The sequence below is a fragment of the Diprion similis genome, chromosome 12 (assembly GCF_021155765.1).
Source record: "Diprion similis isolate iyDipSimi1 chromosome 12, iyDipSimi1.1, whole genome shotgun sequence".
Taxonomy (NCBI): domain Eukaryota; kingdom Metazoa; phylum Arthropoda; class Insecta; order Hymenoptera; family Diprionidae; genus Diprion; species Diprion similis.
The window spans coordinates 6,966,636-7,082,804 of record NC_060116.1 but is presented as its reverse complement, the minus strand read 5'-3'; the positions used below and the strand labels follow the sequence as shown (position 1 = coordinate 7,082,804).

General features: G+C 39.1%; 4 protein-coding genes and 1 long non-coding RNA gene across 16 annotated transcripts; 1 reads left to right on the top strand and 4 right to left on the bottom strand.

The window, feature by feature from the left end:
- The first annotated feature begins 1,348 nt into the window (after positions 1-1,348).
- On the top strand, positions 1,349-3,141 carry LOC124412894 (3-ketodihydrosphingosine reductase). The gene is made up of 4 exons (XM_046893096.1): positions 1,349-1,700; positions 1,810-2,239; positions 2,372-2,613; positions 2,760-3,141. Exons 1-4 carry the CDS (start codon positions 1,557-1,559, stop codon positions 2,970-2,972), a joined length of 1,029 nt encoding a protein of 342 aa, XP_046749052.1. The 5' UTR covers positions 1,349-1,556; the 3' UTR covers positions 2,973-3,141.
- Positions 3,142-3,204: 63 nt separating this feature from the next.
- On the bottom strand, positions 3,205-9,117 carry LOC124412895. The gene is made up of 3 exons (XR_006929830.1): positions 9,052-9,117; positions 8,024-8,029; positions 3,205-3,310 (listed from the first exon to the last, which is right to left on the bottom strand). It is a non-coding gene; the product is annotated as an uncharacterized LOC124412895 (long non-coding RNA).
- Positions 9,118-10,128: 1,011 nt separating this feature from the next.
- LOC124412893 (hemicentin-2-like) lies at positions 10,129-22,926 on the bottom strand. 2 transcript variants are annotated; one of them, XM_046893094.1, is made up of 7 exons: positions 22,875-22,926; positions 22,652-22,783; positions 16,967-17,118; positions 13,116-13,267; positions 12,314-12,524; positions 10,946-11,242; positions 10,129-10,795 (listed from the first exon to the last, which is right to left on the bottom strand). In XM_046893094.1, the coding sequence occupies exons 2-7, from the start codon at positions 22,747-22,749 to the stop codon at positions 10,608-10,610; spliced, it is 1,098 nt and encodes a 365-aa protein (XP_046749050.1). In that variant the 5' UTR covers positions 22,750-22,783; positions 22,875-22,926; the 3' UTR covers positions 10,129-10,607. The 2 variants fall into 2 exon arrangements, with proteins under 2 accessions (XP_046749050.1, XP_046749051.1); XM_046893095.1 differs by lacking the exon at positions 16,967-17,118.
- A 13,400-nt stretch (positions 22,927-36,326) lies between these two features.
- On the bottom strand, positions 36,327-53,077 carry LOC124412810 (unconventional myosin-IXAa-like). Of its 5 annotated transcripts, XM_046892950.1 has the most exons (15): positions 52,676-53,075; positions 50,540-51,412; positions 49,368-50,287; positions 48,854-49,152; positions 48,309-48,568; positions 47,875-48,182; positions 47,448-47,785; positions 47,267-47,327; positions 46,742-46,789; positions 45,023-45,343; positions 42,829-43,809; positions 42,641-42,754; positions 40,248-42,439; positions 39,087-40,085; positions 36,327-38,999 (listed from the first exon to the last, which is right to left on the bottom strand). In XM_046892950.1, the coding sequence occupies exons 3-15, from the start codon at positions 50,276-50,278 to the stop codon at positions 38,905-38,907; spliced, it is 6,927 nt and encodes a 2,308-aa protein (XP_046748906.1). In that variant the 5' UTR covers positions 50,279-50,287; positions 50,540-51,412; positions 52,676-53,075; the 3' UTR covers positions 36,327-38,904. The 5 variants fall into 5 exon arrangements, with proteins under 5 accessions (XP_046748906.1, XP_046748905.1, XP_046748907.1 ...); XM_046892949.1 differs by having other exon boundaries at positions 36,327-40,085; positions 52,676-53,077; XM_046892951.1 differs by lacking the exon at positions 46,742-46,789.
- Positions 53,078-53,536: 459 nt separating this feature from the next.
- LOC124412998 (protein groucho) lies at positions 53,537-107,910 on the bottom strand. 7 transcript variants are annotated; one of them, XM_046893269.1, is made up of 14 exons: positions 107,815-107,910; positions 83,100-83,209; positions 82,866-82,929; positions 79,356-79,403; positions 74,303-74,365; positions 74,142-74,228; positions 73,416-73,448; positions 71,427-71,783; positions 56,981-57,034; positions 56,637-56,822; positions 55,877-56,098; positions 55,724-55,791; positions 54,733-55,612; positions 53,537-54,667 (listed from the first exon to the last, which is right to left on the bottom strand). In XM_046893269.1, exons 1-14 carry the CDS (start codon positions 107,848-107,850, stop codon positions 54,560-54,562), a joined length of 2,316 nt encoding a protein of 771 aa, XP_046749225.1. In that variant the 5' UTR covers positions 107,851-107,910; the 3' UTR covers positions 53,537-54,559. The 7 variants fall into 7 exon arrangements, with proteins under 7 accessions (XP_046749225.1, XP_046749227.1, XP_046749226.1 ...); XM_046893271.1 differs by having other exon boundaries at positions 74,142-74,216; XM_046893270.1 differs by having other exon boundaries at positions 79,356-79,400.
- Between the last annotated feature and the right edge of the window lie 8,259 nt (positions 107,911-116,169).

Sequence of the window (116,169 nt, the reverse complement as noted above, 5' to 3'; positions counted from 1 at the left end):
ATATATATTGGTAGAAATCGACGTATAAATAAATATAAATAAAAGGTACACCGACGCACAATTAGGGGCAATAGCCAAAATCTCAAAAGTCAAGTTAAATCTCTTAAAAATATATGTATCTCTAAAAAGAATCATTCACACATACACACTAAAACAAGAACAAAATAAACTTGACCTACAATACATAATTTACAAAGATCGACAAACAATTTTATAGAATGAAACTACTTTTTGTTTTAACTTATCTTTCTATTTTGGGTTTTTGCCTTCCGTCGTTGAGTCGCAGTCGGTCCGTGATATTTTATTAATATATATATATATATATATATATAAATATAAATTTATAACCCAGCAGGATCGTCGAAATGTGTGGATATTTGTAAATCAATTAATAAATACTAACAGCACTGGATATTGTTACGCACGTATTGCTTGGCCAAGCTTATATATATGGCCGTGCTCGATATCACGTCTGTGGACCGACTGCCTAGGTGACCCGTCTACCTAGGCCTCCTAGCCTATGTCTAGTACACACACTTACATTATTATGCTTTACTAACTGTACATTCTCTTTTTCATAGCCCAAATGACCAAATACTCTTTCTCTAATCATTCACTGAAAATGCATAAAGACTGCTAACCACGTCGTAATTGTATTATTTCGCAATGCTGACTTGAAGATACAGTTGAATTGCCTTTAATCCTGCCCAGAGCGGAAAAATCACTAGGACGAATCCAGGGCTAGCAGTATTCTCGTATTCTCATTGTCTTTAGACAACACTCAATATTTTTGTTGGCAGCTACAACTCTGTTCTCAGTAGTTTCGTCTTGCATGACACCATACGGCGGCTTCTCTCATCCGTCGACCATAAGTGACCCACATGCATCAGTCACAGCCTTGTATATTGAGCAGTTAATAAAAGTTCGAAAATGGGATTACGTTTTGTTTTTATTTTTACATTTACCCGCTACACTTTATCCCAAACGTTTTCTTCAGTTTTGTCAATAATTACGGGCCGCATTGTTGTGGCACAAACCGCAAGACAGGGAGGCAGAGAAGCGGGAAAAAGAATCAAGTTCGTTTATTTGATTGCCAGCCCAAGAGAAGGTAAGTCCCCGCAGCAGCAACTGTTGCCAACCTAATTGAGGACTTTCGTGGTAAGGCTGCGCCGCCACACAGTGTCCTCGGTGACGACATGTTGAACTACTCCGAAATTCTACTTTCATATCTTGTTACGCACACCGTTAAATATCTCTTATTCTCTTCATGTTCCATGATTGATCTTCGTTGCGGTATAAGTTCCATGTAGAAAATCGTCCGCCGTCGGAGTTGCTGGAGGCAAGAGTCGACGGTCGTGGTCTACTGAGATAGTGGTGTGGATAGCGTCGAGCTGTCAGAATTTGTCAGATTGTGAAGCTGGCGATGATCGATTCCTAAGCCGGATTTGCAATTTGTCGGTTATCCCATGAAATTGCGGTATTCCTCGGAGTATTTTAGCTCATGTATTGTTACTCTGGGTGAACATCACTGTTATCAACATTTCACCATAATCTGAATGGGGATATCCGTAAATCCGCATAAGATGGGACACTTTTGGTCAATTGGTTTGATAATTTTCGTGCTGACTGTGGTTCTCTTGACTGTCAAGCAGTTCTTTTGGCATGGCCGGCAAAAGCAAATCAGAAACAAACATGTCGTGGTAAGTCTTAGTTCACCTATTCCTAATTACATTGTTGTAGATCAGTGATAAGAAGTTTGAAATGGCTAATCAGCATTTTGTATAACCCACCTTATTTATTGCCTTTAAGGTTACCGGAGGCTCGAGCGGCATTGGAAAATGTGTTGCAATAGACGCAGCTCGTCGAGGAGCGCACGTCACGATAATAGCAAGAGACCTGAAAAAATTGGAGGCAGCAAAGCACGAAATATTGCAGGCTTGCAAACACAAAGATGTGCAGAAGGTGGAGTGCGTGTCCCTAGACATCGGAAGCAATTATGAGAATGTAGAGAAAACTTTCAACAACATCGAGCGAACCATTGGTCCAATCTACATGTTGATAAACTGTGCAGGCACAGCTATCTGCGGAAAAATCGAAGACACTACAATTGACAATCTAAAACACATGGTTAATCTCAATTTCATGGGAACATACTATTGTATTAAAGCTGTAATATCGCGTATGAAGAGTGCCAATGAAGGAATCATAGTGCTGACATCGTCACAAGCTGGTCTCTTGGGTAGATGCTTCAAATTTGACTAAAAAAATTGGCTTCCAATTGCAATTCACATTTCAATAGCCAACCAGCATAAGTTGTTGATTCTTTGAAACAAAATCATCACTTGTGATCTTTTTCTCTTTCATTCCACAGGTATCTTTGGTTTCTCAGCTTATGGGAGCACAAAGTTTGCCATTCGAGGCTTGGCAGAAAGCCTGGCAATGGAAGTGGCACCCCATAATATTTCGGTGACGCTATCCCTCCCTCCAGATACTGACACTCCCGGATTTTCAATTGAGGAACAAAATAAGCCCTTAGAAACTAAGTTAATATCCGCAGGATCGGGGCTTTTCACACCAGAAGTCGTTGCTGAACAACTGATGAAGGATTCTTTGGTCAGTTGTTTTTAGTTTTATCTCTTCAATCACAACTCATTCTTATCAAGAACAACGAATTTTTAAATTTTAGTTGAAGAAAACATGTTTAAAATGATCACCTTTATTGTAATCTCACATAGTTTAATCTCCGTCTTTTTATATAGAGTGGAAAATTTTTCTCAACGGTTGGCCTAGACGGTTTTATCTTGGTTACACTCTGCGCAGGGATGTCCCCATTCTCTTCAATCTGCGAATTATTGCTGCAATCATTACTGGCAGGAATACTGAGACTAGTTGGAGCCTGCTACCTTGTTTCATTCCAAAAAATTATCTTAGACTGTATGAAGAATCGTGACAAAAACAAAAAATCTGAATAAATGTATTATGTAGCCATTCAAAATGAACTCTTGGTTCTGTTTTTCTCTTGATTCTACTACGCATAATTAATACCGAAATATTTTTTAATGCCTTCTCGTTACAAATGAATCGGTATTTATTTTGAACAATAAAGCGAAACTGTATTAATTTTATATTATATACTCATACCTGATATATTTCACAAAACTATAGCTGTCGACTTTATCACCCGACATGCCTACTCGATTAGAAAGAGTGCACAAAATATAGGTTCATCAAACAGTATATATTTGTCTGTATTTTTTATATTGGTACAAATGTTTGTGTCTTCTTCGTCAAGGAATAAACAAATTATTTTCTCTGATATTTATGGTGTAATTTAACAACTCTTCAATACCTTCAGGCTTGCTATTATGACTGACGGAGGTGCAGTTGCTGCTGCACGGACTGGAGAATCTAGTCTGTAACATTTAGGTATTAGCGGCTGATAATTTTCGCCGATATCTGAAATGAGCAATTGTAAAGTAATGTTACTGTAAGTTAGCTAAGAGTTGGACGGGCACATGATTTTACACAATATACGACATACCTGCGATATTAACGGTTTGGTTTATTTTTATTTAATATCTCGTAAGTTAATAGTATAATGGTTTTCATTAAGCTTTATGGTTCTTATACACATAAAGAAGGGTGATCACACCCCTGCCACATGATTTTTAAACTTAAAATTTAAACCGTGTATGTGAAGATACTTCAGTCAACCGGGCACTCTAAGTCGTAAGTTACCACACGTATAATCGCGATAAAATTGAAAAAGTACATTGAGAATAATCAGAAATAAATTACGCGCTAAGTAAATTCGCAGTAAAATAACGCGGATGATTATTCAATGATCTTCTTCATTCAAAAATTCATATGCATTTTAAAATCGTACAAACATTTCTGCGATCGGATGGTGATGTAGAAAAAAAAAAGTTTCTATTTCTTTTTTTCACAAATAAACGTGGTAACCCGACTCGGAGAGCACAGTCACAGCTTTGCATTCTTGTCCAAATATAGGCTAGTCAATTTATGCGTACGGTGAAAGTAATGGAGTGTTATCTTTTTATTCCCTTTTTTCCAAGTATGAATTCGCTTTTGAATTTATGAATGTAACATTTACTTATTATCTCTCTCTTTCTCTCTATTTCACACCTTTCACCATCCCACGTTCATTCTCACAGTTTCACACTAACCATATTTTCGCTCTCGTTCTCGCTCTTATTTATTCTGTCGCAGGTTTTCTCATTCTGAGCATCATCTCGGGGATTTTATATTCTTATATCGTTAGGTATATAGCCTCAAATCCACGAAACGAGGCAATCATCTAGATTCGCTGTCCACTTACTCGTTCGCTCGACAAGGCTTACTTCTTATCATAGGTATAATATTCTTTTCGTCGAACGTTCGAATTAGCAGACTAGTCGCTTAACGAGTAATTAGACCTTTGGCTAAAAATAAGAAATGGTTACAGGGACATTATTGAAAAATAATCAGAAACGGAATATACCGCATTTTGCTAAGCTCAAATTAACCCTAGAGGGATTTCAACATTATCTTCGTCCTCATAATACATGTAGATGTATATAAGTCAAACACACAACGTTGTATACTGTCCTTTCTTGCCGGCGTTCCTTAAGGAAAACCAATCAATTCGACTTCTAATTAAACTAAAGCCAGAGCACGAAATTAATTTCAAATTCTATTATTATACGTATATAATTTAGGAAATGGTGATTATATAAAAGAACAAAGAAACACTTGATTCCTTCTCCCAGAACGCCGCATCGATCGCACAGCCACAGTATTACGTGTCAGTGATTGTTGAAATTTCGAATATTATAAATAAATAAACTTTGTACAGGCATTATGGAATGGTAGTTGAATAAAGATCTGTACCTCATATACAAACTAAAGAAAAATGAGCACTTAAAAACTACAATAGATATTGGTACAAAAATTAATGCTGCTATAATTAGATAATATCACAAAGAAGCGACGAGGACGCAGTCCGACATTTTCTTACTCCTCTGGCCGCGGTTCCATTTCTATTGAAGATTTATGATGGTGCATGCCTCTGGGTATTAGCCATGCTCTGGATACACTCGACGTACACCTATGTACGTACCACACGTATGCCAGGGCGATTGAACAACGGAAATTTGCATTACCCGCATTATACAGACGCCTTTTTGCGAGACGAGTCCCTGTCGCCTCTTTTCTTCGTTTAACGCGTCATTCGACCAACGATCCGACGTCAGTCCAACGAACAGTTCTCGTTGGCAATTATCAGACAATAATTATATTGTATTTATTATTATAATTATTATTATTTCCTCTTATTCTTTCTATCTTCAATCTTACCTATATACGAGTGTTACATCTTACATCTATCGCGTGTGGCCAGCCCATGCTATCCTCTGACATAATATCCTGCATCCCGTTACATTATACATGCTTTACGCATCGCTCTTCCATAATATTTTCGATTTATCGGTAACTACGTAAACTGAGTGCATTGCGGAAGACTATTAATCCTCGGAAAAGCTGTTTCATGGAAATCCGTAAGCGGTTCGGAATGCTGTTAACCTTATTTTATACAGCAAAAGCATAGATGCTATCACAAAATAACCGTTTCTATACCTATAGTATTTACGTAGCAAAAATAGTTCAACGATAGAATCAGTGGATAAACGTTGAAAATAACTTCGTATATATTCATCGATTCGTAAGGTTCTTCAAAGTGTTGAAATTTCAGAAGATCTTTCGTTCTATGTAGTATAATCATATCGTATAATTTAATACCCCGCCTTCTCTATTGCATACCGGTTAGCATAGGCGGCCAGACCAAACCAATGTATTTACGATCCAGAAATTACATACAGTTATGTTATTTTTAATGTAACACGTATTGTATATTATAATTAATGTATGTATTTATAATTATGTATTTACAGACAATCACATGAATCGTAGATATCCTATTATCATTCGTAGGTATTTATTCGTCCTTTCCTATTATACTTATTTCAATTTCACCCTAAAATTCACCTTTCCCTAAGTAAGAACCTTGTCTTACTCACGGTTTATTAAATATGCTACAATTTATTTGAGCTGAAACTTGTTCAATTCTCCTATGCTTACTCTCTCCGGAAACATTGAAAACGGCGCGGTATACATTCTGTTCGTGAAGCAAATAGCACACATTTTTATCACCAATTTGACGTTATAATAGCCTACCGTAAAACCATTGCTCCTGCAGTCGTATACGTTCTGAATAATATATATCTGCGAGGTTTTAATTTTTGCATCGCATCATAACACGCGCACTCAAGAAAATGCTCAAATTGAAGAAAATATTATTTCAACAGACCAAAGCAGTTAATTGATTCGTTGAAGAAAAACAAGCTCATAACAACAGATACAGTTTTGTTTCGAATCAAGTTTGCCTCACTGCAAGTAAATAAACCATTTTAAAATTCGAAACTATGGAATTTTAAAATTCCCTTTTTTTTTATGTCCACTGCGGTTGTACACAATTAGCCAAATTAATGACACGTGGAATATTAGCAAGTGAGGCAAAGAGATTCGCATGATCCATTGCTCCAATTGTACACTGTAGATATAAACTGTCAAGCAGTTCACCGCGAATCGAATGTACAATCAGCAATAAATTTTCATTCTGTGTAATTGTCAAATGGCGTGAGCACGCGTACGACGCGATGTGGAAACTTTTACAGAAACCAGCAATGAACGTCCGTCAAGTTAGTAATAAAAATACATTCGAAACACGTGGATTGGTGTGGCACGCTGCATTATACAACGTATATCGTGCATAATAAAGGGCCACAGTATTCCAGCACTTATTCTTATACTCCTATATATTCTACAGGCAACGTTTCAGGCTTTATTCTTAGTCCACGCTCGAATGTGGCTACCATCCGTTATCATCAAACATTCATTGCATTTCATACGAATAACCGTCGGGCTTCAGCTCCCGTCGTAGCTATATATATAGATATGAAAGTTTTTTTTTTCCAGCGGACCTACACGTAGCTTATCTTCGCGTACTGATCATCCTGAGGCAAATGACCGTGAAGTCTCTAATCCTAATTCACGATCACTTGTCACCGTTCATTATATCGCAGTCTAATAAATGTAATATTCAGAATGTACCACGCACCGCTATATCTGTACAAATTGTACGCACATTGAGTGCATGTATCTCTTTGTGCAACAATTTATCATCATCGAACAAGTTTCAATTCTGCCTGCAGTGGCACGGACGACGTTTTAATGTGAATTTGTGTGCAGTGTGTATAAGTATACTCAATACATAAGTATAACAAATGTATACCTCGAAACACCTCGACCTTAACAAGATCAATTCTCCTCTAATTATTCCATTTATGTACAGTATTGGTATATTCGGAATCAGTTTATCCGATCGCATTGCGTGAGTTGACGTTAAATCACACGGTATTGTTGGTCGTTTGACCGACCGGAAGCCTCTATGTATAGGTAGGTATATTTACAATTTTTCTAACCGACACAGTAACGCTTTGAAGAACATGAATCCAGTTTGGGGGAACGCGGGTCGCGAGAGTGTCGTGATGAACGTTGAAGTTTTTTACCGTACAAAATATGTTCTTTTCATCGAAAATTAGCTATCACCCGTATTATGTTATCATGTACTATCGCCAATTGATTGACGGGTAGGTTGAAAGAGAATTCGATCGTTGAGAAACCCGAGGATCCATGATTGCAGCGTCAACTCACGCAGTCCGTGTAAGTACAATTAGTTTCGTCATCGCCGATAGCGTATAGTTTCAGGGAAATTGCATGATGTCGGGAAACACCTAATTTTGCACGCGAGTTTCTTTCTTTCTTTATCTATCTGTATGAGTAATTGCAAATAATGAAAAAACGCGATATTTGACAAGCAAAGTGCATCGTATAGCCAACCGTGTTACACGCGTCTCTTACACCCTTCAACCTTCGAATTCATGTAATAACGTATCTCACGATAAACGAAGGCCTTATCAGAGAGAGAGAGAGGGCTGAAATCTCTGTTATTCCAATTTATAGAGAGCTTTTTCGGCACGCTACGGTAGTAGATTTAAATTTTCCCGCAAAGGGTGATTGAATCTCGTTACGTCCAAACGCCTGCTGGAAATCGATTTACGTACAGTGGGTATGAACTATGTATAGATCGTTAAGAATGAAAGCTCGGCTTTTCTCTGGCAACCTCAATTGCCAAATGAGAAGCTAATTCTGATGAAAAGACAGGCCATTTTGAGAGACAGAGAGATGGATAGACAGATATTAGAATATTGATATGAAAGGAAATGAAACAGGAGGTTCGAGGTCTGAAAGGCGCTGCTCGCACTTCAAGATGCGCTTTTATAGTTTACGAGAGTCTCTAACGAGCGGTTCTTTTAAGCGAAACCAAAAGCTCTGGAAGCCCTGCCGCCTTCTTGAAATTCTCCGCTAAACTGGCGGCGTCTTTTGTCCCAGTTGAGTGAGCCCAAATTGCGGTTAAATTAAGGGAAAACAAACGGAGTGGGCGTGAAAGAGAGAAGAGTGTATAACCGGTATAATTTAGCAGAATCCCGGCAGCGATTGGGAGCGATACTCAACACGGGAATCGTTTAAGCCAGCAATTGCACTTTTGATATTACGATCGAATCACATTCAATAAGCAGATTTAGCGTTACTTAATACTTTTCCCTAGACTTTAAATTAGTATAATGTCACAGTTGCTCAGGGGATTTAAATGTCTGGAATATTTCAAAATATCGGGAGTTGGTTCCAAAAAATATTTAAAGTGCGGTTAAGGGAGTGCTCCGGTCGATTTCGATGTCGACGTATATGTATAGCTCCTAATATCGAAGTCCATGCAATTCTAAACAAAAACACTCCAACACATTTTCCGTTGATGCACAAATAAAGAAATGGCATGAATTCACGAATTTACTATTGCGTTTTTTTATTTATTTACTAGTATGTTAGTGAAGCCGTTGTTCCGTTGTCTACGATTTTTAAAACTGCTTCAAGAACAGTTTGACATTAGCTGCGCTGATACACTTTAGGTTTGGACTGAATAGCTTTGAAATTATGTGCCAATTCGTTTATAACATGCAAAAGTTGAAATGATAAACTCATTCGATAAGAAAGAAACAAGTGTTTTACGAATAAACTTTGAAGATAAAGAACGCCTGCTTGACTTTCTTCTTGTATCTGAGTAAGAAATCAGAACATTGTTCGCGGCCCGTGCCGTCAGGCTTTCAACAAAATTTTCATACACATAATATATGATACATTTATTATACATATGTATATGGATTTATATAATCGAAAAACGAAAGGTTCTGATTGCAAGATCGATTTGTATACAGGTTGCACCTCGACTATCGCTCGGTTTCCCTTTTTCTCCTTCTCTTTTTCTCTGTCTCTGTCTCAGTCTCTGTATCTGGTTAACAAAGACTTTTCGAGCACGTCTCGGGAGTGAAGGGTGGATTTGGATAAGAGTTCTGCAAGCTAAAGTCCTTAGCGTAGTGACGAACCGTTTAAGAGGGTCTGCGTACGTGACGTCACTTCTTCGTATATTCTTTGCAGCGAACCCCTTTTGTTCGGGAGATTACACAAGGCGTTTTTATCAGCTTTACTCCGGGACCCCATCGAAAACGAATGTAAAACTTTGAAACTTAACTAATAACTCTATCGACTAACGGCCGGACCTCTGTCTTGAGACTCAAGTCGACATTTAGATATAAATTACTCATTCTAAGCGTATAATTCTGTTCTTCAATATTTTAATAATCTCAGTACTCGGATTAGGGTAACTGCGTCAATTATGTGTCTCCGATTTTCAATCTCTTCGGTGCTCAGTCATTTCACGGAATTAGTTAACGTAACATTTTGATATTACAGACGGATACTGCGGGGAACAGGTTAAACTGATATTCGATTTGGCACGTATTTAAGTATGCGAAATTGAAACTGATCACAGATCTGAATCATATACGTCTGGATCTTGGATCGGATTTCCCGGCAAAGAATATTTTTTCTTATTTTTTTTTTCTTTTATTTTCCTGTGAGCTTCGGATAATATGAGTGCATACTGATTTTACGTACACGATGTACATATTTCTTGTGGTTGCGAGGGAACTTTTGTGTTACATATCAATTTGCTGGATGAGTCGCAGAGCCACTCGTTGATTGTATACGAAAATTGATTTCTTCACCTAAGAGTGCTTATTTTTCAAATTTTCTAAATCACCCTTACATCTTCCCAACACTTTTCGACATTCAATATCATGTATTCGGTGGTCTGGACCGAAAACGAATTTTCATTACCTACTTGACTATGAAACAACAAACACGCATCGAATATATTCTCTCTCTCTCTCTCTCTCTCTCTCTCTCATTCTCTCCGTCTTTCTCTCTCTTTCGCTTGCTCTCTTATGCGACATACAAAAAACTCTGAAACGAGTCTGCGCAATCATCTAGCAATCTCTGAATTGCGGAGGATGGAATGTTGGTATGTAAGCAGCTGCTGTTTTAGGGAGGTGCTGGAACGTTGTCGCGTAGTAGCCTCTCTGCACGCTTATCGATTATCGCAGCGAACCACTGTAGGAATGTAGGGTTTGGACAAAGACGGCCAGAGAAACGAGGATGGCAAGAATAAAGGTGCGTTCCCCGTGGCTCGAGGATAGAGTTACCGCGCCTCCTAGCCACCAAAGTGCCCCCCTGCCTCCTGGGGCAGAACTAATGCCTCTTTGAATGGCGGCAGGATGCTCCCCTGAAAGAAGCCAAAAACAATCCGGTACACATACTGCTTGGGCTCGGAATTCGCCAGGGCTCTCTTCATTTCACAGATAAGTATGCTCAGCAGTGGTTGGCTGCTGTATTAGTTGGCAGAAAAATGGAAAAAAGAGAGACTCCGACTCACCGTTAAGAACGTGGAGTTGTACACTGGCACTATCCAAATTACTTGGGCTGCAAGTGTAATTGCCGGAATCCTCACGCCTCGCGGTATGTATGATGAGGCTGCTGACGGTGTCACTGTCGACTCGTTCCTTCCTCATTTCCAGCTTACCCTGCTGGTATATGAGCACGCGACCGCTCTCGTGGTACCAAAACACGTAGGAAGGTTCCTCCAACGACTGCTTTATCACGCACCGCAGGGTGACTGTGCTTCCGGTCTTGACGTAAATATCGCGGTCTCCCATGATCTCGATTTTTGGAACTGCGGGATTCGTTTTCATTTATTCACGTTATCATGAATGTAAATTAAACGGTGCCAATAAGCTTGGAGACCATTATTTGGGGATGCTAGAAATATTCGAATCCTTATACCAACAACGCTTGACTAACCGTACGTAGTAACATGACGCGTAGCGTGCGAAACTGCGGAACGGAAGGAGTTTATACTTCAAATCCCCGGCGAATCGATGAAGACCTGAACCAAAACTCGCAATAATTGTAAGGAGCCGAATCGACAAGCTGAGGTTTGATCTCGGTCTTGCTAGACCAGAACCAGGTTTTCTGCGATTCCCCAAATCCCAAATATGAATGTGGGGGCTTCAGTCGCATATTTATAGTCACCAACCACCCAACCCTCCCTCCTTCCTCCCGCATAATTTATCAGCTTATAGGAACACACCCGAAATGGTATGGCAGGACTGGAGTGATTATTATTACTTTTATTGTCATTCATTATTATTATTATTATTATTATTATTATTGTTATTATGATTGTACGAATGGGCTTAGGTTTGGAAATGAAAGCCGTTTCATCTTACGATTGAGTCTAGTCTAAGCCTCTGCGGAGAACTAACAAGATTTCGCTACTCCACGCCCGCGCCGCAAGTGGATTACCGTAGTCCTAGCCCCCTAAGATCATCTATAGGTCGAGATAAGAAAGTAAAAGAAGAAGGTACGGTGATTAGCATGTATCAAAGAAATTGGAGTGGCTCGTATTAGCGCAATCCTACCCTTTTGATCCGAGAATGGAGTAAAAAAGATATTGACCCATTTAGCCCCAAGGCTAACTGAACGTTACGGTAAATTTCCCAGAGATCAAATGACCTACGAGGGCGCGGTTGCGACGGTAATACAAATGTCCCACGTCCTAATGGTCCCACAGCCGAACTACCTATTCTCATCCCGGGGATACAAAGCCTCCTACGCTTCTCACCACCGTTTTCTTATTTTTCAAAGTTAAGACTCGAATCAGAGATAAACTGTATAAGATAGAGTAAGAGCTCACAAGTGACAAGCCCTCGCGCCCATGTTAAATCTTGATAGTCGTGCTTACCGACAACGTTTAGCTTGATAAAGTAGCTCATCTTCGGCTCAGTGGAGACTTGGCATTCGTATTCGCCAGCGTCCCGGGGCTGGACATACTTCACCTGGAGGGTCCACGTATCTTGGCCGTCCAAATAGAACGCCTGGAACCGTTCGTCAGCGATGAAGGTATATCTGTCCACCGTTAGGATGTGAGCATCTCGCTTCCTGATCCACGACACCTTGGGGAACATAAATTTCTCTCAGACTCCGGCGAGCTCCGAAGAGTTATAGCTCCAAGGTATGGGAAAGCGGGTGCAGGGTACAGTTGGGGACTTTAGATTTACTTCAAACTCAACTTTAACGCCAAGACCCGGTATTCACCTTTGTCGTGCCGTATGAAGTCCACACAGTGGGATATAAAGTGAGGCGAGGTGAGGCGAGGCGAAGCGAGAAACGGGCTTAGCTGTTACCGGTTAGGAACAAATCGAATCTAGACCATCGATTAAAACGTCACATCCGACCCAAGTCAATACAACGGACGTGTGATTAACGACTGTGTTACCACCAACGGAAGCTCATTGTTATTATCGCCCAACTGCGGATGTCGTACTTCGCAACGCCTCCAATCGGCAAACCATTGTTATCAGTTATTATATTTACCTTGACTTACACCAAAATTTATCCGATATCATATCCGGACCAATTCACATGCGGGTGAAAAATTTAATCCATTTCTCCTCGAGTGTCTCTTCAATGTTTTTCGTCATATTTAATTACGCGAATGTAAATTCCTTCAATAGCTTCAAACACGGCGAACCGTTTCAACTCACCGATTTGTTACCCAACTGCCGGACTTTGCAGGGTAGGTAGGCGTGGGTTCCAAGCTGCGCCGTGATGTTTTGGGGACTACTTGTGTCGAAGTAGGGACCGGTGTAGAGTCCGTTGAGCCTCTTCACCAGCGAGTGCGATCTCGTACTGACCCCTGGGGGTAAAGCACAGTCGGACATATTAGCATACGGGAACAGACCAAGAGGATCTCGGAGTTCCCAAGTTTATCATAAAAATATTGTAGTCCCCTGAGGTGTAGGCAGTCCAGTCTTTGGTATGACAACTAAGAATACGACCGACCGTGGGTAAAAGTTGTCGAATTCTTTTATAGTATCTTGTACTCAATATCCGGGAACGTGATAACGATTCTCGATTCTCAGCTGCTCTTGCGACATACTTATAGGCACATTTTCTGCGAGAGAGCAAGAGACACAATGGAAGAGACTTTTGTATTAGGGTTATCGATCGCGCGAGACGGGCTAAAATTAATCATTAGTTAGTATTTATTACAGCGAAGTCGTTTAGACTCCGATTTACTTTGCCCATCTAAAAGTTCGAATATAAGCTTATAATGACGGGTATAGATTTTTGGTAGTTAGCAAGGCTGTTGAAAAGTTCGGTTTCTCGAACACAATTTCTTATCCAGGTTGAGGCAGGATCGCGCCTCAGCCAGCCATTATGTTCTCCCTGTTCCATCGCTTCTATGTACACAGAATATGTACGTACGTATGTATGTATGTATGTATGTATGTATGGAAGCTTATAGTCGAGTCTCGGAACTCGACGTAGCCAAAGTTTCGTCCCTGTCCAGTAAAACTAGTTTATTACTACTTCCTTGGAAAGTTGTCGGATAAGAATGAGGACAAATTCTCTCCCGGTTTCACCTTATAACCAACCATACTATAGGAGTTATCTCAAGACGAACGAAGAAGATTGATGTCTTTTTTATTCTGCAATCTCTCCGCGGTCGTAAATTAGACTGGAAAATTGCGTTATGTTATCGTCACGTAGCGTCGATCTCGTTTGTAGGTAAGTTCAAGATATCGCACAAGGTGTAAATCAGCAAAAGCAGTACCTTGAGACAGTTCGGACAAGAGACGTGAGGGTGTGACTCGCGAATAGATAGTATCACGTCGTGTAAGGGGGAGGGATGGCTGATTCTTCAAGTACATACTTGGTACCCAGCAAATGTACTGACAATGATATCGCGATTAAACGACGAGTACTCGACGCATAACATTTAACAGAATTATACGTTGTACTAATAGTGAAATATAGATGAAAATCGTGCCTTCTAATTGGTCGAAATAATACCACCTTATGAAGCATACGGTATAATTAGCGGTGCGAGCTTTTTAACAAAGCAGTTGTTGTCACGCACGTGAGAAACCCAGCGGCGTTCTCGCCACGCGATATTTACTCCTGTCATCCTCTGAAATTTTAATCTAATCTACCCACGGAAGCGCCGAGAATCATCCCGCAGGTGTGTCCGATCGCATGCGATCCAACCATGCCGTGTAATCAGCGGGAATACGCAGAGTTAAAGAATCGACGCGCCTCGTAAGAAGCGTTAAGTTACGATCACGAGGAAGCACGAAAAGTATATAAGAGTTGTTGCAGGAGATATATTACGCCCCTTACAACGAAAGATTTGGTGCGGTCAACGACAGGGAGGCGCGAATCCGCGCAGGCGAGAGAAACCGTAAGTATATACATATATTGCGCGAAGCGCTTGCGCTCGTTCAGCGTTTCCGAAATCATTTGCCCAGAGAAATTACAATCCTCGTTTCCTTGCGCTTCAACCGCGTATACATACCGTGAGGTGGAGGATCGAACGTATACCAGGAACACGTAGTACACAGGAAATTGCGCGAAACAGAAAACCGCAAGATATGAAAAGAAATGAGTGAATTCATGAATCCGGCGATGTAAGTTCACGTTTCTCGTATTTCCCACGGGCCCTCTTCGCCCGTTCTTTACCAGTTGTAAAAAGCTCTGTATTAAAATCGCATACGCAAAGCGCGTGTGTCGAGATCGCGAATTAACTCCGACGACGTCGAGGGTATCGTATCGCGGGTATCCAAGAGAGCGTCGAAGGTTCCTCTGATCTCGGCACCGGCCCTGAGGGGTGGATTCAGGGTGGCTAGGGGTGCCGCCGGGCGAAGACGCCATTTTATCAAGATCTGCGATGACGTAGGGGAGTTATACCGCCATATCCGTGCGGCACGGATTCGCCGCTATGACCTCATTAGGCACGCCAACGTCGTCCCACTGCCGGAGTTTACTGCACGACTTGGTGCCCTGTCGCAACGGTGGTGAAATGTCTCAGTGGACTTTGCGGTCTTTGCGGTCAGTCGGCGTCTTTGAACCGTCGAATAAGAGACCGCGCGTTTCAGGGTTCCGCTGGGTATTTCCGCGCGGATAAGCGGTCCAATTTACGAGACCTTTGCCTCTGCCATATCGATTCTGAAAGTGCACCAGGCCTAATGACTGCGCGATGACATGCAGGGGATACCCCGCCAAACGGGGGTTGAAAAGCGAGCGAGATTACAGGCGAGTCGCCTCTCGCGAGGCGACGTCGGTGCACGTATACAGAAGGTATACATCTCGACGAGGTATACGTCCCTCGTATATCCGTGTCAGATTCTAGATATCAAGGATATGGTGTGAATAAAATAAGGGGTACGTTTTACGAGAACTGTATGCCCGACCTTTCATAACGGGGGGGAGGGAAGGGTGGGGAGAGTCGTACGCTGTTTAGATGGGTATTCACAAGTTATTTTATAGTTATTTAATATTTATACGATGCGCAGGCCGGGTGGATACGTACTAAGCCCGAGTGAATATGGTTTATACGGTTACATGCCAATATGATAAGGGTGCGAATGAGTAATACACTAACTGCACTACCATCAACCGCCTCCTGCCATCCACGATCAAAAGGTTATTGGTGAATCCCCTCCTGAAATCGTCGTCATGTATTCAATTTAAGAAAGACCCCGTTTTTTAGAACCCTCGACGAGGGTGTTTTCCGGAACTTGTTTCCTCCCCCGACGTAGCCGATAATTCAATTAATAACAACTCTCGGGATATCGAGACAAATTGAGGACCGTTGACGTCGTTCGCCCAATATCAAATCGCGGTTTCGCATTATTCAGTTTTCGTTTTTAACGCTGTAAGAGAAAACCCGGGACCGAAAATAAAAATTAACCATCCGTATCGGATTCTTTAAACAGTTTAGTATGATGCTACTATCAGAGTCAGAATATTAGTTCTAGAAAGCAAAATAAGTTCCACCGCAAAGTTATGTGCAAAGTTCGAAGCGATAAAAAGTCAGACTGTGCTTAATGAGGCCAGACGTTTTATTTCTGATAACAGTGTACAATCAGTCATCCTTAATAATCACCAACGGTCGCTTTCATGGCAAAGGGTCACACGAATATCAAATGTCTTCTTTCAAAAGCTTCTCGACTCACCGCGAGGCAGATAATTCAATCGGACGTTAAAAGAGCAAAAGCTGATGAGTCGTTGAAAACAGCCGTTCAGTTCAAAGGCAAAAAATTCAAGGCGAACATCGAACGATTTATTTCGATTGTCTTCGTTTTGAACCACCCATCGAAAATCGTATAATGGTTTCACAGAAATCAATTTTATAATCATACAAATTCTATCACGCTTTCATCTTGTCATTTTTCAGTATAACTCTGCGGTCAGTGGTCAGTTGTTGATCGACATATACATATGTAATATATATATATATATACATATGTATATACACACGCATATATATGTATACGAATACGTACGGGTAAGTAGGAAGTAGGTCTAGTGAAGGTACGAAGTAGTGTCTTACCCGTGATGCCTAGTAAAATCCAGCAGACGAGGCACAGAACATAGTAATTCACATACGAGCAGGCCCTCATGATGACGGAATCACTAACATCGCAAAACACTACATCTGCCCCGGCCCCAACTGGAGGCGCCTTTTGCGTACCACGGCCACCACTAGAATAGTTCACACATTTCGTAAGGAGGTTCTTTCTCCCACGTATATGTATACATATGCTATATATATACACACATATAAATATATATGTATAGTGTAAAGCGCGTCGTCGATCCCTCACATATCCGCGTCCGCACAAAAGCACTAATCTTCCACAACTGACCCGGTGGGCAAAGTCGGCCCAGCTACTATCTCTCTATAATAAAATACGCCGCGTGCGGTATAATTTGAGCAAGATCAAAAGGCCACGGCTGCGATAGGGTCGCGGCGGTTATGCCGACGCATGCATATACTTTTCAACCCCAGTCTTACTCGGGAGTTGCGATGAAATTTCGACGATGCTCGTCGTCGCGACGCCCGGGCGAAGCTCTGAAGCGCCGGGCTACGGTGGCACTACCCGCCCGGGCCGACGCCTGCGCTCTGTTTCGCGCATCGGCCTTCTACAACCCGTGGTCGAAAAATTCTCGGTAAACTAAAAAGCCCCGACGATATTGCCGGGAAATTTACCAGGGGTGAGACTAGCGCGGGGTGCAGCAGCTCCTGTGTTTACTCTATGCATCACTCGCCTTAACCTGAGACACCCCGCCAATCTGATTGTTCCTTCTGCCCCCGCCTTCGTCGAACTTGCACCTTACATCGGTGGCTCGATCTACTCCGTAAATTCATCTACGTTAATTTCTATTTGACACTTTCACCCCTGCGATTCTTTCTCGGACAAGCTTTGGTCGAGTCTTTACCACACGACCAAAATTCTTGGATAAGGGATGCAAAATTCTCAATTATGAAATGTCAATTACACGAGAGGCATTTCCAGCTAACTCTCAATGGATAAGTCAATAATTCTATGCGATGAGTCTTGCCAATCTGAACTGTAGGGACTGTTTAATTCTTAAGCTTGTGCAATATCACCTCGTGGCGTAGGTATTATACACCAGCATAGGTTGGTATTCTATTACACGGGGACTTCAAGTGCACGTGAGACATGTAAAACGATTGCGCAATCATATTCACTCACGCATTAAACTTATGCTGTGTAAATGCTGTGTGTATTGTAGGTACATATTTACACAGACACGCGCCTGGTGTATACTCTCGGAAAGTATCTTCGGCAAACGAGGGTGGCTGCAACTTCGAGCCGGTGAAAATGGGAGTTTTACTATCTTATACTGGGGGGGAAAGGGGCAGGAAGAATCTCGCCGCCTTTCGCCTGTGTACGATATATATGTGCGACCCTGAGTCGTCTGAAGGGGTGGTTTGTTTTTAACCTCATCCGAGGCGAGTCGATGCAAAAAAGTAATAGTGATTCCTGGTCCCTCAAACGCTCCTGCTTACTCAAACGCGAGGATTTCGGGCGTATTTCAACCCTCCTTCTAAGGCGGAGGGCAAGAACGGGGACTTTGTTGAGGGGTCAACGGGCGGCGAGTTGGGGGCAAGAGTGAACGGATCAAACCTAAGCCGAAATGGGGGAGAATCGGGGTTATTTTATTCCATTTATGAAACTAGATGGGCGAAGAGACGAGGCGAAACGCGAACGAAAATTTGGAGATATAGAAAATCTTCCAAGCTCGCTTCACCTTGTAAACAAAGAATGCCGCTACTGCTAAACTTTCTACACACGTTCCAGATAAAGTATGAAAAATTCGCTGTATGTATTCTTTTGCTGCAGGAATAACGAAAGTTCTCGAAGAAACGTTACTCCGACGAAGTTAAGAAAAGAACGGGAAAAATATTCTCCATCTTCCCTCTGACCAATTCCTACACGTGCAAGTAGAGAACTCGAATTTCCAACACGCTCTGCATCGTGTCAATCCGCAATTCCGGTCACGCAATGCGCTGTAAACAATTATTGTAGAAATTTTTCAATATATTTTTCACCAAAGTTAATTTAAGCTTGAACATTTATTGCAGCTTTGTCTACGCCAAGAGAGTCGCATTACTGCTCTACTCATATTGTCGACAATTATTCACAAATTCAACCGGTCTAGTCATGCAAGAATATTACATCGTGCGGTTCTACGTTGATTGCAGCTTTCATTTCGTTCCATGCAGTTATACAGACAGCAGGTATTGTTAAGCGAAAATTCATTTATGGGTAACAATCACATATGGCTGTACCATGTTTTACTGTCGCTCACTTCAAAATTATTATAGAAACCTTATTTTACAGCTTCGTAAACATAGAGAGTATCACCATTGTCTTGCAGCATCCCAATAGGGCAATTAGGAGAATAGCCTTCTCAATTTAATCACAAGGAGAGAAACGAGAAACGAGGAACAAGCACGGAGGGAGTAAAAGTGGAAGATGGAAAATGGAATCCTAACAAGTCGTGAAATTGGTAGCTCTAGAAGAACGACTTTGGATTATCCGGAAATTATTTTCAGTCGATATTATCCTTTAGGATGGGTTGGAATCTATAAATCTTCAACGGCAGATTCGAGTTTGGAGATTGGCTTTCGAAGCCGGCGAGCAAAGCGCACGTTTTCAGACTTATTTTTGCGCTACTCCCGGGGTATCTAAAATATCCCTACATAGTATATACAAGGCACACAACTAAGGTGAAGCTCTGACGTGAAAACAGACGGTAGCTGTGCGGCGCGACGTTGTCAAACCTTGTGAATTCCGTTTGAGAAAATCGTATAAAAATACGGCTGATTGAAAGTCGTCCGCGCGAGATTACGTCTCGTCTCCCTGTGAAATAAACCTTATATAAAATTTCCCGAACTGAAAGTACTCGTCATTATTAATAACTCAGCAAAGTAAATAACCTATTTACTTTCAACTGTCGCCAGAATGAAGACGGTTCAAAGTTTTATACTTACTCCGCACCTTAGTACATCTAGATATGAATTTTCAATCACAATTTATCGTCCTGTAATGCATGCGACCCTCCGGAGTCAAATAATAAAAAAGCTTGCACTGAATATATATTGGACAATTGAAATCGAAAAAAAACCTTGAATCTCGACCTAATTGACCCTGCATAACTAGTGATCCTGTCGATTGCAAAATAATTCATTCCAAAAGAAGGACTTGCGAGAAAATTGTTCAATTCAGAAGACAAGCAGTAATGACATTGAACCGAAGCAAACTGTGTATAAGTAACGAATTAAGATGTGCCAACGACACTTTCGCTACCTCGTATTCAAACCCAAGTCCCTGGCACGTGGGAAAAGCAATAGCGTTTTTTAACGATCAGGCTAGAGTGCCAAATACATTTGTCAGTTACAAATGAGTCGCTCAAATGGAGCCTCGCGGGTTTTTCTTCCCGGAAGGCATACCTAGTTGATCTTGAAACGGCGATAGGGAACGAAAAAAACATTGCGGCCACCGCGCGCGGTATCATGGCACATAAAAAATATTTACAGACAATTAAGGGAGCGAAAGCGCCAGGCAAAATGTCGGGACCCCCTTCTTTCCCGAGCCTTGTGTTAGAAGGGGCATTTTTCGAGGTGCACGTAGTTGGGAATGGATTACTTCCGATTGACCCTGAATTTCGTAGCGTCGACAAAGGCTGGCAATCTGAGATGCCAGCCGCGTTCGGCACGCCCGCGGTTCCGATAAGAAGAGAGTTTTGTGCTTGGTGGACCAAAATCGTCGAACTACCCCCGGATACGAACGACTCCGAGCCGTAACTTCCACGACCGATATGAAATTTTCAGGCAAAATCAAATACATACGTACACTAGGACGTGTATGTGTGGGGTGAAAGAAGTATATTGAAAGAGAGAAGGGGATGAGACCCTCGCCGACGCGATGCAGGCGATGGCAGCGCTCCCCAGAGGCGTTAATAAAAAATCAAACAAGACTGGTCGTTTTTCTGACCCAGTTGTGCTCCAGTCCGCGGAGCGGCAGACCGTACCGAGAGGCCATCCGGTATCTCCGGGGAGCCTTAACACCCTCAGGTGTGCGCACACCTTTATACCCCAGTGCGATGGTCGCTCTTGAGGTTCGGTTCGAGAAACCCCCGCCCGTTTGACGTTGTTTTTCAAATGGGTCGGGTTCAATGGGGAGCCAGGGAAGCCCCAAGGAGGCGAGATCCGGCCACGCTTTTGAAGCTCAATTTACAGGCGGAGTGCCTTTGTACCTTTTCGGCCCCAAGATACTGCTCGTTTGTCATTAAGATTCAGTCTTATCGCGGCCTATCGAATCGCACGCCGCGGGAATCTATATTATGCCTGTAGTCAGCGTATTTTTATTGTATTATCCCACCCCGCTGTTCCTGACAATTATACATATATATTAGGGTGGCGCAAAAAACTGACTATTTTTTTTTTTTTTTGAGTCTCATGTGACAAAATGTTAGTTTTTGATTTGGTCACTCCAAATTTTTATAAATGTCATAAATTGTGAAAAAATTAGATTAAAAAAATTATATTTTCAGTATTTTGTTTGATTTTTAATTCATGTCGTGGTGTATTGTTATCGATTCTTTTTTACTAAATAAAAGAAAAAAAAATTATGAAATTGTAATATGACTATTAAAAGGTCGCTCGAAAAAATCTAAAGAAATGCACCAAGAAATTGAAGAAAAATTATGAGCGACCTTTCAAAATTCTAATTTTGAACTGAAACTTTCGGAAACTTATTTTTTTTTTTTTTTTGTCTATAAAATTATACCGTACCGAGAAAAAAAATTAAAACAAAAAACAACTCGATTTTCGATGATTTCTGACGTTTTAAAAAATGTGGAACGACCTCTTAAAAATTTTTTTTCAACTGTCCTTTGGAGTCGGCTTTTAAAACATCAAAAACTAACATTTTGTCACACCAGACTCAAAAAAAAAAAAACAGTCGGTTTTTTGTACAACCCTAATATACATATATATATATGTATATATATATATTTTATTTGTATTTTTGCACAGCTCATATTACTTATACCTGTGCACCGCATAGTCGAGCTAGTTGTTGCGATATTTGCTTTATAAATTTATCGCTTCAACTGTACATCGTATTTTTCTTGTCTTGATCTCGGTACAAATATCGAACATTCGATAAAACCGCGCACTTTACACTGGTCGTAATTTTTTTATCACGACGATAAATATTCGCTCGCCTCATTATACTGTAAGTGAAAATTTTGTCCCAGCATGACGTGTCTAAATTTAACACAATGAACGCCTGAAAGCTGGGCTATTGTTGATGCTGAGCAAAGGGAGGAAGTTTATTCCTACAATGGTAAAATAACTATCGCTAAAAGCTGCTTGACAAATTACTGTGAAAAAAAATCATCGCACAAAACAATGGAATTTCATTTTTAAATTGATAAATTCAGAATGTTTAACTTCAGTTGAAACTATAACTCATCCGCAACCTTGAGAAAATTATCATACTCGTTTGAAAAAAAAGATATTGCAAAGAAATGGAATTATTGGTACCTACAGACAGTTCAAATTACGTAAACGCGAATTGTAACTGTCGCAACGAACCTGCAATAGCATGTCACAAGTATCTCAAACGATATCAATCGTTCTCAAACAGTAGCGATAGCCAACTAATATAACAATGCATTGAAATCGATGGTACATTACCAGCAAGTACATCCATTACACGTTGGTTGCTCGTATGTCGAGAGTCCAATAGAGTTGAGGGACGCATCCAGCTCGCAAATCTGTTCTTCACAACACATCAGTTTATATAACGAGCACAAAATACACTCCGAACTGTGAAAAAGGGAGGAACTGAAATGAAAACCGATAAAACCAAAAGCTTCAACAATTTCGCCCAACATTTTGCTAATTGAATGAAACTCACCAGACTATTCACTATAACTGCGGTATAACACGTGGTATATCTCATCTGATGATCTACTCACGACTAACGGAGCTTCTTGAAACTCGCCGGTACGTAATAACAACTTACTCGCGTATAACGACTAACCCCCCCCCTCCCTGCGTCGGTTCGAACGAACGTATCATCACGCACGGTATAATTATAAAATTGGACCTATAGGTATTCTATAGATATGCACATCGCATTTTTATTCTCGACGATTGGTTCATTTTTTCTCCGGATCAAAATGCACCCCTTGCAATGTCAAGTTAAGCAAAGTGTATGCCCACTGCAACGAATTTGGGTGAAATTGTTTGCTTTGATCCAACATTAAAATTCGTCGGTTATCGTCGACCGACAATTCCGTTATTACTATTACGAGGCAATCTCGGGAGAACTGTTTAAGGCTTACATATATAACTTTGAGCATTATATCGTTACCGCGTGACGGCGCGTCAGCCATTAAGGGGCGTAGTATGTCAGGCTGTATGCGAATAAGGAACGTAAATTCGTCCCAAAAAAGAGCGTCGTTATGGCCAGACATACGAGCTGAGGCGCAGTGGCTGTGCTACGGGGTCATAACACTTATTGAACGAGATTTTATGCCTCGCAATGACCGACAACCCTCTACCCCTTCCGCCAGTCTGTAGAGCCCTGGAGTAACGTTTTCCAAGTTGTACGTTGACGTTGATTACGCTCAGTATTATGATGTAAAAATGAGCAAATTTTAACGAGATTCGTATCGGCGTAACAACTTAACCACAAAAAAGTTTCAGTGCACACCTGTATACAAAAGTTTAAAAAGTCAATTACACTTTGGCAGAGTTATCCGGGTTAAATCACGCCTCGGTAAAGCCTCGCTAAAGCCTCGGGTAGCGCCTTGGGGACGCCTTTCGAAATAAGTATCACCGCGGCTCTCGATGTCCCTTCACTGTTAAGTGATACAAGCGGCTGGCTGGTCAGACGGTCTAGTTCTGGCCCCATTGACGCTAAATGAACGGCAGTCGATAGCCGCACGACTGAAGGCAGGTTAATCGGCTCTTTTCAGACGGTTTCGACCTAATGGAAGTTGACTTCCGGATTCTTAGCTTGACGAGGCCACCTCGAGAGAAGCGATTCCGACCCAAAGGAGCGGTCGCAGCGTACAGTAGAGCCAAGCCTTGAACAGCAGCTTACAAGAGGCTAATTGTAAAGACAGAAAGGAAGAAAGAAAAAATCCAACGAAAAAGCAGAGACCCCATTGTTCTCTAAGAAATGTAGGCCGCTGGAAGCGGCAGCGGCACATCACGAGGCGAGCTCTTAGCCCGCAGGTAAAACTCACATTGGCGATTGTTGATGCAAGTTACCCCAGCAATTTCAGGGTACATCAATATTGGCCGCAAATTTCAGAGCTCTCGAATTGCATAGATTTTCTTGGGTAGATCGGGCAGAGATTGTCACTTTCAGCTTCGGTATCTCGCTCTATATATAGCAGCTGCAGCAGTTCCGGAGTCTGCAAGGGTCGGAGCTGAAAATGTTGACTTGCCGATGAATAATATCGTCAGATTTCCATAGATTGCACAAAAGTCGGGTGACGGCTGGTCTCGAGGCTCCGATTTCTCGTGGGGGATCGGATAGGATCAACTGTACGCTCTACGCCACGGCTCACCCTTCATTTTTCAAATTACACACTCCGTACCCGAAGACGAGTAATTTCGGCCAACGTAGCGCCTGTAAAGGATCGCAGCCCCCATCACCTGAGGGCGGAACTCTTAAATTTAAAACACGCAAATGCGAGGGGACCATTAATCCTTTTGACCGGTAAATTTAATGTTCGTACCTACTCGGGGGATTACGGATGGTCAGATTAACTCAGCGAGTATATTCGTGTATTTTAACTTCCCACTGGTGTCGCAATCAGGCCAGCACTTACAAATGATTGGAATACCGTATTCGCGAGTATCGCGCCGACCTTTCGGTGTGGTTATTTTGGCATGTATGAAGCGTCCAGATCGAGGATCACGTTCAACCCCCCCCCCCCCCCCCGCACTGTTTGTCGGCAAAGTGCCGGCGTTGTGTAACCAAAATTTTCCCAATACCAACGAAATGCCGTTGCAGAGGTACCAGCTTATAACTTAATATTTACTGTTTGTCTTGAATACACGTAGAGCACTAAATTGCCTACCAGAATTTCCCTCTTCAGCTACCTGCTCTGAAACATGAATTACCGAATACCGTTGAAACTGGTGAAATGAATTCGGGCCCACTTACCTAGGAATTAGTCCACGTCCACCCCGTCATCTCAGTTCGTTAGCTGCTGCCCTGTAATTAAGTCAACTTTAATACCGGCGATTTCATCGGTCGCTCTGCAGAGGCATGACGACAAAGATCACCATTACCATATACGGGCGGTAATTGAAGCTCGCAGATGATCTGGATAAGGTAACTAACGGCACGGTGCAATAGTGTGCATAAAAGACCGAGGATAAAATTCAGCAGCGGTGTTAATTCGCTTTGGATTGAGAGTAAGGCGACGCAGTGTGCATGGTATGGCGACAAATCACGAGTCAAGCTAACCGTACCTGACGTTCGATCTCTAACGCTGCATGCGAATATAGAACAAGCTTTTGAAATATCTGAATTTAAAATTCGTACGCCGAACCTGCCGGGATTCCCAAGGCGTATACGCGTTCCGGCTCAACGTGCTGCTTGGAAAATTTAAGAATTCTATACCAAGGAAACGTGTATGCGGCCGGGAATATGTGTGATATATACGAATCTATATGTACTAACCTAACCCTCGGGAACTTGTAATTCTGACATAAGTTCGGCTTACCTACCTGCAGCGAGACCAGACGCTGAAAAGTTTAGCCCTGCAAAGTTTCACCAGCTCAGTTCGACCGATTGGTGAACAGTTGGCCCTAATGATACCGACTTTCGGAATGAATTTATTATTTATTGTTTTCATATTTGAACAGGCTGATATTACCGACCTCTTACCAAATTCGTAGGCCAGGCTCGAGGAGGGTCTTGCTTATTTACGCATTGCGTTATGCCGCATCGTACGTTCTGCGGGCCATTCTGGACGACTGATTTCCGGAGATCAATAAATTTGGAATAAAATGGATACAGATTTGCTTTTCCCTATTATTCTCTCGCGGTGAAACCTTTTAGCTTTCACCACTTCGCCCGGAAAATATAGGCCAACCAAATTCTTCCTGCGAAATTGACACGGAATACCTACATAAAGAATGAAGCGAACCAGCACGTGTGCTTTTTGTCCCTCATATCTTAAACATAATATATTTACGTAGTACCGTGGCACATGGGTGGGTGCATGTCGGTGGAAATATCTCGATGCGCTCGAATGCTTCCATTTACGGTACAAATCTCCGTAGGTCCGAATAATAATATACAACGCAGGATTTTTTATCTGAACAATAAAATTAGCGACCCACTGGTCTTGCTATTACGGGCTACGGCTATTCGTTCGATGCTTAATTTCACATCATGCGAAGGTGTAAAAGATCGCGAATGAACGGCCAGTCGTTCCTCAGTCGGTACCGGTTTGGCCCTTCTATTTTCCGCCCTCGTGTGTTTTATTATATGATCCGCTATCCTTTCAGAGAAAATATTACGACGTCGATGCATTGATTTTCCGTTTTATTGCGCGGAAAGTATAAGGTCAGCAATATCGGTCGCGTATCACGATATCTTACGAAGGGTTCACGGTTCATGGTTCATGGTCCACGACGTTCCACCGTCACGGATGTGGTCACCGGCGGACTTGGAGCAATTTTACACCCCTTTCCTTTCCTTCCCTTTACCGCCCTGACACTTCACTTTACCCACAAGCAGTAAAAGATGTCACCTCCCTACGCGTCGCCCGTGCCGTGGCGGATGGCGTCGGAAACAATTTTAGCTCGGGGACAACTAATCCGCTCGTGAACATATAACGCGGTCGTTAAACCCGCAAAGTTCAACGATAAATTCGTAACGAGATTTAAAAAGAAAAACTTTTCCTCCTCTAGTTCTGCATTAGGTATCCTGCGAGAATTCACGCGTTAATGCGTATCCGATTGACCAGTCAGCCGAAAGGATCAGAATGAAAAACAAAAAATTTAGTAAAACGTCCACTATTTTCTTTTCTTCATTTTATAAAAATCTCAAAAAGCGTATCGCCTTTGGCAACCTCAGTTATGATAATTAGTGGTCTTCGAGTGTTCAACGCCGGTGTCTCGTACGAAACGAAAGGTTCTTTCTGCTCTGTGTTTTTTCTTACAATTGAATTTTTTATACTCGTAGGATGTATATCGAAATAATTTTGTATTCAGAAACTAATGAATATTCAGTCGGAGATATTTTCAACCCCCAAGGTACCATTAACAAGGAAGACCATTTGTTTACCATTGGAAATATGGTAATTCCAGATTCACAGATAACAAAAAAAAAAAAAAAACACGGGATTCATCCAAATAATTATAACAGAGCAATTCACACGATTGCCTTCGTTAGGTTATTTATGACACGGATTAGCACTACAAAACAGGTCAGATGGAAATGTCAAAATAAAAATCCTGGAAAAGTATCTCAATTGCATTTATCCATGCTCCAATAAAGTCTTACATCTTTTCAGCTTTTTTCCCTCACTAAGCTTGCCGCAGTAAATCCAAGCGCATCCCCCTAGCCAATTAATTTCTTTCCGAAGTTGCCTGATTTCCTGACATTGGGTTGACCCGATATACCCGTACCTACAGGTTATTTAGCTTACGGAAATAGTACGGACCGGTTGAACTGTAGAAGGTTGAGAGAGTGTCCCGAGGACAGGTTGGCCACTGGCCTCGGGGGATGAGGTTGGGGTGACATGGGGGCGTCGCAGGGACGGCAAGCGACAGAGGCCAACCAGCCAGGCGAGCAGGAAGGTAGGCATGCAGGCAGGCAGGCAGGCAGGCAGGCAGACCTCCAAACTTCAAACTAATTACAGCCGCGGGCAAAGCCAGAGGCATAGAGTAAGGCGCGGGCGACAAGGCGAGACAAGGCGGGAGACAAGGCGCCAGTCAAGAGGACGGTCTCCGTTGTCGTCGTCGTCGTCGTCGTCCTGGTATGACCGCGAGGGTCGGTCGTTGTACCACTAGAGCCGGTACCTGGCGGTAGTACATAGTTGTAGCGTTAGTAAGGGAGGTAGTACCAGTGCTGCATGGTGGGTGCACTTCCCATCCCCCCACGATTCAGGGGCCAGCAAAGGGTGGGAACTCGGTATTGCCTCTAGTTATACCACCACCAATAGCCAAAGACGTCGTAGATGTTCGTGCACGTATATTCATTGCGGGTGAGTATATACTGTAGGTGCACCAACGTAGTTGGCGTGGATGCAAGGATGTACTTGCACTAAGTGCTAAAGTTATAGTACGATAACCTGCAAGTAGAAGAAAGTCAGACTGCAGCTGTCGCAGTAGCAGGAGTTGGCTGGCTGTAACGCGACGTAGTCTCATTGTCAGTTGTGTATTCTTCTCTGTTTCTCGTCTCATATGCCATGGGTATAAGCCGAAGCGCTCGATCCGAAGGTGACAGTTGACGTTTCAGGAAACGGATACGAGTTGAGAGTAACAATATCTTGACGTTTTAACGAGTCTAGTTGAAGCATGGGAAGAAAAGGGACGGCGGCGGGCGGTTAAATCAAGCCACAGAAAAGCTTTAAACGGAAGAACACAAGGAGATTTCCCCCAGGAATGAATTCGCGATTGGATCAAGCCTCGGGGCTGCCAATTCTATTTGAGAATGGAGCAGCCGTGATACATGGATGTATAGTATACCTATGCCGCAATGCATTTTTCCAAGGAAAATTCGTCTCAGCCGAGCTTTCACCAGCAGCTCGTATTACTCTTCGGTTTCAAAGATATCGGTGCCGCTTCTACCTATCGGCGAACAGGCGAACAAACTGAGAGACATAAAATCTAATTTGGACTACCCCTTAACATTCCGGGTTGAATATTGTCCTGGCTTTCGTATATAAAGCCTCACGATAGTTACGGCCATCTGGCGTCACTTTAGGTGATTTCGTATTTACCACGCCCGAGGATCCCGGCACGGGTGTATTATATCTTTAGGGAGAAACTGAGGAAATTAAAAACAATTCAACCAGTTTTTTTCTCTCGGATCTCGATATTGTTTCGGCATTGGTACTGCCCGAGTTTCTCCTCTGGGCTTATTGTTAGAACAGCCAAGGGCGATTCCTCGAGCGGAGGCTACTGGTCGCGAACACGTAATAACGCACTGGGGTGTCCGAGGGTGTCTCAGCGAGCCTTGGGTCATCGGTAACGAACCGACTTGAGGCTACCTTCAGGACTTCGGGGCAAGATCACGTCCTCGGTGTCGGCCCGACCGGAACGTGCACGTAGGTCGTACGACACACCCGTTGCTCCTGGTTACTAAACTGAGTTAAACTTTTCCCAGGATATGGCGTGGCTCTACGCTAAGGTGGGTCGTATATTCCGGACCGTTGCGTCACTGACGACCATCTGTGATCGCCTCCAGAGTACTTCCGTTCCCATTCCCATTCCCGTTTTCGTTTCCGTACCTCTGAGTCCCAGTGATCTCCTTCGGTCAGTCTACAGTCTCCGTATGTATAGGCGACTAAATTGAAATCAATCCTGGGTTCACGCTGGTAAGTACTTTGGAGTTCTCTTGACGCGGGTATCCGTAACGTACGTGGGTCGACGAGTCAGACCGCCGTACAGTGACAATGAGATGTCAGCTGGTGAGTATGAATCGGCACTTCCCTCCTCTAGAAGTCAAAGTTTGCACCCATGGTAACGTTGAGTTTTCGCTATTGTGTCGAAAAGTAACCGTTCCACCGTCTGCGGAAAATAGTTGGGTACGTTTACCATGTGTCTTAAGTCATATCGTCGAGAGATCACGCATGAGTGATCTTGCAAGTGAGAGGCTTTAAGCCCGAGCGGAGAATAGCGATGGCAGATTTACTTGATTATCTAATTAAAACCGTCTGCGTAAAGATGAAATCAGTGCTGCCACCGGCAATTAGAGCGCTCGAGAATTCAAGCTGGCCTCTTCGTCTCAAGCGTCTGGTTCCCTCTTAATTGAGTTTCCGCAAGATTTGCATTTTGCAAAACCGACTTTAAATCTTAGGTATAACGTCAAACTGACACACACTGCTGTACCTCAGTGAACCCACAGTGTAATTTTTGTTTTTCATGTAGGTTTTCCTTCCGTCGCGGTCCGACTTATTGACTTTGCGAAATCATTCTTCAAGAGAATATCTTTTCTTTTCCTTCCCCGAGCAGAATGAGAGAGGTAATAAAGAGGGGCAAGGCAAAATCAAATACCCATAAAGATGAAAGATTTAGCATGATATGTTTCATTCAGTCAAAGTTATGTATTCCTCATTTTACTCGGACATGCGACGGGATCTCTGTGTAGGTATAATAGATGGAAAGAAGATTGTTAACGATCGATAATTGACGTACGTATCACAATTTCGTTGAAGACACAGTTTGGCATACCAGAAATTTTCACAACAGTCAAAAAAGCGCCTGCAGCTCTTTACGTTGAAAACCATTATTTTACAGCTGATTGTTGAATAACTTATATCGTCCTCAAATGTATTTACTTTTACCTCATCGAGAAACCCCCTAGTTCTTTTTCCGCGGAGTAAACCTCCGTTCGTCCCTGCGTCCTTATCACTTATCTCTTATCCCAGGTAATATCCTTGATTTGGATCAATTCGAGGGTCCTGACGAGCTGAAAGCACTACCTCTGGCCATTGCGCGTTCTCTAGTGCGTTCCACTCGATTAGCTGTCACCTTGAATAACCTTGAAAGTACCAATCACCCGACTGGTAACGCCGATCGTCTTTTCTTCAATGCGATTGTTGTACGTGTTTAATCAATTGAACCAACGACGTGCTGCCCATTTTTGTTTCATTCTTCTTCTCGTCTTTCTCCCCTTCTCCATTAGCCAAACAAAGCCAGCTTTAGCTTGCCTTGGGGATTACGCATCTGAAATAAGACGAGACTAAAGTATATTACGAGACTGTCAAATGCGGCTAGACGGCTCGCACTGGCTCGACGTCGATTCTAATTAATTTTACTACCATGGTAAGTAATTAGACGACGGACGCGGAGTCTATAACCCAGTTTCTATACCTAACAAGTCCCACCCTCGAATGCAAGGGGGAAAAAAGAAGAACGAAACTACGATATACGGTGCATCATTTTGTTCTCGGTTGGTAACTACACTTCTCTACTCCAAAGTTCTCTCGGAGAAGGACTACCACATATTGGGTCCAATAGCATACAGAGCAAATCCCCTCCCCTGTCGCGACGCCAATCGGGGTGTAACAGTTTAGCGCAACTCGAACGCCAAATGAACTTGCTAATGACTCTGGGAAGTAAGGTGGACTCTTGAAAGTAGAAACGACGAGTACAAGTAACCTAATGACGTTTTGGAATTAATTTCTCGCAAAGCGCTAGGGTAGGCGGCTGCTCAAGAGTTTCTCCGTAACACTCGTTTTCGCGTGTGACACGAGGGATGCGCGCGTGTGTGTGTATCGTGCTCTCTGTGATGACGGTGTCCTTGTTGGACTTCCTCGCCTGTTTCCCTCTCCCTCGCACCCACCTCGGTAAATCCTCGGTTCAACTAGGGGTACGTGTCTGTTTGCCCTATCGACCGCCGCCGAATTCGAATTGCGCCTGCGCCCGCCGTCCCCCGCCCCCGACAGAGACAGAAGCCATCGATTCCCCGCATAAGGGCATCTAAGAGCCGAATATTTCGCGATTCTTTTACACTGTACCGAGTCATCGACTCGAGAGTACCAGCTTCGCGCCTACCGCCCGACAGGCCGCAGCCGCAAGCCTCGGTATTGCAGCAAAACGTAATTATTGCCGATGAATATACGGATCAATGGCTGACCACTGACGATGAGACTCTGAAGACACCCTAATGAAACAACCCTGAACCGCGCTATGTCTCGCCGTTTATTCCTTCCGCTTATACAAAGGTGTAGCAGATTGCTTGCTAAAATCTTATGTGGAAGATTGCCTGTACACGTTCCTCTTTATACCCATGGCATAAGCTTGGGTAAGACATGAGTCGTATGTCTGACCCTTGAACCCATATGGTACCCGGATATCGAATGCGTCATCAATCGGGCCGACCGCATATCGCTTCTACTACTGCTAATCCAGTGGCAACGCTCTCGCTAAATTCCTCAAAGGGAACTGTCGTCGAAAAGAGATATTATTATTATCAGTATCTTATTGTTGGAATGAAGCAAGTGTAAGCGACGACAGTTGTACGAGTACATCGTTAAGTTAGCCTCAATCAGTCTGTTAAAATGCGTCTTAAATTAAACACTGTCAAATTGTCAAATTTTAAGCTTTTTTCACCGACTTTATCAGTGTCGTTTCTCGATGTCTTTCTATTCAGACTCGACGAGGGCAAAATTAGCCCCACATTTGGCATCGCTGCTTTTAAATCGTGTCACGTGGAAGAATACATAATTTTCTCATTTTTTTTTAACACCTGAGCTTGCAGTCGTTATACAATTTCCGAAATTGATAAATGATTGGCACGAATAATCACGAAACGCTGAGTTTCATTGTGATATAAGTTCAGGTTATTTTCGATGAGAACGAGAATAAATTGTGAACCGTTTGTCTCGAGGTTGAAGTATAATCAATATGGTAATTTGTGAATCGATCTTTTGCCTAATTTATGACAAGAATTAGTGTCACCCTCCAAAAGAGGGGACTTCATTTTTTTAATTCACTCGAGACATGTAATAATAATAATAATAACAATAATAATAACGATAAAACAATTACTGGACGACCGAATCAACTTGATTGATTAAACCTTATATAACCTGGAATTATTACAACGGTAGAACGATCCAAGCATGATGAATTGAAAATCTAACTAAATTATGCGAGGTAATTTTTGTTCTTACGATCTGCAGATCTTATCAAAATTACTGATAATGTTTTCCTTGTTTCACAGGTTTCGGACTCTGATTTCTAACTGTATGAACAAGTATCATCGGAAAAACAGTGCCTGTAACTACAAACGTGTATAAAATTTTTGCAATAGAGATAGTTAGTTCGTCGGAATAATACATAATGTTGTACAAAAAGACATATGTTATACTGATTGTGCAACTTATATTACACATTAGAATATATGCAAAATTGCCAGCTGCTATGGTATGCATGAAATATTTGTTGAAGCTTTAAAAATGCAGAAAAATGAAAATATTTATGCATCGTATTTTTGAGAAATACGATCAATTTTATTACTTTTACGACTTGACAATCTGCATAAGTTTGAAACTTTCTCTTCAGTCTACAGGCGCATTGATTTTGTTGTAATATAGATTGAGATTAAATTTGTAAGTAAAACACATGCCGTTTAATGAGTGTGTGTGTGTGTGTGTGTGTGTGCGCGTGCATTCGCGCGCATATATAGGTAGGTACTTATTATTAATATTAGGCATACTGTACATATTTTTTTTATAGTTTTTTTTATGCCTTACAAATATAATATAAAATTACAGGCAATCACGGAGAATCTCATACACTCACATTATACGCAGACTCACGAAACAAATAATAATATTAAGAATAAGATGTAAATAATAATATATATGTACGGTGGCTGGCACCAAAATATTTGTTCGTTATCAAAGTCGAAAGTGCTGGGGATTTGCAAATCAGAATACGAATCAAACTCCCAACCTCATATACCCATAAATTGCGTAGCGACCTCTAGTATAATGATCATACGAAATATATGGCTGAACCAATCAGCACTAACGACTCGACAAAGGAAAGGAAAAAAAGAAAAGAGTCGTTAACAATACCATGCGAAAATACTTGTATGTTACACGAAAAGGTTGATTTTAGAGTCTTTGATCTGAGCACGCCATTGTCTTTTCTTCGTTTCGCAAAGCAACCGACGGCTGAGCATGTAGGTATATTCAATGTACAGAAACAAGGCATGTGGAGCATGAATAAAAAGTAAGTCACATCGCCGATGATAAAATTGATTAACATTGTGAGAAAATTCGACGTAAGCAAAGGTTTCACATATATATATATAGAGGGCGATTTCATTTCTACCCTGAGAGAAATCCTTTAAAATCAATAACGTAATACATGTATATATATATACGCACATATACATATACATACATATATATATATATATGCCTACGTATAACGTAAAGCCAACGCCAGCATAAAATTCGCACAACGCACTTTTTATTCACACACGAGTACTATAGAACATAATCATAAAAATAATAAATGCCGTTAAAACGTTGCTTAAAAATTGTTTCTTTTTTTGTTTTTCCGTTTTTCTTCTTAAACTAAAACTAAATTAAAGTGACAGTTCGATAGTACTTCCTCTCGTTGGATAAAAAGATATAACGTTATATATAATAACATAGATAAAGACTTATCATAATAATAATATTATATTAATAATAGATACAAACGTTAAAATAGATAAATGAGATTTCTTTTTCATTGAACTCAGTTTTAACCGATAAATTTTCTCAACATATTATATATACCCTAATGTTGTGGTAACACGCATTCTCACGTCATACATCGAAGAAAAATAACAAGTATATGATATATATACACATACATACACAAATATATACATATATACGCATGAATATATATATTTGTATATCTATATCTGTATATGTATTTATATATATACGTACATATATACACATATATCGTGCTTAGATTTATGCCAAGACACAAACGGGAAGAGCATAATATCGCGACGTTTTAGTGGTTACACTAGCTTCAATTGTCTCGATGGGGCATTTTTGGACACTGTCAATATCAAACATTACGAGTATAGGGATTCAAAGATGATAGATGTGTGCTCATTCTACTTGGACATGGTTTGACGGAGATGTAGGTGGCATATGGATGGCACCAACACAAAATCATTGTTAATTACACTACTGCGGTATAGTCGGTAACAAGTACAGGATGAAAGGTAAAATAAAAGAAAAGAAAACTACTTGAAAAACTAAATGAAAATTCATCGAAAACCTTAAATAAATTCATCCTATAGATACACAACAAATTTGTACAGAAAAAAAAAAATATATGATACATTGCTATATTTCATAATGTTATTGATATGATTTTGTGCCTCGTGACATAATGCAGTAAGCATGTAATTATATATATATATATATATATATTTTTTTTTTTATATGATATATATCTACCCAATACCATCAAGCGCCCAGTTTTGAACCCTTCAGCGCGAATCAAAACCACACCATATCTCAAGAATGGATATATTTCCAAACCACCGCACTGATGAGTAGGTATATAATATAAAATTGTCGAGGACTCTAGGGGCAATCTATCTCGGTCTTGGGATTACTGGGTGATACAAGGTTTCATACGCCTGCATTTATCAGGATATTCAAAGCTCGTGCATAGGTTCTCACCGATCATCTCGAATTAGATCAGATGGAATTAACGTTACGAGATTAGAGTTCAGCTCTGACACCTAAGCTCAATAATGCCTCTTCACATAACGTACAGGTTATCGCTGTTCCGAGAACAAGAAATTTCGGGTATGCATCGTATACGAAAGACTAGATAAATATTTCAAAACGCAAATGGTAATATATCAGTGACTCCACTGCTGCCGGTGTCTTTAGTAATTAATTATTTCACGAACACAACCCGAACCGACATTCGTTTACTTTTACGCGTACGTATTTTTCCTGTGTACGATGATATAACGATATGCATGAAATTGAATAACCATAGTGCAAGTCAGATATAGTGAACGAAAATAAACACATTAACAAATTTAGTAAATGCTACTAGCATTGAATAATATCGCGTATGATATGACATTATGTTGTTCATGTTTTCAACTCAATTTTACTTGCTGAATTTCATTCGACGTAAATGCTTGTGAAAATAAATAAATTTGCACCTAGAGCCACTCGATTATTCGAGACTTGATTTTTTTTCTTTCTATATAACTAAACTATTATATAGAAATCTTTGATCGGTATTTTGTATTGTACGAGGATAGTTCTTCAAGAAATGAGTCTGATTACTGATTACACAATATTGTCATGAGTGATTGTGTACCTACTCAATCTTAAACTTATCATGTTGACATCGCATCTATGCCTCAGGAATAGAAATTGGATTTACATTTCTGTCATAATAATCCCCGAATATAGGTATAGAATACGTGTATAAGTTATATTTAATAACAAAATTATTAAGTAGAATCACTGCTCGCACCTGGCACCCGTGGAAAGCACCATGCACAATAGAAGCGTATGTGTTCATAATATATTAGTTAATAATAATGATTAATGTTTAGTTATTGTTATTATATATTTATATATATATGTCTATTATTTTACCTTGCCAACAAATATTTAGATATAAATCTAAATAAACTGCACACTCTTATCCCGTGAAACAGTACAACACTCAAGTGCGTCATAAACCGTGCTGTGGCTAATATGTATAAGTTAAAAACAATTTCTTTGCCATAATTTCAGTAGTAACATTGTGTTTTTGTTCAAGCTCACCCAGATGTCATGGCAATAATAAGAAAATAACAATTATATTGATTTATATTTTTTAATCTTCTAATTTTGTAGATTTCTTAAATTATTATTTCTCTTCTCATTTAATGTAACTCTATCTCTTCATGTTATTTTATTTATATACTTTAAAATATATAAAGCGTAAAAGATTCGAACCAATCGTTCACTTTTAAAATAGTCTAAAAGAGTTAAAAATATTTTGCCGACTAATATCGATTAAACTCGTTAAAAACTGTGATTCGTATTGTTATCTATGATCAATTCTATTCTTTTTCAATTTTCCCTTTTAAAAACCTCTGAAAGTAACAACATTGTAGTTAAATAGAATTAAGAATAGCTTTTGGAAGAACAGACAACATTTTGTTTGTTTTTTTTTTTTTCAAGTGAAGAATGCATAATCCTAGTACGCTTAGTAAAACCGGTTATTTACAGAATTGAGTTTTCAACACAATTGTACACGGATTACGTGAATATATAGGCTCATGCTACCAATCAACACAACCTATATGTATCAGAACAGTGTGTTATTGATCTCTTTACTTGTCTATACGTTATTCCTAATTGGATATTAAATTCCTTTTGGGGCAAGGTACAAATTGGAATCGATTTTTAGAAAAGAAAATTATTCATGACATGCCACGCAATACGTAGTAAATAAAGGAGTAATAATATACATCCATTAGTAACACGAGCCACCTGCGAGTTTCTTGTGATTTTTAAACTTACAAGTTATATAGTGTTGTTTGATTACGCTAAAAAGGTACATTGAGTCCTTAGAAATCTCACAAAAAGAAAGAATATCAAATGATAACACATAATATTCCAAATTAGGTATTATGCTTGAAAATTGGTAATCGAAATTTCTATTGTACATGGATCATCATTGTCCTGATTATTAAAACACTGGGTTATAATATCATGATGCAGTCGCCATTAACCATTTATAGGATGTATTCACATAGTATGACTATGTATTCAATCTATACTCAATTAACTATCAAAAAACTTAACTCTGATATGGAATCGAACGACAAGCGTCTTCGTCGAGTAATTTCCCAAAGATTACTTTTCCACTATTATTACCAATTTTTTGTTCGCTTATACTTAAAGTAAAATTATGTAAGATGTGTGAATTGAGACGGTAGAAGAAAACCTAACAAAATCTAATAGATGATGAAAGAAATAAAAGAAATGTTTGAAATCGATTAACAAACTAAAATGATAATCTGCTTAATAGACAGAACCCAATCAGTCTGCCCCCATTCAGTGTCTCTGCATAAAAAGGCACGAAATAAAAAGCAGCATGAAAAAAAAATGCCTACTGACAATAGTAGTAGAAATATAATCTTGGCAACATTTTCATAAATGTAACAATAATAACAGAATATCATGAAACAGTAGTATAATATGTACAGTGTACACACTATATTTTGGTTTATTCTTATTTTTTTCTCTCTCTTAATGCAAAAAGTGTTTTTGATAACTTTCTCCCTTGGTTCTAGTAATTTAAGTAGTGTTTTTTTAACCGTTTTAACTACACGGTTTAGTGCTTGGAAAAAAAATAGTGGCTAAAGATTTCCAAGCATATATTTGTCAACTCCATATTTTTCACGTACGAATATTTCTACGACTCTATTCATGACTACCTAGGTAACTCGATTGACGTTGAGTGCAAAACAAAAATAATACTTAAACTTTTCATTAGCCTACAATTGAAAGAAGCATACCTTATTGAAGGAAAAAAAAAAAAAAGTTGTTACAATTAATTTTTTCTATTCCAAAATTGAGCTTTCAAAACATCGGAATATTTGCGCGAGATAATTGCTATATAGTGTAAAAGATTATAGCAAAACTAAAAATACGAAATGAATGCCCAAATAATGGCCACTAAACTCTTATGAACAGCAGTCTTTTATAAGGAATGCATTCTAAATAATACAAAATTATATCACGAAAGTATCACGAACTCTCGTAAAGCTGATGTTGGTGCAAGGTACCCCAAAGAAATAAGTAACATTCAAGAATCTAGGCAATAGATAGACTGAAGAAAGTGCCAATATATATATCTTGCCTTATTTGATAAGCTGAAAGGTATTTTTTTTTTCTTTTTTTTTTTTTGCAATTATTACTACCTTTCGCATCCTCTGCATAATTTCTGCAAGCTTTATGATTGCATGTCAATACTAACTTTTCATTGGATGGAGTCAACAAATTTTCAACCTACCTTACGTCAATTTTCACTAACATCAAATTCCCAATATTGTTAGCAAACGACGATTAAAAGCTGAACCACGGAGAAGTTACACTAAGAGCCAATTTGTTGCTCAAAATATCGATATTTTTCATATCATCTAGTATACTTAACGAGCAAAGTTATCTGTGGGTAAGAACCACTGGTCATACCATTACCATATCTTCGTCAACGTTAACAGTGGGGAAGGCATTATCTGCTGAACTTTGTCTTTGGATGATCTTTTTCCGGGGGATGCCATCTGAAGATTGATAAAATTTCGTCACTTTCGACCTATAAATGGATCTAATTTCTGCTTCTACTATTTCTACAAATATAATACACTTACCAGAAGGAGGAGGCATGAGTTCGTCAAGGGAACCATCATCTAAATCTGTAGCAGATAAGAGAAGATCGTCATCTGACGAAGCTCTAGTTAGACTTGGCAGAGTTGATGTGAGCAGCGCTTTCTCCTTCTGAATTTCTTGAATGTGACCAACGAGAATTGCTTCTTCCTCATCACCCCTTTCACTACTGTTGCCACGTCCCAAAGTGGTAGAAGTTACAGGCCCAAGCTCCTCAGGACTAAAAATCTTCGAAGATCGAAGACTGGAAAGGCGATGGGTAGCAGTACGACAGGCGTAGTCGAGAGTACTTATATCATCTAGAGTAGCCCTAACAACTCGTAGCTTTTCTTGTACAATTGTCTCAACGCATTTTGTCTGCCTACCGACATCTTGCAGTGAATCTTGCGCAGGTAGTGTTCGATTTGTTCTCAAGATACAAGGTGCAAATACTATGGCCAGCGCTGATGACGACATTCTATTATCAACTTCATGGAGAGCTACTCTCGCTAGATGGACAATCAATCTTTCCATAAGATCAAAATTAGGTTTTGGCAGCTTTTTCAATATTGCAAAAAGGGTACAAATCCTATCATGTGGATCTGTGAGATTGGCCGCATGTAGAAAATCATCATAATATTCGAAGGTCAGTAATGGTTCAGGCATATCTCTGAAGAAACTCTTCAACACGGCAGCCAGAACGTGTACTTGATAATTTTCAAAGTCTACATCTTCTAAAGCACCTTCGTCCATTTTTGACTTTAATTCTCTCACTTTAGAGCTCACCCCACTCTTTCTATATAAGCCCTCTGTATAAAGACCATGCAGCTCTATTGTTGTGATTAATCTGTCTACCACCAAAGGTACTTTTCCATCCCCGCAATCTAGTTTGAATAGCGGTATACCGAAAACCTTGCGTGGATTCAACTCAGACGTCATTCCTTCTTTTCCACATTCTGCCGTTGCTTTTCCATAGCACTTTTTATGACATGTTAATTTACAATCTGCAATGAAAAATTATGGCATGATTGTATACCAAGCATTTTAATATAAGTGTAATACGTCGAAATAAAAAATTAGTCATGCAATGCCAAGTATTTAGGTATGATTTAAGGATCTGGATAAGTTTTAGTACTTAAATATTTATGAATATACCCTATACTCACTTTGGCAGACAAGTCCTCTCTCGATTGGCCACATGAAGAACGAGGTGCAAACCTCGCAAGCTGTTGGGATATTGATTATAGTCAACTGGAAGGTGTGATTGCCATGATGTATTGCTTCTTCTTGTTTCCGTTTTTTATCCTTTTTCCGTTTACTCTTGCTTTGTTTCTCAGGAGCTTCGTTTTTGACAAGAGTCATGAATTCATTCATAAATCCCCGAAACGCGTTCACACCCATTGTAACAGGGAAGTCCTCTCTAGTGTTCTCTTGTTTACAAACTGTTTCCATAACGTGCAAAAAATTTGCTATTAGATCTGTGTACTTTATGTTCCCTTCAACTCCTTGCTGAATGACAACACTGTAGGTAATGACCAAATCCTCTTTGAATTTCCCTAACGCTAGTTTAAAAACACGATCCACCTCGCTTGGCTTTTTACCCTCCTCCTGGCCTTCCATTTTATAAATTTTCTTGGTAATAAAGTCTTGCATAAGGCCAAGTTCCTTGGCATCTGAAATTATTTTATCAGTGCTGTCTGAAAATGCCGAAGTTCCCGTCAAACTGAATTTCGGTACCACAGGTTGTTTATTAGATTCGTATGCTGAACGTAACTTTCTCTTCATAGATAAGCATGGTATTCTATTCACACCTCCATTTTGAATACACTTGACATGATAAAGTTGTTTGCAATCCGCGCACTTGAATCCCTGCGTTACAAACGCATCCATTTTCTCGTTACAACAAATGCAAACGTCATCCTTAGAGTATCGGGCTACTTTTCTGAATCTATGGCCAGCAAAGAAAAGCTGGTTACGTTTCCATTCCATTTCTCCCAAGCCTGGAGGAAGTTTCAAGTCATTTGGACTCGTGTCAGCTCCTAAACTTTTATCTACACTAAGCCCAGAAACTTTGGTAGCAGGGTCTGAATTTCTTCTGTGCAGTTCCAATGTTGGAACGGCATTTGCTCTACTACGTTTTCCTGGTTGCTGAACTTTATAAATCGGTTCATGCTTATTTACTGGCCAGTCTGTAACAGATCTTGTTGTTGAATCATTAGGAACATGTTTTCTAGTCCAGACATTGGACGACTTATTCGAGTCCCCCTCTTTTATGGTACCAAGGAAAAGATTTCGCGCCTCATTTGTATTTGATTCAGATACACTATCGCCCATGGATCGACACTGGGCCTCTCTTGTAGGCCGATTTTTCCGAGCACATCTGACAGGAACATCTGGTTCTGACTTTTCTTTTATCATTGTATCTTTTTCTTTGGGAAGTGCAGAAATCTTATATGGTGTCTTCATAGAAGTTTCATGCATCGATATGTCAATTTTGTCAGCTGTATCTCCTTCGGAGTTTTGTCGACGCAAGACATAATCTTTGATATCCTTGTTTAAACCAAAACGATCCATTTTTGTTAATGTATTAGTTACACTTTCCAAACGATCATTTGGCATAGTATTCTCATTAAGCCTTGTCTGCTCTCGACTCGTGGCACTTTCGTTCCTGATAAAACGATTATTAGATTCGTGCTTGACGTTATAATTTGCGGCTTCCGTCAATCGCTCCAACTTAGCTTGATCCAAAAGGTTTTCAGTAATATTTTGATATTGTGAAACATTGGTAGATCGAGTAATGGTAGATATATCTGATCGTCTCCGCCATATATCAGAGTTGGGACTGTGCGTCAGACTGAAATGAGGACATCTAACTTGAGGAGATGGAAACACTGGTGACGACGTGAACATTGGTGGGGCACTTTGAACAGCGTTGGGTGTTTCGACATCAAGTTCACAATCGCTGTAACCAGTTGATGTGCTGTCTGTTCTTCTGTTAGGTAGACATGTTTTGTTCATTTGTATTAAATTCGTATTGAGAGAAATCGATGGATTTGGTTCACCTCGCTTTGTTCTCGTGATCGGAACAGGCTTGTTATTCAAGTTACTACTGACAACATTTTCTTGAGAATAGTGAGACTCAGAGCTATCAGCACTAACTTGAGATTCAAAACTTCTTAAGCTTGCCAAACTTTCAAGACTCCCTTTGCGCTCTGTTACATCTTCACCATACAATGGTTCCACCATTTTTAGGGGTGTTGAAGGATCAGTCAACAATCGTTTGTTAGTTGTTAACTTTCGCTTAGAATAGGAAATATTTGAGTCAACAACCAAAGCCTCTTTATTCTTATCCTCAATCCTAAAATTTTAAATGAGCGTTTAATGTGTTTATAGGACTAGCAAACTGTCGTGATAAAAATTTGATAAGAAAACCAACTATGCAAACAACACACATTTACCTTGTAAAATTCGGCTGTTGAATTGAACATTCATGCTACTCTATTTTATACCGAAAATTTTAAGCCAATAAATAATTAGATTGGAAAACTATTGTACATACCTCAGAGGTGGTAGAATAAGTTCATGAGATTCTGTCTTCTTTGGTGGGTCAGAAGGTAATTCTTCGCTAGAAACTTGTGATGCTTGAGACAAAAATTGCTCTTCGTTATTGGTTCTAAAAATATACAATATTTATTAAGTTTCTGTAAGATGCGAGACAAAAATTTATACAAAAACGAAACTACGCACTCATCGCCATCTCGACACCTGTTGAAATCTCTATTTTCCACAAATGTAGAGTCGTTATAGTCTGCACCCCTGTGGTTCAATTTCTTAACTGCAACATCAGTATTCTCAATTCTTTGTCGCTGCAATTGCTGGTCCGCCAAAATATCAATCACAATTGCTCGTTTTTTCTTCATATCATAATACATTTTCCTTGCAATATTTCCTCTGACACAAGCTTGAAAAGCAATTACACCGGCTCTAAGTTTTTTAAACCACTTGTGCTGTTTGTAAGCTTTCCAAAAAGCCTGAATGCGAACTGCAGCTTCACGTGCACGTATACTTTGTGCTAATCTCTGAGCACTAACCATTCTCCAAAACGATTGAACTTGGACAGCAGCATTTTTTAGCCTAATGAACTTTCTTCTTTCAAGACAAGCTCGAAACCATTTCTGTATGGTTGTGATACTAGTTATAATTTGCTGATGTAATTCAATATCCAATTTGATTTTTTCTGATTCTCGTAGAAATACTTTAGTAGATCCAAGCTGATAATTATCCCTGTTCAAATTCAAAGTAAGAAGGAAATCTCTGACGTCCGATTGCGAACTGAGAAGGCCTTTAGGAAGTAGCATCCGATAAAGTTGAATGAACTCTTCATAGGCGAGCCTGACATTAAATCCAGCTTGTCTGATTCGTACAGTTTCTAGCATACCAGTGTACCTAAGCTGCCGCTGCACAGTTTCTTCATCAAACTTGTTAGGAACCTTATTAGCATTGCTTTTAATGCATCGAATAAAGAAGGGATTAGCCTGGTTCAAAGTGTCCATTAGGCTGTGCAAGCTTTGCTGAAATTGTGCTGAAACCGTCATGGGTTGTTTTCTTGCTTTTCCAGGACCACCTCCTGCACCATAGCTCTGAGTCCGCCCAGCAAGTGTTTTGACAGTTTGAAGGTTTTTTAAGCCTTTTTTCCCCCGTTCCCGTGGTCGGAATGATTTGTTCTTCCTACGAAATCATAAGTCTTCATTATTAAATAGTAGCAATAAAAGTAGAGCAAGATTCGTTAAATAATTGGTTGTATGCATATGGTAGAAAACAGATTAAGAAAAAAACGAATTTCGTCAAGCAGTCTAGACACAGAGGCATGTAGATTCCAAGTATAAAAGTGCTAGGCAGCACAATCAATTAGAGCATGGCATTGTTGTAAAGTTACAGTTGTTATATCATGAATGACAAGGGTACTGGATCCAGTTGATAGGTAATTTTGGATATTAAAATTATTGACATGGTAAATAATTGAATAGTTATAGTGATACACGCCTCATTTTATTTCTAGTGTAAAAAATCAAGATGCTGTCGAGAAATTTCCAAAGAATTTTACTTAAAGGAAAATTTATCACCTTCACACATATTCCAAGTATAATATGATTCAATTAAATTCAATTGCAATATTCTTCGATTCAGTGCTGAGTACGTGATAACGTGGTTTGTCGAAACTATAAATCCTAAGGTATCAAATATTTTGTCACATAGCATGCAATAACATTTAATACAAAACAAAATTAAAATAAACTTGAATTTCTTCAGAAAATTCAAACAGTTATCACTGTATTACGAATCTGGCAAATAATGAAATAATAAAAGAATCTTATTTCTATGAAAGTTCAAGCATGCTTGAATCACTGCTATATACACAGCGTGTGTTATATAAATTTAAAAAATTATTTTAGGTGAAATGACACAGGTGAAGAATGAATGAAATTGTGACATGAATCCAAGAAACCAATGATCACGATTGATAAATAGATCACATGAGTGCAACAAGAAATGATTTATGATACTTTTGAAGATAGCTGCTGAAGGATTTTTTGAAAGTGTCATTTACATTTTTGGACATACCTCCTCCATTACAAGTTCAGAAAAAAAATTCTTACGTCAGTGTAATTCACTATAATTAATCATCGTAACTTCTTGAGAGGTGTTACGAATTATTATACAGTATACGGACACATTCGTAAGAGTACGAATCTGTGAGACGAAAAAGTTACGGTGTATTTTTGTTAGGGGAGATCTCAATTATAATTATCTACAATACAGCTGTTTTTTTTTTTTAATAACCCTTCACCAAGAATAGTTTTATACGGTATAGTACTTGGCACAGGAATAGAAAAAAAAGCTCTCATGAGAAGTTACTTCATTACCGATATTAATAACATACATAACGATCTGATTAGCACGTTCCATGACGTTTGCTTCGTCTTTAGGAAGCACCTTCTCTAGAGGTGTATGAGTGCCCCGCCTGAACTTATTTTGGCCATCGGAGAGATCTTCCCTTCCCTTTATTAAGCAACTCTTCGATGGAGAAACATTCGTTGCATGTTGAACCTGATTTACGTTTCTAAACTGCGGCCAAGATAGCCGGTTGTTGTTTACACTGTCGTGGTTTTCGTTTTGTGTTAATGTGGCAGTTGGTGTTGTTGGTTGCAAGCAGACACTGCGCTGCTTCTGATAACTTGGTAGACGACTATGTTTGTGTGAACTGAAAAATGCTATCATGCTTAGCCATTCTTCTGGCGATAGAGTGCTTCTGACAACATTACGTTGTTAACAATATTCAGTTTAATTACAATTTCTCGAGTTAAAATGGAATACTTGTCAATCATTATCTTGTATGAGGAAAACAATTGTTGAAAATATATTGGAAATTAGAGGTACAGAAACAAAAAACGAAACAATCAATTACAGGTAACGAGGTGATGATCATGCCAATTAAATAATTAAAGTTCAACAGTCGTAAAACACTGTAATTGATTACATAGAACGGTATCCTAAGAAACAATTCTATTTACGTTTCATCACTTTATAATTGACTCTGCACAGAATCTTCAGACATAAAATGTTCTTGATTAAGGTCAAGATATTTTCAGAGCCATGGATGCTTAAGATGGTAATGCCGAGATATAGTTTCCTAAACTGTATGTCGGTAGTTTGTAACGCTAATGCAGTCTGATCTCATGCCTATGAATGATAATAATCAAACCAAATGCTTTGTATACCATTATTCATGACATGCTAGAAGGTAATACAAAACAATGCGCTGAATAAAATGATGTAATATCATGATTGTGAGATAATATGATGGTTTCATTGCATTCCAATCACATCTAAGAAAAATAAATTTCGTATAATGAATATCGAAAGTTTAATAAAAACTATTAAACACATAAATTTTCTAACATCATCACATGAATTCACAAAAAGAAATATATAATTGCAGCAGCAATAAAGAAACACTGCCTTAATCATTGCCGCTTCAGTAAGGTATACAGAATCACCCAGGACTATTGCCCCATAGTCTACCATGTTCCTCGTAAAAATATGCAACTGAACGATTTTTTACTTTTCATAGGAAAATTGTCATTTGCCAATTGCTCATCCAATTGGCCTGTTCTGAATCCTCAGATGCTACCGGATTGGCCAATATTGAACGACTGTAATTCACAAATGACAAATTTTCTATCAGAAATAAAAAACATTACAGTCGTAGATTTTCACAAGGAATATGATGGTAGCCTCTGGGGTGATAGTCCTGGGGTCACCCAGTATATCTGTCACTCAACTTGTGATAAATTTTCTACATTACTTTGAATAGAATTACATACTGTATTGTTCAGTGTATAAGCCGACCCTGTGTGAGACGACCCCCAATTCTGTGACAGTATTCCAAGGTGCTTTACTTAGTTACCCGCATAAAAGATGGGTTGACGTATAAGACAAAGACGATTTTGACATGTGTTGGCAATGACAAAAAACCTCGGCTTATATTCGGAACAATACGGTATTTTGATAATAATTGTAAATTCATGATCGCAAACTGTAACGAGTAAGACCTAATTTCTTATGAAAACATTAATAGTGGATCGATGAGACCACTTACGCTATTCGGTTAATAGTAAGATTGACAGCCGATAACGTCACAAGATGGCTATAGGAAGAAAAGACAACACAACCTATGTAAATGTAATTGATACTTTAGAATTAATTCTTCACACATTTTAGTACTCGTTTGCAATTGTTATATTCATTAATATTGCTTGCCTGGTAGTACAAAAATGTTTCTCGTTGCCTAATATGTTGTCAGTGACATTTGAAACTTTATAAATGAATGTGAGCGATAAATTCTCAAATATTTCTATAACTTGTAAAAATTACTGCATTATGCTTTATGTTTTCAGTAAAAGAATCTGTACAACAGATATGAAAAGAAGTATAACGCCACTTTTGACTTCTTGTTATTTTCGAATGTGACAGATTCAAATGTTAAATAACTAATGTCAAATAAATTGAATAAACCCGGTATATTAATTTACGTGGGTTCAAACAGTTACCAATGAGTAAGTTGAATAAGCCCTACATTTATACCGACACAAGGTGAGCTATTAACACTGAAATTATTAATTACCTTATCAAATTTTCGTTAGGTGTCCTGTACCTATTTTGCACAGAAGATTTGTTTCCGTCAGCTGGAATTAAATAAATTAATTTACTTTATTACTTGTAATGGAAAATTATATGGCAGTCTTTAACCAGATTTTGAATTCATGATAAATTAAGAGATTATATATCGGTCAAATTTTGCCCACCTCTGCCATGTCTGTGCGCCCGACCTGCTTCCTGAAATGCAAAATGTGCACGGAAAAAAGCTCTAAGAATCGCCCATCTGAACACTGCAACAGGATCAGCTCCGACTAGCTCCCGGACAAAGGCCAGGGAAGAATTCTTTAAAACACCCACAACCCCATCTGGACGCATCAAATCGAGATTTTTCTCTCTCATATTGGCAGCTTGATATTTAACAGTACCAGCATAATGTCTTACGACAAATGCTGCCTCACGACGCTGAGGGGCCTCATAAAACGGTGAATCTTTGTGTACCGAATTGAATTTCTGCAATAGTGTCTCATTTGTTGCACCAGGAAAGCTGAAACAGAATTTAAATCACGGAATAAGGAAAATTATGAAATTTGAAATTAGATATGCATTTAATGGAGGAATTAACATAACACTGACTTGCATTGATCGTCAAGAAGGCATAGAAGACCATTAGGTTTGCCCTCGATAAGGTGCAGACAGCCTGAGTTATCGCTGTACCCGATATCAGTCCACCTTATACCTTGCTTTCGATATTCACGCTGTTCGTATTGGAAAACGTGCTGATTGAAATAATGTTGCAATTGTTCGTTCGCGTAATTAATACACAGTTGCTCGAAGCTATTGCACATCTTAAAATCTTCGAACCCAAAAATGTCCAAGACACCAATACTATTTCCTTGGTGATCTCTCAATGTGTCTTTTTTTGATAACAGGGCATGGTTCACCTAAACAGCCATTAAGGAGTAACATAATCATGTGAATTTAAAGTATTGTTTAACCATAACAATGGAGTGAAAAAGGAATTGAGTAGAAAAGTCGGAAATACATGTCATCATATGACTCATCATTACCTGGAGGACAATCCAGTCAAATAGTGCTCCATACAAACACTTAGCCATTGCATCCCTAGCAGCAATCGCTTCTGGAAGTCTGTAATTGATGACTAATGTTTCACCTGATGCTCTTGCTCTTTTGGCAGTTAACGCAGCTAGTAACGTGTCTTGTTTTACCCTGAGCAACTCAGAAATAAGCGCTACAACTTCAGGGTTTTTAACTGCAACAGCTTCGTCATGGTGATGATATGACTTTCTAGGTTGAAACTCCACATTACCTGAAAATTATAAATCAAAATACTATGTAAGTAACTTTGAGAAAAAAAAAACACATCGCTTCTATTGACGAAACTTGTAAAATCATTATTTATACAGGAAATCTCTGGCAAAAGGGCAACCTCAAAGCCATGCACACAACGCCAGCGCCAACCACACACAACTTCTATGAGAGCCGAGCGTGGTGGACAAATGCTGCGATCGAAAACTTGTGTATCTGTTGGTGCTGTGCACATGACTCGGAGGTTGCCCTTCAACCAACGATTCCCTGTATATACATTAATCACCAAGCAAAAGAACTGCAGACAAAACAGCAAATAATCGTCGCTGCTTCTCAGGAGTGAATCCGACCATTTCCATTGACTGCTTCAGCCTAGAGAATTCATGTCTCTCATCGATATTCTCAAGTCCGTAACACCCGCTTTTATTCAGATAATTATATTGATCTGTAGTTCCAAGATGAAGCACTTTTCTCTCTTGTTCACTGGCTCCAGCCAATAAGTAGTAGAATACATGGTAGTTTCTCTCATTCTTTCCTTGTGACACTATCCTTGACTTCTCTAGGAGATATTTTTGAACCACAGCTCTGTAAGTCGAAATATATAAGATTGTTAGGAAAAGTTATTCGAACTATCTGTACATAGAATGTAAGACGATAAATTAAAAAATAAGCATTTAATTTTTAATATTCAATTAAAACTGAGATTCTTTCGATCCTGAGGGTGTTTCCAGAACAAAAATTAATTCGTATATTACTCGTCCAGAATTGCGTAACAAAAGTAAATCAGAATATTGACTGACCCATGAACCATTCCATTTTCTTTGTAGTTGACTTGAATGAATTTGCCAAACCGACTGCTGTTGTTGTTGTGTGCTGTTTTGGCATTGCCAAAGGCTTCTAGAACTGGGCCAGCACTCAGAATAGTTTGTTCCACTCCGCTACCATGTGATCCTTTTTGACTAAGAGCAGTCAAATGATGCAATAGAAAATTAGTTGATTCAGTTTTTCCGGAACCACTTTCTCCACTAATAACAATACATTGATTCCGCTTTTCTTTGAGCATACAGTGATATGCCGCATCAGCTATCGCAAATATGTGCGGTGGTATGTCGGGACCAAGTCTTCGGTTTTGGTACAATTTAACATATTTTGGATTGTAAATGGGATAGAATTTGAATGGGTTTAATGCTATCAAGATACTTCCAACGTAGGTGTATATGTTTCCGGCCAAAAACCTTGCCCTTAAATTGTCTAATAGAGTTTGTTCGTTGAGGTCTGGCAGTTGGCAAAGATCGGGGTACTCTTTGTCTCGAGGTTGATATAAGAACCTATTGAAATAGTCCTTCAAGAGTTGAGGATCCATGGGAAATCTGCTGTCAGACCACAAGTAGTCTGACTGCTTTTTGCGTAAATAAAACCTATAGTATTCCTGCTGAGCTGCATTTTTCGGCCATAACAACATCAGGGCTACTGGACACTCCGTTGGTCCCAGTCTTCTCTCTTTGCACACCTGCCCTACAGAGTTGCTAACAACTTCTGCTAGCTCATAGCTGTTAGAGTGGGCCGCGTCGACAAATCCTAACCGCTCGATTATGCATTCTACAATCTCTGCGGATGACGTTTGTTTCGTAGCTTTGATTGAGAGTGCTTCGTATTCAGCGCTCCACTGGCCCACGAATACTTGCACTACTCCCGACCCGTTGCTGTCCATTTTTTAACCCTGAATGAATAATGAAAGTAGTTAATTTAACAATAGTAACAATTAGATACATACTAAGAATAAAGACAAATCTGTCTTTGTGTCATGAAAATTCTCGTTAGCTCTGAGATGAAAGAAAATTTAACTATACCCAGCTTTTTGTGCGCATAAGCGTAATCTGAACTTTAAATACTCGTGCCTATTCAACAAATGCTTCTAAACATTAAAAATATTAATTTTTTCAAATTAATATGAACGCGCCATTGGCTTTACCTTGCTCTTACTAGGGTTAATAAGATTTTCCTATGTCGTCTATAAAACACTTCAGAATCGCTTCGTCTCCTCTCTGCAACGTTGTATCCGCCTGACGTTGATAGTGTTTAAAATACCTTTTAAACATTTTGTTAACAAGTTTCTGATACTTTAGAAATACCTGTTAATTATGTTTTTTTATGACTTTAAATATTGTTTTACTTAAACACTTGGAAGTTACACTTTTCAACAATTCTTTGCTGCACCCCATTAACCAGATTTATATAATAATCCGGTGGCCAACTTTTTAGTTTAAATCATGCAAGCTCATTAATTAGTCTGTTACTTTATGTAGCATTAGTTTTTCATTTTAATATACTGATTATTATAAATGTTGTTCTGGTTTTGTTCGTCGTGATACAATTAGAAATTATATTTCAAAGTAGAATAGTTGTTTCAATGATATGATTAAATATTATAAGCTTTTTGGAAACTGTTTCAACTTACAGTTGCAAAATAATGAAGGAGTCCCTTGACTAATAAAATACACATAAATTCCTAATCTCAGTCATAAACGGAAACCAAAATATACTCTACGTCTGTACAATAATAACTAAATTTCTTCAAATACTGGTTTGATCACATATTTGCAGCAATTTACATCATATAATTTAACGAAGTCCCGCCTGCTACTATTGCTACTCAAATTGAAACTGTTACACAATTTTTCCAATGGACTAGAAAAATCTATAATTTCTTCGAGTTAGGCAGCACTATCACGCCTTGAGTATTATTTATTTGATGGTTATTAAATTCAATCAATGGTACGATCGTTTGAGTAAAATTTCACATAATGAATAGAACGAATCATTCCATAATGCAAAATCAGTGCTCCTGAAACAAAAAAATAAAACAAAGATATTAGTTGATAATTTCTGCAAGAAATCATGTGATTGAAAATGGATGTTTACTTTCTTTAAGCCTTAATGAATGTAAACATGGATATCTTAAAAAAAAAAAACAATTTACTTAGGGTAAAGAACTAAAAACAATTAGTATTTGCTTATCAATAACAAAATGACGATCACGAATACCCGATAGCAATGTGTGATTTTATTCTTCCAATATTATCACAGAACTAAACACCCATATCTGATTTTTATCTATGTACATACATGTGCATTGAGCATTTTCTAGTACCATGTAACATGATCCATCTAAAAGGGTCATTGAGTGAAAAATTTATTTTTGATATATGGCTATAACAGCCTTAGTCGTATCACAATGAAAAAATTGAAATAATTGTAAATAATGATAATAACTTCAATTTAATTTCCTCGTTTTCAGAGTACATTGCACTGTGTTATCACTGCTCAAAGCAACAATGTATCACACACAATTCGTAATCGCTGTGAATCATGTAGTGTTTAACATTGAATAACGAATTTCAACAATTTTTGCGTTGAATACAAGATATTTTGAGCCTGGTGTTGGCATATTTTTAAACAATCTTTCAACTCCTCGATATTCATGCGAATTACTCTGGATGCACGCCAAAATGTATTTCAGACGGAATCTTCAGTGAAAATACCTTGTTATTCTACTTTCATTCGGATATTAGATAAAAAGATAAATTCGTGATAGAGAAAAAGTTTTAATAAAACCGAATTGACTTGTATTGCAACAAAATCTAATTCTGACTTGATGCATCTATATTTTTTCTCAACCATGGCCGCAAAGACAATTAATTGTTTTGAAGATATATTGAACATGATTAAATGAACGAAATGATTCAGTAAAGCGATCAGTCATCAGTCATCACTCATGTATGATGTGGATATTGAAATGTGAATATTTTGAAAAAGATCATGACTGGTTGGAGATAATTAGAGTATTGAGAAGATAAGCCGAGATCGAACAATAAATTCGACGTAAGAAACGTCACGTTCACGGCGAAACGGGTTATCAAATAGGTCAATTCTGACCAGCGCACTTTTCGAATCATAAACGTGTTGGGCTAGATCGGGGCTTGTCAAACTCTATAAGCTGGCCTACGATCTTATTTTGGAACCAGGCTGGCTACGACGATCATTAACTTTCGCGGGTGTCGGGAACCGATCGGCGGATTAGACTAAACGCAACAAGATGAGTCCATACCTTACGGTTTGCCGAGGATTCGATGGGTTTTGCGGTGAAATTCCTAGTGACAGAAACACTGCTGTACGCGGAACAACAAAAATCTCGGCTCTCACGCATGCTTCTTAAGCCCCGTGTGTTGCCGTCCGGGTCTGTCCCCTTCGCTCGAGGCACAAATACACTTCACCGTTATAGCGTTTAGCGATACTGTTCACTAGTAAGAATTTCCCACAGTCACCGACCGAACACTACTTGCTACCGACGAGATAAAATCAGATGGATAGTTATTCCAGGACAATGATTAAACCACTAGGCCCTTGCCCAGTTATCGTCCTTCAACTCGTCGTCGGATCCTGCGTCTCGATATATCCACCATTTCGATTTTCTCGATCACGTGGGTCTCCCGGCGGGTTTCTATTCGCTGGCGACCCAACCACGTGACCGTCAGGACGGTATCGATAGAGAAGAGAATGCCTTCGGAAGCGCTCATAGCTGAGAAGCTGAAAACCTATATTCCCCCACCACCGTGATTGGTGCTCAGCCCGCTAATTTCGTTCACGAGTTATTACCAGAATAAAAAAAAGCCCGGTCAGATTATCACTAGTCATCAAATCACTATGGAATTTACAATATCGAAATAATAATCTCCATCCACTAGTAGGTACCGATAACCGAGACTTCGCGGTAGACAAAGAATCTACAATCTGTAGTTTTTTGCGCCTGCACGATACGCAACTAAGCATGCACTCGCGTATGGCGAATATAAAACATTTATAAAACGGCATCGAGCAGCTCACAGCACACGAGCGAAGGGCTATCCGAATTGCTTTAACTGGAACTGCATTGAAAAGATCAGAGGATACAATTACTTGCGTATAGGGATATTTATACATTAGATTTATTTCGATACGTTTACATAATAACCTTCATCTTTTTATTTTTTACCACGAGTAGGTAAATCACCAGGCTTTTCCGCATTTGAATGACTTTATTTAACACTGAAACTCGGAGTGTGCTGTTGTGACAATAAAGAAAATTGTTGCGTTATTATTTATCACGTATTATTGCTAGGTATGGGTAGAAGGAGGCGTACTAAGTTTATGAGAACGTACATTGCCACTAGAGCTGGGATGCTATTAGTGATAATAAATAGAATTATAAGTATACCGTTCATTGCACTATTTATAGGTAAAACGACACTTACTTTATGATTTGTAATTTTTATTAAGAAAGGAATTTACTTGAGCCAAAGCAAAATTTCTTTCTGGAAAAGTAATATGTATAACAATGCACCAGCTTCCTGAAAAAAAATTCACCTTGTCTCAATCCAAACCCTTCCCATCTAGCTAAAGTAGAGAAATAGTTTTTTTTTGTTTTTGTGGATTTTTTGTCACTTTACAGCGTAGTTATTAAGTCTTATAAGCCTATACATCGCACCAAATACAACTAACATGTACAATTCTGTACAGAGTTTCACACCTACTTATGCTTCGGATAATAAAATACCTAAAAGGTAATGTAATACCTTTAGCATTAATACTTATGCTTCGCAACAATACCTTAATCAACTATGTCTCACTATTGTATGCTTAGTCATTCACACGACACTTATCATTAGGGGTATGTACTTATTAACACATTTATACAAACACAAGGCAGAAATTGTTCAAGAGTTTTCCATCTGCATAGTGAAGTTTGTGTCATCCTTATACCGTTACTTCTCTTGGATTACAAAGCTATTGTACAATGGTTTTGTAACGTATGACGATTACTATAAAAATCTTATGAGATCTAGGAAAATGTTTCGATTCTTTTTTGTTCCGATACTATTATTATTATCATTATTATTATTATAATTACGATTATTTTCATATTATTATTAAAAATATACAAGTAGCACAAAGTTTAGTACATCACTTCATATACCGTTGCCTTTTTATCGCCAGAACCAGTCACGATGTATTTGTCATCTGTAGATATGTCACAGCTCAGAACGGACGAAGACTCCTTTGACTAAAAAAATAAATAGTAATTATTAATTATATAATACGTCAAACTACAATCATTAGGAAACTCACTTGGAATATAGATGCTCCGTAAGGTGTACGCCACGCGTTCAGCAGATTATCCTTCCCAGTTGAAACAAACCATTTTCCACACGAGGCGAACCGTAACGACAGTACACAAGATTCGTGAAGGTGAAGCTGATATTTGTCAGGCTTTGTTGCATGGAGTACTTCAACATTTGAGTTTTCCATTCCAACAGCGAGCCACTCACCGGTAGGACAATAACCTAATGAAAATATTTGCGACGTAAAATCATGCTGCTGCAACTGTCTTCCTTCCCTCAAGTCCCAGGACCTGACTGTGTTGTCGAGTCCCCCAGTCCACAATTTAGTACCATCGGTTGATATATCGATACAAGAAGCACCATCGGTGTGTCCTTGAAACTGCCTGACCAAAGTCTGATTGTGAAGATCCCAAACTGCGATATTCCCGTCGCTGCAACAACTGAAGCAGACCTTGGAATCGGGAGATATCGCCAGGGCATAACACGCTGGTGCCGAGGAAGTGAGCTCTGCTTTAATACGTGGAGTAGGACTGGCTAAATCCCAAATGCTAAGCTGGCTCGCTTCACCGCCGACGATGAGTGTCCGTCCATCGGGTAAAAGTTTGACTGAGCGAATGTAATTGTCTCGCTGTAGACAATCAAGTTGTGATACAGGTTTCACACTACCGCTACCGCCTTGTCCAATGTCCCAAACTTTCACGCAACCTTTTCCACCAGTATAGACATATTTAGTGGGGTTTGATATTGTCACAGCACAAACAACTTCACCGTGAGTTAGAGTGTTGATTTGCCTCGCGTGCCTTGGTATTCCAGGTCCGATCAATGCATCTGTTGGAAAAGGTACAGGCTGAAGTTGACCCTCTCCGTTCATGTGAAAAGAATATGCGCTGTAAGCAGAAATTAAAAAAAAAACACACCCATCATAAGATATCATACTTTTCCATAATAATGATGATTTATTTAACCGTATTTAACAATTGATCTGTTATTTTACTCACGGTTTACCACCAGGAACGTTACTCAATCCGTTAGTAGCAGGTATTCTAACGTGACCGTCAAATCCGAGCTGAAAATATAACAACAAAGTATCGTTAGGATATTCGCTAAGATTTCCTTCTCGACGTAGGTGTTATATATATATATGAACTTGCCATTGGTGGTCGTGCGTAAGGCAAGTTGTTATAAGATGAAGGAGATTGGGGTGGCTCATTGCCGCGGGAGGGCAAGCCCTGATAGCCCTGAGGTGGGGTTTGCTGCTGCGATGATGGGGGATGATAACCCCGTGGACCCAGTGGCCCAGGAATGCCCCCCATAGTTGGAGTACAGCTGCGAGATCCCCTCGCTCCTGCCCCAGGTGTGCCCGGCTTGTCGATCTGTTTGTCACGAGGCAGAAAAGAAGAAAGTGTTTAAAATATATTCAAGACCATTGTTGTTGTTGTCGTTAATTATTATTATTATTACTACTGCTGTATAATAAAAAACAACGTATAATTAATCGACTTCATTAATCGACTTCAAGAACAAATGAAAGAAGGGTGGGAGCAAATAAATTGATCAAAACTACCTAAGGGTACGTTAAGGGGTAGACCAAGTTCGAATTTAAATGTACAATGAAACACTTATCATACCTTTGTTCCTTGAAAGGCGTTAAGAAGGAACGAATATATGTATATGAAAATAAAAAATGTCCACAAGTGGTAAAGATGAATTAATTAAAAAAAAATTCAAACAGCCGAGCATCGTCGACACGTAAACTGACTTTCGAAAAGGAATGAAATATTCAAAAATATATAAATATATATATACACTTGTACTATACATTGACGTTGAAGTCAAAATAGACGTCAATTAAACAGAATGAAATAGAAAACGAATGAAGCCAATTTGAACTTGCTCTCCGCAAGATCTTACATCTTTACTTTTCAGAGAGGGAGTGCTCCGCGCCGAAGAGCTACCGCTCCTTGACGGTGGTCTGTCCTTGACGGAGGCGGTCCCGGAAGACGGCCCCCCACCGGGGCCCGGGGCCCCAAGTTTCTCAAGAGTGCCGTTCTCGCGTGGATCTGCGTGTTCGCCGTTGGCGTGCGGCGAGCCAGGCTCCTTTCATTCAACGAGGCATAAAATTAATATATTAGACACATCACATCTTCGCAGGCTACAGAAGCGATATAATTCGCTAATAAATTTTCGTAAATAATGATATAAATTAACTGAATCTACTCGCCGGCATAGTACCAGGATCAAGAAATTACACGTACCTCGTTCGCTACGTCCACGACAAGATCTTGGTCACTTTTTTCACCATCGCTTTCCTGTAACAAATAAAAATCAATTATAAAACTACGTTAGATTTTAGAGGATAACGTTAAACTCGAGTCGTTCCAAGTCTATTCACGAAGTTTATAGGTGAAAGGCTTGCTCTTATCAGTTTCTTTTCCTTTTTCTTGGTTGGCAAACGTACATAGATATGTGTAAATGTGCGTAATTGCCTTCGTCGCGGAGGCAAAGACGAAGTGTTCATAACTCCAACGAGGAGAAGAGCTGTACCCGGGAGAGGACTTCACTTGCAGGCATGTATATGTATGTATGAGCATGTGGTATGAATAAAACAACGCTAGCTCGTGTGCTTCCGGTCACAGAAAGCGTTATATTATTACAGTCAATCGTTATTGGCTCGCTAAGCTGCAATCGCTTAACCCAAAGTGTACACGAATACCTAACAGCATCCAGAATGAGGAAAATTTTACCGAATACCACTTTTTACATACGTAAAAGCGGGAATTAATATTCGGCAATATTGATGAGTAGGTACTGACGTATGACTAGTCATCGAATTATTTTTCATCTACTCGACTTCGACTTACTGTAACAAAAATAGGAGTTCGATAGCTTGCGCGAATTTATTGTATATAGATAATCTTTGAATTTATACAGAAAAAAGAAACGATTCGCGGTCAGTTTGAATACATCCAAACGCTGGATGCCAATTGATTTCAGTTGACCCTAAGACTGATCAAGAAATTGTAAACTATGAGTCTAATTTCAAGAAAGACATCAGGTATAGAGATTAAAAAGACCAGCTAATTAACGAAAAAGGTCTTCTCATTACAAGATTGTGTATCAGATTAAACTAGTAAAAACTAACTACCCGATAAGTGAATCGATGTGTATCGAGAAGTTTGAATAGCGTGAATATATAAACCTCGAATTCGCATTCGATTTCCACGACAGTTGAACATTTCACAATTGGATGAAAAACCAAACTCACCCATGACCCCCATAACAAACAACGGTGATCCGAACATAAACACAATTACTATTGTATAATTCATCATCGATTGGAGGGGTGAGTAAATTTTATGAAATTAATTGCATTGGAGGGAAGAAACGTTACTGTACCCATATGTAAACGCAATTGTACACACATATATATATACATATGTAAAATTACATAAATGCGGCGCAGGTCTATATACCAGTGCTTATCTCTCGTTCGCAAATGACGTTTCTTTCCTTCCGTGTAAAAGCAATCAAACACCTGTAGGTAACTATAGGTATATAGTGGGATGGAGCGGCGGTGCGGAGGGGGGTGTGCGGGTTGCCTGAGGGGATAGTGCAGAGCAGTGCAGCAATAGAAAATGCAAATGCATATCGCCACGCTCTTTGCTGCAAATTCACGCTACCGTGGTCTGGCAAAGTACAGAGTACGAAGTAAAGAGTACATGTGCGTGCGTGTGTGTGTGTATATATATATATATATATATACACGGATAATGGCGCTCAGAGTACAAAGTATACGCGAACGTATATCCGTCCAGGTATGCCACACACGTATACGTACGTCGCGTTGCATATATACGAAATAAAGTACAAAATGCAGCGCCTCGCATTACCCGCGATATATATATAAGCGCCACGGCTTCACCAAGATTAGAGCTTTCGCACTCTTGGGGGTCGGTTGGCTAGCTTGAAAAAAATTTCTTTAATTGCATAATACATTGATCATGAATTTCCTACATCGATACTTGCAAGGGGTCGGTTCGTAGCGTAAGTAGTCAGAAGCCTGACTGAAAAAGATCTGAATTGAGCTAATTCTTAGAGTGGAATTACAGGAGTATAGAGACTTGATTACAGGTACAGATGCATTCGCGAATCAGTTGGTAATTACATTCTTTAAATGTTTCTCGTAAATTCAAGTGTCTTTTGATCACGTTTAAATAAGAGAAAAAAAAGAAAAGAAAAAGAAAAAGTGATAACGAATTAAAATTATGATAGATATGATTAATAATAATGTTATGATAATAATATTCAAGACTGCCGTGTTTTCAAACGATACTTATTCTACGTGCAGTGAAGATCTGATCTATGATCAAAGAATATTAATGTCAAACAGACACGTTATCCTGATACCGATAAATTGAGGGAAATTTATTATTTCAAACATAACATAGAAGGGGATTGATATAAGGGCGTCAAGTCAGCCATTTAACGATCAAACTCGGTTCTTTGAACTTGTGTATAATTAAATTGAAACGCGTTAAGCCCGAAGAATTTGTAAAAGGTGAAATTAGTGAAGGGGAGAAGCGACGAGGTAGTCGACGTCGACGTTCAAAGTTTGTCCCTCCACGTTAATATCCACGAAACCCCGTATATATATATAAATGTAAAAACTTGCGATCAAACTTGAAATTTTTTTTTAAATCATGCGGTATTACTTGTTTAACGACGACGACATCCGTTTATCAACCGATTGCCGACGATAACGCGCGTTCATGAATCGAAACAAGCGTATAATCTAAATTATACAGCACATATACACATACATTATACTCGCGTTAGGTTTCAACCGAAATAACATCGATTAAGATTCACCGATTTCCTCCATCCTGCAGCATTAGCAACTCTTCCGAACGGAGATCGTTTTATTAATAAGACTACGACGAGGGGTGCAGAGGGTGCAGAGGGTACAGGGAAGCCACGCTCTTCGCCCAGCGACAAGCCCGAAGATAATAAATTTATATCGCCGACTTACGTAAACACAAACCTGTGGTAGTATTGATTTCAGTAGCATTGCCGAAGGGGATAGGGGGATGGGAACGGGGGGGGGAGGGTGTGGAAGCCGGAGACGGGGTGTGGGGGTGTCTTCCACCCCTTAACCTGCTCGTCCCACCGTTAAATATGATACAAATGTTATCATCCCTTCTATTTCATTTCCCCAACCCCTCGGTCTTACTCCCTTGAACCACCACCCCAATGTTCCGGCAGACGCCGGTATTAAGGGCAGCTCTATTATTTGGCCACCCACACCCGCTCCCTCGCCATTTTCTCCCCCTCCTCTTGCCCATCCTCCACTGTCGCCTCTCTCGCCCACAGCTCCGCCGGTCTAACCTTGCCTCAAGAACCCTCTAATTCTTTTTTTTCTTCTCTCCTCTTTTCCCGCTCGTTTCTTCTTTTTTCTTTCTTTCTTTCTTTCTGTCTTTATTTCTTTCTTTTATTTTATTTTTTTTTCTCTCTTTTTGATGTTTTTGTTTTTTATCCTCTTACCCACCCGCCGGCTTCTTTTTCTCTTATTTTTCTTCTTCCTCTCTCTTGGGCTCGACTGCGTTGTCCGCGTAATGCAAACCGTGGCCAACTGTGTCACGCAAACAAAATCGTCGAAATAAGCGATTCATTTGTGTTTCCATTCCTCGTATAATAATTTCGCGAACGAGGAGGAGGAGGAGGGAATCGCCGGTCGGAAAAGTTGCGTGGGCGTATACGCGTATAGTACATAAGCTCCGGATGTACAGGGGATTTCGTATTGTTTCATGGCGAACCAATCAAAGGGAATCGACCAATTTATTCCCGGGCACAAGCATCGATCAAAAGTAGGTATGCGCCATTATACCCTCCGCGCTCCAACTTTCGTGCAGGCCGCTCAACCGACCTTATATACCTACCCATGTACCTACGTATACGTATATCCGAGGCAAACATGAGCCTTGTTATATCCTGTTTGTCGAAATTATGGTAGGTACCTACGGATGAAATCCACGTCGAAGCACTCGGCGGAAAGAATTCAACAGATAACTAAAAGTTGAAAGATCCCTACTTTAATAGGTTAAAAATTATTCCATATCATTATGATTGTTATGCATAATTATGTAAGTGTGAAAAATTCGCAACTCGATTACATCACAACCCGCGGAATTTCAACTTTGCCGTAATACCAAACTACAGAATGTTCTACATTGCAGCGGAGATAAATCAATTACGACATCGATTAGAAGGAGAAGTTAAGGGTGTATATTTATATATATACATATATATGACTATAGGTTCACGTATCAACGAAAAAATTGTGAGCGTTATCTGAACCCACTTTTTAGCTGAGATATTCTCGAATGCCACGCCTGTTCGATGTTGTCGTCTGCACATATAACGTGGAAGGAAACTTTTTCCAGAGAGTTAGAGAGACACTTCGTAACCGAATATATCGCATTTTACTATGCAGTCAAGTATAGTAACTTCTTCCATGTCAGATGCATATTATACATATATACGTGATATTATCACCCCCTAAAGCTTTTCGTCATTTTTGCTACTGCAGAATAAAAATAAGAATAATTTTTAAAAAAAAATGTGTTACACAAAGAAAGCTTGTTACTGGAGAAAAAAAAGCATATATTAAACAAAAATGTATTAATTTGTGAAAGTTGACCAAAATTTGCTTCACTTAATAAGATCGGATTGGTATATCCTTACGCTGAGTGAAATGTATTTACGCAGTTGGCAAAAATCAAAGGGTGACAAAAATAATTAGAACATAATTTGGGCATGAATTAGCCGGGCGAGATTTTCGGTCACTGTCGCGTTTGGTTAGCGTACCTACAAGTTTCAAGTTCTTATTTATAAACGATAAGATGGAGTTTCAAAGCTAGAATTTAAAGTTGATAAATACTCGCGAATTCCGATCAGAGTTTCTATTTCACAATTCTTCGATAAAATTATCAGTCTGTCTGGTATAATATTTTCAACGACGTCGTTAATATTAACAAAACGATAAGAGATCAGAAAAATAGCTTCTTCGTAGACCAATGAAAATCGCTTGTAATTCCCAGCCATGCGTGCACCTAGGTGTACCTACTTCCAGGAAACATAGATCCGTACTAAATACAAAACGCCTCGAGTTATATAGCTTCCGGCAGCACGCAGCCACCCTCCTTGTACATCTCCGCGTTTAAGGCGACGACATTACGGAATCGAGTGCACGTCAGTACCTAACTTGGAAGTTTTAAACAACCGAACGACGAGCCGTAGCAGCAAAGACTATAGCTAGGCACATACAGAAATATGAAATACCCAACTTGCAATCGTTTAAAGCAATTTATGAAAAACAAATTTCAATCGGGGATCTTTGATTCTAAATTCAACAGTTGTACAAGGAGACGACGTAAAAAATGAAATTACTGCGCCAACGATGCCCGACGGTGTGACATATAAAAATGCCCGAAAATGACAAGCAAAAGAAAAGGTAACAGTTATTTTATGCCACGAAAAGTTTAACCGAGGAAAAGAGGTAAAGAGAAAAAGAAAAAAAACTGGTCAATTTACATATTTGTGCAGATATATTATATAGAACAAAACGAAGCTACACCCCCCCGCCCACCCCACCCTCCTGCGGGTAAAAAAGAAAGGAAATCTGTATTAATTTTGTTTCTTTCACTTGCCAGACGTCGAAAACTTTTATTTACAGCATCTCAGCGAAAGTATAATGACCGCGGTGCAAAAAACCTTGACTCTCCGAAAAAATTTCAACGTGAAAACTCTCTCTCTCTCTCTCTCTCTCTCTCTAAACAGTCAACTTGTATCCGCTTGTTTTCTAATTAAAATTATACAAGGTTATAACAACAAGCTTATCTTTTTTGAATTTGCTCAAGCATGATAATACACGTCTCTACAACGTATCAATATTTATAAAACTTAAGATAAAATGGTTTTCAAGTAAGATGCCTGGTAAAATTATACCTACGTGTGTATCTTCGTTAAATTATTAGACAAAAGAAAATTATCGTAGCGATCGATGGGCGTACGACGACAATAATTAGCGAGACCCATGCAGACAATACATTGGTGAGGCGGTTAGCCGAATGAGAATAAGTAGACGTCGGTAGCTAGAAATCATTTATCGCCCCCACCGAGCAGTTAGAATAAATGAAGTACAGAAACGATTCCGTGGTGTAATTTACTATCGGCTAGCTCACATCAGGATATACAGATCTCACTCTGCACACCCGGCGGCAGCCATGTTGTCCCCACAATCCTGCCTAGCCGGGAAGCGAGAAGACCCGGTGTATAGTGTATATATATATATATAGCTATCTCGAAACCGTCAAGCGTCGTCCTCGTTCCTATCTCTTCCAATCTAGATTCTCCCCGGCAGCAGTAGCAGCAGCAGCAGCAGCATCAGCAGCAGGAGCAGAAGCTCAAACCCAACCCCGAAGCGTCGATGGTATATTTTTCAAATCGAGCGACGACGCCGACGGAAGGTAAGGCACAAAATAAACGCAAAACGAAGCAATGAAACGGGTATGAAAAAAAACAGACCAAGAAAAAAAAAAAAGAAATACCGAAATAAAAAGCCAGGAAAAGGTTTGAACAGAGTACAAGAAGAAAAAAAAATTTAAAAAAAAGCAAAAAAAAGAACATGAAAATATATAGAAATGAAGGGGGGCGGGGGGGAAGGGGGGGGGCGAAAAAAAAGAAGAAATTTCCAGGGTGGGGAAAAAACACACTGTCGTTTCGTGATATACGACGCGATACGCGCCGCGCCGTCATACAATAAATACGATATTTGCGCCCCTGTCCCGAGAAGGGTGCGGGGGCGGGGGCGCGAGGGGGTTTCGTGTGGTAGGTGGCGGAGGAAGTGGAGGAAGGGGAGGGGAAGGGGGAGGAAGAGGAGGACCGATGGCAGGGTTTGGATGCTCTGGGATGGTATAGATTTTTATGTCTGCGAGAAATACAAAATGATGGATATAAACCTCCGCCTCGCCTCGCCTCGCCACGACTCACCCCACACCCCCGACCCCTCGGCAACGTTTTCCACCCCCAACCCTCGCTCTGCTTCTCCTTCTCCCTCTCTCTCTTTCTCTTTCTCTTTCTCTTTCTCTGTCTCTCTCTCTCTCTCGCCGGCGTTGAGCTGAGCCCGCGGGAGCTCAGAGCGAATGTTTTGTCATCACACGAACCCCCGTCGGATACACTTGCGAGGTGGGTATGGGTAGCACCATTCCGTATTTCCACTGTGGACGGCTCCTGATTCGTCACTGCTCAGATACAGAGATACAGTGACGGCTGTAGGCGTTTCCGATCGCGCATCTTCCACATGCAGTTTGCGGACCTGGAGATTTTCCTACTTACACAAGTACGAAACACCCTATACGTATACCTGAGCACAGCCATACACACACACACACAAACACAAGCGCGCGCACGCGCGAAATTTATTCGCTACGAATTTTCGTCTCTCTGTCTGACTCTATATACGTGTACGTACATGTGAATTATAGTATAGGTAGGTGCACACCGAGTTCGGCTACCGCGACGAACGACGGACGAAAGCGACGGCAGGTATTATTTGCTGCTATACTGTTTCACGAACCGACGATGTGAATCCAAGGAATTGATCGTATACTTATATTATACGTTTATCTATAGGTGCTTCAAACTCGAATCACGCGTTCACATTCCAAATTATATATAGGTATAGATGTATACATACACCGCGGCATGTGAAAAAGGAAACTTAACCGCGAACGCTGTGAAATTTTCTTTCATGATACAGATTAACTGATTAAACAATCTAGGGAATGGAATACCGAGAAAACTATGCCTAATCAGTTTTTTTAGATTTAATTAATGCAACCAAAAGGGAATTCGGACGCTTAAGGGGATGATACAGTCAGTTTTTACCGACCGCGTTAAAAGTCACCTATTTTCACTATTATCGGTGCCTGTGCGATTACTGATGTGGAATTACCGTAGTCAGAGCAATTCTACATTCAATTTCGAACACAATTTCCACAAAAAAAAGTGTCATTTTACGCAACAATATAATGACAAATAATTTATTCTTAACCATTGAATTATCATGCTCGTTGAAAGAATAAATATCCTGGAATGATATTAATACGAAACAAAAAAGTTTTTGGATACTTTTTCTTCCGCACTGAATTTTTGCATCAATTCTACGTACCTAGGCCTTAATAATATAGAAAAAAATAAGTGATGTTTTACTCGGTCGGTAAAGTTTGACAACATATCGCCATCTTAACAAAATTATGTCTCTTTAATCCGACCATTTCGCTATAAATCTGACGAAACAACACTGCACGCAGTCCGACGCGACGTAGCTTTAACCGATGATCATTTAACTGGATACTAACAATGTACGAAGTAATCAAACAATTAAAAATAGTTTGGCGTTTCTCTCATTCGCACCATATAAAAGTTAATCGACTGCCGCATTACCTTTTTATCCTTACTTTGAATTCCCACGTCCGCGTAGGAGAACAGGAATTAGAAAATCTTTTCTACCGCGGTTATCCGTTCGGTTATCAAAGCGTTGACATTGCATTACACGATTGTTTCCTTAAGTCACCAATTAAGTATCGACAGCACAGCTACAGATAACTAGTAGATAAACTTTATCACTGGTGTCCCAAAATCGACTGCCGCGATATTCGTATAGAATTGATGATTAATCATGCTATAGTATTACACATATCAATGCGAAATGAAGTGCCGCAATTGATTCAAATTATAAACTACTTTTCAATACACCGCAACGAAGTTAGACCGAATTATGCACAAACAATGTGAACCACGTGATCATTAGTTTGATAATTAAAAAGCGAATTAAAAATCCGGGTACATAAGTTTCGAACATGAGTACATAATCCAATTATCAAAAAAAGAAGCTTGTCTAATTGAGAAAGCCTGTAGCCGATTCTAACTGGCCGATCGACAAGAGGATTAATTTTCTTTCGTGTGGAAAAACGCCTTCCTCTACAGCCCCGTGAATAGCCTTATAACGAGAGACAAAAATCATGAATGTTTGAGCATACCTAGTTCCAAAAAAAAAAAAAAAACGAGACAATAAATAATGACCAGGTAAACCTGAAATTATAATCGTTATTGCAAGATTGCAGGTGGCTGGGATATAACAATGAATAAATTGGCAAATCAAGATTGTTGATCGTCGAGGTGAAACAAAAGCAATAGATTGACAGTGCGTGAAAGACAAACGTGAAAATTGTACGAGTCCGGTTCCAAAATGTATATGATCAATATTAACGATGTTTAAACTGTATACAATTTATAATACCGTTACAGATTCACTCCAGCGGAGCGAAATTATTCCAAACGCGATATATCTCCGCAAAGGATGCATATATATATATATATATACACACACACACAAAAGCTCTTGTGGAAAAGGCTAGTGAGAGAAAAAAAAAAAAGTGGGAAAAGAAGAAAGAAAAATAGAAATAAACGCGAAAACGCCTATCGATTTGTCGCCCTGCACGGTTATATATATATATATATATATATATATATATATATATATATATATATCTAACTCGCGGATAACCGCTTTTTATCTTACTTATCTAATCTGGAACAATAAAGCGAATCGACCGCTGGCTTCTGCACAACCACCACCAGGCCTGTGACTGCACACTCAACGGCGTCATTTTTATCGAGTTATTAAACAATATAGAAGTTTACAAGCCGTACACATCGCCATTATAAGAAAACTGGAATATATGCAAGTATACACATGCATATACATAGCATAACTATATATAATACACACACGTATACAGAAAAACACCAACAAAAGTATCGATCATCTGTACATAAGGCAGGGCGGAGTGGGAGTGGGAGGGGGGGGGGAGGGGGAGGGGGGGGGGCGTACTTTTTAATCCCACAGTGCTTATATAAATACAGGTTTGTTCGATCAACGGGGCGTTTTTATTCTTTTCTTTTTAGCTCCATCTTTCTCCCTCGATCCCTCCCTCTACCTCTCTCTCTTACTCTCTCTCTCTCTCTCTATCTATCTTTCCACCTCTTCGCAAGATCTCAACGCGGTAATTGTTACGAAACGAGCTTCTTCTCACCGTAACCTGCATCTTGATTTGAGTCTCCGGTATAATCACCGGTTGAATATATGATCACGACGAAGTTTGCAAATCAATTATTATTATTATTTCTCTCTTTGTTTACTTTTGTTTTTATTTTATTTTGTTTTTTCATGCCGCTCCAAATTTTCAAATAACAATTTTCCCTGTGTATATTTATATATGCTTCCTTGTTGAAACGACGATTAGATATGATTATACTTTTCTTGTTTCGATCAGATGTTCATGTTGATGTGTCCATTAATTTTTCGGTGTCGTTTTATTCTAAAGTCCGAATTAAATGTTGAATATCGACCGGCAACTGGAGATATATTATGAATAAATCTATTTATCGGACCAAATCTTTGCCAAATTTCGCTTTCTCCGTTCGTCTTTCCCTTTTTTCTTCTCGATCTCGTTAGGTATAAACACGTATCTTTTCCACATTTCTTCTCCCTTCGTTTCCTCGAAATATTTTTAAATAAGCCAACTTTCTGCATTTATCTTTACACCTCTTATACTTATATAATCCTCTTATCTATAAAAAAAACAAAAAGTTTATTTACCATCAAAATACAGATAGAAAAATATACCTGCAGTGTGCTTGAATTAAAAGAAAAACGTTACGATATCGACAACAGCAAGAAATCCGTCCAACCAAATCATCGCACGTATTATATCAATACCATATTAAGTAAAATTTAAACCGATTCAACCATATCAATTAAGTAGCAGCAGAAAAATGCGTTAATACAAGTATAAAAAAGTACTTCAAACCTCGGTTCAGCCAACAAATCTGTCGATGCCAAAAAAAGCAGAAGCTTTCGATACATAACATTATGCATTATAAACACACACGCAAGCATTTCTGTAGCTGCAACGGATGATGAACGCAGAACATCCGATGGACAGTGACGAGCGGTAGGTAGGAAGATAGGAAGGTAGGTAGGTAGGTGGTAGGTCGGGAAAAATAAACTCAAACCATTCCCGAGCACTATTCTCTGCTCTGGCTATCTCTTTCTTTCTTTCTTTCTCTCTCTCTCTCTCTCTCTCTCTGCCTCATCCCATCTCTGAATCCTGGAGTACAACCCACCCACCCACCCACCCATCCAGCCTCCACCATTCCGCCCCCGCGAAGCTCGGCCAAATAAATTACACCGCCTCGTGACGCGAAAAAATCCAACGAGTTCGGAGAGAAGGTTGGGCGGCTAGTAGGGCGGGGAGGGCGGAACCGCTCGTCGGAGGAAACGCAGAGAGAGAGAAAGGGGGAGAGAGAGAGAGAGAGAAAGAGAGAACGGGTAAAAAAAAGAGGAAATAAAAGAGTAAAAAGAGACGCGAGAGAGGAGAGAAGAGAGAGAGAGAGAAAAGGGAGTGGTGAGGAGCGAGAGCCGAAAGCCGGCGAGGAGGTGGAGGTGGTGGCACGGCGGTGGTTCGCTTTAATTGGTTTGACGTGGTCAGATGAAAAATTCAACCGACCTATCCTCCTCCCGGCCAGCATGAGTATCCACGAATATAGCCTACCAACTCAGTCAGCGCTGCAGCTGTATATATACGTATGTATAAAAAACGTGCCGCTGCAGAGGGTTGGAAAAAAATCATGGTTTCGGAAAAACGCGTTTTAATGCCATACGAGCGGGCGAAACGCGGAACGATACTCGACCGAAGGATTCTCTTGTAACCCCCGAGAGTTAATAATGAAAGAGTTACGAAATCAAGCGTGCACGGGACGACGTTGTTGTTATTTAACGTTATCACGTTATTATCAAAGTAGTATTTCCGCTAACGCTGGACTTGGTATTGCAGCTTGATAAGAAGCTGCACGAACGCATCTGCACCTTTCATCTTTCATCTTGCACTTTATTATATATATATATATATATATATATATATATATATATATATATATATATATATATATATGCATCTCGAGAAGACTTTGAGCTTGCGAGACGTCTCGCACTGTTGATTAATGTCAGAGCTAGCTGAACGGACATCCCTTATACTTGGAAAGGTTGGAAGCAGACATGCCCACCACGCTTCGCGCCCACCTCCCTTGTTTCCTTGTTTCCTTCTTCCTCCAACCCTCCGCTACGTACAGCCTCCGACTTCATCGCGCACCGGGGGAAAAGGGTTGGTTTCACTACCGCCTCAAGATCAAGGTACGGGACACGAGAGAACTCATTTCCGGTAACCTGCATTTCCCGGTTTAATCCTAAGCTTCGTTCGAACGATTCTGTATGAAACCGGTGAACTGAAACTACTCTATACACCCTGTGTACCACCTATAGGGGTTAATTCCGTCATCGCGTCTTTCTCACCGAGTGAATTTCTGTACATATTTACAGCGTACAGATATAATAAAATATCAAATCATTATATGAAAAGTTCAGTAAACTTCATTTATCTTCATCGCTACGGTTTTTGTTTTTATCACACATTTCAATTAGTCTTCTCTTTTTTGTATTGCCGACGTTAAGTAAGAAAAGAGAAAGAAAGAGAAAGAGTGAAAAAAAAAAAACAAAAAAAAAAACAATCAGTATTACTTCATACGCAGAAAGTTTCAACCACAAAAACAATCGATTCCTAAGGATTTCCTATCTCGGCGCGATGCGAAGTTTTCATCTCCCAAGTTTAATTTGACTCAAAAAAAAAAAAAAAAAAAAAGAGAAGAAGGGGAAAAAATCAGGGACGAAAACTAAAGAATACTCAGGGAGGGAAGGGTAAAAAAAAAATACTAAAAAAAAAAGTACACCTCCAGATCCCACGAACTCGTCGACGCGTGTCTGGCATTTACAAAGATAAAACAACCACACGTGTCTAACTGATCGTGAGCCTAACTCGATTACAGACGATCTTCCAGCCCGGGACATATAAACATATATATATATATATATATATATGTGTGTGTGTGTGTGTGTGTGCTTGTGTATTTCTACATATATACCTAAACCTTAGCTGGAGGACTTCGAGACGATCCGCTGTTGTCTAGAATTCAACTGTAGGTACAGGGGACCGATAATACGTGATTCAAAAGAAAAGACTAGAAGGTCGAAAGTTCAGCTATACATATACCAAATGTGGATGTTAAGTGAGTATACACCCATGTATTATTATTATCAAATTTACGGTTCGTGTTTGCAAATATGTACATCTGACGCAAGAAATAACTGTTAAAAGGTTTTCCGGTGTACCACGGAACATGACTTGACCGTAAATTGATTTAGAATATTTTCCCAAACCGTTAAGTACAATAATTATTCAAGTCTTCATCGCTTTTAATGATAATTCGTCGTTTCGTTATTATTAAACAATTTCACAAAACACGCGCTTCGGCCGTTACATCCGCATCCACATCCATATATATGAAGATGAAACTGTATAGAAAACAGTGAAAAAAAAAAAAAAAAAACACCGACTCAACGAAATATGAATATATAAATAGATAAATAAATTTAAAAAAAATAAATAAGTAAATGAATAAACGAAGCAGTAATCGTAAAAGTAATCCAATTTAAACCCGGTCTGCGAACGCGATTCTCCACCTACACGCGATGTTTTAATTATTGTATAAACTTTGTGTCCGGTGCTCTTGGTGACGAGGAGACGGTAAAGGCGTGTGTGGTAGAAGAGGACGAAAAGCTGGACGAGTCGTGGGGTTGGCAAACTACGCATAGGAGGGTATTGCGAAAAGGTTGGAAAAATTTATATAGGTACACGTAGACGTCAAAGAATTTTCTTTTATTTTTTCCACATTCATTGTCTCATCTTTTTTCGCTCCATCCCCCTTTTTCTCTATTTTCTTTTCTTTTTATTATTATTTTTTTCTTTTTTTTTGCAAAGAAAATGTTATTCGTTTCTTTTCATGCATCCTTCAATTTAACCAGAAACGAGTTTCAAACTACGTTTACCCCCCCCGCCATTTTCAAAGTTATACACGCATCGTCACACGTTTACATATATATATATATATATATATATTGTATATATAACATAAACGTATACACCTATGCACGTAACGCATGCTGCAAACATGCATCCGACAACGGCGTGCACAACCCGAGGCTTTTGTTTGTTGCATCGACGAAACGACCGTACATCATTGCCGGTGGTTAAACAATTGCCAACTTCCGGTCGGTCAGTGTTAACTCTGAAAATTCAACGCTGATGCAGCGACGGTTCTACGGCCACGTTGGTTGGTCGGTTAGGGTACGGTTCGAAACCACCCGCGGCCCTCTTCGTAACGACAAACGATAACGAGCATATTGTACATATATATATACATACATACATAACAGACGTGTTTTTTAAACCGTCCAATTTTATCTTCTCCTTCAACCTTCGCAATTTTTTCGCCTTTTCATTTACACATTATCAATTTCAATGTTCCGTCGAATATCACGCAACATCGAATTTCATCGAAACACATATAATATCTCTGTATCACGTGAGAATTGTATCACACATTTCAAAAAAAAAAAAAAAACAAAAAAAAAAACACACACACACATAGAAAAAGAATCGTTCGATTCCATAAGTCGTAACTTACGTGGCCGAGTTTTTCCTCTTTCCTCCGTTTCGGTTCACCGCTCTCGATGTCGGGTGTTCGGCTGCGAAATTTTTCACCCGGTGAAACCGATCGTCTCAACCGTTCGTCCGGTATTGGAATCGGTTTCCGGTCTTCGGGCGTCTCGGCGGCGTTTCTGTGCTGAAGATCCGCCGGCTTGAGGAGAGCCTGTGCCTGGGCGGCGGCGGCCGCGGCTGCACCGGGATGCGGGGGTGGTGCCAGGTGGGGTGGGACACCCCCAGCCGCCGCCGCCGCCGCCCCCGCAAACCCCAGTAAGCCCGCGGGGGGCAATCCACCCACGACGGCCCCGTGGGTCAGCTGCTGAGCGTGAATCTGTTGCTGAATAACAAAAAGGACGTACGAATCTCCCTTAATTTCCACACACACAAATATTATATTATATATATGCATATATATATATATTAGGGTGGCGCAAAAAAACAGACTATTTTTTTTTATGAGTCTCGTGTGACAAAATGTTAGTTTTTGATGTTTTAAGAGCCCACTCCAAAGGAGAGTTCAAAAAAAATTTGTAAGAGATCACTTCACATTTTTTAAAACGTCAGAAATCGTCAAAAATCGATTTTTTTTTTTTCAAATTTTTTTTTCCGTTACGGTATAATTTTACAGACAAAAAAAAAATAAGTTTCCGAAAGTTTCAGTTCAAAATTTGAATTTCGAAAGGTCGCTCATAATTTTTTTTTTTCAATTTTTTGGTGCATTTCTTTAGATCTTTTCAAGCGACCTTTTAATATTCATATTAAAATTTCATAAATTTTTTTTCTTTTATTTAGTAAGAAAGAATCGATAACAATACACCACGACATGAATTAAAAATCAAACAAAATACTGAAAAAGACAATTTTTTTAATTTAATTTGTTGACGATTTTTAACATTTTAAAAAATTTGGAGCTACCTCTTAAAATTTTTTTTTTTGAGCTGTCCTTTGGAGTGGGCTTTTAAAACATCAGAAACTAACATTTTGTCACACGTGACTCAAAACAAAAAAAATTGTCTGGTTTTTTGCGCCGCCCTAATATATATATATATATAACAACAAGTTTTTTTACGCTCATTTATACTCTTACCATGTATATATATGTATCTATTACCTTTAATTATACTCTCGAGAATGATTATAGAAAAATTGCAATATTTTCTACAAAATTTACAAGAAAAACAATAACGTTTATCAACGGGGTATAAAAAATAATGATTTGATTTTGGTCATTGACAAAACTTTAGGTTATATATATGTTATATGATATAATGAGGGTATAAAATTGGCCAGATTCTGAGCGTACTTAGTTAGCGATAATTCCTTTCATATTTTCATTGAATTTTCCAAGGGATTGTTTCGTTTCTGTTCTTCGTTATAATTCTAGTGCCTGCTTACCCAACGATATAATATAACTATTATCTGCCTGTATATTCTACTTTATACCTTCTTACGCCAAGTGCCGATGCTTGACAGATATTAAATTACTTTTATAACCAGACCGCCACGTGCGAGAATTTGCCCGTTATGCGAACTTTCATTTGAACGAAAATTTTAAACACGTCAACCAAATTCCATCGTTAAGGGAAATTCTAAAAAACACTTGCAGCCCGATCGAAGCAACTGATTACGATACTTCGTATGTATACGTATATGTGAAGATCGTAAAGGAGAATATAAAAACGTCACAAAAGAAATTCAATACACGCTTATATTACCTGCACCTAGATATTTTCACAAGTAATTCAATTCCCAGAAATTATAACCTTTTGAATAACGATCCGTGATATAAGGTGAGACAATTTTTTACCTTTTTATTCCTTCCTCAACATATTTCCAATATCTTATTCTAATTACGTGAATGAAAAACACGAATTTTTTAGCCATGTTAACAATAACCGCAAATACGTGAAAAAAACTAATATTTATATATAATGTATATGAGACAAAAGATTCGCTCACGAGGACTCACCAATAATTGCTGTAATCCTTGCTGATGTTGTTGCTGAAATATATCGAGAAAGAAAATATCCATATTAATACAATACAACTGATATGAAACATTAATTATCGATTTAAACAAAGGGTTACAAACTAAGTAGGTCAAAATGATTTATAAACAGACCAACTATCACACGCCGATAAAGATGTTTTTTTTTTTTTTCGTCAACAGTAAAAAGCTGTACTTGATTAAACAATAAAATGTGTATACGTAAACTCGATGCTGATAAAACGTACGCTGCAACTTGCAGGCGATTTGAAGACGAAAATTGAATCTCGATTCACGAAAAAAAAAAAAAAAAAAAAAAAAAAAAATATGCACATAGGTGTATTAAATTTGTAAAAATTCATTAGACAAGATAAGAAAGTGTAGAGAAACGTGAATAAAGAAAAGAGATAAAAAAGGCTGCAGAGAGTAGCCAGAAAAGTTCCAGAAAAGTGTAAAATATGATATTACATGTGCACACTTATGTTTATAATATCAGTGAAATAAAACACGAGGTATTTCGAGAAAGTACATGTGTGGATGAAAATAACACTACAGGGAGCTATAAGACTTTGATAAACTTTCATCAAGTTATAATAACGGTTAGATAGAGTCCCCGGCGACATGTGTACATAACTGTATATGGTATATGGTATATGGTATGTGTGTGTGTGTGTGTGTGTGTGTGTTTGTATATGCTTTTAAACTTACCCCAATAATGGCGTTGAGCTCGGTCATCGTAACTTGCTTTGCCCGTTCAACGGCGTTGGCCACTTGCTGTTGGTGCTGTAACCCGTGCTATCATTATCGTGTTGTTATCTCAATTTGATTGTAAAACGTTTTTATCAATCGGAAGAAAGTACAAGACTCACCTCTTGTGCGAGGAACGGAAGGACTTGGGCAATTATCGCGTTCAACCGCTTTGCAATCTCCGTCTGCAATCAAATTCACATTAATTTATACAAAACCCATTTCAACCGATCCACATAATATATTTCATTAACGTATTTCGTGCATCATGTTAAAACACGTATTTTCCTGTAAAATATTCAATTTACACAAAGCAAAGACACAAATGATAATACAATATATATTATATTCATTGCATAGTTTTCATTATATATATATATAACAATGGAAATAACCTCACGATGCACAATTAAATACTGCTGAAAAACTTTTGCACAAAATTGAGAATATATAATTTCAAATTTTTATCGGAAACCGATATTAGCGTTAAATTTGATGCAATTACTTTTACATATTCGTCTGAAATCATGCCAAATTATGTAAAAAAAAAATTATTTCTGAGCGATTTCAGTAAATAAGTACAATCTCAAACACAACACTGTGCAGGTTACTGTGAGTAAGAACAAAAAAAAAAATAATAGAAAGAAAAAATCATTTACCCTATCCGCCAAGAATCATACATTACTCTGTAAAACAAAAAATCGATGTTTATCTAAATTTCCAGGTTGTAAAAGTATTCCCTAATCCCTTCCTCATTTGACGCGATTGCTACTACTTATTTCTCTAATCTTGATTATACTGGACACGCGTGACGACGATCTTGATTAAACCACGATCGATCATTACGATGCCCATTATTATAGTTACACAGCTTGCAGGTATACGACGAAACAACTTCTAATAAAAATAAGAGTAAAACCAAACACTCTACGCAATAAGAGAAAATTTATATAAATCTATAGGTATCTATCAATTTAGTTGCCGACGTGCAAGAGGGTTTCGATAAAGAATTAGCTCAAATTGCACAAGTTTAGACGTGTCAACCCTACGTTACCACGAAATGACCCGGTTACTGTATTCCATGCATGTATGTATGCATGTATGCACGTATGTATAAGTAAACATTTCCGCACACTGCACACTGACCATGGTCAGTTGAGAGAGAGAGAGAGAGAGAATGAGTCGCGGATATAGAAGAGGAAATAGCGCGACGGGGAGTTTTCACGCAGGAACGCAACACTGAGATTAGCAGGGGGTAGGGGGTAAAAAAATCGATGTCATCGCCCGTAACTCCACTCTACACGGACCACCCCCGGTAGTGTGATGGTGGTGGTGGTGGTGGTGGTGGTGGTGGTGGTGGTGGTGGTGGTGGTGGTGGTGGTGGTGGTGGGTGGTAAAGGGGCTCCGACGCCCGCGGAGGAGCAAATAAAAGAATGCGACTACGCGTCACGGGTTTGAGCGAGCGAGGGAAAAGAGAAGAGAGAAGAGAGAAGAGAGCGAGAACGTGGGAGGAGGGAGGGGGGATGGAAAAAATAAAAAATAAAAATTGAAAGAGAGACACAACACAGCCAAATAAAGAGAGCGAGAGGAGAAAGAAGATAGAATGAGACAGGTAGCGGTAGAGACGGTCGTTATAGATATATACATATATATGTATGTATATATATATATATATATAGAGAGAGAGTGTGTACCATACATACATATATATACGGAGGCGAAGCGAAGGTGGATACAGGAATGGGGACGGGAGGGAAGGGAAGAGAAGAGAAGGGTTGGATGGAGGATGGGGGGAGGACGGCTGCTCGAGCAAAAAGGACCAGCGAGGGACGAGAGAACGATGGATTTTATATAATTGGTCAGCGTCCTGCCTGCGGAGCGCCTTGAATACGAATATAATACGTATGCGTGTAGGTATGTAGGCACATACATGTATGCGCGCATACCTAATGTCCTTATACACATAGCGCGCAATCTGGGCCTGAAATCTAATTGAGCTTTGGACATTTTTTAATTCTTTATATTACACATGCACGTTCGGTAGACAGTGCAGGATATGTGACGTATATATTGATTATACGATATCTAAGTATCTGGTATAGGTATATGTAGGTATATGTATGTATGTGCGATTACACGTACTACGTATAATAAAGCTATATATATATATGTATGTACGTATATTGTATATACATTATACGATTAAATCAAACGATTTTTAATACTTCGGCAAGCTGGTAGCCGTGGAATTACTAATTTTACGATGTTCAAGGTTCGAGTGTAATATCAACTATTGTAACACATACATATTTAGGCACTGAAATATAGGTCTGTATTATATATATATATATATACAATTAGCTTATTAATTCCTCTAGTATTTGTGCAATTATTTGTAATATCGTTATCGTATCGTATTGTTGGATTAAAAATGAAAAAAATGTGTACGTTAGAACGAAAATACAAGATAGGTGTAAATAATATATACGTGTAATATAAGAATTGGGATTAGACAAAGCACGCGTGTACCTACGCGAAAATATTTTCAATTGTATAATATATATATATATATATACAGTATCTACGATGGAAAAATCGTAATGAAAAAAGAAAGCGAAAAAATTTACGACCGATGCAAAAGAGATAGATGACCGATTTATCAGTAGGTATAAAGTGGGGTCTTTGTTATCTTGCCAGACTGGGGGCTGCGTATAATAACGACGACAAACGTGGGTCTCCGCGTATTACGAGTCTGCGGATATCCACCTTTGTATATATATATATATATATATATATACATATGTGTATATATAGGTATGTGCCAGCATATATAGGACACCTTACGAACAGGTACAATAAATAATAATTCATAGAGCTACGTATAAGGCGTGCAATACGTAGAAATACAATAGCATGATGTAGGGTGTGATATAAATAATAATTCGTGTGTGTGCGCGTGTGTTTGTGTGTGTTTCTGGGCGCGTAAAACGTATACTGAAGGAAGCACGAAGGCGGTTATTTTACGAGTCAAGTTAAACTCGAAACTGGGACATGGCCAACAAATTTGAGTTTAGCCAAAGCATAGACCACACAGGCATCGTCGTCGTGGTCGTCGTCGTCGTCGTCGTCGTAATCATAATCGTCACTGTATAGGTGTACAGGCTTTATAGAACGTGCGATGGTGAAGTGGTGGAAGCGCGGCGGCCGCAACACCGAGACTCGAAGGCTAGCTGCTGGACGGAATGAGAGGTGGGTGGAGAGGCGCGGGAATTGCAAGGGAGAAAAATGATAGAAAAGAAACCGCGGCGTGGAGTGAGAGGCAGAGAGAGAGAGAGAGCGAGAGAGAGGCAAGGGAGGAAGGGGAGAAAAATAAAGTAAAAAATGAAAGGAAAAAGAGAGAAATCTGACGGCAACGAAAGAGAGAAAAATACCGGAGTATAGAGTACTATGGCATATATGTATGGGGGGGGGTGGGAGGGAGGGAGGAAAGCGGAATAGAGGGTGGTTCCCGGTATACGTTGGCGTTGGCGGTGGTGGTAGTGGTGGTGGTAAAAAGGGTATAAAACGTAAAAAGACCTCGGGAGGTGCCGCAAGGGAAGATTGTTTTCATTCGAGGATTAAATTGAAAAGGATTATAGAAGTACCGAGTGTACCTATATATATAATATATACTTGTGTGCGTGTTTGTGTGTGTGGGTGTATAAAGCCGAGTCGCAGTCTCACTTCCGAAGTGCTCTGCACCTGTAATAACGTCTATGCTATACGTCGTTCGCGTACATATGATTAAAGAAAAAAACAAAAAAAAAAACAAAAAAAAAATTATACCATTAATGAAATTATTTACACGCCTCAACGATTATATGCCATTGAAATTTCGTAAAAATTCACATAACCGTGTTTAACGTTTCACCGCAAATTTTAAAATCATATAAGTGTATAGGTATAACGTATACAAGTATTTAAAAAATTATAAATGCAAAAATCGAAACCCATAAAAATAATTTCGCTCCTCACTAAATTTCTATGCAATTATTACTAAAGGACGAGCCGCGAAGAAGCGACGGCGAATAAGGGGAGGTGAGGGGAGCGGAGGATGGGGATGGGGATGGAGATCCCGCACCACCGCCCATTAGCCGACACCCCTAGAACAAGAGTGAGAAATGATCGCCACGTAATGAATATCAACGCGGTAGGGGGTTGCCCTAAGGGTGGCGGGGCGAAGGGTCTCGGGATGGACTCGCGGATATATCTACGTACATATACACAGACATATACCTACACTAGACCTTTATTTATATTTTTGTATGTATGTGAATTGTTAAAGTAATTAAAATAGTTCGCAACTTGGGGGAAGCAATGGCCTACGTACGTATAAGAATATACGTCATCGGTAGGGATTAAGTATCTATAAGGTGAGTTTAAATGTGTAAACTTACTTATTTATTAAGGGAGAAGAGAAATGAGAAGTTAGAAATGTGATATGTTTCAGGATTCTATAAAATTAAAGCACGCAGCAGGTAGAAAAAAAGATTAAATAAAATAATGTAAAAATTATAAAGATCGATCTATCAAGACTCGAGGTAGAGAGCGCTTGCTTCTCTTGGGAGGATCTTTTTTTCTACCAACCACTAACATTTTAGAGGGTAAGAGTGAAAAAATAAACTTCTTTTTGTCAAGCATCCTAATATATCTATATTAAACGACTACGAATTAACGACCAATAAAGTTTACAAGCAATGAAGAATACCGACAAGTGAGCCAAGACTTGAAACGGACGAGTTTGACGACCTTCCGCATGCAAAGTATATGGTTTACCCTACTTCGTCCAATTCGTTTTTGCCACATAAAGATAGGATGAACATTAAAGTGAAAAAAACAGCCTTACTCCGTATGCATGCAGGTGCAATTGTTAAAAAGTTGTGCATATTACTTCGTAAGGAAGTTTGTACAATTCCGGTAGAAAAGAAAAAAGAAAGAAATTCGTCATTTGTTTATCGGAGCGTTGTTATCGTTATCATCATTGATTTCAAGGAAGTTTAACGCGAGGCATGATTTCCGGTGGGCTGATCAGTCTCTCGCATTCACGAGTTACATACATACATGTATAAGTACTGTAAAATAATTTACTTTTCAAGGATGATGTGAAGATAAAGAAGCTACAGAAATCTACATTACCTGTTTATGCATCTCGACATTGAGCCCGTAGGACATCTCATAGTACTGCAACAGAAAGAAACGTTAAGATAGCGCAGCAATAAATCGTGTTGAAAGAGATAAACAAGTAAATACATATTATACATAAAAATATAAATTTGTATTTTGAGCGAGAATAACTAATTTAATAACGAATGACTAATTAAAACGATTCCGCCACAGGATCTCAAACTTCATGTTAGCGTGAGATTTTTTTCTTTACATTTATTTCATCTACTTGAAGAACCTGCACGAGTTTTACCGCGGATGCTGTTTATCGGTGACAAAATTCTCATTCCTATTTTAAGCATTATAACCTACAGTACAGGTACAGAATGAATGAATGAAAATTTGCAATTTAACACTGCGATAATCCGATGCCATCCAGCATTGAGCTAATATCTCCGGATCTCTATATATAATATAATTAAATATATTAATCACCGTCGTCGTAAAGTATGTCTCATGGACCAGAAGTCGACGACGCGACGTCTTGTTCCGTCAAAGCCAAGCGACGCGATGCAGAGTATATATATATATATATATATATATGTATATATATATGTATATGTATATGTAATACATACATCCGCACACACACATACATGAATGCATATAGATACCAGGATAGTGGACACGAAATCGATAACTGGAGCAACAGAAATACTCCAGTTTAATAATGCAGCTGATAACAACCGTCCCTCGAGGGTATTCGTATCGTTGGCTATATATAGGCTCGTGCATACCTTCGCCCATGCGATTCTATTGCTGTACTTATAGAGTATAGGGTGTGGTATGTACGCCGATTAACGCATTATTTCTTATTCATCTGTACAGGTTATTCTCGTTTCTTTGTACGCCTTTCTATCTTCTTTTTTTTCTCTCTTTCTCTTTCTCTTTCTTATACTTTTTCTTTCTACCATAACTTTAACATTTTCTCTTCTCGTGATTACATTATCGTTGAATTAATTACACGCGTTAGTATCTTCAATGACATTTTATAACTTGATATTATAATATGTTTATTTCAAATTTGAATTTACCTCAGTCGAAGAAAAATTAATTCATTTCATTCCAATTATCATATATATATATATATATTATAAATTGTATGAAAATGTTTAAACGTTATGAATAATTATAATCAATACGTACTATTACGATATTGTTGAAAAATGTGAGAAACAACTTTTTTGGCATTATTGAAGATAAGTTTTTTTTTTTTTTTTTTTGTGTGTTTAGACGGTAAATTTTTACCTGTTAATCAGTATCCTATGTGACAAGAAATGAAAACGTAAAAATCCTGTCACTGATGAAAACACGACACAATTTCGACGACCCTCGCTTTCTTTCCATTCTTCGAGATCCTCTATAGGTGTATAGATATGCTATTCGCTATGACCAAAGTTGAGAATTTCTTTCGCGCACACCAATTATGAACTGCGAATCTCGAGGGCTCCACGGAAAATGAATTGCTAAGTAATCTGCAAACTATTCAATACATAAGTGCCTAATTATTACGAAACTGCGCAACGATAATAATATAATCCTTCGGCAAATAGAGATTCGCCGGTTTTTATCGTCTATCCGCGAATGTTGAAATCACATTTACGACGCGCAATTTGTCCGATATAATTCCTTTACCATCAACAGATAATTGATTGAAGATCTATAACCGATTATAATAACCAGTTTCTAAAAACTTCCTTAAATCATTTCCAATTCTTTCTTCTTCATGGTTTAATATTTCTTTTTTTTTTCTTTTTTTCCTACAACTTTTTCATTTCTCATATTCTCCGTACATCAAATCAAATTGAAATAATCTCTATAACAAGAATATAAAAAAAAAAAAAAAATGAACGTCAAATTCACCGATATCGTACAAGAAACTCCAATGAATTTGTATTTCATTCGTTCAGGGTGGAAAAACTTTGAAATACTGAAAAAGTGAGTGAGCAAAAAAATTTCACGGATATGATTATAAATATTATATAGATCTATAATACGTGGTTACTTCTTTTTATATATATATACACACACATAGATACCCTAGTGTACATATATTTTATATATATATATATATATATATATTTACAATACACATACACATAGGTACAAATATTATACGATGGGAGGAAAATGTGGATAGCGCGATAATATAATAGCGTCGACGGTTGACAACAGTTTGCATCTCTCCTCTCCATTCCTCTCCGTCTATCCACCCCCCACCCACCACTCTCTCTCTCTCTCTCTCTCCCCGCGTTTACTTGGAGATATCGATTACCGGGTGAACCCCCCCCCCCCCCCCCACCCCGCCGTTCCCCGACAGAACGCCCCGACCCTTCCCCGTCCCCGTCCCCGTCCCCGTCCCCGACCCCGACCCCGACACCCTGGTAGTCCGCTCGCCTGGTGTGTCACGTCAGTGTAGCAGTTTACAGGGATGTACAGTCGGCGTGGGGGTGCGATGCCGCCTCGCGGAAATCTTTACTGCGCGACGCGTTGTTGTTGCCGAGGGTCGGGGGCGGGTTTCGCAAACAAATGACATACGCCCTAATATTTCATTTCGAGTATTCAATTTCCGTACATCCGTCCGTTCGTTCGTTCCTTCCCTCCCTCCCTTTCTCCCTCCCTCCCTCGTTCCTTCCTTCCTTCCTTTTCGCTGGTCCAGTCAATATATATATATATGTAGGATGTAGGTGGGCATGTATATTGTATATATCTAGTGTCTAAATTTTGTCGAGTGAAATGTCACTCTTTTGTTTTTTTGTTTTTTTTTTTGCAGTGAAAATCGAGCCAATCCGAAAGGAATGAAAAATTCTCCAAAGAAAATTTGAACCGTTCTCTAATTCTCGCAAGAAAAATTTCTCACTTCATTGACAGTCTCAAAATTCGACGTCGGACCTACATTTCTTTGTATAATATGATATGCATAAGTATGTATGAAGGTACTAGACGATGAGAATGTTTGTACCTTAATTCCATTGTCAACCAATTTTGAAACACAAGTATAGATGACTCTTTGCGTAAACCGAACCCGAGGAAAATGCGAATGAAAATTGTTTTCGATATAATGATCGGTATACGTATACGTGAAACTAAAGTTTGGATATGATTTATGATTTTACAACAGTTTTCTTTATTTATGTGAAACTATAATTACTCGATATCGTAGAAAACTTTTTTAACGCGTTGAAACCGACTCGAGATTATAAATGTCGATTAGGCATCGAAGAAACTCGTCGCTGTTATACGCAACGAAATTACGTTTGTTTTTAATATTTCAATTATGTATAATACAGGTATAATAATTGTCTGATTTATACAACTCGTAGAATAATGTGACAGGTGGCATTATATATAAATTATTATATAATCATAACAGGTTTATAAAGAAAAACTCGTAATCCGGGCAAAAAGATTTGTACATATATATGAAAAAGTCTTCACCGGCGAGAAAGCGCTCAAATAATTAGTAACAATTAAATAACTTACCACTACGTAATGCCTCTGCATTTCAGTCTTCTCATTAGCTAGCTTTTCGCACTCCAACTTCAGCCTGAAAAATGAAGAATTGTAGAAAAGTGAGAATCGTCAGAAAAAAAAAAATACGTGGGTACGAGCAGAAGAGATAATCGTTGTCGTAGGTGTAGTGGACATAGGAAGAGTAAAAGTATCGAGAATACAAGAGATCATAATTATACAGAAAATAGACGGAAATCAACTCACGAATGATACTGTTGCTGAATAAAACTGAATTCTTCTTTGATTCTCTCGCAGGTGTCGGCGACAGTAAATTTCAGCCCACCGGCAGCCCCCGCTGCACTTCCACCGCCACCCTGGAAAAAAAAGAGAATAAATTTAAAATTCACATTCATTTTATACGACCATTTCACACAAGTTGGAAATAATGAAAAAAAAAAAAGAAAAAAAAAAGACGACCCGATTCTTTATCCCCGAACGAAAAAACTATGTTTTGCTTTTGACATTTCGTTATTAATGAATTATTATTCAATTTTTTTTTATTATTATTATTTTTTTTTTTAACCATTTTCTTTTCATATAACGTAAAACAAAAGGTACGCTGTTCAACAATTTCGCTCGAGCTGACGAACCAGAAATGAAATGGGAAGAAAAAAAAACCCATTTTATCGTAGATTGAGAATTGAAAAATCGTCACCGTTTTTTTTTTTCTTTTCACTTGACAAGGAAAATTCTGAATAATGTATTCAGTTCAGAACTGCTCGATCCGAAGAGCGGCGACGAAAATCCAACGTTATTAGCGAGTAACGTTCCGCGCATATAATATTACTGCAAAAAGTCATAGAGTTATCTATAATTTTTATGACACGTTATTATATAATATCACGTCGGTTTTTTTTTTTTTTTTTTTTTTTTTTTTTTTTTTTTTTTTTTTTAGCACAAAGTGCATATATACATATTAATGAAGATAATGTATCTATATATAGATGTGTACAACATGGCTGGAATCATTGCCATTCCTCAAATGTTGTAGTAAATCGTTATTATAAAACTAATCGTGCCGGATGTCGTCGTTTCACGTTGCGACTCTTGCGAACGAATGCCAGGCTACTGAATACGTGTAAATACGAATATTGATCATGAAATAAAATAAAAATGTTTGGATAAAAAATTAACACCCTTGCTCCATACATATTTGTTTTCAAACTTGGGCGCCACTCAAATTATTAACAAATACGCTAAAGCTGTGATTTGGATAGAGAAAATAATTTCTCAAGGATATCGCGTCAATCCACCTACAATAATTGCATGTAGGTTAAAGTTTGACGGATTAAATTTCCAGCCAAGCTAATAAAAGAACTTTATTCAAAAAAACTTGTAAAGGTATAAAATTATTATATGGTAGAGGTAGAATATTATCGAATTTAATTTATACCTTCGGATACTTTTTATCCGATTAGGTACTGTAATATTGTATTGCGCATTTCCACGGTGTTACAAACAGTCGTTTCAACTCGAAGATAATTGGTTCGTTATTACATCACGATAAGAAAAGTACGGTTTGCGGTAATATGGTTAACCGATTGTGATAAAGACTCTCCGCACACCTCGTTAGTCGTGAAATTCTGTCGAGTGTACGGTGCGGTTAGCTGCTCTATAGGTTACAACAAGAGAGAAAAGTTTCTGTAGTTGAAGGTTTCAATCATCTCCGACCGAGTAGAAACGAAACATGATTAATCCGCGAAAAGGCTCGACGGTTAGAAAATTTTCTGACTTTGTTCTCTGTAGTAAGTAAGTAAATATAATATATATATATATATATATATATAAGTTTTCACCAGTTGTTAACAAAGAACCAATTTCGAATCCAATACGCAGTCAGTAATCACGTCACGTAAAAGGTAAAAACGTGTAGGTACATAACAGCGATTTGTTTCATTGACACGTGACGAATCATCGGCAATCGTGACAACAATTCAATAATCTTAATTAGCGGTAACGAAACTTCGATGTTCTTCATTAACCATTCTGAAATTGTACCGATAACGTAGTAGAACGAGTGACTATAGCAAGCTTTAGAATTTTGTAAATCAATATTTAAAAATTAAACAACATCATCATCAATTCTGTATAGAAATATGTATATAAAATCCTAAAAAAATTCAAACTCTATTTTTCATCCCAAAGTTGAGAAACCCTGAACTGCAGCACACACACACACACACACACACACACACACACACACACACACACACACACACCACAGGGGTTAAAGTTAAGGATGACAAACGAACACAGAATGTAACAGAAAATGAAAAAAAACGCGCGGGAGAAAGAGGGATTAAAAAAGTTCAAAAAGAAGAGAAAAGAAAAAAAAAAACAACAAACAAACAAACAAAAAATAATAATAAACAAAGAGGGGGAAAAAAAGGATTGAAAAACGAGAGTGAGAGAAGTATAAGGGAACACCGGTGCATACAGAAAAGTCCCTTCTACAAAAGACTAGCGGAAGCCCAGGGAGAAGGAGAAAAAGGAGAAGGTGAAGAGGTGAGTGTAGTCGGCATACGGCATCATCTCTACCGTATATAAGAAGAGTTGGGGTTGAAGGCGTCCTTAATGAGACTCGCTCCACAAAACTTCCCTCCTTCATACACCGTCGTTTCCTCTTCCCCTTTTCACCCCCGTTTCCATCATCCTTCGTATTCCTCTCTTTTTCTCGCCCTCTCTCTCTCCCTCCGTCGTCTTCCACATCAATAAGACCCCGCCTCACCCCCCACGTCCACCCCGACATCATTTTCTCGCGCAGCCTCGCAAACGGTATATCAACAAATTATCACCCCACGGATCGTTTTAAGATAACAATTAAAACGTCACTGTTACTTATATAAAAAGACCTGCCCTATTCTGAATATACAAAAGCATCCAGATTCAATATGTTTATCGTCGCGTTCAAGATAAAGTGAAATTCACCGGGAAGCACACGATCATCGTCACGTTTCTTATTGTTAGTTCAATTATTATCACCGGTCATCTCGCAGAGATATTTAAACGAGTAAGCTGTTTAACAAAAACTTTTACTACCGCGAATCTGCTTTAACATATTCGCACAGATTAAAATTATTTGGAAAAAAAAAAAAAATTCTAATGGATTCCAAATAAAAAGTTGAGAAATTACGAAACACTGCTTACTCAACAATTTTTTAAGCAATCGATTTTCTCACCTACCGAACGTTCAAGATTAACGAAAAAAAAAGTACAAAGCTCTAACGCAACCGCGGTAACTTCTCCTCGAAGTTCGGAGGAGGTTAATTACATTATATTTTTACCCCCCCCCCCCCCCCCCCCCCCCCCCAATATATCAACCGAGCATTCATTGTGGAACTCCGTCACCTCCTTTTCAGACTCGCCGATCGTTCGGCAGATAACACCAGATACTGACGACGGTGGTCCACGTGTAATATTAGGTTTAAGGTTCGGCGGTACGACCTACCACGATGTACGATATGAATGTAGGTATTCAAAGCCGAGAAGCAGAGGCAAGTGATGATCACTGCACCTGATTTTTATCGAATTTGATATAAATTAATTTTTATATTTTAACCGCTTTTTGTTCTCAGATTTTTCATTTAGAAACCGAAGAGAATGATTTAGCCACTTGTTGAATTCGGTTCAGAGCGTCGACTGCTCTGTGCGGGGTTGATGGGACAGAAAATGGAGAGGCAGCAAGCAGGCTGATGGTGTACAGTCGTTCACTTGTTGCAATCATCAAAAGCTACGGCCAAAGTCATCGAACAGGTTGTTGCTGCCGTTGTTCAATCAATCAAACCTGTAGACCCGTTATTGGCGTTTTACGTTACATTATGCAGACCGTTTAATCAACAATCTACCATTCAACACTTTCGTCAAATTTCGATGTAATAAACTAGCGCGAATGATGTTGAAGTGTGCGTTTGTTGAGCTTTCGTCGATCCATCAGACTGTGCAACGACTCGAATGATTGAGTAGGTGTGTATACGTATATATATAAGGGTGGCGCAAAAAACGGACTATTTTTTTTTTTTGAGTCTCGTGTAACTAAATGTTAGTTTTTGATGTTTCAAGAGCCCACTCCAAAGGACAGCTCAAAAAAAAAAATTTTAAGAGGTCGCTCCAAATTTAAAAAAATGTCAAAAATTCGTTAAACTGGAGCAGAAACATTTACAATGAAACTTGATTTAGTTTCATTAAAAAAGTTTGAGCCAACATTTTACAACTGTAAATACCTCATCATTCCAAACTCTACGTAGACGTGTTACAGGTAGAAATAAATCAGTAAATAAATAAATAAATAAATGAATGAGAATTATAGTAAAAAGTTGAAAAATCATTAAGAAAAATTGTCCAATTCTCAATTGGACGGAAAGAATTCTTATACAAAGAATTTCTAATAAATATGTATAAGAGGGCTGTAAAGACCGAGTATTAAAGAATCCTCAAACTCAAGCTGTACGTATCCACTAGAAACAACACTTTAGTCATTCATTTACTCGCCAAATTTTTTCGAAATTCAATTCAAACATCAGGCAAATAAAAATTTACAAAAATCTGTATAAACATATATTTATATAATCGTGTGCGTTTGTCACACGTACGATGTAAACCCATATTTCCTACATCACACGGTGAACTTATTTCCTCCTCCAAGTATATCATCTATAACACAGCAACATATAGGTACACGAAGGTGTATATCAAAGTCGGAGGAGCTAGAGTCGTATAATGTAATCGCATCGTTCGATACGCCGCTCGGTATATATCCATATACACGTAGGTACATACATAAATATATATATATATATATATATATATATGTGGGGTACACGTGCGTATGTGTTTTGCGTATATCCACGTCCTAACAAATACCTGTATAATACGTATAATACATTTATACCGCAGTACATGTGCAGAGTGTATATGGTGTATTCCACGCCAACTGGACCAGTGTTAAGCCCCGACCATCTGAAAATCATTTCATATTTTGTTCTAACATTCTATTCGGTAATAACCACGACCTGATTTTTTTCAATTTTTTTAAATCAAACCATTTGTTTTTTATAAATATTCGAAGTAGATTGCGAATGCCCATTTTTGAAAATCTGAAAAAAATTCTCAAAAATCCAGTGAATGACGCAAAACATCCACCGTTAAGAAAAACGTGGACCAAATTTTGTTTCTATTTTCTTTCATCACCTAATTCCGAATTTTTTCAATTTATAAACCCAAAATTAACACATAATCAGTATAGTAGAATGTTAGAAAAAGATATGAAACGATTTTGAGATAGTCGGGATTAAACACTAGCCAAGTTGACATGGAATACCCCATTGCATACGTATACCTGCAGCCGCGCAGGTTTTCTCACTCGGAGCACAATGCGCACGATGCAAATGCACGCAACTGACGCGAGCGCTACACCATGATAGAAGTGTGTAAGGTGGGTGGTTCGTTACACGTACGTAGATAGACGAAGGGTCGGGTAATAGTAATAATAACAATAACAAGGCACGCATGTATGCATGATATATGTATACTTGTAGGATGTCACAATACAACTTCGAAACAATTCACTCGTGCTTCGCGTCACTATACATATAAATATGCGTCGTTATATATGCATAGCAGCGAATCAGCGATGATGATGATAATCGTTGCAGTTATTTATTTATATATATATGTATATATTTCATACCAGGGTTACAATTAAGGGTGGGAAAGATGAAAGATGAACGAAGAAAGAGGGTCAGACGGGGTGGGTGGGGTGATACGAATGGATAGATGAATCCGTGACGCAAAAGAGGCTTATAAATACTTGAGCGGAAACTTAAATCATTCAGTTCCAAATTTAACTCCATATACATACGAACCAGTGTCGAGGTATGCGTATAAACACGAAGGCATTATACGTACATACATACATACATACCTATACACGATATACCTATCAAACACACCCACATCTCAAATCTCGATTCATTTATTTCCCGAGTATTATATCTTAAACGTCATTGGCTCGGTCCCCGGCCAAATATATTACATACATGACATACCTACATACCTACGTATTTATGTGTCTGCACGTATACGTACAGCCGTTTACCTTTTCCGACGGACCCCACAGTAAACGTCGGGAGTTTCGGGAGTTTCGGAGGCGGAGGAGGAGGAGGAGGAGGAGGAATCGCGTAACGCCGCAAGAATGTACACACGACGACTTATACGTCCATATAAGATATATATATATACACATATATATATATATATATATATATATACACGTATATATAGGTGTAAGTCACCCGGGCGTATAGTAACGAATATAGCTATATAACTATCCGGCCCGGGGCATCGGCGGCGTTTCAACTCTCTTATCGATTGCCTGCGGAACCCGAATGTTTTCAACTAAAATATATCGGCTCCTCCTCGGAGGGTGCGGAGGGGTGTTCCACAGTTCAACCGTTACACTGTCACTGTGATACGGATTATAGACCTACAACCCATAACCTGGCCTGTCATCCACCCCCCAATCTTTCACCCCCATCTTCAGACCGGCGGCAAACCCTCGATTACCGCAAATTCATTCTCTGTCTGTCTATCTCTATCTCTCTTTTTCTCACTCAAGTCGCATCCGATGCGTAGTCTTCAATCATAGACTTTTAGACAATCACTCGAGTTTTGCATCGTACAATCAATTTCATTACACAGGTGTATTCAATTTTCACGAGTACGTACTAATTGATATTCTGCGCTACTGTACCGACAAACGTTGGGGGTGAAAGGAAGAAAAAGAAGAAAAAAAACGAAAAAACATTACCCGTAATATCCTACGTCTCTGTAATGATTTTCATTTTCAATAATCATTTCGAATTTGTCAAAATAATCGTATCAGGCGATACGGTGTTGAAATTTCATATAATTACAAATATGCGAAACGGGGTTTTTATTTTGCTTCAAATTCGCGGCACACGTTCAACAACGCGCTGGAACCAACTTGAGCCTTATCAATTTTCGACTATCCCTCGGGCCAAAAAAATTCCTCCAAAGTATGTTTTATTTGACGATTTAAACATGCAGTAATTCAACCACTGCACCACTCGACACGCACGCGATCGACGCCCCTCGATTTTTTATTTTTATTTTTTTTTTTCACGCTCAGTAGTACATAAATACATACGTAGGGGTACACCTACGTCCCAGATTTCCGATTCGTTCACCACCTCTTTCTTTTTTCTCTCCTCCTTTGTCGAAGCTCCATATTGGTGGGAGAGGAGCAGGAGGAGGAGGAGGAGGAGGAGGAGGAGGAGGCGGCTCCTCATATAATAACAACCTAAAACCAATCGACCGGATCATCTCGACGATGCGATTACTTTTCGAACTGAAAGACTTTTTCAACATCGTCCACAATGATCGCTAAACTAACGTACCTGCAATATCATTGCAGATAATATTTCTTTCTCTATTACCTTTAACATACGTACAATAAAAATCGTTCTATAACAGGCAAAACTATCTGGTATGTATAATAAATTTCTTCCCATTCCCCACATCGTGGTACATTGAGTAAATTGTTTCACGCAAATTTCGGTTAAATTTTATCAGCAAAACTGCCCTTCGAAGTAAATCTCTGTTGAATATTTACAATTACGTACTACAATATCATATGGTGTTCACATAATACGTTCACATATGTCATACAAATTGTCGCATAGGTTAACGTGCAAAGGAATGATAAGAAAAAAAAACTTTCTTTTCGTTTTTGTTATTTTTTTTTTTTTTCTCCTTCAATGACGTCACACTTTGAAAGAGGTGTCGCGTTGTGTGTCATTTTTTTTTTTTTTTGAATTTTTTTTCCCCCTTCCTTTCTTTTCTTTCAAAGACTAAAAACAAATCGAACACAAAACAACGGTAGAACGCCGCGGCTTGTACCCCGTCTCTGATAGATTTTATCGCTCGACACCGTTGGCATATAATGTAGGTACATACATATATAAACGTACACCACCATTAGTGAATATGTGTGATGTGGAAGACCAATATTTGTTATGTGTACCATGGTCTATAGAAATAAAACGATCGCGTACCTATAATAAGTACATGTATAACCTCCACACCATACACCCACACACGCACACGCACAGGCACACGCAGGAGAGGGAGAGAATATAATAAGAGTTATGAGCGTGACTATAACGAAAGGCCCGAGATAACCTGTATAATGGTGGGCAATATATTACTCGCTGCCTTATATACCGGCCGTTTCGAATAATTCCGCATGAGAATAGAAGAAAAGGAGTATACGAAGAAGAAGAAGAAAAAAAAAAAAAAAAAAAAACAAGGAAAGAAGAAAAAAATGGAACATGCGATTATTCCATAAATTCATACAAAGAGTGCAACAAAAATGATATGACGAAATAACAGATTTGCCATGTTTTTTTCTTACATTATTTCGAAGGTTGCGCGGCTGTTTCAAAATAGACGAATGAAAATTTGATAAAAAAACATAACGAATATTGGATTAAATTTACAAACATATCGAATAAATATTGTACATTGATTCTCTTTTTGAAAAAATATATTTTACTTTTAAAGTTCACATGCAGTTTTGTCTTGTTAATAAAACTGTGGTTCACAATTCGTTCCACACGCCAAATACGAAGCTGCTCACGAGTGTATCTCTGGCCATTCTCCGACGATGTATAAATGGACCTATTATGCATACATGTATATACATTTAGTACATAATGTGAAAATGCAAGTATATATATATATATATATATATATATATATATCTAGCGTAGGTATAACATAACTGCTGCACCATCATATCCCACGTATCAATCAATAATAGAGAATCATACAAACTGCAATCCAACATTGATTATCGAATTAACAATGAAATTGTATCCACCGCCTTGACACAATGCCCACACAAAATACATATCACTCGCTTGCGTGTAACAGCATGCATATGTGGAAGATGCGTGTATGCAGCGGTGAAAATCCTGGGTAAGTACCAACAGCGCTGCAGCCACGGAGTTTAGAGTGCAGTATTATACTACCTATTCCCTGCATACGATGCAGAGCGCTCTGCAACGTTTATAATACGTGAAATCTGTTAGGAAGATGAGAATCGAGTTGAGCTTGCGTGGTGTAGCTATAATATTATGGAAGTACACACAGCGCGGTGGCATTCAACTGGGTGTCTATGGTTCCACTGTGCAGCACCCGTCGACTGATTCTGAGTGTAAGTAATGCCGATATTATCCATGGCGTGCGTATATAGTTTCGGCATTGACTATATACTGTTATACTGTAACGAGCCGATGACCATTGATCAAGCAAATCCGCGTCCGGGGAACAAACGTCGAACACGTTGGTCGCCGGCGAGAGGATTTCTGATGTCCATCATGGGCATAAGAAGGGTTTATATCGTTATTCACATGACAATTCACGGCACGCAAATAACAGCTTATTATATATGTATATTGTATAAAGAATATGGTCGTATTATGCGTCCAGTTTTGCGTGAAACGTAAGACGATTCTAAAGAATATGGTTCGTGCGAAACACTCCGTGGATTAAAAAATTCATGTCTCACAATCGATGAAGATTTTTCATCGATATCCTGTATGAAATGGATGATCGATTTGTTACGGAAATTAAAAATGAAGCGTAAACAAATGACGCAAACGATATTAGCATATACACGAGTGTTTCGAACAAGTCATTTTTCAATTTCGACCGACGCAACCTCCAATTCGATTCCGGATAATTATGAAATAATGCCCTAATTTTTTCAGATTTTTATCTCTAACACGTACCCCAAAGAGGATGGATTTCCACATAAAATCTGCGGAACGGATTTAGATGAAATTCGGTATAATATGGGGATTGTTGAGTCACTGATTACGAATCTGAATTCAAAATTAAAAAATTGAAAGTGGAGGATCAAATATGGTGGACCAAAACCCCAAAAGTTACTCGATATTGCCATATAGGATCCACCATTTTGAATTTTGAAACTTGGAGTTCAGATTCGTAATCAACGACCTTGCAAACCAATGACTTTGAATTTCGCTCCACCATTTTGAATGCTCAAATTTTGAGTTCAGATTCATAACCATTCAGCTATCCAAGAACTCTCCCGAAAGTAAAATTTCACCTAAATCCGCTGTGTAGATTCGGTGTGCCCTTCAAAGGGTTGGATTAAATCGAGAGTTGAGATAGAAATCTGAAAAAATTATGGAATTACTTTTGAATTATCTGGGGCCAATTCTGGGGTTGCGACGGTCAAAATTCTAAAATGACCACGGACCCCCCTAATGTATATATATAATATCTATATACGTAGGTAGGTATACGTAAAAGCATCGCTATTTAACGATCGCGATGAAGGACGAGACGAGGCGTGTGGTTAACCACATTGCTGCACCGTAGAGGCATCATATCCGCAGACGAGAAAGATCGAGGTGAGGAAAAGCTTTGCTTCGCGATATCGCATATATAGACTGTAATAAATAATAGTTATGTACATACCTACTTGAATGCGTTCATACAAGTTCGTGTAAAGTGTTCTATCGCTGTGCGTGTTTGTGTGCGTGCGTGCGTGCGTGCGTGCGCGTGTGCAAAGAGATACCGTGCAGGGTGTCGAGTAAAAGTTGCCCATGAAAGTCTAACACTTAAATGCAATATAGGTACTTGGACGATCTTTTCTTCTTAAGATGTTCATTTTACGCGTACGTTTTTTTTTTGCTTTTCTCCGATTGGGCGGCGTCAAAAATTTTCTTTGATTATTAAGGAGAGAAAAAAAAGTTAAAGATTAGAAAAGACTATTGTATAAGAATAGGGATAGCGTACGCAAATTAGGATGAATTTTCGCTATATAGAGAAAGTAATTGCGATCCCGCAGTCCCAATTCGATATCAGTAGATAAACGCGTTTAAAAAGATACAGCCAAAGAACAGTAAAATCTTGTTGTATTATCTCAGCTGTTGATCATATTTTACGATGTTTTCGCGGTGTTGTTAATTTACCGAGATGCCGTTCAGTCGTAATCGGAAGACAAAAAAAAAAATACGAAACAGAATTTGCTCGAAACTTTGGATATGCTTACGTAACGCGTGCGCGGAAAAAAAATAAAATGAAGAAAAAAAATTACCGATATACCTATGAATATATATATATATATGTGATTGCTGTATGGATACAGTGCGTCATGTACACATCTTGTTACAGTACTTGCCAGGCATCGAAGCGAGTAAGATTTGAAAAAAATTATTCGCCGGGTGAAGAAAAAGACATGAAAAAGGAAAAAAAGAAAATAAGAAAACAAAAATTGCGGGAACCAACGGCAATGAAAAATAAATAACAATAATAATAATAATAACAGTTTCCTTTCATTCCCAGTTTATTGTTCAACGTTGAACCCGTGACCTCCCACAGCATGAGCTTAGGAGACGTTGTGTACATATACATTAGCCTGTATACGTATAACGCGTGTATACGGGGAACGCACTCTTGAAATAGAAAATAACGATAAAAAAAAAAAAAAAAAAAAAATTTTTTAAAAATGAAAGAAAGAAAAAAAAAACAACAACGGAGATAGAGGGAGGAGGAAGCCTAAGATTATTTATGTAGGTGGAGATCGCGGTGGTCGTAGTCTTCGTCCGTCCGTTCTTTCGTTCGTTCGTTCGTGCCTCGTGTGGCAGCTATAATACGCCACACGATGATGATGGTGGTGGTGGTGGTGGTGGTGAAGGTAGTGCTGGCCGAGGGTTGGCAGTTGGAAAGAAGGAGGCTGCGGAGGCTGCTTGGCACGCGGAGGAATGCTTCTTGGCATCCAGGGGTTCTCGATCGAAAAGAAGTTGTCCTCACTCACTATCTCGGCAGGGCGTCGCGGTCGTCCTCCTTGCTTTTAGGTACATACAAGCGAGACTCCGCACTCCGAGAGGAGAGGAGTGTGCCGTGCCGTGTAAGTGTATACAGTCGATGAGTAAGCGTAAAGAGGAGAAAGAAGATGAGAGAAATGTTATACAGAGTCGGAGAAGAAGAAGAAGAAGAAGAAGATGATGAAAAAGAGGATGAAGAGAGAAAGGAGAAAGGATCCAAGAGAGGAGAGTAGAGGGTGTAACACAGTCGTACGGATCCCCCCCCCCCCCCCCTCCTCCTCTCCACCGTCGCTATACGTCTTGCAAGTCGCGGTCGCGATGTCATAAATCATATTACAGAGAAAGAACCTCGACGGCGGTGGCGTCGCGTCGCGTCGCGTCGGTCGTCGGCGAGCGTGTCATTATATCCGAGTTTCAACATGGCGGATATATGTATATATAAGGTATAACTCGTAAGTCGTCGGTCCTTATGGAACTGCGTTCGCCCGCCGTCCCACCGCATACCTGCACAATGGCTATAACGGAAAATATGTAACCTTCGTATTTCTAGTTGCAGGCTCTCTCGTTCGATACGTCCTGCAGGATATACACCCGCCTAAATTATACGTAGGTATAGATATAAACGTTAGATGATGAGTTTGTATAACCGTGTAAAAAGTATAAATAAATAAGCATTCGAATCGCGGCTGCACTGATGCTGCGATAATATCTGTACACACTTAGGATCCCCTGAACAACAAGCGATGATCCACACCAAATCCATATGCCCAGCTTACATAAAGGCGTATTTTGGCCACCTGATACTTTGACGAAAGTATGGGTGCAAAGTGATTATCCGATTTGTTGTATTAATAACAGATTACAGCGAAGCGCTGCTGTTCGTTGAAAGATTTCCGTACGTTAGAACTTGAGATACTTTCAATCATTCGTTTGTGAGTGTGCACCTAGAAATAATAACATAGTTTTTCATTTTTTTTTTTTTTTTCCAATCTCTGCAGTAACGCACCGTGATAATTGTCTGTTATTAAAAAATTGTAATACCTTACATGATGATGTGGAAGGATGTTACATTTGGTTATGTAAGAATATGCATTAATGTTAAAAAAAAAAAAAAGTAAATCGCAACTAGGTATTTACGCGTAACACAGAAATGCAAATATGAAACTTTTAGTATCCGGCTGCAGAACAGCGAGTTAAAATGATCATAAATTTGAGAAACGGCTCTGCCGCGGGTTAAGGAGGAAAGAAGGGGGGAGAATTCTTCCCTGCAACGTATAGATATATGCAGAAAGAGATGTTATAAAATTTCATATTTAACGATATGCATTCAATTTTATATTCCATATTTATCTATATGTATATATATACGTATATTTATCATGGATAAAATAAATAACAAGCAAAATAAATTATACGATAATCAGATAATGTCTTCTCCCACAGCTGATCCTTGCTCGAAAAACGAGTACGCCAATTACCGAGGGGAGAAAGGAAGAGAGAAAGTGTAGAAAACAGGATAGAAGATTAGACAAACATCCATAAAATCGTCGGATAAAATAATCGCGAGTGAAGCGAAAGATCGTACGAGGTGACGGTTGACGCTTGTAATCGAATTGGCTTCTGCACGATGTGTCGAACCATCAACTGCAGGGGGACACACGTGCGTATAACACATAAGTATACAATAACACGAAAGGCGCGAGAATTGTAAGATTAGCCTGCACCCTGCACCTGCAGTGAAACGTGAGTAGACTTTAATCTACTTTTGGGTGTGACGTAATGATAAGGCTTGCGAAAAAGTATTAGATATACGTATTCGCTGCAGTTTGCATACAATAATAAAGACAATAAGTTATCTGCATATATATATATATATATATATATATATACATATGTACACATTATACATGCGTGGTAAAAATAATGCAGTAATAGATGCACGAGTAATTGTGTGTTAGATGCATAAAAGATAATTTAAGGTACAATTGATTTGGCATATATATATATATGTTATTATGCAGGTGTAACGCATTCATCGTCAACATTAGTGTAGCGACTATTTAATAATGGAGTGCGAAATGAGAATAATGTAATACATGAGATTGTGTGCCGAAATTACCAAGCGACAAATGATGGAAGAACCCGAATTAAATATACGTGGGGTAATTAGGACGACGTATCTTTTTAATTGCCTTAAATAAACACGTAGAGGCAGCAGCGACGAATCGCAGGCGAGATGTTCTGTATTGCTAGGTTAATTAATTGAAGCTTTTTTCAAGCTAAAGCGAACGAAGAAGAAAAACAGGAGGAAAGAAAAAGAAGAAGAAGAAGAAGAAGAAGAAGAAGAGAGAAACGACAACGATATGTACTCAAGAATGTAATACTATACTTATTTGCTTAAATGTTACCGCTGCGCTGCCATCGCTAACGCAAATAAAACTATTCAAAAAAATGTCTCCACTTTCCCATATTTATTTAATTAAATTCTAGGGTTTTAATTATGATTTTCGAGAACGCGAATTTAATATATTAATATATATAATTATAATAAGTTTTTCTTCAGTTATACAATCTTGTAATTCTACCTGTTGAAAGTTTTCTCAAATTATATAATTCACACCGTGTCAATCAAATAAAAGTATATAAATAATACCTAAATGCGTGGTAGATTCTCGGCTAATGAACTCGAGGAGTAATTATAATGGGAAGAAAGAATCAGATTAAAAAGTAATATAAAAAAACAAATAAAGAAAGAAAGAAATAAACAAGAAAAATCAGAACAGAATATAAACGATGAAAGAATCCGTGCGAGGAACTCGAGGTGTGAAATCTCACGGGATTATGCACGCGCACCGTTAAACACGAATAGGAACTCATAAGACTCTCAAAAACACGTGCAGCGCGCGCTGCAGGTAGGTATGTATATAAGTATACGTATGCATATATACATATATATACATACATGTATAAGTACGTATGAATATCGGTCCAAAATTCTCCTCTGCCTCGAAAAGAAAAGTTGAAAGGTAAAAAAGGAGAATAGAAAGTAAGCAAAAAGGTTAGTGTTCCTACATATCGCTTACCTCCCTCTCCCTTTCTCTTTCTCTCTCACTCTCACTCTCTCGAACCTACTCAACCGATCTCTTCTCACTATAAACTCTCCGCAGCTGTGCAAGCGTGCAAAAAGTGTTCGAAAAATGGTTCCTATCGTAAAGGGCAAAGGTCAATCCTCCTCCGTCCACCTCGAACAACTTTCCCCCAATTATCATTCCACATTCTCTCTCTTTCTCTTTCTCTTTCTCTTCAAAGCTTTCGAACGAGCGATTATACATATCCAGATCGTGTCATACATAACATATCATATCATGCAGCAACGGACTGCCGGATCCTCCTCGGTGAGGCTTCAACACTCAATTTCCTCTAATCAAAGTTATGGATGATGTGCTATCACTCGCCTAGGCTGGTGTTAGGCGACGAGCCTCGTTCGTACACGGATACTGTTCGCAACTCTGATTATGACTGAACACCGTCTGATCATGAGCAATTCCATATTAAGTCCGTCTCGAATCGCGTCTACATGGTGTTCAGTTGACAATAACGCAACAGCTATCATTGGCATCCTGAAAAGTCACCGATTCGCTTATCTACTTTTCTAGTCTTTCAAGTTTCGAGTTTTCAATTATTATCTCTTAAGGTAAGTGTACCATTTATTGACCTTTTTTTATTACATGTGTTAGATCCTTAGTTCTAAAATTACCAAAAAAATTAATTTGTAGTAGGTATATTCGTAGACCTCTAGCAATTGAATTCGTTTCAATTCGATCGAGAAATTCACAATTTCTACCGTCAATTTATAATTTTGAAAAATAAAAAGGTCAATATAATTAGATCTAAGCGTGTCGAATAACTGCTACACTTACCTTAAAATTATTTTATTAGTTCTCGACTTCTTTTATTACTACGGTTGTAATCCTTTTTATTTCCTTTTCCTTTTTATTTATCTATATATTTATTCATTCATTTCTTTACCTGTATTAAACCTTTATTGTATTTATTTATCACTTTATTCATCCATTTTAATATTATTTTTCCAACTATCCATTTACCCATCCATCTTTATCTCTCGCCCCTTTTCGAATTCTGAGCAAACAATCGTCCCCATCCCACGACGACTGAGCTTCAGGTTTAGGGCCAGTATAGGGTGAGTATCTCCTCCGACTGGCACCCCTTCTCGTCGCTCTCCGCTCTCCGCTCTCCGCTTTCCGCTTGCCGGGGCGAAGTCCCGGGTCCTTGTTTGACATGGAAATGTAAATGTTCAGCCAGCCTCGCGACAGTGGTTCTCAAAACCTTTTCCCATTCTCGGCTTTGAATTAAAAAAAAATTTCAACCGATAGATGCAGCAGCTCGACTCTTTTTTTCTCTCCTCTTTTCTCCTCTCCTCTCATCTCATCTCTGCGTCGCATCGCACGCACCGAAACAGCAAAAGTTTTTGCTGCGCCGAAAACCCACATTTGCAACCAATTGGATTGTTTCCCAACTAACGATCTTCGTTTCAAATTACGTATGTACATACAAACTGCACAATGCAAATACCGCTCGGATTCTAATCAAAATCACTGTTGAACAGGTCGTTAAAAACTGGTTTAAAACCCAAGAATTCGTCATTCAAATCCATCCACGACTAAAATCGTTTTTATTCGCATCTATACACCATAATAAATTTATCACAAATTCGTAATATCTCTTTCGTTTGATAGAAAACTTTGAACAACGTTGGCCGTGAAAAAAAAAATAACTAAAATGAGAAGGGAACCCCGTACGAACGTAGAACGTTCGTAGAACAAATCAATTGTACAAATAAATTAATACATAAGAAGAGTATAATTGAGATGAATGAGAACCACTGAGGGGATTTCAGTGGGCGGCGGTGGTCCCCTCATCAAATGCTTGTCATACCGTTCTTACCCCAAACCCCCCATCGCTAACCTAACCGATCCCCACAACCCCCTTCCCCTCCCCCTCCTCCTCAGCCCCGCGGCGCCTAACGGCTCTCGCTCCCTTGGCGTTTCTCTCACTCTCTCACTCTCTCGTTCCCTCATCCCCACCCCTTTTTCCGGCGTCTCTGCCACCCTCGCCGTCCGCCCCTGGGCCACCCCGAAACCCCGAAACCCCGAAACCCATACGCCGTGCCTCCCCCATAGGCTATAGACTAGACCCTGTTATGTACCCACCCCAAAGGCCGTTGGAATGATGCCGCTAAAACCTACCAATTATTTAGGGAATGATACAGTCGGTTCATTTCGTTATAATACACGTGGATTTGGATTTGGATTTGGATTTGGATACACACGAGGTGTAATCATATCGTTACGAACAGTTTCGTCGCTTTATCCGTCCTTTCGCAATTTCTTTTATAATACATTTTTATGTTACACTTCGTTTTTACACGGAACTTTTTATTCCAATACACAGAGGTATAGATGAGGCCAATAAACTGGGCAAAAGTCGTGTTGCATATAAAAAAAAGAGGCATATTTGTCGACGTTAATTTTCGAAATACATCAACGAGGGTATAATATAGTTTAAAATTTTTGACAGTGTAACGCAAAATGTTTGTATATACTAACCATTCGGAATTATAAAACTGAAACACCACGGTTTGACTTACATCTTAACGAATCGAAGTGACTTAACGCGCATAATTAACATCTATGTAATTCATCCTCTCAATTCGCAGGATTCTTTTTACTTCCGTCCACTTCCGTAACGAACGATACCAACATCGAATAAAACAAAAGGACGACTTTTAGGCCGCGTCGTAATCTCCAATTGACGTGTAATAACACAAGTTTGAAAGAGAGAACTTTATTCGAAATATAGTTTGTACGCAGCGGCGAAGAGAACGAGGTAAGAGTAAGTATATACATATAGTCTGTAACCAAGAAGTCATACATAGGTAGCCCAGCGCCCTAGACACAATGCTATACATGTACATGTACAGGATAAGGCCAAGTTTTCCTCACTGAACTCAAATACACCCTTAGACCATTATTTACATTGATTTTGCATAGCTACGTATAGACAAATTATCACTTATATGTTGTGTAGGCATATAGCCTGTACAGTACATGGAATGTGGATAACTTCGTGTAAAGAAGCAAAAAAAAACACACACACACACACAGAAGTTTCACCCAACGAGCTTAACTATCATATAAATGCAGAGATAAATGCCAAAAACCAACTACATATAATATATATTATATATACATATATTATATATATACATTTGAAACATATATATTATTATACGTATAATGTTAATACCGCCTAGTGAAAAATTATCTTCTCAAATGCTTGCATTCCGATGCTATAATACAACTGGGGCTGTAAAACAATCTCAATTTCACGCATCATGCCTGTCTGTTTTTTTTTGTTTTTTTTTTTTTAATTTTTTGCAACGTTTGTGTTTTTTTTATTGTTTTTTTTTTTTTTTTATTATTTTTTTTTCCAAGTTACTTTTTTTGTTCAGCGAGATTTTCAATTTTCCCTGGGTTCAATCCGCCTAGGAATTCACCGAACAATTAGCCGGAGCACAATTTGATTAGCGATTGTCATTCGAGTACTTTTTACAAAAAAACATTTTTCATCCCGTACAACGTGTATATATCTATGTATGTATTAATGTACGTTTTACGTTAGCTCTGCAGGCGCGCGTGCAATTTATTTTTTAATCTGCACTGTGACTGCGATAAAAGAAACGGAAAAAAAAACGCAAACCTCCAGAAATACAGACGTTATCGCATTGATACTGATATATACGTATAACTACACGCACACGCACACGAACACACCTCTGTATGTATACACATTCATACACAGACAATGGAGGTACGTACGCAGGATATGGAAAAAAGCAATTGGAAATAAACGGAATTGGAAACGAGGATATGTTTTTTTTTTTTTTTCCGATTATTAAAGCACCAAGTCAATCCGCAATAATACAAAGATTCATTTTTTCATAATCAAAACTCGTGATATATGTGTGATAAAAACGTAAAACTCTGTAAAACATCATAACCGTGCGATATACTATTATACACTAATGAATATTGAATTTTGTGCAAATTTTTTCGAACGTCAATTTAGAATAAGAAAGCAAATCATTCAAACATGGAGTAAAATAAAGAAACACTGTGTTAAAAAATTGAATGAAAGAAAGAAAAAAAAATTATAACGATGTTAAAACAATGGTTGCACTTCTGATAAAATCATTTATATATATATGTATACAACGTATCGTACAAATCGGCAGCTGAGTAATTAATTCAAACGATATATTAGTAGTAAACGAGTAAGGACGGCATAATACGGGTATCTAACAATATAGGAACTGGATATGTATAAGATCATAAATATTTCTGTTACCAAGTTTACTATATATTATTATAAAAATGACACGAATGTGTGCAGCATTAGCAGCAGCAGCAGCAGCAGCAGCAGCTAAACGAACGTGGTTAGAAATTCACTCCATACATGGTTGTGTTATGCGCTCTAGCTGAGCGTCAAGAGGTCCGTAGAAGTATTCTTACAAAACACAGCAACGCGTAGCACGAAGAGGGAAGAGAAAGGAATTATTCAATTCTGCACGCTGGCAGAATGAGTACGCGCATATCGCATACAATAGGAATTCTCTCCTTTTTATAGCATTTTTCGCGCTCTCTCTCTCTCTCTCTCTCTCATTCGTATTCATACACTTATCCCCAGTCCCCACAGATAAAGTAGATAAATATAGACGCTGGGATCACACGTGCAAATTATTATCACATCTTTAACATAAGTATAATAAGAAAAAGAATGTATATATATAACAAGCCATCAATCGTGTGCGTAAGTATACTATCATCGTTGAAACGATGTCGGTCGCAAATAATCACGCGTCGTCATCATCATCATCATTATCATCATCATCATCATCATCATCATCATAATATTATCTTCTCGGAGGCAGTGCGAACGTATTACACGTTCGTTATAATACAAAAGAGACACAGAGTATAATATGAAGTCAGGTTACATAAGTTGCGTTAAGTCAAGTTAAGCCAGGTCAGGTTGGTCCCGGGAAAAGTTCATAAATTGATTTGATGAGCCTGCAGTGAGAAGGGAAGATGAGCAGGTGGGGGAGGGTTTGTTCGAGCGCAACAACGGGGGACGATGAAGAAGAAAAAGAAGGAAAAAGGAAAAGAAAAAAAATAATAAGAAGAAAAATAAGAAGAAGAAGAAGAAGGGATCGATCAAGAGGAGAAGCATCGAGGGACCCGTCGACTCTTTTACGTCAAGCTCTATATGTATATATATACCCACCCCAGCCGTAGCCACCGCTAACGTAGTTTTATAATCAATTAACATAATCTGGTTCACCCTTGGCCCCCTGTTATACGTATATGTATACCATCACTCGCGAGCTTACACAGAGCTATTGTATGTATGTATGTATGTATGTATACACCTACAACCACCCTTCCGAGCCCTGTTAAACAGTCGAGAGCGCTCAGCCGGTCGTGTCTTTACGATTCACTCGTAAAACGTAACTGCAAATCCTTTCCGGTGTCAGTCTTACGCCCGCGGATTAATCTAATCACCATTCGACAGTTATGTACACCGGTGTATTATGGAAACCCCATGCACACTGACCTATTAAAAATGTGCATAATACACGCACCTAAGGGTGGTTCGAATAAAAAAAGCTTGTGCTCTTTTCGAATGTTAGGGTTCGATGGAATGACGATCTTCCCGGAAGTTTAGCTCTAGAGGTTTGGAAAGCATACACATTTATACAAATTTATAGCTATATATGTATATTGTACACCACCAAAGGGATGCACATTGCAGAGTATATTGTACGTGTATCAATATATAAATATATATATGTGTTACATAAAATGTAATAAGAAATTTTTTCGACAAAACGTTTTTCGTCTGTCAATTTTTCTACACGTGTTACAGTTTCCTTCGACGTTGTAATTTATTTGATCTTATTTTTATTTTATTTTTTTTGTAATTTTTATTTATTTATTCATTTATTTATTTGTAGTTTTTGTTCTTGAGGGTTGAAAAATAATATAATTTGATTGAAAAATATTCTAATTTACTAATCCTCAAATCGCAAACGCGACTGCAGTGGCAATGCGACGCGACCCAAATATGCAGATTATCATCATCTCCTTCAGCCGTGCCGCACCTTCGCAACTTGAGAGCATATGAATTATTCAATCGGTTGTTTAAGAAACACACCCCTGGAGTTACATGATTTTGGTCAAACGGAGGATGCGAGGCGGCAGACGAGGAACGAACTCGAATCTCCGCGAAGCAATTAGCGCGATGACGAGGATAACGGAATAAATATATCTAAATGAAAGAATGAGAATTGTTTAAACGAGGCATATATTATATAAAACTGGGGATGCAGTCTACTATAAACGTACTTAATACTACCACCCGATTCAAAGTGTATAAATAATATTGTAGCATATTCGGTTATAAATTCGGTATAATCAATACTACCAACCATCGGATAGTTATTATATTGATCCGAAAAATCGACTTAATGTGAAATAATATTGTGATTTATGTCGAGTATAGTTATGGGGTGAGAGTCAAAAATTGGAAGCAGTAGGTAATCAAAATCCTTGCTGCAACAGGGCACACGATGCTTTAAGGATGATCTTACCAGCTCGGCTCCATCGGCAAAGAATCGTCCCTACATGATTGGAAGGGATACCCCAAAAAACGCAAGTCGCATTCTCTGCCGTTGATATACTATATTGATATAATCAATGCCAGATACATGACTAATTTTCGATATTGAATTTCTTCTCGACACAATTCGTCCTGTTACTTGCTATTTCTGTGGTCAGGAGAGTCGCTACGCTGAATCTCGTTTATTCTAACAAATGTCCGTCGCGTCAGTACAAGAGACGATGATTACGTCACAGAGGCTGCAAACGCTTTTTAACCTGAACTTCAAAAATCGGATCTCACCCCTGACTTGTACTGATTCGTATCGAATAATTAACGTCGATCGATATCGTTCGTTTACCATTAATGTTTCTTATATATATATATTACAAGCCTGAGTACCAATAAACTTATTAATTTCACCGGGCTGCTTTAACGATTTTATTACGGAGAAGCCCACCACCACACTCTGAACCAAACGATTTTTACAATTATGACTCAGTAAATCAATCGCTGTATTGATATGCCCAATACTGTTCTACTTTTTTCATCGGAACGATAATCTAATCAACTGTAAACAGAATTTCCTACCGAAATTCAACAAATCGATCATCAACTTATCTCGAAGCGTTCGAAATTCCCGACAGCTTTCGCACCGAGTTTTGGTACCAATAAGCACATTGTATCTAATTTAAAAAGCAACCAAATAGAAAAATAATACTTACATATTGTACCTATTATACAATATGTACACTGATTGTAGAAAAAAATAATCGTTCAAGTCAGTAAAAACCGCATCATGTATCTAATTTCTAACATCAAAGACATGAAAGAATTCCTGCACGTTAAAATTTTGTCCACGAATCGACGACGCTCGAAACTTTAGACGTTAGCTAATGCAAACGAATGCTGATTAATGTTTTGCCAACTTTCGAGAAAAATATTTAGCCGCTCATAAATTGCTAAACATACAGATAGTGTACAGGCCATAGGTTATATATATATATATATATAATAGGCATGGCACACGCTGTGTAAATATAACAAGAATCAATGACATCACGGATTCTTTTCTTGCATGTTTTTTTTTCTCCAACCACAATTTGTCAGATGCTTATACGTATGAATATACTTGAAATCGCGTCAGGCTGTCTCATAGACCTATACTCAATACTCGCATAGGCAAGAAGCTATCTGCACAGTAGTTTGAACCCCGACGACTCGGTAACGAGCCGTAGTAAAAATTAATCCGATACAATTCCCTAGAACGAACTTTGGACTTATGCACACAGATCTGTAACGATACATTCTGTACTTGTGTCTCTTAGTATTTGCGCATCTACACCGTCGATTAGAAAAAACTGAACAGCCATAGTGCGATAAAGAAGAAAAGAAATGAACAAAATTGCACAAACTATAACGACGCAACGTTACTTTATAAAAATTACAAAAATCGAACGGAATTAAATTACGAATAGACTTCTATATACATAGATAGATAGAGTACAAACATTCATAAGTATGTATATACATATATTATGGTCAATAGGAATAAGAATCGATTGTGTTTTTGGTGTGACGTGAACGAGGATATTAATTCAAATTTATCGGAAGTCGCATGAGGCCATATCTATATATATAATACATTATGCAACATCCTATCATCAAAGGACTTTGCAGTCCACAAAGTGAAACCAGGAGATAGATGGGGGGGGGGGGGGGGGACGCCAGGGGTTGCATGGCTGAGGATGAATTGGACGTACAAGTGGCAGCCGCATCAGCAGCATCGAGTTCGGCTACACATGTGCAACATCATGTATACATATATCCGTATATCGAAACATGTCTGAGAATGAGCTGACCGCCGTGAAAATTAATTGATCGCCGCCGCCGCTTTCCCCGGAAGAGGGTATAGATTTTTATGTCACCATCGAATCAAGCTTGATCATTAAACATTGTGTCTGATTGTGAGTAAGAGGGCAAGATTCTCTGACCCATTAACCGTTTCTCATCTCATGTTCCCCCCCTTCCTTACGTATTGCTCAGTCTGATTCTCATTTTCCTCCTCCTCCTCCTCCTCTTCTATTCCTCGCCTTTGCACTTCGTTCATCGTTGTCGTATAATCTTATTTGTTAATTAAGAAGAATGTAAGCGGCGAAGAATGAAAGAGAAGGAAAGAAAAAAAGGTGGGGAGGGAGTGTCAAGATAATAAACCAACTTTGACAATTCAAGAATAGAAAAACGCAGTAATATCTTTCCGTAAAAAAAAAAAAAGAAACCACACATTGTCCAGATCCTCGAAAGAAAATAATTTTCTTTTCTTTTTTTTCATACACTTTGTTACAAAAATAGTTCTCTATTACTCCGATAATCGTCATCGTGGATCGTTTGAAAATGATTTACAAATTTTGCAGACCGTATTGAGAAAAAAAAAACAACCATACGTGTACAATTAATATACATGAATACACGTATACGGGTAATAAATTCGCAACGAGAGTAGAGGCTAACCGCCAAAGGCAATTATACGGGTAGATACGTACTCACGAATCGTACACTCAATTCAGCGCGACTTTTGACCACCGCCAAGCTATGTACACATATTGTAACAGAATAAAGAAGCGTAAAAATATTCTCAGAATCATTCCTCCTCCAACTCATTTACAGAGAGTGACGAGGAGGATGAGAAGGATGAGGAGGTATACGATTGTTTGGTTTATACTCCATACTCCTCACCTCCCTGCCCGACACTCGCTATCTTCCTTTATTCCTTCCTCCTCCCATTCCTTATGTACCCAACTTCTTTTTCGTTTCTTTAACTCCGTTCTTTATTCCTTTTTTTTCCTTACTCCTTCTCGCCCCCCTTCTCAAACCCTCGTTCAATTCGCTCGCTCGCTCGCTCGCTCTCTTGACCTCACTTAAACCACGTACAAGTCATACACACATACATACACACAACGTCGAAAAGAATAGAAAAGAAAAAGAACACACATCTTCACGTTTCAATAAATGTTATGTACCGTGTGCGGATAATCCTAACGCCGTTCACGGCGTTGAAGTTGAAGACGGTGGTTAAAGTTCCAAAGATAAAGATTAAGATTAAGAAGATATATATATATATATATATATATATATATATATAAGATACCACGCACAATGAGTACCTAAATAATAAAAGGTAAATGAAGTAAATATCATCACCTTCTATCCCACCCAACGATAACAAAGAAATAAAGAACAAATTATACCCAATTTAATGTCGATGGAGAATGGAAATTAAAAAAAATTAGCGTTATACTTACGGGAGCGGATGGATGTCTCGCCGGCGCGGGGTACATCTTAATTGTTTCCAATACTCTGGTTGGTGGTTGGTGGTCCACGGCGAGGGGGGTGGGGGAGGGAGGTAGGGGTGGGGGGAAGAGGGAGGATGCGGGAGGGGTGGGGGGATATTAAGGCGACTGTCAACTGCTGCGACGTCGAGTCACTTCATTGCTAAATTTAGTAGGTAAATCTTGAATCGCATCCGGGACTCCCACTAATATTTCCAGGGTTAATCTCCGCCTCGTCAGCATGAAGGTTTCACCTCACACTATCGTTACATACCACGCACATAATATTTTTCGAAGGAACTTTGGGGTTTTTTTCTTTTTCATTAACATCCAGACGTCCGTCGTACGCATGCGGCGTTCATACGTTTAACGCTACGACGAGTTGTTTTTTTTTCTCCGCCTTAATTGTAACAATTTTTCAACTTTTATTCTTTCGTTTCATTCACTTTTCTTTTGAATTTCAATTTAATTCACGTTATTCGGCACAACGGATATGTTGTTGTTTATTATAACAATTCACAAGCAATACACGTTGACCCGAGTTTTATGACTGTTGATATTTTTGTTGTTGTTGTTGTTGTTGTAATTGTTATCGACGAGTTTTCCTGCTAACACCTTTCGAATCAATTCGTTGTATTCCTTTGTCTTCAACCCGTAAAACGTCTTTCATCCGATGTTACGAAGAAAGCAGTCTTGCGATTATCGTTCCGAGCGTCGTACGCGATAAATAAGTTTAATTTCACTCCGACGTATTGCACACATGTATACCATACATTAGACGAATGTACGACGACGCAGGGTTTTATCTGTTTGTCGATCGAATGGTTAATATCGCGGATCAAACGCGCTCCGTTTCACCGTTTTTAAGCCCTCGAGTGATAACTGATTATGAAAAGAGGCGATTGCGAGATAGGAAGAAGCGAATGAGAACTAAAAATTCAAGTACCAATTAGCAACCGACGTCGGTATTGCAGCGAATTTTTATCCGCTCGTTTGTTTCTTCTTGTGAATCAGATCACGCGATTGTGAGTTAAAAAATGGTCAAGATTGAAACCGTTCAACGTGAAAAGATGCGAATGAAATGCATCCGACGTCTGTCTCTGTAAAAATAACTCACACTCAACACCGGTAGCGTCGCGATCGCAGGTTAAAAAGTGAAACGTTTGTCGATAGGCGGGAAAGTTTAAGAAACGAAGAATAAAGTAGAAACAAAAAAAAAAAACAATAGAATAACGTAAAACGCACTCGTTCGTTATCAGCTGTTGCAGTGAATACCTGCAGCGGCGTTCTTCCCCTTCACGTTTTCATTTGTTTATATTTGTTTTTCGTTTGTTTTCATGTTTATCGTTAACGCAACGGGCGGAAAGATCGACCGCACATCCCGATCCAACTCTCTATTGTTGTCTGTCCCCTCTCACTTCTTCTCTCTTTCTCTCTCTCTCTCTCTCTTTATTCTCTCCACTTCGTCGCACCCCCGCCACAAAACCGGGCAAAACACGCACAACAAACAAGAGGGCACTTTTCACGAGCACGAGCACGAGCACCAGCACCGAACGACACGGCAGCTCCGTCAACGACTAATTGTCGAGGGAAGCCGGATCAAGTTAAGGGTGACGAAGATGTAAAGAATGAAAGAAACGAAGAAAGGAAGGAAAGGACCAACGAACGAAGAGCGATGACGTAGATACGTCCGGCAGATTCAACGGAGCAAAGAACCCCGCGTCACACGTCACGAAACGTTCTTCGCCTGCGAGGAACGACGCTCGACTGCTGCTGGGGGCTGGAAAGTTGGAACGTGTGAACGCCGCTTGCCGCCGCGTCGAAACACACGACACGGAACGACGGACCGACGAACCGTCTCGTTCCCTCCCTCGCTCGTTCTCTCTCTCTCTCTCTCACTCTCTCTCACTCTCCCTCTCTCGCGCTCACGTTCCCGTCGGGCGCGCGCACCCCTCGCTGCTCTTCTCTTCTCTCCCTCTGCCGCACATCCGACGACGCGCTCATCTCTCTCTCTCACTCTCGCTCGCGCTCTCTTTCTTTCTCTTTCTCTCTCTCTCTCTCTGTCTCGTGCTCGCTCAACGAGCGGGCGGGCGTACCGACCAAGTCTTCTTCTCCTTCTTCTTTCATGGCTATCTCCCATTACCGACCAAGTCGAGTACCAAATGTTGCGCTGCTGTGTCGGAGAGAGCCGGATGAGTGCAGCGAAGTGCTGAAGCGAGACGGGGTAAAGAATACTGTTGTGTGCGGTGTGCGGTGTGCGGTGTTGGTGGGTCGTCAGAGGGGGAGGGGGTGGGGGAGGGGGATTCGTTGCACGGAAATTATAATACATACTACGCGTTCCGAATCTCCGATGTATTATCACTCATCATCATCTTACCTCCTCCGCCGTTACTGGCCGTTACCCTGTATCCCCCGTACTGTACATCTATTTATACACAATACATAGATATGCGTACCTACCTAACTTTCGGCATAGGTATAATATTTGCGAAATGAAGAGGCGTTGATATTCGGACGTGACGGAGTTCGTACGTGTAATTATCATTGCACCGTATGTGTATATACATAGATGTATTACAAGCTGTACACGTTGAAACGTTTCAAGATTCTTATCGATGTATCATATACGAGAGTTAATGCGTAAGATAGAAAGAATAATCGTATGTACACAGCTATACCTGAAACGATTATACGATACATGTATTTTGTGTGCACTGTATGGACGATAGTCGATTGCTTTGGCTTATATGTATACTCTACATGGATATGTATACAGGGTGATTCGTTTTTTGCTACACACCAGCGATATGTCAATGTGAAAATGGATAGAGATTCGTGGTAGTTTAGATCTTAACGCGTGACAGCTGCGCTAGCCAATCCTGGGACGCGCTTAAGATCTAAACTACCAAGAATCTCTATCCATTTCCATATTGGCATATCGCTGGTGTTCAACAGTGAATGAATGACTCTGTATAATGTAGAGACAAGTCATTACAATTATGATTCATAACAAAACAACGATTTTATGATACGTTCGATACAGATAATATTATATGTACATACATTTGTTGCACAAATAGTCTATAAGAAAATTTGTAATATTAATTAGTTACACGAATGCCTCAGAATGGTACGTAGCTTGAAGGTGGTTAAACCCGGCAATTTCTGTAGGAAAACACTGATCATGCCCCAGTAGTGTGGTTTTATATACCAATGTTTAGAGTGATTGTACGGGTATGGTATACCTGTATATTCTTGACTACTTTTTTTTTTTATTTATCGACTCCGACACGGCACCACCGCGTTTTAGTAAAGCGCGTGTGCTTTCTGTTCAACCGGGCGGATACGAGAGCGGGCGAGAAGAATCGAGGGGAAGGACGTCGTTGTTGCGACTTATATACTCTTGGTTAAACGTGTTTATATACGTTGCTCGCAAATCTTATTCATGCGGCCGAAGATAAACTGTGTTCCATTCCTTTCCTCTTCATCTTTCAGACAGTTTTCTACATAAGTGTATTCATTTTTTTTTAATTCTTCTTTTTTTTTTGTATTCTGTTTACACAGATTATTTAAGAAGGGTTCGCCGAAGATCAACTGCTGGCTGGATATTTACTCTGCACTCGCAAATGGATTTTCTAAAACGTGACATTGTGCGATAGAACATGTTAAACGCATTATATATCTAACAGGTACGTTAGAAATGTACGCGTCATTGAAAAATAAATGATACAATATACCTATGTAACCTATGGAAATAATTCTTTGTCTCCTTTTTTGCTCGAAACTCAATCCCTGTTCTACGTTATATGCGCTTACGATTAGATCAACCGTCAGGTGTGATCTATACAGTGTAAAATGTCCGCACACTCATGCTATCAGGGATATACCTGATATATACGCTACGCGTACGCGTACGTACAATGTACCGATATCTGCTGCAGCAGGTGAAATGACGAACGCGCATACACCGAGGAGGGGGTTAAAATGAATAATTTAAAACGCTATCCGATGATGCAGCAGCAGCAGGAGCAGGAAAAGCAGCGGCAGCGTATTTCAAATTTCGATGTGAATGTCAAATGTCGAGTAATTGACCATGTGGATTTACCTACCCGACACCCTACCGACCGTAGAAATACCTTAGGTTACACTGTTTTGTATGTGTGTAATATACTCGTCGCGTAAGGTAGCGGGATTTGTGGAACGAACCTCTTTACATTTTTCCGCAGTTGTTATTAATTGAATCGTTGGGTAAAATTAATTTTTCTGTATAAAGGTTCGTTGATAAAAATAATGTAGTGTAGTCGCATATGTGACACCTTTTTTGAACGAGTTAATCATTGAAGATTTATATTCAATCAAACACAAAGTGTTGAAAATGCCTGTTTTTACAGAATAAACGTAATTGTGGGAAGGTTATGGAGACTAGAAAAATGGAACTCGATAATCTCGGGTTTTTGGGATCGCTGAAAAACAATCCAACTCCGGATTTTCAAATTTCAAGACGGCTGATCTAATGTGTGCAACTAGGATGAATTTTTGTCTTTTCAGTCCGCCATCTTGAATTTTAAAATTCTGAGATCGAGGTCGTTTTCAGCAACACCGAAAACCCTGTTCTAACCAATTTCGAGGAATTTGACTGCAAGACAAAATGTGTGCTTCAAAGGGTTAAGGGTGTCCCTGTTCGATTTCAACGTTGACGTATATATATATATATATATATATATATATATATATATCTCCAAACATCGAGGTCTACGTATTTCGAATACGAAAAAGGGCTTAGCAGCCCCATTATATACTCAATTCTAAATAAAAACACTGCAACACATTTTCACTTGATGTAGAAATAAAGGAATGACACGAATTCTACAAAATCGCAATAATAAATTAGTACATACATATAAATGAACTTTATAAAAGGTAACTCCGAAATCTCCGGCGTCTAGCTGTCCGGCCAATTCCCAGTAACAAGGGGGCAGCTTCCTTTTCCAGCAAAGTGCACCGAAACACAATCGTCACGGTTTCCGAGTTGCGTCGCATAACATAATTTAAGAAAAGAACGTCCGCCGTTTCCCTTGGCGAAAAGAAATGTCCCGGAGTTATTGCGATGCAAGTGCAGGCGTGCAAAGCTGATTTCTCGCGTTAGAATGGGTTCACCGTGCACGCAGGTCGTTGGCTAAAATGTCGTAACCAGTCCTCAGTGTAGCGGCTTTCGTTTTCCTTTTTACCCTTCCTTCCGTTTTCCCATTTTTTCCCTCACCCTCCTCCTCCTCCTCCTCCTCCCTCTCTTCTTCTTCTTCTAAATCGTCGAGTCGAGTCGTGCCATTATCGCCCACCAACTCGTCGACTCTGTCCGTGTGTATCGGCCTCTTCGTCCCTCCTCTGTTTACCTACCAGCCGGCAGAAATTTCTTACTCCCCACGACCCGAATAGGATATACCTCTTTCTTTCGCATCCCAATAGTCGCCCTTCTCCCCACATCTATACCCATTTTAACACACACATAGGTATACTTTATATACTTATACAGCTGTTCTCATCCTCCGCCGACGCGTCCCCCTGTGACCCTGTATCCTCCAAATCCAGATCCGAAAGAGATACGGCATATATAACGTTCTTTTCAACTTCCGTCCCGCCTCATATATGTATGTAAGAGTCGCATAACTCTATGGCCAGGCTTCATAAATTACCGTTTTTTTTTGTTTGTTTTTTTTTTTTTTATTTATACAGTTCCGATTTTCGAACCAAGTGCACCGTCGCAGCGCACAAATGTACCTACGTTATATATATGAAGTGTAATTCGACGCGTGATCTGGATTTCGAAGCGCTTGCATCGTCATTCAGAATATGTAATATGAGGATTATTCTTCCCGCATCTTAATAACTAAATTAAATACATCAGCCAACTAGCATCGTTGTAGGATATATATATACCTACAATATATACATGCGTGTATATATGTATATGTTTATAGCACGCCTACACGTTCAGTAAATATACCTGCTTCTGAATCGGCCTCGCAAAAAACGTATCGCCCGACTCACTCATCTATAAAAAGCGAGAAATACCTCGTTTAAACCGAAGGTGGTATTTTATCATCCTAAATTACTTTTCTTCTGTAACTATTGTTACTGTTCACGTTGTTGTTAGTATTATTGTTCACAGTAATGGTGGTAGTATATTTATCGTCGTTACAGCGCTGCATTTTTACGTACCGATACGTTATGCGCTGATACAGTCCAGTCTAGAAACTAAAAAAACCTACAAATCTAAGTTTTCGATTTTGAGGGGTGGGTTCGTCCGTCACTTGGATTAAAGGTACAAAAATTGTTTTTTTTTTTCCCAAAATAATTCCTCAACGGTTGATCCCACGACAAAAATATCCAATACAAATTTAAGGAAGACTAAATTCCCTAGATTTTTTGAACGAATACTTTTTCTGTAACTCTGATGTGTAACGAGTTATTTTGAGTTGCAGTAATAATCGCATCGTCACTGTGCGACACAATACATTGTACATACATACAAGCACGACGCAGTAACGCGCCGTGTTGCACGGGATAAGCTTAGATTCAATCGTGACTCCGGGTGAGCCAACATTGTGGAATTAAGGTGTACACGTACGTGATGTCTATCGATGCGATATGCTTAGTAGGCAATCTGCACCCTGCAGCCGTTTACTGCACGTCTATAAAACACCGTTGTTATAATTTGCGTAATTCGCACGTTGACCGTTGCCGCCCTTTTTTTTTACCCTTTCTCTGAAAGATTCACGAGATACTGGTCCGTGGCTTTTTATGAAGTACTTAATACACAAATCGACTTTGACGGTGTCGAGCTCCGGGAAATATGCGAGAACGTATGACGACAATAATAATAACAACAATCACGATAATAACAACAATAATAATAATAAAAACAGTAAGATGAAATCGAGTCGTTGCTGAGATTTCCTGGACTCGTATAGACAATGGACAGCGACGATCACAGGATAAATGACTGCGGTCTTATTGGATGTATAATATTCGTTGCCACGTTGCTTTTTTCTGTACGTGATTTTTTTTCGTGCGGTTTTGACGTGTGGCGGATTTTTATTTACTCTTCATATATGATATTTGTAATGCGCAGAGCGGCGAGTCTCTTTTAACTCGATATACATATACACACGTACAACAAGTTTCTACACCCCGAGATTACTGGAAGAGGAATCACGATTTTTCTAATTTAATGAACGCGTGACAGGAACTGACGTTTACCGCGCGTATACCATAAAGTAAAGGATCTACGACGTCGTCGTAATCATACGTCAAAAAAAAGTAAACCCAAGTACATGAAAGTACCTACCGACCTGAGTACCGAAAATTCGTCGGCAAGTCGACAACGATTCAACGAAGGTACGTGTAGTCATCAATATTTTCTTACATCGTGAGAAGAAGCAATAAAATTCCGCAAACCCTCGAATGAATTGAAATTATCGCTCACAAACTTTCCATTATACAAAAAAAAAAAAAAAAAAAATACGAAGACGGAATTTTTTCGCCGTCTATATTGCAATTTATAAATTCATTTTCCTTTTCAATTTTCATCTAAACCGTATATACACCTTACGAGCGCAAGCAATAAAACAAAAATGTCATTTACAACGTTTCTTGTCAATCCAAAAGCGTTGAAATAATAAATAAATCGTAATTAATACAAAGAAAGTGTCATCAAATATCGTAGTTTTGTTTGAGAGTACAAAAATCTTCGTATTTCTCGCCAAGTTACTACAACCGGTAATGAAATCACGCTGCATTGTAAGACGTAAAAACGGAGACTCGCTCCATCTGGTAACACGATAATGGAACAGCTTTTGCGATGCGTGTCTCACAGAGATCTGCGTTATCGACGCGACGTCTGACCATACGATGCTGCGATCTACGGAATACGCAAGAACCTCCACGACTAACCGGGACACGGAGACGAAGAAGCAGCCTCTGGCCACACACGCATGACACCTAACTTGCATACCTACATTTTTCAACATACGACAGGTGTTTTTTATCCATAGTAAGCTTGACCAATGAGCGTAAAGTGAAGCAGATAATAGGAAATAGAGAATTTCCATCCTCAGTCCAGACCAATTTATAAACAAGGAAGACGAGACTATGAGAGAGATAGGAAAAAGTGGGGAGTCCGCGTGACCTCTGTCTAACTCGTATTGGCTTCTCCGTCGGCGGAGGGGGTGTAGGGACGAAGATCGCGATAGGACGAGCGGGGATCGATGCTGGGAGCTGTTACTGCTGTTAGTAGTCGCTGAGTGCTTACGGCAAGTCGGAGTTGAAGCA

Coding starts and splice junctions, on each gene's coding strand:
- LOC124412894 (XM_046893096.1), top strand. CDS start 1,557: ATGGGGATATCCGTAAATCCGCATAAGATGGGACACTTTTGGTCAATT. Junction 1,701..1,809: donor TCAGAAACAAACATGTCGTG/GTAAGTCTTAGT, acceptor ATTGCCTTTAAG/GTTACCGGAGGCTCGAGCGG. Junction 2,240..2,371: donor GTCACAAGCTGGTCTCTTGG/GTAGATGCTTCA, acceptor TTCATTCCACAG/GTATCTTTGGTTTCTCAGCT.
- LOC124412893 (XM_046893094.1), bottom strand. CDS start 22,749: ATGTGTTGTGAAGAACAGATTTGCGAGCTGGATGCGTCCCTCAACTCT. Junction 17,119..22,651: donor TGTAATGGATGTACTTGCTG/GTAATGTACCAT, acceptor GAACTATTCTAG/TGGTGGCCGTGGTACGCAAA. Junction 10,796..10,945: donor ACAACTCCACGTTCTTAACG/GTGAGTCGGAGT, acceptor GGCTTCTTTCAG/GGGAGCATCCTGCCGCCATT.
- LOC124412810 (XM_046892949.1), bottom strand. CDS start 50,278: ATGGACAGCAACGGGTCGGGAGTAGTGCAAGTATTCGTGGGCCAGTGG. Junction 47,786..47,874: donor CTTCTTGACGATCAATGCAA/GTCAGTGTTATG, acceptor ATTCTGTTTCAG/CTTTCCTGGTGCAACAAATG. Junction 43,810..45,022: donor CGTGCTAATCAGATCGTTAT/GTATGTTATTAA, acceptor ATGATTTCGTAG/GAAGAACAAATCATTCCGAC.
- LOC124412998 (XM_046893269.1), bottom strand. CDS start 107,850: ATGTACCCCGCGCCGGCGAGACATCCATCCGCTCCC. Junction 74,366..79,355: donor ATGTCGAGATGCATAAACAG/GTAATGTAGATT, acceptor ATTTGATTGCAG/ACGGAGATTGCAAAGCGGTT. Junction 54,668..54,732: donor ACGGAGCATCTATATTCCAA/GTGAGTTTCCTA, acceptor TTATTTTTTTAG/TCAAAGGAGTCTTCGTCCGT.